Below are 144179 nucleotides of genomic sequence, written 5' to 3'. Positions count from 1 at the left end.
CCTCATGATCTGGATCTCTCTCTTTAACCCTTTCAGCTCCTTCTCAGAGCGACCGACTTTAGGGATAAATTTAAGAGCAACAACCTACAAAATAAGCGGAAACGACATTACCTGCGTACAACAGTCCCTATATATATATATAGAGAGCCCCCCGCGTACAACAACAGTCCCTATATATAGAGAGCTCCCCGCGTACAACAACAGTCCCTATATATAGAGAGCTCCCCTGCGTACAACAACAGTCCCTATATATAGAGAGCTCCCCCGCGTACAACAACAGTCCCTACATATAGAGAGGTCCCCTCTGTATAACAGTACCTACATATAGAGATCTCACCTCTGTATAACAGTCCCTATATATAGAGAGCTCCCCTCTGTATAACAGTCCCTACATATAGAGAGCTCCCCTCTGTATAACAGTCCCTACATATAGAGAGCTCCCCTCTGTACAACAGTCCCTACATATAGAGAGCTCCCCTCTGTACAACAGTCCCTATAGATAGAGAGCTCCCCTCTGTATAACAGTCCCTACATATAGAGATCTCACCTCTGTACAACAGTCCCTACATATAGAGAGCTCCCCTCTGTACAACAGTCCCTACATATAGAGAGCTCCCCTCTGTACAACAGTCCCTACATATAGAGAGCTCCCCTCTGTACAACAGTCCCTACATATAGAGAGCTCCCCTCTGTATAACAGTCCCTACATATAGAGAGCTCCCCTCTGTATAACAGTCCCTACATATAGAGAGCTCCCCTCTGTATAACAGTCCCTACATATAGAGAGCTCCCCTCTGTATAACAGTCCCTACATATAGAGAGCTCCCCTCTGTATAACAGTCCCTACATATAGAGAGCTCCCCTCTGTACAACAGTCCCTACATATAGAGAGCTCACCTCTGTATAACAGTCCCTACATATAGAGAGCTCCCCTCTGTACAACAGTCCCTACATATAGAGAGCTCCCCTCTGTACAACAGTCCCTACATATAGAGAGCTCCCCTCTGTACAACAGTCCCTACATATAGAGAGCTCCCCTCTGTATAACAGTCCCTATATATAGAGAGCTCCCCTCTGTACAACAGTCCCTACATATAGAGAGCTCCCCTCTGTACAACAGTCCCTACATATAGAGAGCTCCCCTCTGTAGAACAGTCCCTACATATAGAGAGCTCCCCTCTGTAGAACAGTCCCTGCATATAGAGAGCTCCCCTCTGTATAACAGTCCCTATATATAGAGAGCTCCCCTCTGTACAACAACAGTCCCTATATATAGAGAGCTCCCCTCTGTATAACAGTCCCTACATATAGAGAGCTCCCCTCTGTAGAACAGTCCCTACATATAGAGATCTCACCTCTGTATAACAGTCCCTACATATAGAGATCTCACCTCTGTATAACAGTCCCTATATATAGAGATCTCCCCTCTGTATAACAGTCCCTATATATAGAGATCTCACCTCTGTATAACAGTCCCTACATATAGAGAGCTCACCTCTGTATAACAGTCCCTATATATAGAGAGCTCACCTCTGTATAACAGTCCCTATATATAGAGAGCTCCCCTCTGTATAACAGTCCCTACATATAGAGATCTCACCTCTGTATAACAGTCCCTACATATAGAGAGCTCACCTCTGTATAACAGTCCCTATATATAGAGATCTCCCCTCTGTATAACAGTCCCTACATATAGAGATCTCACCTCTGTATAACAGTCCCTATATATAGAGAGCTCCCCTCTGTATAACAGTCCCTATATATAGAGAGCTCCCCTCTGTATAACAGTCCCTATATATAGAGAGCTCCCCTCTGTATAAAAGTCCCTATATATAGAGAGCTCCCCTCTGTATAACAGTCCCTACATATAGACAGCTCCCCTCTGTATAACAGTCCCTATATATAGAGAGCTCCCCTCTGTATAACAGTCCCTATATATAGAGAGCTCCCCTCTGTATAACAGTCCCTATATATAGAGAGCTCCCCTCTGTATAACAGTCCCTATATATAGAGAGCTCACCTCTGTATAACAGTCCCTACATATAGAGATCTCACCTCTGTATAACAGTCCCTATATATAGAGAGCTCCCCTCTGTATAACAGTCCCTATATATAGAGAGCTCACCTCTGTATAACAGTCCCTATATATAGAGAGCTCCCCTCTGTATAACAGTCCCTACATATAGAGATCTCACCTCTGTATAACAGTCCCTATAGATAGAGAGCTCCCCTCTGTATAACAGTCCCTACATATAGAGAGCTCCCCTCTGTACAACAGTCCCTACATATAGAGAGCTCCCCTCTGTATAACAGTCCCTACATATAGAGATCTCACCTCTGTATAACAGTCCCTATATATAGAGAGCTCCCCTCTGTACAACAGTCCCTACATATAGAGAGCTCCCCTCTGTACAACAGTCCCTACATATAGAGAGCTCCCCTCTGTATAACAGTCCCTACATATAGAGAGCTCCCCTCTGTATAACAGTCCCTACATATAGAGAGCTCCCCTCTGTATAACAGTCCCTACATATAGAGAGCTCCCCTCTGTATAACAGTCCCTACATATAGAGAGCTCCCCTCTGTATAACAGTCCCTATATATAGAGAGCTCCCCTATGTATAACAGTCCCTATATATAGAGAGCTCCCCTCTGTATAACAGTCCCTATATATAGAGAGCTCCCCTATGTATAACAGTCCCTACATATAGAGAGCTCCCCTCTGTACAACAACAGTCCCTACATATAGAGAGCTCCCCTCTGTATAACAGTCCCTACATATAGAGAGCTCCCCTCTGTATAACAGTCCCTACATATAGAGAGCTCCCCTCTGTATAACAGTCCCTACATATAGAGAGCTCCCCTCTGTATAACAGTCCCTACATATAGAGAGCTCCCCTCTGTATAACAGTCCCTACATATAGAGAGCTCCCCTCTGTATAACAGTCCCTATATATAGAGATCTCACCTCTGTACAACAGTCCCTACATATAGAGAGCTCCCCTCTGTATAACAGTCCCTATATATAGAGAGCTCCCCTATGTATAACAGTCCCTACATATAGAGAGCTCCCCTCTGTACAACAACAGTCCCTACATATAGAGAGCTCCCCTCTGTATAACAGTCCCTACATATAGAGAGCTCCCCTCTGTATAACAGTCCCTACATATAGAGAGCTCCCCTCTGTATAACAGTCCCTATATATAGAGAGCTCCCCTATGTATAACAGTCCCTACATATAGAGAGCTCCCCTCTGTACAACAACAGTCCCTACATATAGAGAGCTCCCCTCTGTATAACAGTCCCTACATATAGAGAGCTCCCCTCTGTACAACAGTCCCTATATATAGAGAGCTCCCCTCTGTATAACAGTCCCTATATATAGAGAGCTCCCCTATGTATAACAGTCCCTACATATAGAGAGCTCCCCTCTGTACAACAACAGTCCCTACATATAGAGAGCTCCCCTCTGTATAACAGTCCCTACATATAGAGAGCTCCCCTCTGTATAACAGTCCCTACATATAGAGAGCTCCCCTCTGTATAACAGTCCCTACATATAGAGAGCTCCCCTCTGTATAACAGTCCCTACATATAGAGAGCTCCCCTCTGTATAACAGTCCCTATATATAGAGAGCTCCCCTCTGTATAACAGTCCCTATATATAGAGAGCTCCCCTATGTATAACAGTCCCTACATATAGAGAGCTCCCCTCTGTACAACAACAGTCCCTACATATAGAGAGCTCCCCTCTGTATAACAGTCCCTATATATAGAGAGCTCCCCTCTGTACAACAACAGTCCCCACATATAGAGATCTCACCTCTGTATAACAGTCCCTACATATAGAGAGCTCCCCTCTGTATAACAGTCCCTATATATAGAGAGCTCCCCTCTGTACAACAACAGTCCCCACATATAGAGAGCTCCCCTCTGTATAACAGTCCCTACATATAGAGATCTCACCTCTCCCGTGTATTTTCTTCTCCCTTTATAGACTCTGCCAAAAGAACCTTCTCCGATCAGCTCCAGAACATGAAACTTCTCCATACTGGGGGATACAAGAGACACAATACATCACATGCACTATATATATATATACACACAGTATAAGACAGCAAAATATATGGCATAGAGGGGCAGCGCATAATACATGGATGAGCAGTATATAATACATAGACGAGCAGCGTACGGAGGGGCAGTATATAATACATAGACGAGCAGCGTACGGAGGGGCAGCGCATAATACATAGACGAGCAGCGTACGGAGGGGCAGTATATAATACATAGACGAGCAGCGTACGGAGGGGCAGTATATAATACATAGACGAGCAGCGTACGGAGGGGCAGTATATAATACATAGACGAGCAGCGTACGGAGGGGCAGTATATAATACATAGACGAGCAGCGTACGGAGGGGCAGTATATAATACATAGACGAGCAGCGTACGGAGGGGCAGTATATAATACATAGACGAGCAGCGTATGGAGGGGCAGCGCATAATACATAGACGAGCAGCGTACGGAGGGGCAGTATATAATACATAGACGAGCAGCGTACGGAGGGGCAGTATATAATACATAGACGAGCAGCGTACGGAGGGGTAGTATATAATACATAGACGAGCAGCGTACGGAGGGGCAGTATATAATACATAGACGAGCAGCGTACGGAGGGGCAGTATATAATACATAGACGAGCAGCGTACGGAGGGGCAGTATATAATACATAGACGAGCAGCGTACGGAGGGGCAGTATATAATACATAGACGAGCAGCGTACGGAGGGGCAGTATATAATACATAGACGAGCAGCGTACGGAGGGGCAGTATATAATACATAGACGAGCAGCGTACGGAGGGGTAGTATATAATACATAGACGAGCAGCGTACGGAGGGGCAGTATATAATACATAGACGAGCAGCGTACGGAGGGGCAGTATATAATACATAGACGAGCAGCGTACGGAGGGGCAGTATATAATACATAGACGAGCAGCGTACGGAGGGGCAGTATATAATACATAGACGAGCAGCGTACGGAGGGGCAGTATATAATACATAGACGAGCAGCGTACGGAGGGGCAGTATATAATACATAGACGAGCAGCGTACGGAGGGGCAGTATATAATACATAGACGAGCAGCGTACGGAGGGGCAGTATATAATACATAGACGAGCAGCGTACGGAGGGGCAGTATATAATACATAGACGAGCAGCGTACGGAGGGGCAGTATATAATACATAGACGAGCAGCGTACGGAGGGGCAGTATATAATACATAGATGAGCAGCGTACGGAGGGGCAGTATATAATACATAGACGAGCAGCGTATGGAGGGGCAGTATATAATACATAGACGAGCAGCGTACGGAGGGGCAGTATATAATACATAGACGAGCAGCGTATGGAGGGGCAGTATATAATACATAGATGAGCAGCGTATGGAGGGGCAGTATATAATATATAGATGGGGAGAAAAGTCTATGGGGGGGGGGGGGAGAAATGTGTATGGGGGCAAGCCTCCGCCTGTAGTATAGAGCCAGCCTGCCAGCCCCCTGTAGCATAGAGGATACAGGGGGGGGGCAGTGTATAGAGGATACAGGGGGGGGCAGTGTATAGAGGATACAGGGGGGGGCAGTGTATAGAGGATACAGGGGGGGGCAGTGTATAGAGGATACAGGGGGGGGCAGTGTATAGAGGATACAGGGGGGGGCAGTGTATAGAGGATACAGGGGGGGGCAGTGTATAGAGGATACAGGGGGGGGCAGTGTATAGAGGATACAGGGGGGGCAGTGTATAGAGGATACAGGGGGGGGCAGTGTATAGAGGATACAGGGGGGGGCAGTGTATAGAGGATACAGGGGGGGGCAGTGTATAGAGGATACAGGGGGGGGCAGTGTATAGAGGATACAGGGGGGGGCAGTGTATAGAGGATACAGGGGGGGGCAGTGTATAGAGGATACAGGGGGGGGCAGTGTATAGAGGATACAGGGGGGGGCAGTGTATAGAGGATACAGGGGGGGCAGTGTATAGAGGATACAGGGGGGGGCAGTGTATAGAGGATACAGGGGGGGCAGTGTATAGAGGATACAGGGGGGGGGCAGTGTATAGAGGATACAGGGGGGGGGCAGTGTATAGAGGATACAGGGGGGGGCAGTGTATAGAGGATACAGGGGGGGGCAGTGTATAGAGGATACAGGGGGGGGGCAGTGTATAGAGGATACAGGGGGGGGCAGTGTATAGAGGATACAGGGGGGGGCAGTGTATAGAGGATACAGGGGAGGGCAGTGTATAGAGGATACAGGGGGGGCAGTGTATAGAGGATACAGGGGGGGGGCAGTGTATAGAGGATACAGGGGGGGCAGTGTATAGAGGATACAGGGGGGGGGCAGTGTATAGAGGATACAGGGGAGGGCAGTGTATAGAGGATACAGGGGGGGGCAGTGTATAGAGGATACAGGGGAATATCACACGGGGCAGTGTATAGAGGATACAGGGGGGGCAGTGTATAGAGGATACAGGGGGGGGCAGTGTATAGAGGATACAGGGGAGGGCAGTGTATAGAGGATACAGGGGAGGGCAGTGTATAGAGGATACAGGGGAGGGCAGTGTATAGAGGATACAGGGGGGGCAGTGTATAGAGGATACAGGGGAATCCACGGGGGGCAGTGTATAGAGGATACAGGGGGGGCAGTGTATAGAGGATACAGGGGGGGGGCAGTGTATAGAGGATACAGGGGAGGGCCAGTGTATAGAGGATACAGGGGGGGGCAGTGTATAGAGGATACAGGGGTACAGGGGGGGCAGTGTATAGAGGATACAGGGGGGGGCAGTGTATAGAGGATACAGGGGAGGGCAGTGTATAGAGGATACAGGGGAGGGCAGTGTATAGAGGATACAGGGGAGGGCAGTGTATAGAGGATACAGGGGGGCAGTGTATAGAGGATACAGGGGGGGGGGCAGTGTATAGAGGATACAGGGGGGGCAGTGTATAGAGGATACAGGGGGGGGGCAGTGTATAGAGGATACAGGGGAGGGCAGTGTATAGAGGATACAGGGGGGGGCAGTGTATAGAGGATACAGGGGGGGGCAGTGTATAGAGGATACAGGGGGGGCAGTGTATAGAGGATACAGGGGGGGGCAGTGTATAGAGGATACAGGGGAGGGCAGTGTATAGAGGATACAGGGGAGGGCAGTGTATAGAGGATACAGGGGGGGGCAGTGTATAGAGGATACAGGGGGGGGCAGTGTATAGAGGATACAGGGGGGGGGCAGGGCTGTATAGAGGATACAGGGGGGGGCAGTGTATAGAGGATACAGGGGGGGCAGTGTATAGAGGATACAGGGGGGGGCAGTGTATAGAGGATACAGGGGGGGGCAGTGTATAGAGGATACAGGGGGGGGGCAGTGTATAGAGGATACAGGGGGGGGCAGTGTATAGAGGATACAGGGGGGGGCAGTGTATAGAGGATACAGGGGGGGGCAGTGTATAGAGGATACAGGGGGGGGCAGTGTATAGAGGATACAGGGGGGGGCAGTGTATAGAGGATACAGGGGGGGCAGTGTATAGAGGATACAGGGGGGGCAGTGTATAGAGGATACAGGGGGGGCAGTGTATAGAGGATACAGGGGGGGGCAGTGTATAGAGGATACAGGGGGGGGCAGTGTATAGAGGATACAGGGGGGGGCAGTGTATAGAGGATACAGGGGGGGGCAGTGTATAGAGGATACAGGGGGGGGCAGTGTATAGAGGATACAGGGGGGGGCAGTGTATAGAGGATACAGGGGGGGCAGTGTATAGAGGATACAGGGGGGGCAGTGTATAGAGGATACAGGGGGGGGCAGTGTATAGAGGATACAGGGGGGGCAGTGTATAGAGGATACAGGGGGGGCAGTGTATAGAGGATACAGGGGGGGGCAGTGTATAGAGGATACAGGGGGGGCAGTGTATAGAGGATACAGGGGGGGGGCAGTGTATAGAGGATACAGGGGGGGGCAGTGTATAGAGGATACAGGGGAGGGCAGTGTATAGAGGATACAGGGGGGGCAGTGTATAGAGGATACAGGGGGGGCAGTGTATAGAGGATACAGGGGGGGCAGTGTATAGAGGATACAGGGGGGGCAGTGTATAGAGGATACAGGGGAGGGCAGTGTATAGAGGATACAGGGGGGGGCAGTGTATAGAGGATACAGGGGGGGGGCAGTGTATAGAGGATACAGGGGGGGGGGCAGTGTATAGAGGATACAGGGGGGGGCAGTGTATAGAGGATACAGGGGGGGGCAGTGTATAGAGGATACAGGGGGGGGGCAGTGTATAGAGGATACAGGGGGGGCAGTGTATAGAGGATACAGGGGAGGGCAGTGTATAGAGGATACAGGGGAGGGCAGTGTATAGAGGATACAGGGGGGGGCAGTGTATAGAGGATACAGGGGGGGGCAGTGTATAGAGGATACAGGGGGGGCAGTGTATAGAGGATACAGGGGGGGCAGTGTATAGAGGATACAGGGGGGGCAGTGTATAGAGGATACAGGGGGGGCAGTGTATAGAGGATACAGGGGGGGCAGTGTATAGAGGATACAGGGGGGGGCAGTGTATAGAGGATACAGGGGGGGCAGTGTATAGAGGATACAGGGGGGGGCAGTGTATAGAGGATACAGGGGGGGGCAGTGTATAGAGGATACAGGGGAGGGCAGTGTATAGAGGATACAGGGGGGGGCAGTGTATAGAGGATACAGGGGGGGGCAGTGTATAGAGGATACAGGGGGGGGGCAGTGTATAGAGGATACAGGGGGGGCAGTGTATAGAGGATACAGGGGGGGGCAGTGTATAGAGGATACAGGGGGGGGCAGTGTATAGAGGATACAGGGGGGGGCAGTGTATAGAGGATACAGGGGGGGGCAGTGTATAGAGGATACAGGGGGGGGCAGTGTATAGAGGATACAGGGGGGGGGGCAGTGTATAGAGGATACAGGGGGGGGCAGTGTATAGAGGATACAGGGGGGGGCAGTGTATAGAGGATACAGGGGAGGGCAGTGTATAGAGGATACAGGGGGGCAGTGTATAGAGGATACAGGGGGGGGCAGTGTATAGAGGATACAGGGGGGGGCAGTGTATAGAGGATACAGGGGGGGGGGGAGTGTATAGAGGATACAGGGGGGGGCAGTGTATAGAGGATACAGGGGGGGGCAGTGTATAGAGGATACAGGGGGGGGGCAGTGTATAGAGGATACAGGGGGGGGCAGTGTATAGAGGATACAGGGGGGGCAGTGTATAGAGGATACAGGGGGGGCAGTGTATAGAGGATACAGGGGGGGCAGTGTATAGAGGATACAGGGGGGGCAGTGTATAGAGGATACAGGGGGGGGGGCAGTGTATAGAGGATACAGGGGGGGCAGTGTATAGAGGATACAGGGGGGGGCAGTGTATAGAGGATACAGGGGAGGGCAGTGTATAGAGGATACAGGGGGGGGCAGTGTATAGAGGATACAGGGGGGGGCAGTGTATAGAGGATACAGGGGGGGCAGTGTATAGAGGATACAGGGGGGGCAGTGTATAGAGGATACAGGGGGGGGCAGTGTATAGAGGATACAGGGGGGGCAGTGTATAGAGGATACAGGGGGGGGGCAGTGTATAGAGGATACAGGGGGGGGCAGTGTATAGAGGATACAGGGGAGGGCAGTGTATAGAGGATACAGGGGAGGGCAGTGTATAGAGGATACAGGGGAGGGCAGTGTATAGAGGATACAGGGGGGGGCAGTGTATAGAGGATACAGGGGAGGGCAGTGTATAGAGGATACAGGGGGGGGCAGTGTATAGAGGATACAGGGGGGGCAGTGTATAGAGGATACAGGGGGGGGCAGTGTATAGAGGATACAGGGGGGGCAGTGTATAGAGGATACAGGGGGGGCAGTGTATAGAGGATACAGGGGGGGCAGTGTATAGAGGATACAGGGGGGGGGCAGTGTATAGAGGATACAGGGGGGGCAGTGTATAGAGGATACAGGGGGGGCAGTGTATAGAGGATACAGGGGGGGGCAGTGTATAGAGGATACAGGGGGGGGGGGCAGTGTATAGAGGATACAGGGGGGGGGGCAGTGTATAGAGGATACAGGGGGGGGGCAGTGTATAGAGGATACAGGGGGGGCAGTGTATAGAGGATACAGGGGGGGCAGTGTATAGAGGATACAGGGGGGGGCAGTGTATAGAGGATACAGGGGGGGGCAGTGTATAGAGGATACAGGGGAGGGCAGTGTATAGAGGATGGAGGGGGGGCAGTATACATAGGGAGCAGTACATAGAGTATATAGGGGCAGTATATATATTATATTGGGTCTCGGTTCTTACCTTCCCGCTTCTCTCTGTGCGGCTCCGGCACTTCCGGTTTATACCTGTTTCTTAGCAACGGTGGCGCATGTGTGACGTCATCACTGCTGAGCCCGACTCTTGGAAAGATGGCGGAAGAACAGGAAGACGGGTGAGAGAAGATATCCGTCATATGGAAAGCCCCCTCCCCCCGACCACAATCCTCTCTCCTCTGCCCCCTCCCTCCGGACCCTCGTCCTCTCTCCCCTGCCCCCTCCCTCCGGACCCTCGTCCTCTCTCCCCTGCCCCCTCCCTCCGGACCCTCGTCCTCTCTCCCCTGCCCCCTCCCTCCGGACCCTCGTCCTCTCTCCCCTGCCCCCTCCCTCCGGACCCTCGTCCTCTCTCCCCTGCCCCCTCCCTCCGGACCCTCGTCCTCTCTCCCCTGCCCCCTCCCTCCGGACCCTCGTCCTCTCTCCCCTGCCCCCTCCCTCCGGACCCTCGTCCTCTCTCCCCTGCCCCCTCCCTCCGGACCCTCGTCCTCTCTCCCCTGCCCCCTCCCTCCGGACCCTCGTCCTCTCTCCCCTGCCCCCTCCCTCCGGACCCCTGTCTTCTCCCCCGCCCCCTCCCTCCCACCGGACCCCTATCCGCGGTTGTTCTTCCTTGTACTGTGTATTTGATGTCTCCTCAGGTCTCTCTCCCAGGAGCTGGAGGTGCTTCAGTCCATTTATCTTGATGAGTTGGAGGTCTCCCAGGAGGAGCGGTGAGTCTTGGCCCCCTCCGTGCCCCCCATGTCTTGTCTGGTGTAGGAGCTGATGAGCCTCCTCATTGCAGATTGGAGCTGAGGATCACGTTACATCCCACCACTGGTGAAGACCACGAGAGCCAGTACGTGCGACTGACCCTGCAGCTGTCCCTCCCTCCTCTGGTAACGGAGATTCATCCCTCATTACAGGGGTCTCTATGCCCTCCCCCCAGTGTCTGGTGACCTCCTCCATGTATCTGCCGCCTCTATCTATCTATCTATCTATCTATCTATCTATCTGTCTGTCTGTCCTCGCGCCTCTGTCTGTCCTCGCGCCTCTGTCTGTCTGTCTGTCCTCGCGCCTCTGTCTGTCCTCGCGCCTCTGTCTGTCTGTCCTCGCGCCTCTGTCTGTCTGTCCTCGCGCCTCTGTCTGTCTGTCCTCGCGCCTCTGTCTGTCTGTCCTCGCGCCTCTGTCTGTCTGTCCTCGCGCCTCTGTCTGTCTGTCCTCGCGCCTCTGTCTGTCTGTCCTCGCGCCTCTGTCTGTCTGTCCTCGCGCCTCTGTCTGTCTGTCCTCGCGCCTCTGTCTGTCTGTCCTCGCGCCTCTGTCTGTCTGTCCTCGCGCCTCTGTCTGTCTGTCCTCGCGCCTCTGTCTGTCTGTCCTCGCGCCTCTGTCTGTCTGTCCTCGCGCCTCTGTCTGTCTGTCCTCGCGCCTCTGTCTGTCTGTCCTCGCGCCTCTGTCTGTCTGTCCTCGCGCCTCTGTCTGTCTGTCCTCGCGCCTCTGTCTGTCTGTCCTCGCGCCTCTGTCTGTCTGTCCTCGCGCCTCTGTCTGTCTGTCTGTCCTCGCGCCTCTGTCTGTCTGTCTGTCCTCGCGCCGCTGTCTGTCTGTCTGTCTGTCCTCGCGCCGCTGTCTGTCTTTTCCTGGTAACCTGTGTGTTACTCCTCCCTGGGGGATCTCGGCAGATGTTACTCTGGGCTGTTTGTAGATCTGTTTAGCTGCTTGTGTATTTGTTACCACTTCATAACCTGATGCCTCCGAATCCTATTCCCTGCAGTATCCAGATGAACCACCAGAGATTAGTGTGACCCATCCACGTGGCCTCTGCGATGAGCAGATAGACAGGTGAGGTCCGTCGTACAATCTGTTAGGGGTTATATTACCTCTGCAGCGCTGGTGAGGGTGTCCTGCTATATACCAGACTATCTGTTAGGAGTTATATTACCTCTGCAGCGCTGGTGGGTGCTGTCCTGCTATATACCAGACAATCTGTTAGGAGTTATATTACCTCTGCAGCGCTGGTGAGGGTGTCCTGCTATATACCAGACTATCTGTTAGGAGTTATATTACCTCTGCAGCGCTGGTGAGGACTGTCCTGCTATATACCAGACAATCTGTTAGGAGTTATATTACCTCTGCAGCGCTGGTGAGGACTGTCCTGCTATATAGCAGACAATCTGTTAGGAGTTATATTACCTCTGCAGCGCTGGTGAGGACTGTCCTGCTATATACCAGACAGTCTGTTAGGAGTTATATTACCTCTGCAGCGCTGGTGAGGACTGTCCTGCTATATACCAGACAATCTGTTAGGAGTTATATTACCTCTGCAGCGCTGGTGAGGGTGTCCTGCTATATACCAGACAATCTGTTAGGAGTTATATTACCTCTGCAGCGCTGGTGAGGACTGTCCTGCTATATACCAGACAATCTGTTAGGAGTTATATTACCTCTGCAGCACTGGTGAGGGCGTCTTGCTATATACCAGACAATCTGTTAGGAGTTATATTACCTCTGCAGCGCTGGTGAGGACTGTCCTGCTATATACCAGACAGTCTGTTAGGAGTTATATTACCTCTGCAGCACTGGTGAGGACTGTCCTGCTATATACCAGACAATCTGTTAGGAGTTATATTACCTCTGCAGCGCTGGTGAGGACTGTCCTGCTATATACCAGACAATCTGTTAGGAGTTATATTACCTCTGCAGTGCTGGTGAGGACTGTCCTGCTATATACCAGACAGTCTGTTAGGAGTTATATTACCTCTGCAGCACTGGTGAGGACTGTCCTGCTATATACCAGACAATCTGTTAGGAGTTATATTACCTCTGCAGTGCTGGTGAGGACTGTCCTGCTATATACCAGACAATCTGTTAGGAGTTATATTACCTCTGCAGCACTGGTGAGGACTGTCCTGCTATATACCAGACAATCTGTTAGGAGTTATATTACCTCTGCAGTGCTGGTGAGGACTGTCCTGCTATATACCAGACAATCTGTTAGGAGTTATATTACCTCTGCAGCGCTGGTGAGGACTGTCCTGCTATATACCAGACAATCTGTTAGGAGTTATATTACCTCTGCAGCACTGGTGAGGGCGTCTTGCTATATACCAGACAGTCTGTTAGGAGTTATATTACCTCTGCAGCGCTGGTGAGGACTGTCCTGCTATATACCAGACAGTCTGTTAGGAGTTATATTACCTCTGCAGCGCTGGTGAGGACTGTCCTGCTATATACCAGACAGTCTGTTAGGAGTTATATTACCTCTGCAGCGCTGGTGAGGACTGTCCTGCTATATACCAGACAGTCTGTTAGGAGTTATATTACCTCTGCAGCGCTGGTGAGGACTGTCCTGCTATATACCAGACAGTCTGTTAGGAGTTATATTACCTCTGCAGCACTGGTGAGGACTGTCCTGCTATATACCAGACAGTCTGTTAGGAGTTATATTACCTCTGCAGCGCTGGTGAGGACTGTCCTGCTATATACCAGACAATCTGTTAGGAGTTATATTACCTCTGCAGCGCTGGTGAGGACTGTCCTGCTATATAGCAGACAATCTGTTAGGAGTTATATTACCTCTGCAGCGCTGGTGAGGACTGTCCTGCTATATACCAGACTATTGGGGGGTCTTTTGTGTGATGTATCGGTGTACTGTGGGCTTCATGTGATTTGTCGTTCTTGCAGTATTATCGGGGATCTGCGGAGGACGGCTGCGCAGTCGCGGGGATGTCCCGTCCTTTATGCCCTCATTGAGGTCAGAATATCCAGAGTTCATTCAGGGGATCATTTTGTGGGGGTCTCATCGTTTTTGGTTTGTGACTAATAATTATTCTTTTTGTAGAAAGGAAAAGAGCTGCTTACGGCCAGTAATCTCCCCCGCGGTCACTGCGTCATCTGCCTGTACGAGTTTCAGGTAACAGAATCAGGAACATCAGTGCAAGACACAGCAAACCCGAAAAACTGCAGACACATGGGGGTACGGGGGCAGGGCCCTCATTATATAGGGGCTAAAAGTCCAGGGAGCGCGCCCCCCTGGTAGCTGGAGGTGCAGGGAGCGCGCCCCCTGGTAGCTGGAGGTGCAGGGAGCGCGCCCCCCTGTTAGCTGGAGGTGCAGGGAGCGCGCCCCCTGTTAGCTGGAGGTGCAGGGAGCGCGCCCCCCTGTTAGCTGGAGGTGCAGGGAGCGAGCCCCCCTGTTAGCTGGAGGTGCAGGGAGCGCGCCCCCCCTGGTAGCTGGAGGTGCAGGGAGCGCGCCCCCCTGGTAGCTTGACCCAGAATCTCTGTGTTCTGTTCTCGGAGCCATTTAGTTCTCCCCTTTATGGCCGGTGCTCCATCATGCTGGAGGAGGCTCTGCTCATCACCATCTGCTCCTGGAGGGTTGGGAGAAGCGGCTCCTGGAGGACATTCTGCTCCATTCTTTATTCATGGAGGTGTTTTTAGGGCGATTCCCTTGGCTGAGAAGACGCCCCCCCCCCCCACACACGTGTTTCTTTAGAGATAACCATGGTTAACAGAAGAAAAACAATGATGCCATGCACCAGCCAAAACACCATGTGTTTTGGGGAAAAAGTTCATTTTCTAGGCAAATACTGACTTTGCAATGAATTGCTGATAAGCTGATCCCTCTTTATAACATTCTGGAGAAGATGCAAATTACCATTATAACACCTGATGCCGGAGACTTTGTAACAATTACCATTTCTATCATTCCCAAAACTTATGGCCATGACTGTACTGTATGTATATATGGTGGGTGTATACTGTATGTATGTATGGTGGGTGTATACTGTATGTATGTATGGTGGGTGTATACTGTATGTATGTATGGTGGGCGTATACTGTATGTATGGTGGGTATATACTGTATGTATGTATGGTGGGTATATACTGTATGTATGTATGGTGGGCGTATACTGTATGTATGGTGGGCGTATACTGTATGTATGTATGGTGGGTGTATACTGTATGTATGGTGGGCGTATACTGTATGTATGTATGGTGGGTGTATACTGTATGTATGTATGGTGGGCGTATACTGTATGTATGGTGGGCGTATACTGTATGTATGGTGGGTATATACTGTATGTATGTATGGTGGGCGTATACTGTATGTATGGTGGGCGTATACTGTATGTATGTATGGCGGGTGTATACTGTATGTATGTATGGCGGGCGTATACTGTATGTATGTATGGCGGGCGTATACTGTATGTATGTATGGCGGGCGTATACTGTATGTATGTATGGCGGGCGTATACTGTATGTATGTATGGCGGGTGTATACTGTATGTATGTATGGCGGGTGTATACTGTATGTATGTATGGCGGGCGTATACTGTATGTATGTATGGCGGGCGTATACTGTATGTATGTATGGCGGGCGTATACTGTATGTATGTATGGTGGGCGTATACTGTATGTATGTATGGCGGGCGTATACTGTATGTATGTATGGCGGGCGTATACTGTATGTATGTATGGCGGGTGTATACTGTATGTATGTATGGCGGGCGTATACTGTATGTATGTATGGCGGGCGTATACTGTATGTATGGTGGGCGTATACTGTATGTATGGTGGGTATATACTGTATGTATGTATGGTGGGCGTATACTGTATGTATGGTGGGCGTATACTGTATGTATGTATGGCGGGTGTATACTGTATGTATGTATGGCGGGTGTATACTGTATGTATGTATGGCGGGTGTATACTGTATGTATGTATGGCGGGCGTATACTGTATGTATGTATGGCGGGCGTATACTGTATGTATGTATGGCGGGCGTATACTGTATGTATGTATGGTGGGCGTATACTGTATGTATGTTTATGCTCTATGTGTGTGATTGTTACTCACATGAGTATGAGATATGTGAGTACACAGATATGTATATTCTTTTAGGGTTGAAGAGGGGCCCAATATCCTCACCACCAATATTGTCCATTGTTTCACTGTGCGAATAAAAAAGATTTTTACATTTTTATACACAAATATTCAGAAATTGGTCACAGCATACAGAATCAATGTAGGGATAGAATGGGGTTTTCTGTAGGGCGTGTAGGTATAAATACATAATGGTGGTGGAACTGGACGCTCCCCCGTGGTGGCGCCTGGCGGAGCTTTGCCCCATCGCTTCTTGTCTTCTGATGGATTACAATGTGGTCGTCATCTTACGGGGATAATGGCCACATTTACAAAGGTCGTGGCGCCAGTTTTCTCTCTGACTTAGGCTATATTCACACTGTCGTTGCCCGCCCGTACCGTACCGTAGCGGGCAACGGCAGTGTACGGGGAGAGGAGGAGGAGGAGGAGGAGGAGGTGAGCGCAGCTCACCCCCGCCCCTCTCCATAGGAAGTAATGGGGCACGGCGCCGTATTACGGGAAAAGATAGGACAGGTCCTATCTTTTTCCTGGGTACGGAACGCTACGGTGCCGCACGTGTGCAGCACCGTACCGCTCCCGTAGGGTTCCGTGCGCCTATAGAAGTGTATGGGGGACGTATATCGGCCGTATATACGTCCCCCATATGTTAGTGTGAATGTAGCCTTAGCCTGTTTTTTATAGTTTAAACAGCTGCACAGGTATTTAAGAAGTGTCCGCACCACATTTCTGGCGCATGCGCATCTATATGTTAAAGGTGTGCCACCAAAAAGTTGGTGAACTCTGTCGGGTCACTGCTGGGAAGCGACAGATTCATGATTTCTGGCGCACGTACTTGATGAATCTGTTGCACCAGTCATTATACAGGGGCGGGGCGCAGTAGAGGGGCGGGGCGCAGTAGAGGGGCGGAGCACTTTGTGCAGTTTCCCACATTCTTAGTAAATGTGTGCCATTGTTTCTATGATGTGATCTTGTCTGTTTGCCTCTTTGTGGTTTTTTTACATCTATTTGTTTGTATTCTGTGTATTGGGGCTAATTCTATGGGTTGAATGTAGATGGGTGATGGTGCATATTGTTATCTATAGAGGGGAGACACTCGTGTATAGTATAAAGATCCTCTGTGGGATAACTAGAAGCATTGGATTAGTAAGGCACCACCAGTCAACCCCCAAACCTGAGGAATATTGTGATCAGGAGCTCCCGACCAACAAACATATATAAAAGGACCTTCCCCTGTAATGTCCGGAGCTGCAGGAGCCGTCCTCTGACCACAGACGGGACACAGCAGGAGTATGACAGCCCAGCCACGTGATTGTGAGCACTAAACGTCCTGTGGGGCCTTGTATGTATGTTGGAGACACAGGACAAAAGCTTCGAGCCTGGATGAGGTGTCATCACCACACAATAACACACAGGCAGAAGCATCTTCCACGGCCCTGACCATAATCCCCCGGTTATGAAGGTTCTAGTATTATAGGGAAATTTCCGGTCACAAAATGGGAGACAAATTTGGGAATACAAGTTTATGACCCTCTTTGACCTCCATACAGAACTCAGTTTATCAAAGGGATTCATGGCCCACTACAACTTCTAATAGATGTTCTCCTGAGATAGTGGGGTCATCAGAGACACAACCTGGAGGCAATAAACCATCACACTGCCCCAGTCACCACATGAAGGACCTTCTGTCTCCACTGTTGGGTTTGTTTCTTTGTTTACATCTTTTGCATCACGTCTTATAACGTGTTCATCCTATATAAATCTGTGTCCCTTCAGAAATCTGTTATACCTGCCTGATGGAGGGACCTGAGCTGTCCTGAAAGCTTGTAACGTCTTATACTTCAGTAATCCTGTTATACCTGCCTGATGGAGGGACCTGAGCTGTCCTGAAAGCTTGTAACGTCTTATACTTCAGTAATCCTGTTATACCTGCCTGATGGAGGGACCTGAGCTGTCCTGAAAGCTTGTAACCTCTTATACTTCAGTAATCATGTTATACCTGCCTGATGGAGGGACCTGAGCTGTCCTGAAAGCTTGTAACCTCTTATACTTCAGTAATCCTCTTATACCTGCCTGATGGAGGGACCTGAGCTGTCCTGAAAGCTTGTAACATCTTATACTTCAGTAATCCTGTTATACCTCCCTGATGGAGGGACCTGAGCTGTCCTGAAAGCTTGTAACATCTTATACTTCAGTAATCATGTTATACCTGCCTGATGGAGGGACCTGAGCTGTCCTGAAAGCTTGTAACATCTTATACTTCAGTAATCATGTTATACCTGCCTGATGGAGGGACCTGAGCCGTCCTGAAAGCTTGTAACATCTTATACTTCAGTAATCCTGTTATACCTGCCTGATGGAGGGACCTGAGCCTCCTGAAAGCTTGTAACATCTTATACTTCAGTAATCCTGTTATACCTGCCTGATGGAGGGACCTGAGCTGTCCTGAAAGCTTGTAACATCTTATACTTCAGTAATCCTGTTATACCTGCCTGATGGAGGGACCTGAGCTGTCCTGAAAGCTTGTAACATCATATACTTCAGTAATCCTGTTATACCTGCCTGATGGAGGGACCTGAGCTGTCCTGAAAGCTTGTAACATCTTATACTTCAGTAATCCTGTTATACCTCCCTGATGGAGGGACCTGAGCCTCCTGAAAGCTTGTAACATCTTATACTTCAGTAATCCTGTTATACCTCCCTGATGGAGGGACCTGAGCTGTCCTGAAAGCTTGTAACATCTTATACTTCAGTAATCCTGTTATACCTGCCTGATGGAGGGACCTGAGCCTCCTGAAAGCTTGTAACATCTTATACTTCAGTAATCCTGTTATACCTCCCTGATGGAGGGACCTGAGCTGTCCTGAAAGCTTGTAACATCTTATACTTCAGTATTCCTGTTATACCTGCCTGATGGAGGGACCTGAGCTGTCCTGAAAGCTTGTAACATCTTATACTTCAGTAATCCTGTTATACCTGCCTGATGGAGGGACCTGAGCTGTCCTGAAAGCTTGTAACATCTTATACTTCAGTAATCCTGTTATACCTGCCTGATGGAGGGACCTGAGCTGTCCTGAAAGCTTGTAACATCTTATACTTCAGTAATCCTGTTATACCTGCCTGATGGAGGGACCTGAGCCGTCCTGAAAGCTTGTAACCTCTTATACTTCAGTAATCCTGTTATACCTGCCTGATGGAGGGACCTGAGCTGTCCTGAAAGCTTGTAACGTCTTATACATCAGTAATCATGTTATACCTCCCTGATGGAGGGACCTGAGCCGTCCTGAAAGCTTGTAACATCTTATACTTCAGTAATCCTGTTATACCTCCCTGATGGAGGGACCTGAGCTGTCCTGAAAGCTTGTAACCTCTTATACTTCAGTAATCCTGTTATACCTGCCTGATGGAGAGACCTGAGCTGTCCTGAAAGCTTGTAACGTCTTATACTTCAGTAATCCTCTTATACCTGCCTGATGGAGGGACCTGAGCTGTCCTGAAAGCTTGTAACATCTTATACTTCAGTAATCCTGTTATACCTGCCTGATGGAGGGACCTGAGCTGTCCTGAAAGCTTGTAACATCTTATACTTCAGTAATCATGTTATACCTGCCTGATGGAGGGACCTGAGCCGTCCTGAAAGCTTGTAACATCTTATACTTCAGTAATCCTGTTATACCTGCCTGATGGAGAGACCTGAGCCGTCCTGAAAGCTTGTAACATCTTATACTTCAGTAATCCTGTCATACCTGCCTGATGGAGGGACCTGAGCCGTCCTGAAAGCTTGTAACCTCTTATACTTCAGTAATCCTGTTATACCTGCCTGATGGAGGGACCTGAGCCGTCCTGAAAACTTGTAACCTCTTATACTTCAGTAATCCTGTTATACCTGCCTGATGGAGAGACCTGAGCTGTCCTGAAAGCTTGTAACCTCTTATACTTCAGTAATCCTGTTATACCTGCCTGATGGAGGGACCTGAGCTGTCCTGAAAGCTTGTAACATCTTATACTTCAGTAATCATGTTATACCTGCCTGATGGAGGGACCTGAGCTGTCCTGAAAGCTTGTAACGTCTTATACTTCAGTAATCCTGTTATACCTGCCTGATGGAGGGACCTGAGCCGTCCTGAAAGCTTGTAACATCTTATACTTCAGTAATCCTGTTATACCTGCCTGATGGAGGGACCTGAGCCGTCCTGAAAGCTTGTAACATCTTATACTTCAGTAATCCTGTTATACCTGCCTGATGGAGGGACCTGAGCTGTCCTGAAAGCTTGTAACATCTTATACTTCAGTAATCCTGTTATACCTCCCTGATGGAGGGACCTGAGCTGTCCTGAAAGCTTGTAACATCTTATACTTCAGTAATCCTGTTATACCTGCCTGATGGAGGGACCTGAGCCGTCCTGAAAGCTTGTAACCTCTTATACTTCAGTAATCCTGTTATACCTGCCTGATGGAGGGACCTGAGCCGTCCTGAAAGCTTGTAACATCTTATACTTCAGTAATCCTGTTATACCTCCCTGATGGAGGGACCTGAGCTGTCCTGAAAGCTTGTAACGTCTTATACTTCAGTAATCCTGTTATACCTGCCTGATGGAGAGACCTGAGCTGTCCTGAAAGCTTGTAACGTCTTATACATCAGTAATCATGTTATACCTCCCTGATGGAGGGACCTGAGCCGTCCTGAAAGCTTGTAACATCTTATACTTCAGTAATCCTGTTATACCTGCCTGATGGAGGGACCTGAGCTGTCCTGAAAGCTTGTAACATCTTATACTTCAGTAATCCTGTTATACCTGCCTGATGGAGGGACCTGAGCCGTCCTGAAAGCTTGTAACGTCTTATACTTCAGTAATCCTGTTATACCTGCCTGATGGAGAGACCTGAGCTGTCCTGAAAGCTTGTAACGTCTTATACTTCAGTAATCCTGTTATACCTGCCTGATGGAGGGACCTGAGCTGTCCTGAAAGCTTGTAACGTCTTATACTTCAGTAATCATGTTATACCTGCCTGATGGAGGGACCTGAGCCGTCCTGAAAGCTTGTAACCTCTTATACTTCAGTAATCCTGTTATACCTGCCTGATGGAGGGACCTGAGCTGTCCTGAAAGCTTGTAACATCTTATACTTCAGTAATCCTGTTATACCTGCCTGATGGAGGGACCTGAGCCGTCCTGAAAGCTTGTAACCTCTTATACTTCAGTAATCCTGTTATACCTGCCTGATGGAGGGACCTGAGCTGTCCTGAAAGCTTGTAACGTCTTATACTTCAGTAATCCTGTTATACCTGCCTGATGGAGGGACCTGAGCTGTCCTGAAAGCTTGTAACCTCTTATACTTCAGTAATCCTGTTATACCTCCCTGATGGAGGGACCTGAGCCGTCCTGAAAGCTTGTAACCTCTTATACTTCAGTAATCCTGTTATACCTGCCTGATGGAGGGACCTGAGCTGTCCTGAAAGCTTGTAACATCTTATACTTCAGTAATCCTGTTATACCTGCCTGATGGAGGGACCTGAGCCGTCCTGAAAGCTTGTAACGTCTTATACTTCAGTAATCCTGTTATACCTCCCTGATGGAGGGACCTGAGCTGTCCTGAAAGCTTGTAACATCTTATACTTCAGTAATCCTGTTATACCTGCCTGATGGAGGGACCTGAGCTGTCCTGAAAGCTTGTAACCTCTTATACTTCAGTAATCCTGCTATACCTGCCTGATGGAGGGACCTGAGCCGTCCTGAAAGCTTGTAACATCTTATACTTCAGTAATCCTGTTATACCTGCCTGATGGAGGGACCTGAGCTGTCCTGATAGCTTGTAACATTTTATACTTCAGTAATCCTGTTATACCTCCCTGATGGAGGGACCTGAGCTGTCCTGAAAGCTTGTAACCTCTTATACTTCAGTAATCCTGTTATACCTGCCTGATGGAGGGACCTGAGCCTCCTGAAAGCTTGTAACATCTTATACTTCAGTAATCCTGTTATACCTGCCTGATGGAGGGACCTGAGCCGTCCTGAAAGCTTGTAACCTCTTATACTTCAGTAATCCTGTTATACCTCCCTGATGGAGGGACCTGAGCTGTCCTGAAAGCTTGTAACATCTTATACATCAGTAATCCTGTTATACCTGCCTGATGGAGGGACCTGAGCTGTCCTGAAAGCTTGTAACGTCTTATACTTCAGTAATCCTCTTATACCTGCCTGATGGAGGGACCTGAGCTGTCCTGAAAGCTTGTAACCTCTTATACTTCAGTAATCCTGTTATACCTGCCTGATGGAGAGACCTGAGCCGTCCTGAAAGCTTGTAACATCTTATACTTCAGTAATCCTGTTATACCTGCCTGATGGAGGGACCTGAGCCGTCCTGAAAGCTTGTAACCTCTTATACTTCAGTAATCCTGTTATACCTCCCTGATGGAGGGACCTGAGCTGTCCTGAAAGCTTGTAACATCTTATACTTCAGTAATCCTGTTATACCTGCCTGATGGAGGGACCTGAGCTGTCCTGAAAGCTTGTAACATATACTTCAGTAATCCTGTTATACCTGCCTGATGGAGGGACCTGAGCCGTCCTGAAAGCTTGTAACCTCTTATACTTCAGTAATCCTCTTATACCTGCCTGATGGAGGGACCTGAGCCGTCCTGAAAACTTGTAACCTCTTATACTTCAGTAATCCTGTTATACCTGCCTGATGGAGGGACCTGAGCTGTCCTGAAAGCTTGTAACATCTTTTACTTCAGTAATCCTGTTATACCTGCCTGATGGAGAGACCTGAGCTGTCCTGAAAGCTTGTAACATCTTATACATCAGTAATCATGTTATACCTCCCTGATGGAGGGACCTGAGCTGTCCTGAAAGCTTGTAACATCTTATACTTCAGTAATCCTGTTATACCTGCCTGATGGAGGGACCTGAGCTGTCCTGAAAGCTTGTAACATCTTATACTTCAGTAATCCTGTTATACCTGCCTGATGGAGGGACCTGAGCCGTCCTGAAAGCTTGTAACGTCTTATACTTCAGTAATCCTGTTATACCTGCCTGATGGAGGGACCTGAGCCGTCCTGAAAGCTTGTAACGTCTTATACATCAGTAATCCTGTTATACCTGCCTGATGGAGGGACCTGAGCCGTCCTGAAAGCTTGTAACCTCTTATACTTCAGTAATCCTCTTATACCTGCCTGATGGAGGGACCTGAGCCGTCCTGAAAACTTGTAACCTCTTATACTTCAGTAATCCTGTTATACCTGCCTGATGGAGGGACCTGAGCTGTCCTGAAAGCTTGTAACATCATATACTTCAGTAATCCTGTTATACCTGCCTGATGGAGGGACCTGAGCTGTCCTGAAAGCTTGTAACCTCTTATACTTCAGTAATCCTGTTATACCTGCCTGATGGAGGGACCTGAGCTGTCCTGAAAGCTTGTAACATCTTATACTTCAGTAATCCTCTTATACCTGCCTGATGGAGGGACCTGAGCTGTCCTGAAAGCTTGTAACATCTTATACTTCAGTAATCCTGTTATACCTCCCTGATGGAGGGACCTGAGCTGTCCTGAAAGCTTGTAACATCTTATACTTCAGTAATCCTGTTATACCTGCCTGATGGAGAGACCTGAGCTGTCCTGAAAGCTTGTAACATCTTATACATCAGTAATCCTGTTATACCTGCCTGATGGAGAGACCTGAGCTGTCCTGAAAGCTTGTAACATCTTATACTTCAGTAATCATGTTATACCTGCCTGATGGAGGGACCTGAGCTGTCCTGAAAGCTTGTAACATCTTTTACTTCAGTAATCCTGTTATACCTGCCTGATGGAGAGACCTGAGCTGTCCTGAAAGCTTGTAACATCTTTTACTTCAGTAATCCTGTTATACCTGCCTGATGGAGGGACCTGAGCTGTCCTGAAAGCTTGTAACATCTTTTACTTCAGTAATCCTGTTATACCTGCCTGATGGAGAGACCTGAGCTGTCCTGAAAGCTTGTAACATCTTATACATCAGTAATCCTGTTATACCTGCCTGATGGAGAGACCTGAGCTGTCCTGAAAGCTTGTAACATCTTATACTTCAGTAATCATGTTATACCTGCCTGATGGAGGGACCTGAGCTGTCCTGAAAGCTTGTAACATCTTATACTTCAGTAATCATGTTATACCTGCCTGATGGAGGGACCTGAGCTGTCCTGAAAGCTTGTAACCTCTTATACTTCAGTAATCCTCTTATACCTGCCTGATGGAGGGACCTGAGCTGTCCTGAAAGCTTGTAACCTCTTATACTTCAGTAATCCTCTTATACCTGCCTGATGGAGGGACCTGAGCCGTCCTGAAAACTTGTAACCTCTTATACTTCAGTAATCCTGTTATACCTGCCTGATGGAGGGACCTGAGCTGTCCTGAAAGCTTGTAACCTCTTATACTTCAGTAATCATGTTATACCTCCCTGATGGAGGGACCTGAGCTGTCCTGAAAGCTTGTAACCTCTTATACTTCAGTAATCCTCTTATACCTGCCTGATGGAGGGACCTGAGCCGTCCTGAAAACTTGTAACCTCTTATACTTCAGTAATCCTGTTATACCTGCCTGATGGAGGGACCTGAGCTGTCCTGAAAGCTTGTAACATCTTTTACTTCAGTAATCCTGTTATACCTGCCTGATGGAGAGACCTGAGCTGTCCTGAAAGCTTGTAACATCTTATACTTCAGTAATCCTGTTATACCTGCCTGATGGAGGGACCTGAGCTGTCCTGAAAGCTTGTAACATCTTATACATCAGTAATCATGTTATACCTGCCTGATGGAGAGACCTGAGCTGTCCTGAAAGCTTGTAACATCTTATACATCAGTAATCATGTTATACCTCCCTGATGGAGGGACCTGAGCTGTCCTGAAAGCTTGTAACATCTTATACTTCAGTAATCATGTTATACCTCCCTGATGGAGGGACCTGAGCCGTCCTGAAAGCTTGTAACATCATATACTTCAGTAATCCTGTTATACCTGCCTGATGGAGGGACCTGAGCCGTCCTGAAAGCTTGTAACCTCTTATACTTCAGTGATCCTGTTATACCTGCCTGATGGAGGGACCTGAGCTGTCCTGAAAGCTTGTAACATCTTATACTTCAGTGATCCTGTTATACCTCCCTGATGGAGGGACCTGAGCTGTCCTGAAAGCTTGTAACATCTTATACTTCAGTAATCCTGTTATACCTGCCTGATGGAGGGACCTGAGCCGTCCTGAAAGCTTGTAACGTCTTATACTTCAGTAATCCTGTTATACCTGCCTGATGGAGGGACCTGAGCTGTCCTGAAAGCTTGTAACGTCTTATACTTCAGTAATCCTGTTATACCTGCCTGATGGAGGGACCTGAGCCGTCCTGAAAGCTTGTAACGTCTTATACTTCAGTAATCCTGTTATACCTGCCTGATGGAGGGACCTGAGCTGTCCTGAAAGCTTGTAACCTCTTATACTTCAGTAATCCTGTTATACCTGCCTGATGGAGGGACCTGAGCCGTCCTGAAAGCTTGTAACGTCTTATACTTCAGTAATCCTCTTATACCTGCCTGATAGAGGTTAATTTATTTGACCTTTCAAAAGCAACGGGAAATTTTTGAATATTTGTGTATAAAAACATAAAAATCTTTGATTCCTGGTTATACCTAGATAAGGGCCAATATTGGTGATAAGGATGGAACAATGTGATATATTTGTGCGGTCTCCGTGTACTTGTCGGCCACAGATAAATGCCCTTGGATTACAAGTGGTTGTAGCGCGAATGTTACGTTTTTCTTAGACGCCACATGGTAAGTGCTGTCGCATTGTGAATGTAAGAGATGCAAAGTGATGGTGTTGAGGGAGGTTGTGGAGCACACGGGGCGGGATGTAGTGCCGGGGGAGGTTGTGGAGCACACGGGGCGGGATGTAGTGCCGGGGGAGGTTGTGGAGCACACGGGGCGGGATGTAGTGGCGGGGGAGGTTGTGGAGCACACGGGGCGGGATGTAGTGGCGGGGGAGGTTGTGAAGCACACGGGGCGGGATATAGTGGCGGGGGAGGTTGTGGAGCACACGGGGCGGGATGTAGTGGCGGGGGAGGTTGTGGAGGACACGGGGCGGGATGTAGTGGCGGGGGAGGTTGTGGAGCACACGGGGCGGGATGTAGTGGCGGGGGAGGTTGTGGAGCACACGGGGCGGGATGTAGTGGCGGGGGAGGTTGTGGAGCACACGGGGCGGGATGTAGTGCCGGGGGAGGTTGTGGAGCACACGGGGCGGGATGTAGTGCCGGGGGAGGTTGTGGAGCACACGGGGCGGGATGTAGTGCCGGGGGAGGTTGTGGAGGACACGGGGCAGGATGTAGTGCCGGGGGATGTTGTGGAGGACACGGGGCGGGATGTAGTGCCGGGGGATGTTGTGGAGGACACGGGGCGGGATGTAGTGCCGGGGGATGTTGTGGAGGACACGGGGCGGGATGTAGTGCCGGGGGAGGTTGTGGAGCACACAGGGCGGGATGTAGTGCCGGGGGAGGTTGTGGAGCACACGGGGCGGGATGTAGTGCCGGGGGATGTTGTGGAGGACACGGGGCAGGATGTAGTGCCGGGGGATGTTGTGGAGGACACGGGGCAGGATGTAGTGCCGGGGGATGTTGTGGAGGACACGGGGCAGGATGTAGTGCCGGGGGAGGTTGTGGAGGACACGGGGCAGGATGTAGTGCCGGGGGAGGTTGTGGAGGACATGGGGGGGATGTTATATAGCACACGGGGCAGGATGTAGCGCTGGAGAGCACTGTCATCTTCTAGTTATTATATCAAATATTTAATCTCTTACAGGAAGACGACTCCCTCACAAAAACTCAATGTTTTCATCATTTTCACTCCTACTGTCTGGGCCGCTATTCCCAGCACTACCTGGAAAATAACCCTGGAGAGGTAAGTACTGAATATTATGTGTCCATATTAACCTTCTCAAGCAAATATTCAGAACAGCCATTAAATACATAACACATCATCCATCCTCAATCACCATCATTATCCATCCACCATCATCATCATTATCCATCCACCATCATCATCATTATCCATTCACCATCATCATCATTATCCATTCACCATCATCATCATTACCACCACCATCATCATCCATCATCATCATCCACCATCATCATCATTCCTCCTCAATCACCACCATTATCATCCACCATAATCCACCATCATCATTATCCATCCTCAATCACCATCATCATCATCCACCACCATCATCATCACCATTATCATCATCCATCCATCATCATCATCCATCCACCATCATCATCATCCATCCTCAATCACCATCATCATCCATCCACCACCATCATCATCATCCATCCTCAATCATCATCCACCATAATCCACCATCATCATCACCATCATAATCCTCATCAGAAAAATGGGAGGCAAAATTTCTCAATAACAATACACTCAGAACTGGAGGGGTCTTGGGCTCTCGGACCACATGTAACCAGAGGGTACTACAGGAACTGAGCACATTGTACATACTGTCCTATCTGCAGGCATCATGTTATAGAGCAGAAGGAGCTGAGCACATTGTACAAAGTGTCCTATCTGCAGGCAGTACGTTATAGAGCAGGAGGAGCTGAGCACATTGTACATAGTGTCCTATCTGCAGGCAGCATGTTATAGAGTAGGAGGAGCTGGGCAGATTGTACATAGTGTCCTATCTGCAGGCAGCATGTTATAGAGCCAGAGGAGCTGAGCACATTGTACATACTGTCCTATCTGCAGGCAGCTTTGTACATAGTGTCCTATCTGCAGGCAGAATGTTATAGATCAGGAGGAGCTGAGCAGCTTGTACATAGTGTCCTATCTGCAGGCAGCATGTTATAGAGCAGGAGGAGCTGAGCAGATTGAACATAGTGTCCTATCTGCAGGCAGCATGTTATAGAGCTGCTCCAGTTGCTCTATAACATGTTCCACTTTTAGATTCCCTCCATGATCTTTGTATCTTTATCTTCTGTTGTGTATTTTAGGAACCAGTTGAATGTCCAGTTTGCCGTGAAAGTCTGAATTGTGACTTTAAGAAGCTTCAGGCTGCGGCGCCTCCACAGCATCCAGAGGTAAGAGACCCCCAAATGTGCCCCCCAGAGCACCGGGTATGGAGAGGGTGATTGGCTTGTTGCTGGCATTGCAGGAGCGATACGTTCCCGACCCGCTGGCATTCCGGAGGGAGCAGGAGCTGCGCCAGGTCTATGAGCGGCAGCTGGCCAATGGAGGGATCATTGATGTGGAAGCAGAGAAGAAGCGCTTCTTCATCAGTATCCAGGTGGTGAGCTCCGTCCTGTGACCACCATTTATATCACCTCCTTATCCTTGGTTGAAGCTAATTCTTAGTCTCATGTCTAGACCCCGGACAATGAACATGAAAATGGAGATGCTGCCCCAGAGAGTGACCTTCGCCCTCATCCCTGCCCCAGCGAGAGCCCCCTGACCTCTGCCTTCATCCCCCAGCCTCATGCAGGAGGGCACCGAGCGGCCGTGAAGAACAGATATGGACAGCCGTGGAGGGGCGGCAGAGGGTGGGCGGCTCGCAACAGAAGAGTCTGGAGGGAGGAGGCGGCTTCCAAAGATGAGCAGACAGTCCGAGGGAGGATGACGGAGCAGACAGTCCGAGGGAGGATGACGGAGCAGACAGTCCGAGGGAGGATGACGGAGCAGACAGTCCGAGGGAGGATGACTGAGCAGACAGTCCGAGGGAGGATGACTGAGCAGACAGTCCGAGGGAGGATGACGGAGCAGACAGTCCGAGGGAGGATGACGGAGCAGACTCGCCCAAGCGGTGGGACAGCGGCTCCAGCAGACGCTAGGGAAGACTCTGAAGGGCGGGGACGCAAATCTATAACATATTATACGTCTTTTGAATAAACTCTAGTGGACTTTACACAGAAACTTTCCAGTAAGATAATAACTTGTCACTAAATGCTTCAAGTGGGAGCAGAGATGTGTCACCAGGGGAGGCAATTAAGACAAGCAGCAGGGCAGAGGCAAAGCTCTGTCACCAGGGAAGCGATGGAGACGAGCGGCAGAGATGGGAGCACAGATGTGTCACCAGGGAAGCGATGGAGATGAGCGGCAGAGATAGGAGCACAGATGTGTCACCAGGGAAGCGATGGAGACGAGCGGCAGAGATAGCACAGATGTGTCACCAGGGAAGCGATGGAGACGAGCGGCAGAGATAGGAGCACAGATGTGCCACCAGGGAAGAATGGAGACGAGTGGCAGAGGTAGGAGCACAGATGTATCAACAGAGAAGAATGGAGACGAGCGGCAGACATAGGAGCACAGATGTGTCACCAGGGAAGCGATGGAGACGAGCGGCAGACATAGGAGCACAGATGTGTCACCAGGGAAGCGATGGAGACGAGCGGCAGAGATGGGAGCACAGATGTGTCACCAGGGAAGCGATGGAGACGAGCGGCAGACATGGGCGCACAGATGTGTCACCAGGGAAGCGATGGAGACGAGTGGCAGAGATGGGAGCACAGATGTGTCACCAGGGAAGCGATGGAGACGAGTGGCAGTGATGGGAGCACAGATGTGTCACCAGGGAAGCGATGGAGAGGAGCGGCAGGGCACAGGCAGAGATGTGTCACCGAGGAGGCGATGGAGACGAGCGGCCAGGCACATACAGATACACAGACCCTATGAATTGTCAGAAAATAATCATGACTTGTGAAAATCCCATCTTGGGCCCATTGAACACAAAAGTTTATGGGACCAAATTGTGCAGTCTGATATCGGTCTCCTTAAATACCTATGTCACCCGGGAACGGTGTGCCGATCAAATCCGTGTGTCGCTGTATTGTAATGTGGACAGGAGAACATAGAGTATGCTCTCTTCCTGTACGTACGGCCCAGCTGCATGGATCCCTATGGAGCGCTGCTCACTCTAGCTCTCGCCCAGGGGAGCATACATTTGTGTGAAAGGAGTACACTTACTTTTTCATGGGAATGTAAGTAGATACCATGTTACAGCAATTGCCACTTCAATAGCAAACAAGCAAATTCACTCCAAGGTGTGAATTCCATCATTCAGAACCGGAGATAAGGATTTCTATAACTGCAGGTATCTCCAGTTCCATTGATCGCAGAAGCACAAGTCTGATGTGTTGAGATTCCTAACGGAGATGATGTGATTCCTACCAGTAATGTGCAAGTTTTGTCTGAATTTAATGAAAAATTGGTTTTGGTACAAATTCAGATTTCCTGGCCATATGTGGTACCGAAGCTCAGAGACTCGGAGTTTGTGGATCTCTATCTGACGTCGTAGAGCCCTGACTGTGGGGAATTGGCTCCTCCAGCTCCCAAACTTCCAGGATGGGCCTACTGCTTCTTGAGAACTGCTACTTTGGGTTGCCACCAGTAGGACCCATTCCTCCGCTCAGAGTTAAGGCTCCAAGACAATGGCTACCTTTTAAGAGAATCCCGGTCTATGAACAATTTTTCCATGACTAAGTGTGTGGATCGAGACCTCCTGTTAGGATGGATTTAAGAAATTCCATCCTCTTAAAGTGACTTATCTCAGGCAATTCAAGTGATTGTCTTCTCTGATCTTTTGTTTATGACTGTAGGAGAGAATTCTGGGAAGGATATTTCATACCTTACCTGAGGGGCTTCTAATTTGATGAAGTACAACCTGGTGTCTGTCTGATCAAAGTTAAAAAGTCCAGATGTCCATAAATGTATGGAGAGAGCACACAGACCAGCAGACAACCGGTAAAAAGTAAATTACTTTTCTAACCTCAATGATCTGAAGCCCACGTGGTGGAGAAGAGCGGAGGCTAAATGAGTACTTATACCTCAATGACCTGGAGCCACGTGGTGAAGAAGAGCAGAGGATAAATTAGTACTTCTACCTTAATGATCTCAGCCCAAGTGGTCTAGAAGAGCAGAGGATAAATGAGTACTCTAACCTCAATTACCTCGAGCCCACGTGGTAAAGAAGAGCGGAGGCTAAATGAGTACTTATACCTCAATGACCTGCAGCCACGTAGTGAAAAAGAGCAGAGGATAAATGAGTACTCTTACCTCAATTACCTCGAGCCCACGTGGTAAAGAAGAGCGGAGGCTAAATGAGTACTTATACCTCAATGACCTAAAGCCACGTAGTGAAAAAGAGCAGAGGATAAATGAGTACTCCTACATCAATTATCTCAGCCCACGTGGGCTAGAAGAGAAGAGAATAAATGAGTACTCTTACCTCAATGATCTCAGCCCACATAGTCTAGAAGATCAGAGGATAAATTAGTACTCTTACCTCAATGACCTCTAGCCACCCAGTGGTGAAGAAGAGCAGAGGATAAAAGAGTACTCTTACCTCGATGACCTCAAGCCCACGTGGTGAAGAAGAGCAGAGGATAAATGAGTACTCTTACCTCAATGACCTCAAGCCCACATTGGGAAGAGGAGCAGAGGATAAATGAGTACTCCTACCTCAATGATCTCAGCCCACATAGTCTAGAAGATCAGAGGATAAATTGGTACTCTTACCTCAATGACCTCTAGCCACCCAGTGGTGAAGAAGAGCGGAGGATAAAAGAGTACTCTTACCTCGATGACCTCAAGCCCACGTGGTGAAGAAGAGCAGAGGATAAATAAGTACTCTTACCTCAATGACCTGGAGCCATGTGGTGAAGAAGAGCAGAGGATTAATGAGTACTCTTACCTCAATGACCTCAAGCCCACAGGGTGAAGAAGAGTGGAGGATAAATGAGTACTCCGGTGCAATTGCATAGTAATAATGACATTACATGATCTCAATACAATATGTATACATAGATAATACATACATAGCATTAAGCAATTACAAAGTATCATATTTTTAACAGTACAAACACTCTACATGAATGCTGATAGGGGATGGTCCCTCAAGTGTATCGAGGGGAGTCCCCGCGAATCCAGCCAGGGACCCCAAATGCGTTCAAATTTTTAATTTGCTTTACGTTTACAATAAACATTCTTTTCCAGCCTTATAATGTTGTTCAGTTTTTTAACATATGCCTCCAGCCTTGGTGAACAAGGGCGAAGCCAGTACATAGCGATAAGCTTCCTCGCTTGGTATAGCATTCTACTGATGCCCACAATTACTCCATCTTCCAAATTTTCCTACCCTAACAGACAAACTACCGGGAATGGCGTCAGTGTCACTCCATACACTTTGGTAATCAGCCTTAATACTTCTCCCCAAAACCTTTAGAGTTTTCTACATTCCCACAGCATATGAAGTATGTGGGCGTCCTTCATACCGCATCTGGGACACGAGTCCACTTCACGCAAACCAACCCTGTATAGCCAGTGAGGAGTACGATATACCCTGTGCAATAAATATATTTGAGAGAGCCGGTGAGCCTCATAGAGATAGTGAGGGGACAATGGAGAGTGCCTCAGTCCATTGATCATCTGTCAAGGGTCCTACATCTTCTTCCCATTTTTCCCGGATGGTAAGGGGATTCTGTGCATGTTGGGCCTCCCTGCATACTATGCACCCTAGATATATATCCTTTTGTGCCATCTGTAGCCAGAATATCCTCAATCAACTCATGTGTTACTATATGTATGGTCTCCGCCCTATTTTGAGTTTCTAAGGCGTGTCTTAACTGTAAAAGGAATCGTGCGTAAGATGAAATTCCTCCCTCAATTGATCAAAGCTTTTGAGAGCACCCTCCAGATACAGCTGATGTATCCCGTGTATGCCCTTAATCTCCCATCTCTGAAAGCCCTCTAGTTGCATTATTTCTTGTAGCTCAGGGTTTTGCCACAGCGGTGAAAACCATGTGAAGCCATTCATTCTGAGTATACTCTTAGTTTTCTGCCATAGCTTACATAGCAGTGTAGCCGTATATACGGTCAGGTGGTCTACCTTGTGTTCCCAGTTCAAGTAGATATCGCAGAGGTCTACCACCGCCATGGTATCTCAGCAGTTTTTCAGAAGAGGATCTAACATTTGTTAGACTCCATCCTTTCAGGTGTTGAAGTTGAGCCGCTAGGAAATATAACCACGTTTTTGGGACTGCCAACCCCCCTTGGTCTTTAGCACTTTGTAGGGTTTTAAATGAGTACTCTTACATCAATGACCTGGAGGCACATGTTGAAGAAGAGCAGAGGATAAATGAGTACTCATACCTCAATGACCTGGAGCCCACATGGTAAAGAAGAGTGGAGGATAAAGGAGTACTCTTACCTCAATGATCTCAGCCCACGTGGTAAAGAAAAGTGTAGGATAAATAAGTACTCTTACCTCAATGATCTTAGCCCACGTGGTAAATAAAAGTGTAGGATAAATGAGTTCTCATACCTCAATGACCTCAAGCCCACAGGGTGAAGAAGAGCAGAAGATAAATGAGTACTCTTACCTCAATGATCTCAGCCCACGTGGTGTAGAAGAGCAGAGGATAAATGAGTACTCTTACCTCAATGACCGGGAGCCCACGTGGTAAAGAAGAGCAGAGGATAAATGAGTACTCTTACCTCAATGACCTGGAGCCACGTGGTAAAGAAGAGCAGAGGATAAATGAGTACTCTTACCTCAATGACCTGGAGCCACGTGGTAAAGAAGAGCAGAGGATAAATGAGTACTCTTACCTCAATGACCGGGAGCCCACGTGGTAAAGAAAAGTGTAGGATAAATGAGTACTCTTACCTCAATGACCTGGAGCCACGTGGTAAAGAAGAGCGGAGGATAAATGAGTACTCTTACCTCAATGACCTGGAGCCACGTGGTGAAGAAGAGCGTAGGATAAATGAGTACTCTTACCTCAATGACCTGGAGCCACGTGGTAAAGAAGAGCGGAGGATAAATGAGTACTCTTACCTCAATGACCTGGAGCCACGTGGTAAAGAAGAGCGGAGGATAAATGAGTACTCTTACCTCAATGATCTGGAGCCCACATGGTAAAGAAGAGCGTAGGATAAATGAGTACTCTTACCTCAATGATCTGGAGCCCACATGGTAAAGAAGAGCGTAGGATAAATGAGTACTCTTACCTCAATGACCTCAAGCCCAGGTGGTGTAGGAGAGCAGAGGATAAATGAGTACTCTTACCTCAATAACCTGGAGCCATGTGGTGAAGAAGAGAGAAGGATGTTGCCTTGCTCCGGCAGAGCATGTACTTTCCTCCCAGTGTGCTGCCACCTACAACCTTTATGCTGTGATCGGCGCATACATTGCAACTGAGCACCAGAGTGAGGTAAGTATTCACTGAATGTAAGACCCCCTGGGGTAAAAGAATTATTCATTCTAGACAAACCCTTTTAATTGCACATATGTGAACAGTAATTGTCCATATATAGTGTGAATGGTGGTTATGTCTGTAGAGGATTACTTGTCCTCACAATGAAGAGACTGCATGATTGTAAATATATAGACCTTTATTGGTGTCCAGAAAAGATGAACCAGGCACATTATGGATTTATTCCCCAGCTGGAGGTTTGCACTCCCATAACTCTGCATTTACACCTGACGTACTTTGCAGTGCTCAACGTTTTGTGGATGAGGTCCAATTCAAACACAAAATGCTTCTTCTTGTCACCACGAGATGTTCCACAATGTAGATGTAGAGAGGCGCCGGGGATCATGGCACCTTCTTTCTTGTATTTAGCATCTAGTGTGAAGAAGCATCAGTATCATAGACACGACGAGTGCGGCACTGAGGACGGATCCTTCATTGGATGTCGCTGTACTGTTTGGGGATAGCGCCATTACACTGGGGAATGAGGCCTGCACTCTTCGACCGTTAAGAGGCTGCACAGGTCGAAAATTATTCTGCATTGTCTCAACGTTAGCTGAAATGTTGTGTTTTATAGCAGATGCAAAAGCTGTTACCTGAAATACAAGAGAAATGTATACAATATATGAGCACTGTGCCAGCTCCTCAGCCCAAAGCCCTTTCTACACTCCTGTTATATAGAAAAAGGTAGGAGCCGGCTCAGATCTCCCTAAATCTCTGAGTAGTCGCCACATATGTTTCATGGGTAGGAAGACTATTGGAATTTTTTCCAGTTTCCTCTTAGTTTGAAAGGTCCTAACACTCACCACTTTGGAGGGAACAGTTATTGGATTTTTGAAAATGGTCCAAAGCACAATCTCATCACACGTTGGGGTGGTAAGGGAACCATTATAACGGTAATACATTGTGAGGTTGACATCTCCTAGCAGGTCATCCAAAGATTGGCTTAGATTTAGTGGCATCGTTGTTCCTGGAATGAGAAAACCAACCACAGAATTAATAGGACTAAACATGACTTGTGTCTCAATGGTCAGTGTCTTGTGGTCATGTAATCCAGAGTGTGGCGCAGGTGACAATGACGAGGGGTTTGTATCATTGCTTCTTCTGTACTGGGGGAGGTTAGGAAGGTTTTCATCAAGAAGAAGGCATATGAGGGGCACTGAGCCCAAATGGCTTCATGGGACATGTATCCCAAATGAGGTGGAAGGTGCGCAAAAGCATGAAACAGGCGGTGCTCTACCTCATACAGTCCATAAGAAAGAAGAAAAAGAGCCGGCGCTCACCAATAAAAAGTGCAGACTTTATTCCAGAAGTAGTTATAACATTCCTGCGGGAGGGAAGGATAAAGCAGGAGCCCACTTCACAAGAGCTTAATCCTGCCTAACAGAGTTATGTTATAAATACATCTGGAATAAAGTCTACATTTTTTATTGGTGAGTGCCTGCTCTTTTTTCTTCTTTCTTATGGATGGTTAGGAAGGGAAGGTATCATTGTATCTCATGGGCTAGGTGAGGGTTAAATTAGGCTTAGGATGGGTTAGGAAAGGGTTGTATCATTGTTTCCTTTGTATTGGGTTAGGAGGGGAGTGCATCATTGTTTCTCCTGGACTGGGTGAGGGTTAGGGTAGGCTGGATTAGGTTTAGGAAGGGATTGGATTATGGTTAGGCTGGTAAGGTTTAGGAAGGGGTTGGATTATGGTAAGGCTAGATTAGGTTGAGGAATGGATTGGGTTATGGTCAGGCTGGGTTTGGTTGAGAAATGGATTGGGTTATGGTTAGGCTGGGTTAGGTTGAGGAATGGATTGGGTTATGGTTAGGCTGGGTTAGGTTGAGGAATGGATTGGATTATGGTTAAAATGGGTTAGGTTTCGGAATGGATTGGGTTATGGTTAGGCTGGGTTAGGTTGAGGAATGGATTGGATTATGGTTAAAATGGGTTAGGTTTCGGAATGGATTGGGTTATGGTCAGGCTGGGTTTGGTTGAGAAATGGATTGGGTTATGGTTAGGCTGGGTTAGGTTGAGGAATGGATTGGGTTATGGTTAGGCTGGGTTAGGTTGAGGAATGGATTGGATTATGGTTAAAATGGGTTAGGTTTCGGAATGGATTGGGTTATGGTTAGGCTGGGTTTGGTTGAGAAATGGATTGGGTTATGGTTAGGCTGGGTTAGGTTGAGGAATGGATTGGGTTATGGTTAGGTTTTGGAATGGATTGGATTATGGCTAGGCTAGGTAAGGTTTAGGAAGGGACCGGGTGAGGGTTAGGAAGGGATTGTGTCACGCTTGCTCCTGGGTTATATGAGGGTTAGGCTAAGTAAGGGTTAGGAAGGGATTTCATTTCTGTTTCTCCTGCACTGAGTTAGGAAGGGATTGTGTCACTGTTTCTCCTAGATTGGGTGAGGGTTAGGGTTAGTAGTAGAGCAGGTCTTTGTCCCTTGACAAAGACCTGGTGCGGATGAAACGCGCATTGGGGTTGCTCACCAGGTAATAATTTGTCCTTCGGTCCTCCACACTTTGCGCTACTTTCGGCATTTATTCATTACTGTGTGCGTTAGGGTCTGTGTCATACGGCCAGTTTTCTTTTGGGTCATGCACATATATATACTGTATATAATATATATATTTATGTGTATACCTTATACATTATACCTGGCTGTGTCTCTTTCTGAGATGTACTCAATTTTTATATATTTTTTATCAACTTTTCTCACACGTTATAAAGATTATCTTTCTTCCTTTTTTCTGCTTTTGGTAATGTTTGGGTGAGGGTTAGGCTGAGTTACGTTAGGAAGGTGTTGTGTTATGGTTAGGCTGGTTTAGGTTTAGGAAGTTGCGGGTTAGGGATTGGAAGGAATTGTGTGAGTGATTCTTCTGCACTGGTTTAGGGTTAGGAATAATAGTAGAGTAATACGCAGGTGGTTTAAGCGGTAGCCCGGGTCCCAAGACATCTAGGGGGCACAAGGCTACCCATAACACAAACCTAATTTTTTTTACTGAAAATAACGTTCAACCATATAACCCTTGCACATGTGTTCATGCTCTCAATACACAAGAGCCATTTCAGGACTTTTCAATGGTCCTGAAACCACAGATTGAAAGCAGACAGAAAGGAGGCGTCTTCCTTTCCCCAAGAAGCTAATTCCTGTACCAGATTAAGGAAGTGAATTCCAATTCCAGACTTGTAGCACTGGGCTATGATATTCATACAGCCCAGTGCCCATCACAGTCTTAATACGCCCATGGTTAGGAAGGGTTTAGGTTAGGTTTAGGGCCTTGCTTAGGGTTAGGAATGGATCGTGTCACTGTTTCTCCTGGACTGGGTTTGGGTTTGGAATCGATCGTATCGCTGTTTCTCCTGGTCTGGGTCTGGGTTAGGAATGGATCGTGTCACTGTTTCTCCTGGACTGAGTTTGGGTTAGGAATGGATCGTGTCACTGTTTCTCCTGGACTGGGTTTGGGTTAGGAATGGATCGTGTTGCTGTTTCTCCTGGACTGAGTTTGGGTTAGGAATGGATCATGTCACTGTTTCTCCTGGACTAGGTTTGGGTTAGGAATGGATCGTGTTGCTGTTTCTCCTGGACTACATTTGGGTTAGGAATGGATCGTGTTGCTGTTTCTCCTGGACTGGGTTTGGGTTAGGAATGGATCGTGTTGCTGTTTCTCCTGGACTGGGTTTGGGTTAGGAATGGATCGTGTCGCTGTTTCTCCTGGACTAGGTTTGGGTTAGGAATGGACCGTGTTGCTGTTTCTCCTGGACTACATTTGGGTTAGGAATGGATCGTGTTGCTGTTTCTCCTGGACTAGGTTTGGGTTAGGAATGGACCGTGTTGCTGTTTCGCCTGGACTACATTTGGGTTAGGAATGGATCGTGTCGCTGTTTCTCCTGGACTAGGTTTGGGATAGGAATGGATCGTGTCGCTGTTTCTCCTGGACTAGGTTTGGGATAGGAATGGATCGTGTCGCTATGTAACCTGGACTAGGTTTGGGGTAGGAATGGATCGTGGCGCTGTTTCTCCTGGACTACATTTGGGTTAGCAAGTTACAGTGAGGTTGGGATAGGTGTAGGAAGGAATTGGGTTTGGCTGTCTGGTTGGTTTACACCATGCAGGGCATTTATCATTAGCCAGGGATAGTGTGCTATTTTTTTTTTTTTCTATTATTTTTTTTTAATTTCAACAAAATTTTATTGAAGGAAAACAGAATGACAATAGGTTACGGCAAAAGAAATACCCCTCGCCGGGGGAAATTCACAGAGATTAGTTTGGGATGATACATGGCCAGCTACTTCAATCAAAAAAAGAGAGAAAATGGAATGGGGAGAAAGGTCACGGCGGGGGGGGGGGGGTTAGAAAACCTGAAAAGATCAGTATAGTTGGTTGTGAGAGGGGATAACGGGATAAGTCATGTGAGATAAAGGTTATTAGGGAGATAGAGTTCGGTGCACCTTGTGCTATGATTGCAGATAGGGGTACGTGGTCTGCTCGGTCGCCTCTGTCTTTTAAAACAACATCAGTAAATTGATATTAGCCGGACAGGAAGGGACGTAATAAACTCTATGGAATAACCTATGGGAGGTCTCCGTCAGTGAAACCTGCCCTTTCCAGGGTCATTCAGACAGCCATATACCCGCCCAGAGAGGAGGAGGTGACCCCTCCATAGAGAAGAGCCGCGCACGCATCGATGCCACACATGTACCGCCGCCCTAAATCTGATTCCCACTGATCCAAATATCGTTTTCCCCCAGATATCGGGGGCCTAATGTGGTAAATGCCTTTTGCCACCCACCACGTGGATCTCTATGGAGAGGGGATTGCGGTGCACGTAGCCGCAGCCGGTGCCATTCGCTGGTGCCAGGCGGGCAGGATTTTTTTGTTTTTGCCTGAATTTGTGTAGTGAAATTTGAAAAATGAAATTAACTCCTTAGTGACGCGGCCTGAAAAGGCTCTAGTGATCGGGCATTTTTATTGAATTTTCCTTAAAGTTTTTTTGCGGTGTTTTTTTTCAGGATACACCGAGCTAGATAATTATATCATTATTATATTCCCTATTTTGCTTTGGTCGTTTTGATATTTGTAGTGAAGCGGGGAATTTTTTTTATTCTTTCTCGTTTACAAGTTTTCCCCTGTAACTGGTTCATCTATAAGAGCCTGAGCTATAGGGGAAGTGACCGTCTGTCACTGGGACATCTATAAGAGCCTGAGCTATAGGGGAAGTGACAGCCTGTCACTGGGGCATCTATAAGAGCCTGAGTTATAGGGGAAGTGACCGCCTGTCACTGGGGCATATATAAGAGCCTGAGCTATAGGGGAAGTGACCGTCTGTCACTGGGACATCTATAAGAGCCTGAGCTATAGGGGAAGTGACAGCCTGTCACTGGGGCATCTATAAGAGCCTGAGTTATAGGGGAAGTGACCGTCTGCCACTGGGGCATCTATAAGAGCCTGAGCTATAGGGGAAGTGACCGCCTGTCACTGGGGCATATATAAGAGCCTGAGCTATAGGGGAAGTGACCGCCTGTCACTGGGACATCTATAAGAGCCTGAGCTATAGGGGAAGTGACCGCCTGTCACTGGGGCATATATAAGAGCCTGAGCTATAGGGGAAGTGACCTCCTGTCACTGGGGCATCTATAAGAGCCTGAGCTATAGGGGAAGTGACCGCCTGTCACTGGGGCATCTATAAGAGCCTGAGCTATAGGGGAAGTGACCGCCTGTCACTGGGGCATATATAAGAGCCTGAGCTATAGGGGAAGTGACCTCCTGTCACTGGGGCATCTATAAGAGCCTGAGCTATAGGGGAAGTGACCGCCTGTCACTGGGGATATATAAGAGCCTGAGCTATAGGGGAAGTGACAGCCTGTCACTGGGGCATCTATAAGAGCCTGAGTTATAGGGGAAGTGACCGTCTGCCACTGGGGCATCTATAAGAGCCTGAGCTATAGGGGAAGTGACTGCCTGTCACTGGGGCATATATAAGAGCCTGAGCTATAGGGGAAGTGACCGCCTGTCACTGGGGCATCTATAAGAGCCTGAGCTATAGGGGAAGTGACCGCCTGTCACTGGGGCATATATAAGAGCCTGAGCTATAGGGGAAGTGACCTCCTGTCCCTGGGGCATCTATAAGAGCCTGAGCTATAGGGGAAGTGACCGTCTGCCACTGGGGCATCTATAAGAGCCTGAGCTATAGGGGAAGTGACCGCCTGTCGCTGGGGCATATATAAGAGCCTGAGCTATAGGGGAAGTGACCGTCTGTCACTGGGACATCTATAAGAGCCTGAGCTATAGGGGAAGTGACAGCCTGTCACTGGGGCATCTATAAGAGCCTGAGCTATAGGGGAAGTGACCGCCTGTCACTGGGGCATCTATAAGAGCCTGAGCTATAGGGGAAGTGACCGCCTGTCACTGGGGCATCTATAAGAGCCTGAGCTATAGGGGAAGTGACCTCCTGTCCCTGGGACATCTATAAGAGCCTGAGCTATAGGGGAAGTGACCGTCTGCCACTAGGGCATCTATAAGAGCCCGAGCTATAGGGGAAGTGACCGTCTGCCACTGGGGCATCTATAAGAGCCTGAGCTATAGGGGAAGTGACCGTCTGCCACTAGGGCATCTATAAGAGCCCGAGCTATAGGGGAAGTGACCGTCTGCCACTGGGACATCTATAAGAGCCTGAGCTATAGGGGAAGTGACCGCCTGTCACTAAGGCATCTATAAGAGCCCGAGCTATAGGGGAAGTGACCGTCTGCCACTGGGACATCTATAAGAGCCTGAGCTATAGGGGAAGTGACCGCCTGTCACTAAGGCATCTATAAGAGCCTGAGCTATAGGGGAAGTGACCGTCTGCCACTGGGGCATCTATAAGAGCCTGAGCTATAGGGGAAGTGACCGTCTGTCACTGGGGATATATAAGAGCCTGAGCTATAGGGGAAGTGACCGTCTGTCACTGGGGCATCTATAAGAGCCTGAGCTATAGGGGAAGTGACCGCCTGTCACTGGGGCATCTATAAGAGCCTGAGCTATAGGGGAAGTGACCGCCTGCCACTAGGGCATCTATAAGAGCCCGAGCTATAGGGGAAGTGACCGTCTGCCATTGGGGCATCTAGAAGAGCCTGAGCTAAAGGGGAAGTGACCGTCTGCCACTGGGACATCTGTAAGAGCCTGAGCTATAGGGGAAGTGACCGCCTGTCACTGGGGCATCTATAAGAGCCTGAGCTATAGGGGAAGTGACCGCCTGTCACTGGGGCATCTATAAGAGCCTGAGCTAAAGGGGAAGTGACCGCCTGCCACTGGGGCATCTATAAGAGCCTGAGCTACAGGGGAAGTGACAGCCTGTCACTGGGGCATCTATAAGAGCCTGAGCTATAGGGGAAGTGACCGCCTGTCACTGGGGCATATATAAGAGCCTGGGCTACAGGGGAAGTGACCGTCTGCCACTGGGACATCTCTAAGAGCCTGAGCTATAGAGAAAGTGACCGCCTGTCACTGGGGCATCTATAAGAGCCTGAGCTATAGGGGAAGTGACCGCCTGTCACTGGTGCATCTATAAGATCCTGAGCTATAGGGGAAGTTACCGCCTGTCACTGGGGCATCTATAAGAGCCTGAGCTACAGGGGAAGTGACCGCCTGTCACTAAGGCATCTATAAGAGCCTGAGCTACAGGGGAAGTGACAGCCTGTCACTGGGGCATCTATAAGAGCCTGAGCTATAGGGGAAGTGACCGCCTGTCACTGGGGCATATATAAGAGCCTGGGCTACAGGGGAAGTGACCGTCTGCCACTGGGACATCTCTAAGAGCCTGAGCTATAGAGAAAGTGACCGCCTGTCACTGGGGCATCTATAAGAGCCTGAGCTATAGGGGAAGTGACCGCCTGTCACTGGTGCATCTATAAGATCCTGAGCTATAGGGGAAGTGACCGCCTGTCACTGGGGCATCTATAAGAGCCTGAGCTACAGGGGAAGTGACCGCCTGTCACTAAGGCATCTATAAGAGCCTGAGCTATAGGGGAAGTGACCGTCAGCCACTGGGGCATCTATAAGAGCCAGAGCTATAGGGGAAGTGACCGCCTGCCACTGGGGCATCTATAAGAGCCCGAGCTACAGGGGAAGTAACTGCCTGCCACTGGGGCATCTATAAGAGTCTGAGCTATAGGGGAAGTGACCGCCTGTCACTGGGGCATCTATAAGAGCCTGAGCTATAGGGGAAGTGACCGCCTGCCACTGGGGCATCTATAAGAGCCTGAGCTATAGGGGAAGTGACCGCCTGTCACTGGGGCATCTATAAGAGCCTGAGCTATAGGGGATGTGACCGCCTGCCACTGGGGCATCTATAAGAGCCTGAGCTATAGGGGAAGTGACCGCCTGTCACTGGGGCATCTATAAGAGCCTGAGCTACAGGGGAAGTGACCGCCTGCCACTGGGGCATCTATAAGAGCCTGAGCTACAGGGGAAGTGACCACCTGCCACTGGGGCATCTATAAGAGCCTGAGCTATAGGGGAAGTGACCGTCTGCCCCTGGGGCATCTATAAGAGCCTGAGCTATAGGGGAAGTGACCGCCTGTCACTGGGGCATCTATAAGAGCCTGAGCTACAGGGGAAGTGACCGCCTGCCACTGGGGCATCTATAAGAGCCTGAGCTATAGGGGATGTGACCGCCTGCCACTGGGGCATCTATAAGAGCCTGAGCTATAGGGGATGTGACCGCCTGCCACTGGGGCATCTATAAGAGCCTGAGTTATAGGGGAAGTGACCGTCTGTCAATGGGGCATATATAAGAGCCTGAGCTATAGGGGAAGTGACCGCCTGCCACTGGGGCTTCTATAAGAGCCTGAGCTATAGGGGATGTGACCGCCTGCCACTGGGGCATCTATAAGAGCCTGAGATACAGGGAAAGTAACTGCCTGCCACTGGGGCATCTATAAGAGCCTGAGCTATAGGGGATGTGACCGCCTGCCACTGGGGCATCTATAAGAGCCTGAGCTATAGGGGAAGTTACCGCCTGTCACTGGGGCATCTATAAGAGCCTGAGCTACAGGGGAAGTGACCGCCTGCCACTGGGGCATCTATAAGAGCCTGAGCTATAGGGGAAGTGACCGCCTGCCACTGGGGCATCTATAAGAGCCTGAGCTATAGGGGAAGTGACCGCCTGCCACTGGGGCATCTATAAGAGCCTGAGCTATAGGGGAAGTGACCGCCTGTCACTGGGGCATCTATAAGAGCCTGAGCTATAGGGGAAGTGACCGCCTGTCACTGGGGCATCTATAAGAGCCTGAGCTATAGGGGAAGTGACCGCCTGCCACTGGGGCATCTATAAGAGCCTGAGCTATAGGGGAAGTGACCGCCTGTCACCGGGGCATCTATAAGAGCCTGAGCTATAGGGGATGTGACCGCCTGCCACTGGGGCATCTATAAGAGCCTGAGCTATAGGGGAAGTGACCGCCTGTCACTGGGGCATCTATAAGAGCCTGAGCTACAGGGGAAGTGACCGCCTGCCACTGGGGCATCTATAAGAGCCTGAGCTACAGGGGAAGTGACCGCCTGCCACTGGGGCATCTATAAGAGCCTGAGCTATAGGGGAAGTGACCGCCTGTCACTGGGGCATCTATAAGAGCCTGAGCTATAGGGGAAGTGACCGCCTGTCACTGGGGCATCTATAAGAGCCTGAGCTATAGGGGATGTGACCGCCTGCCACTGGGGCATCTATAAGAGCCTGAGCTATAGGAAAAGTGACCGCCTGTCACTGGGGCATCTATAAGAGCCTGAGCTATAGGGGAAGTGACCGCCTGTCACTGGGGCATCTATAAGAGCCTGAGCTACAGGGGAAGTGACCGCTTGCCACTGGGGCATCTATAAGAGCCTGAGCTATAGGGGAAGTGACCGCCTGTCACTGGGGCATCTATAAGAGCCTGAGCTACAGGGGAAGTGACCGCTTGCCACTGGGGCATCTATAAGAGCCTGAGCTATAGGGGAAGTGACCGCGGGTCACTGGGGCATTTATAAGAGCCTGAGCTATAGGGGATGTGACCGCCGGTCACTGGGGCATTTATAAGAGCCTGAGCTATAGGGGATGTGACCGCCTGCCACTGGGGCATCTATAAGAGCCTGAGCTATAGGGGATGTGACCGCCTGCCACTGGGGCATCTATAAGAGCCTGAGCTATAGGGGAAGTGACCGCCTGTCACTGGGGCATCTATAAGAGCCTGAGCTATAGGGGAAGTGACAGCCTGTCACTGGGACATCTATAAGAGCCTGAGCTATAGGGGATGTGACCGCCTGCCACTGGGGCATCTATAAGAGCCTGAGCTATAGGGGAAGTTACCGCCTGCCACTGGGGCATCTATAAGAGCCTGAGCTATAGGGGAAGTGACCGCCTGTCACTAAGGCATCTATAAGAGCCTGAGCTATAGGGGAAGTGACCGGCTGCCACTGGGGCATCTATAAGAGCCTGAGCTATAGGGGAAGTGACCGCCTGCCACTGGGGCATCTATAAGAGCCTGAGCTATAGGGGAAGTGACCGCCTGCCACTGGGGCATCTATAAGAGCCTGAGCTATAGGGGAAGTGACCGCCTGCCACTGTGATTGTGATCAGAGCTGGACTGGATCTAATTAGACCCGGCAGCTCTCATTAACCCCTTTAGATCCGGCTGTCACATGACCGCAGAATCTATGGGCGCAGGGAGGAGCGGTAACAGAGCGCATCTTCTTTCTCCCCAGGGTCTCCGGTGTTAATAACAATTGATTTAGACTTCACCCTGTGTGCCCCTGCACCCTGCACTACTACCCAGAGTATATATATTATAGTGTATATACTATATATATAATAATTTATTAAGCGCACAGATTACGCAGCTCTGCACAGAACTTTCCAAATCAGTGTATACAGGCGGTGCCCTACTTAAGAACACCCGACTTACAATAGGTCATTCCTGTACTTTAACCTTGGGCTACAATAATCCGCTGTAACAGATATCAGAGGCTTCTGCAGTGAAGATTTATTGTTAATCCTGGTTCTCAGGACAAACCAACATTTATAAAAACATAAGACCATAAAAAAAATTTTGTTGCTAGAATTATAAAATATACAGTTCTGACTTGCATACAAATTTAACTTAAGAACAAACCTACAGAACCTCTCTTGTACGTAACCCTGGAACTGCCCGTATACTATATAAAGAAACTGTATATACAGGACAGACCAAAAGTTTGGACACCCCCTGTCATTCAAAGCACAGTGGTTAACACCTCAGGGATAGCACTACAGCCTTTCAGTGCTGGGCTCCTGGGTTTATGCCCCATCCGGGTCCTCCAGTTTCCCCCCCACCCTCCATACATACTGGTAGGTGATTAGATTGGGAGCCCCATGGAGATCTGTTGGCGCTATATAAAGGAATTATTATTATTTTCATATAATTGTAGATTCGCACTGAAGGCATCAAAACTCTGAATTATCACATGTGGAATTATATCCTTACCAAACAGTGCGCGACCCCGGAGAATCTCTTATACCACCGCTCCTTGTGCTGTGATCACTGCTCTGCACAGATACAAGAGGTAGTCACCCGAAATGGTCTTCACATCACAGGTGCCCTGTCAGGGCTAATAAGTTGGATTTCTTGCCCTATAGATGGGGTTGGGGGCATCAGTTGTGTTAAGCAGGAGTCAGGTGGATACACAGCTGATCATCCTTCTTTAAGACATGAAGGTCAGACCGAAAAATTAGGAAAACTTTGAAAGTATCCCCAAAAACCATCAAGCATTACAAAAAAATGGGTGACATGAGAAGCGCCCCAGGAAAGGAAGACCAAGAGTCACCTCTGCTGCTGCGGAGGAGGAGAAGAGGCACCTATCCTACGGAGGAGGGGGAGAAGAGTCACCTCTGCTACTGTGAAGGAATGGAGTCTACATGTCTGGTCCTCACCATGAAGACTTGGGGAGGAGGTGCAACAGTGTGGGGATGGGGGGCTGTGCTGGTGACACTGTTGGGTGTGATGATGGGGGGGCTGTGCTGGTGACACTGTTGGGTGTGATGGTGTGGGGGAGCTGTGCTGGTGACACTGTTGGGTGTGATGGTGTGGGGGGGGGCTGTGCTGGTGACACTGTTGGGTGTGATGGTGTGGGGGGGGCTGTGCTGGTGACACTGTTGGGTGTGATGGTGTGGGCGAGGCTGTGCTGGTGACACTGTTGGGTGTGATGGTGTGGGCGAGGCTGTGCTGGTGACACTGTTGGGTGTGATGGGGTGGGGGGCTTTGCTGGTGACACTGTTGGGTGTGATGGTGTGGGGGGGCTGTGCTGGTGACACTGTTGGATATGATGGTGTGGGGGCTGTGCTGGTGACACTGTTGGATGTGATGGTGTGGGGGGCAGTGCTGGTGACACTGTTGGATATGATGGTGTGGGGGCTGTGCTGGTGACACTGTTGGGTGTGATGGTGTGGGGGGGGCTGTGCTGGTGACACTGTTGGGTGTGATGGTGTGGGGGGCTTTGCTGGTGACACTGTTGGGTGTGATGGTGTGGGGGGCTGTGCTGGTGACACTGTTGGGTGTGATGATGGGGGGGGGGCTGTGCTGGTGACACTGTTGGGTGTGATGGTGTGGGGGAGCTGTGCTGGTGACACTGTTGGGTGTGATGGTGTGGGGGGGGGGCTGTGCTGGTGACACTGTTGGGTGTGATGGTGTGGGGGGGGCTGTGCTGGTGACACTGTTGGGTGTGATGGTGTGGGCGAGGCTGTGCTGGTGACACTGTTGGGTGTGATGGGGTGGGGGGCTTTGCTGGTGACACTGTTGGGTGTGATGGTGTGGGTGGGGCTGTGCTGGTGACACTGTTGGGTGTGATGGTGTGGGGGCTGTGCTGGTGACACTGTTGGATGTGATGGTGTGGGGGGCAGGGCTGGTGACACTGTTGGATATGATGGTGTGGGGGCTGTGCTAGTGACACTGTTGGGTGTGATGGTGTGGGGGGGCTGTGCTGCTGGTGATGGTGTGGGGGGGGGGCTGTGCTGGTGACACTGTTGGGTGTGATGGTGTGGGGGGGGGCTGTGCTGGTGACACTGTTGGGTGTATGTGGGTGGGGGGCTGTGCTGGTGACACTGTTGGGTGTGATGGTGTGGGCGAGGCTGTGCTGGTGACACTGTTGGGTGTGATGGGGTGGGGGGCTTTGCTGGTGACACTGTTGGGTGTGATGGTGTGGGGGGGGCTGTGCTGGTGACACTGTTGGGTGTATGTGGGTGGGGGGCTGTGCTGGTGACACTGTTGGGTGTGATGGTGTGGGGGGCTGTGCTGGTGACACTGTTGGGTGTGATGGTGTGGGGGCTCTGGTGGTGACACTTGCTGTGATGGTGGTAGGGGGCTTTGCTGGTGACACTGTTGGGTGTGATGGTGTGGGGGGGCTGTGCTGGTGACACTGTTGGGGGTGATGGTGGGGGGCTGTGCTGGTGACACTGTTGGCTGTGATGGTGGGGGGGGCTTTGCTGGTGACGCTGTTGGGTGTGATGGTGTGGGGGGGGGGCTGTGCTGGTGACACTGTTGGGTGTGATGGTGTGGGGGGCTGTGCTGGTGACTCTGTTGGGTGTGAGGGTGTGGGCAGCTTTGCTGGTGACACTGGAGGGTGTAAGGGTGTGGGGGGGATTTGCTGGTGACTCTGTTGGGTGTGATGGTGTGGGTGGCTTTGCTGGTGACACTGGAGGGTGTGGGGGGCTTTGCTGGTGACTCTGTTGGGTGTGATGGTGTGGGTGGCTTTGCTGGTGACACTGGAGGGTGTGGGGGGCTTTGCTGGTGACTCTGTTGGGTGTGATGGTGTGGGTGGCTTTGCTGGTGACACTGGAGAGTGTGGGGGACTTTGCTGTTGACACTGTTGGGGGTTATACTGAACCAGCATGGTTACCATAGCATCTTGCAATGGCATGCGTTTAGTTCAACCATCATTTATTTTCCAACAGGACAATGACCCCAAACACCTCCAGACTGTGTAAGGGTTTTGTGACCAAGAAGGAGAGTGATGGGGAGCTATGCCAGGTGACCTGGACTTTACAGTCACCAGACCTGAGCACAATCCAGATGTTTTGGGCTGAGCTGGGCTGCAAAGTGAAGGCAAAAGGGCCAACAAGTGCTGAGCATTTCTGGGAACTTATTCAAGACTGCTGGAGACCATTTCAGGTGACTACCTCTTGTATCTCATCAAGAGAAGCCAAGAGTGTGCAGAGCAGTGATCACAGCACAAGGACCTTGGATATAAGATTTTCAGGTGTTTCACACTTGTTTGCTAAAATATAATTCCACATGTGTTATCTTTGTGTTATAGTTTTGATGGCTTCAATGTGAATCCTAAAGTCATGATAGTCATGAAAATACAGAAAACTCTTTGAACGAGAAGGTGTGGACACACTTTTGGTCTGTACTGTATGTGTGTGTGTATGAGTGTATAAAGTGTTGTGTGTACAAATATGCATATATTTTTTTAAGGGAAAGCGGGGCCCCATGCAAAAGTCTGCGGCCCATTCTTAAATGCAAATGTAGACTGAAAGAAAATTATATGGAAACTCGGTCATCCATGACAAGACTACACACAGGATCCTTACCAGGATTGGCCACTTCCTCCAGCAGATCAGACACCATTACTAGCTGTGACGTATTAGCTGAATCCATGACCTGAAGAGATACAGGTGAGAAAAGCATCACGGCACCTTGTATTACAGTCATAATAAGGTAGACCCCTGACCAGACAACCAATAATACTATAGAGTCTAAACCAGGCGATAAATAATGATGCAGACCATTCTTCTACAAGCACCACTCCTGGTCTACTATTGATCTTGGGTCCTGACCAGAGATCGGGTTCAGAGCAGGCTGGTCGAAATACGTGTTCATCCAATTTCCTGAAAATATTCAATTAGGGAACAAACCTGTACCCCATTGCAGTTAGTGGGGTCCCGGATATTGACACCCAAAAGTGGCTGTAAAATGGGGGTAATAGGGAAGTCACACTGCCCTCATTGTAATAGGGAAAGTACTTGAAATCATAACATAAAAAAATTGAGAAATATATTTAAATAAAATGTCCCAGTAGTTAAAGGCGCTGAGTAATAAAGAAGAGATGGAAGAACCACACACATCCCTCCTTCTGACTGCGCTCTGGGTGTTCAGTCCAAGTTATTTGCGTTCAAATTCTGGGAATGCGAAACTTCTTCAGATTGGCTTTGTTATCTTACACTGCCTCACACAGATGAGAAGATGAGACCTTAACATTATTAACCCCACAACTTTCTGGGTGTCCACTTGTATAGACCCAGATTATGGCAAAAGTGGACCCTTCCCACCAAGAAGAAAAGTTGGCCCACTTTAAGTTCCTAATCCCTTCTCTGATCTCTAGCACACCCACAGCTCATCCTCTAGTCCATCCTCCAATTATCCAGCCCTCCTTCCAGTCCATCCTCCAATCATCCAGCCCTCCTTTCAGTCCATCATCTAATCATCCAGCCCTCCTGCCAGTCCATCCTCCAATCATCCAGCCCTCCTTCCAGTCCATCCTCCAATCATCCAGCCCTCCTTCCAGTCTATCCTCCAATCATCCAGCCCTCCTTCCAGTCCATCCTCTAATCATCCAGCCCTCCTGCCAGTCCATCCTCCAATCATCCAGCCCTCTTTCCAGTCCATAATCCAATCATCCAGCTACCCTTTCAGTCCATCATCCAATCATCCAGCCTTGCTTCCAGTCCATCATCCAATCATCCAGCCCTCCTTCCAGTCCATCCTCCAATCATCCAGCCCTCCTTCCAGTCCATCCTCCAATCATCCAGCCCTCCTTCCAGTCCATCCTCTAATCATCCAGCCCTCCTGCCAGTCCATCCTCCAATCATCCAGCCCTCCTTCCAGTCCATCATCCTATCATCCAGCCCTCCTTCCAGTCCATCATCCAATCATCCAGCCCTCCTGCCAGTCCATCATCCAATCATCCAGCCCTCCTTCCAGTCCATCCTCCAATCATCCAGCCCTCCTTCCAGTCCATTCTCCAATCATCCAGCCCTCCTTCCAGTCCATCATCCAATCATCCAGCCCCCCTTCCAGTCCATCCTCCAATCATCCAGCCCTCCTTCCAGTCCATCCTCCAATCATCCAGCTCTCCTTCCAGTCCATCCTCTAATCATCCAGCCCTCCTTCCAGTCCATCCTCCAATCATCCAGCTTTCCATCCAGTCCATCCTCCAATCATCCAGCTCTCCTTCCAGTCAATTCTCTAATCATCCAGCCTTTCTTCCAGTCCATCATCCAATCATCCAGCCCTCCTTCCAGTCCATCCTCCAATCATCCAGCCCTCCTTCCAGTCCATCATCCAATCATCCAGCCCTCCTTCCAGTCCATCCTCCAATCATCCAGCCCTCCTGCCAGTCCATCCTCCAATCATCCAGCCCTCCTTCCAGTCCATCCTCCAATCATCCAGCCCTCCTTCCAGTCCATCCTCCAATCATCCAGCCCTCCTTCCAGTCCATCATCCAATCATCCAGCCCTCCTTCCAGTCCACCCTCCTATCATCCAGCCCTCCTTCCAGTCCATCCTCCAATCATCCAGCTATCCTTTCAGTCCATCCTCCAATCATCCAGCCCTCCTTCCAGTCCATCATCCAATCATCCAGCTATCCTTTCAGTCCATCCTCCAATCATCCAGCCCTCCTTCCAGTCCATCCTCCAATCATCCAGCCCTCCTGCCAGTCCATCCTCCAATCATCCAGCCCTCCTTCCAGTCCATCCTCCAATCATCCAGCCCTCCTTCCAGTCCATCCTCCAATCATCCAGCCCTCCTTCCAGTCCATCATCCAATCATCCAGCTCTTCTTCCAGTCCATCCTCCAATCATTCAGCTCTCCTTCCAGTCCATCCTCTAATCATCCAGCCCTCCTTCCAGTCCATCCTCCAATCATCCAGCTTTCCATCCAGTCCATCCTCCAATCATCCAGCTCTCCTCCCAGTCCATTCTCTAACCATCCAGCCTTTCTTCCAGTCCATCATCCAATCATCCAGCCCTCCTTCCAGTCCATCCTCCAATCATCCAGCCCTCCTTCCAGTCCATCATCCAGCCCTCCTTCCAGTCCATCCTCCCATCATCCAGCCCTCCTTCCAGTCCATCCTCCAATCATCCAGCCCTCCTGCCAGTCCATCCTCCAATCATCCAGCCCTCCTTCCAGTCCATCCTCCAATCATCCAGCCCTCCTTCCAGTCCATCCTCCAATCATCCAGCCCTCCTTCCAGTCCACCCTCCTATCATCCAGCCCTCCTACCAGTTCATTATCCAATCATCCAGCCCTCCTTCCAGTTCATTATCCAATCATCCAGCTATCCTTTCAGTTCATCCTCCAATCATCCAGCCCTCCTTCCAGTCCATCCTCCAATCATCCAGCCCTCCTTCCAGTCCATCCTCCCATCATCCAGCCCTCCTTCCAGTCCATAATCCAATCATCCAGCTATCCTTTCAGTCCATCCTCCAATCATCCAGCCCTCCTTCCAGTCCATCATCCAAACATCCAGCCCTCCTTCCAGTCCATCCTCCAATCATCCAACCCTCCTTCCAGTCCATCCTCCAATCATCCAGCCCTCCTTCCAGTCCATCCTCCAATCATCCAGCCCTCCTTCCAGTCCATCCTCCAATCATCCAGCCCTCCTTCCAGTCCATCCTCCTATCATCCAGCCCTCCTTCCAGTCCATCCTCCTATCATCCAGCTCTCCTTCCTGTCCATCCTCCAATCATCCAGCCCTCCTTCCAGTCCATCCTCCAATCATCCAGCTCTCCTTCCAGTCCATCCTCCAATCATCCAGCCCTCCTTCCAGTCCATCCTCCAATCATCCAGCCCTCCTTCCAGTCCATCCTCCTATCATCCAGCTCTCCTTCCAGTCCATCCTCCAATCATCCAGCCCTCCTTCCAGTCCATCCTCCTATCATCCAGCCCTCCTTCCAGTCCATCCTCTAATCATCCAGCCCTCCTTCCAGTCCATCCTCCAATCATCCAGCTTTCCATCCAGTCCATCCTCCAATCATCCAGCTCTCCTCCCAGTCCATTCTCTAATCATCCAGCCTTTCTTCCAGTCCATCATCCAATCATCCAGCCCTCCTTCCAGTCCATCCTCCAATCATCCAGCCCTCCTTCCAGTCCATCCTCCAATCATCCAGCCCTCCTTCCAGTCCATCCTCCAATCATCCAGCCCTCCTTCCAGTCCATCCTCCAATCATCCAGCCCTCCTTCCAGTCCATCCTCTAATCCTCCACCCAGCAGCATGAATACGGGTATGATCAAGTAAAAACTACAGAATTACTCACATCGATAAAGAATCCAAAAACAGCAACTCCAATTGGGTCTTTTTTGGCCTCTGACAGATTCATTCCTCCCTTTGTGTGTACAATGTGCATCTGTAGGAAACAAATATTTATTGTGATGTAAGAAAAGAGACCTGCAAGAGTCATTATATCAACATAGAAAACCTTACTGGCTCACAGTGGGAAGAGACCTCCATTTGTAACTAGGAGTCATCTGTAAGTCAGGTCTGGTGCGACCATGTGTAATAAGAAGCCCAGAGCATCCAAAACGTCACATCTATTTAGCTAATTCATTTATTCTTCTACAAATCCACTGGGATCTGGTAGTGCAGAAGTGATCGGAAGTGATTATAGAATGTGATTCTTAAGGCATAATAGAGCCCAACCCTAAGTAAAGAGATACAAGTAATAGAGCCCAGCATTAACTTATGACATTATAGTCCCCAATCCTTACTCTATAGGAAATAAATGCCAGCCCTAACTGATGAGATAGCAGAGCCTCGCCTTAACTGATGAAATAATAGAGCCTAGGCCTAACTGATGAGATAGCAGAGCCTCGCCCTAACTGATGAGATAGCAGAGCCTAGCCCTAATTGATGAGATAGCAGAGCCTCGCCCTAACTGATGAGATAGCAGAGCCTCGCCTTAACTGATGAAATAATAGAACCTAGCCCTAACTGATGAGATAGTAGAGCCTCGCCCTAATTGATGAGATAGCAGAGCCTCGCCCTAATTGATGAGATAGCAGAGCCTCGCCCTAATTGATGAGATAGCAGAGCCTCGCCCTAACTGATGAGATAGCAGAGCCTCGCCCTAACTGATGAGATAGCAGAGCCTCGCCCTAACTGATGAGATAATAGAGCCTAGGCCTAACTGATGAGATAGCAGAGCAGAGCCCTAACTGATGAGATAGCAGAGCCTAGGCCTAACTGATGAGATAGCAGAGCCTAGGCCTAACTGATGAGATAGCAGAGCCTCACCCTAATTGATGAGATAGCAGAGCCTCGCCCTAATTGATGAGCTAGCAGAGCCTCGCCCTAACTAATGAGATAATAGAGCCTAGGCCTAACTGATGAGATAGCAGAGCCTCGCCCTAACTGATGAGATAGCAGAGCCTATCCCTTACTGATGTGATAGCAGAGCCTCGCCCTAACTGATGAGATAACAGAGTTTCGCCCTAACTGATGAGATAGCAGAGCCTAGGCCTAACTGATGAGATAGCAGAGCCTAGCCCTTACTGATAAGATAAAAGAGCCTAGACCTAACTGATGAGATAGATAGCAGAGCCTCGCCCTAACTGATGAGATAGCAGAGCCTAGCCCTTACTAATGAGATAGCAGAGCCTCGCCCTAACTGATGAGATAGCAGAGCCTCGCCCTAACTGATGAGATAGCAGAGCCTCGCCCTAACTGATGAGATAGCAGAGCCTCGCCCTAACTGATGAGATAGCAGAGCCTCGCCCTAACTGATGAGATAGCAGAGCCTAGCCCTAACTGATGAGATAGCAGAGCCTCGCCCTAACTGATGAGATAGCAGAGCCTCGCCCTAACTGATGAGATAGCAGAGCCTCGCCCTAACTGATGAGATAGCAGAGCCTCGCCCTAACTGATGAGATAGCAGAGCCTCGCCTTAACTGATGAGATAGCAGAGCCTCACCCTAACTGATGAGATAGCAGAGCCTCGCCCTAACTGATGAGATAATAGAGCCTCGCCCTAACTGATGAGATAATAGAGCCTAGGCCTAACTGATGAGAAAGCAGAGCCTCGCCCTAACTGATGAGATAATAGAGCCTCGCCCTAACTGATGAGATAATAGAGCCTCGCCCTAACTGATGAGATAGTAGAGCCTCGCCCTAACTGATGAGATAACAGAGCCTAGTCTTTACTGATGAGAGAGCAGGGCCTCGCCCTAACTGATGAAATAATTGAACCTAACCCTAAGTGGAGAGATCGTAGAGCCTTAGGGTGGTCTTACATTGGCATTTTTTTCACGTCTGTGATTTTTCACTGAACCCATTTTGGCTTATAGACACATATTGGATTTCTCCAACATTGGATCAGTAGAAAAAAAACCCCATGGAACAAAAAGGTTCATGCAGCCTTTGAGACTTCTGGAGCGGCGCCCGATGGCAGCAAGCGTGTGAGCTGAATGGAGATGCGGAGAAAACACGTAGATCTGGCTGAGAGAGCGCTACGAGAGTGATGGTAGCCACGACGGTCTAGATGGAGCGCTAGAAGTCCGGTCCACGAGAGGAAGAGACAGCTGAGGAGCGTGGGCTCAGGCTCTGGACACTGAGATGGCTCTTTACAAACATCCCAGGTGGGAAACATGAGCCCCAAAAGAAAGCGCCCGCTACAGGAGCCTGTGTAAGAGGGAACCTGTCATCAGGGCGTCACTTTCACCAGAGACAGGCTGCTTTGTACATCTGCCTACAGCTTGCATTACAATATAATTGTGCCTTGGGGATCCCCCACAAAGTCACTGTTATTCGTACAAAATGAAAACCTTCAAGTAGATGGTCGTAGCCAAATTAATGAATACTGTGTGGGGGATCACCCGGGGCAGCCCCTCAGACAATGAATGTATAGCTACAGTCACAATCCACTGCGGTCCAGCTACATTTATACATGATGTTACATAAGCTACACCCTGCTCCCGCGTCCGTCTCAATACATCAAGAGCTTTCCGGATTCTTGCCTTCAAAATATAAACGCACAGAACCCCAACAGAAGCACGCGAGCGGGGCGATGGATCTACAGCAGCTCCTTGTTCTGCTCTTTGGTTGTGACACAATGAAGCTCATTCACTAAGGGATTTGAGACGCATTTTTGTCAGACTGTGCCCGTTCTTCAAGGCTTGAACGGCTGCAAAGGAGTAAGAAGTGTCTATGCTGGGATTGTGGCGCATGTGACCCTTTTGTGGCGCAGCTGCGCTGCCTCCATATGACACAAATTAGGGGGGGTATCGTTGGACCATCTGACTGATTCGGGCTGAGCACGGGATTTAACTTGAAAATTGTGTTGCACGCCCTACGTTACAGGTGCACCACAAAAGAGAAGGTGAACTCCGGGGACCTGAGCAGAGAAGCGACACATGCAGGATATCAGGCGCACGATCTAAGTGACTCCCAGTACAGCGCATTATACACGGACAATGCATTTACATGCACCAGGAAGAAGATGGTGAACTCCGGGGACCTGAGCGGGGAAGTGACACATGCAGGATATCGGGTGCAGGATCTTAGTGACTCCCCGCACAGCGCATTATACACGGACAATGCACTTACATGCACCAGGAAGAAGATGGTGAACTCCGGGGACCTGAGCGGGGAAGTGACACATGCAGGATATCGGGCGCAGGATCTTAGAGACTCCCCGCACAGCACATTATACACGGACAATGCACTTACATGCACCAGGAAGAAGAAGGTGAACTCCAGGGACCTGAGCGGGGAAGCGACACATGCAGGATATCGGGCGCAGGATCTTAGAGACTCCCCGCACAGCACATTATACACGGACAATGCACTTACATGCACCAGGAAGAAGGTGAACTCCGGGGACCTGAGCGGGGAAGAGATACATGCAGGATATCGGGCGCAGGATCTTAGTGACTCCCCACACAGCGCATTATACACGGACAATGCACTTACATGCACCAGGAAGAAGAAGGTGAACTCCGGGGACCTGAGCGGGGAAGCGACACATGCAGGATATCGGGTGCAGGATCTTAGTGACTCCCCGCACAGCGCATTATACACGGACAATGCACTTACATGCACCAGGAAGAAGAAGGTGAACTCCGGGGACCTGAGCGGGGAAGTGACACATGCAGGATATCGGGCGCAGGATCTTAGTGACTCCCCGCACAGTGCATTATACATGGACAATGCACTTACATGCACCAGGAAGAAGAAGGTGAACTCCAGGGACCTGAGCGGGGAAGCGACACATGCAGGATATCGGGCGCACGATCTTAGTGACTCCCCGCACAGTGCATTATACATGGACAATGCACTTACATGCACCAGGAAGAAGAAGGTGAACTCCAGGGACCTGAGCGGGGAAGCGACACATGCAGGATATCGGGTGCATGATCTTAGTGACTCCCCGCACAGCACATTATACACGGACAATGCACTTACATGCACCAGGAAGAAGAAGGTGAACTCCGGGGACCTGAGCGGGGAAGCGACACATGCAGGATATCAGGTGCAGGATCTTAGTGACTCCCCGCACAGCACATTATACACAGACAATGCACTTACATGCACCAGGAAGAGGAAGGTGAACTCCGGGGACCTGAGCGGGGAAGCGACACATGCAGGATATCGGGCGCAGGATCTTAGTGACTCCCCGCACAGCGCATTATACACGGACAATGCACTTACATGCACCAGGAAGAAGAAGGTGAACTCCAGGGACCTGAGCGGGGAAGGGACACATGCAGGATATCAGGCGCCGGATCTTAGTGACTCCCCGCACAGCACATTATACACGGACAATGCACTTACATGCACCAGGAAGAAGAAGGTGAACTCCGGGGACCTGAGCGGGGAAGCGACACATGCAGGATATCGGGCGCCGGATCTTAGTGACTCCCTGCGCAGCACATTATACACGGAAAATGCACTTACATGCACCAGGAAGAAGAAGGTGAACTCCAGGGACCTGAGCGGGGAAGCGACACATGCAGGATATCGGGCGCAGGATCTTAGTGACTCCTCGCACAGCACATTATACACGGACAATGCACTTACATGCACCAGGAAGAAGAAGGTGAACTCTGGGGACCTGAGCGGGGAAGTGACACATGCAGGATATCGGGCGCATGATCTTAGTGACTCCCCGCACAGCGCATTATACACGGACAATGCACTTACATGCACCAGGAAGAAGAAGGTGAACTCCAGGGACCTGAGCGGGGAGGTGACACATGCAGGATATCGGACGCAGGATCTTAGTGACTCCCCGCACAGCGTATTATACACGGACAATGCACTTACATGCACCAGGAAGAAAAAGGTAAACTCCAGGGACCTGAGCGGGGAAGGGACACATGCAGGATATCGGGTGCAGGATCTTAGTGACTCCCCGCACAGCGCATTATACATGGACAATGCACTTACATGCACCAGGAAGAAGAAGGTGAACTCCGGGGACCTGAGCGGGGAAGAGACACATGCAGGATATCGGGTGCAGGATCTTAGTGACTCCCCGCACAGCGCATTATACACGGACAATACACTTACATGCACCAGGAAGAAGAAGGTGAACTCCGGGGACCTGAGCGGGGAAGAGACACATGCAGGATATCGGGTGCAGGATCTTAGTGACTCCCCGCACAGTGCATTATACACGGGCAATGCACTTACATGCACCAGGAAGAAGAAGGTGAACTCCGGGGACCTGAGCGGGGAAGAGACACATGCAGGATATCGGGCGCAGGATCTTAGTGACTCCCCGCACAGCGCATTATACACGGGCAATGCACTTACATGCACCAGGACGAAGAGGGTGAACTCCGGGGACCTGAGTGGGGAAGCGACACATGCAGGATATCGGGTGCAGGATCTTAGTGACTCCCCGCACAGTGCATTATACACGGACAATGCACTTACATGCACCAGGAAGAAGAAGGTGAACTCCGGGGACCTGAGCGGGGAAGCGACACATGCAGGATATCGGGCGCCGGATCTTAGTGACTCCCTGTGCAGCGCATTATACACGGAAAATGCACTTACATGCACCAGGAAGAAGAAGGTGAACTCCAGGGACCTGAGCGGGGAAGCGACACATGCAGGATATCGGGCGCAGGATCTTAGTGACTCCCCGCACAGCGTATTATACACGGACAATGCACTTACATGCACCAGGAAGAAAAAGGTAAACTCCAGGGACCTGAGCGGGGAAGGGACACATGCAGGATATCGGGCGCAGGATCTTAGTGACTCCCCGCACAGCGCATTATACATGGACAATGCACTTACATGCACCAGGAAGAAGAAGGTGAACTCCAGGGACCTTAGCGGGGAAGCGACACATGCAGGATATCGGGTGCAGGATCTTAGTGACTCCCCGCACAGCGCATTATACACGGACAATGCACTTACATGCACCAGGAAGAAGAAGGTGAACTCCGGGGACCTGAGCGGGGAAGAGATACATGCAGGATATCGGGTGCAGGATCTTAGTGACTCCCCGCACAGCGCATTATACACGGACAATGCACTTACATGCACCAGGAAGAAGAAGGTGAACTCCAGGGACCTGAGCGGGGAAGCGACACATGCAGGATATCGGGTGCAGGATCTTAGTGACTCCCCGTACAGCGCATTATACACGGACAATGCACTTACATGCACCAGGAAGAAGAAGGTGAACTCCGGGGACCTGAGCGGGGAAGCGACACATGCAGGATATCGGGCGCAGGATCTTAGTGACTCCCCGCACAGCGCATTATACACGGGCAATGCACTTACATGCACCAGGACGAAGAGGGTGAACTCCGGGGACCTGAGTGGGGAAGCGACACATGCAGGATATCGGGTGCAGGATCTTAGTGACTCCCCGTACAGCGTATTATACACGGACAATGCACTTACATGCACCAGGAAGAAGAAGGTGAACTCCGGGGACCTGAGCGGGGAAGCGACACATGCAGGATATCGGGGGCAGGACCTTAGTGACTCCCCGCACAGCGCATTATACACGGACAATGCACTTACATGCACCAGGAAGAAGAAGGTGAACTCCGGGGACCTGAGCGGGGAAGCGACACATGCAGGATATCGGGCGCAGGATCTTAGTGACTCCCCGCACAGCGCATTATACACGGGCAATGCACTTACATGCACCAGGACGAAGAGGGTGAACTCCGGGGACCTGAGTGGGGAAGCGACACATGCAGGATATCGGACGCAGGATCTTAGTGACTCCCCGCACAGCGTATTATACACGGACAATGCACTTACATGCACCAGGAAGAAGAAGGTGAACTCCGGGGACCTGAGCGGGGAAGCAAGACATGCAGGATATCGGGCGCAGGATCTTAGTGACTCCCCGCACAGCGCATTATACACGGACAATGCACTTACATGCACCAGGAAGAAGAAGGTGAACTCCTGGGACCTGAGCGGGGAAGTGACACATGCAGGATATTGGGGGCACGATCTTGGTGACTCCCCGCACAGCGCATTATACACAGACAATGCACTTACATGCACCAGGAAGAAGAAGGTGAACTCCGGGGACCTGAGCGGGGAAGCGACACATGCAGGATATCGGGCGCAGGATCTTAGTGACTCCCCGCACAGCGCATTATACACAGACAATGCACTTACATGCACCAGGAAGAAGAAGGTGAACTCCGGGGACCTGAGCGGGGAAGCGACACATGCAGTATATCGGGGGCAGGATCTTAGTGACTCCCCGCACAGCGCATTATACACGGACAATGCACTTACATGCACCAGGAAGAAGAAGGTGAACTCCGGGGACCTGAGCGGGGAAGCCACACATGCAGGATATCGGGCGCAGGATCTTAGTGACTCCCCGCACAGCGCATTATACACGGACAATGCACTTACATGCACCAGGAAGAAGAAGGTGAACTCCGGGAACCTGAGCGGGGAAGCGACACATGCAGGATATCGGGAGCACGATCTTAGTGACTCCTCGCACAGCGCATTATACACGGACAATGCACTTACATGCACCAGGAAGAAGAAGGTGAACCCCGGGGACCTGAGCGGGGAAGTGACACATGCAGGATATCGGGGGCACGATCTTAGTGACTCCCCACACAGCACATTATACACGGACAATGTACTTACATGCACCAGGAAGAAGAAGGTGAACTCCGGGGACCTGAGCGGGGAAGCAACACATGCAGGATATCGGGTGCAGGATCTTAGTAACTCCCTGCACAGCGCATTATACACGGACAATGCACTTACATGCACCAGGAAGAAGAAAGTGAACTCCTGGGACCTGAGCGGGGAAGCGACACATGCAGGATATCGGACGCAGGATCTTACTGACTCCCCGCACAGCGCATTATACACGGACAATGCACTTACATGCAGCAGGAGGAAGAAGGTGAACTCCAGGGACCTGAGCGGGGAAGCGACACATTCAGGATATCGGGAGCACGATCTTAGTGACTCCCCACACAGCACATTATACACGGACAATGTACTTACATGCACCAGGAAGAAGAAGGTGAACTCCGGGGACCTGAGCGGGGAAGCGACACATGCAGGATATCGGGTGCAGGATCTTAGTAACTCCCTGCACAGCGCATTATACACGGACAATGCACTTACATGCACCGGGAAAAAGAAGGTGAACTCCTGGGACCTGAGCGGGGAAGTGACACATGCAGGATATTGGGGGCACGATCTTGGTGACTCCCCGCATAGCGCATTATACACAGACAATGCACTTACATGCACCAGGAAGAAGAAGGTGAACTCCGGGGACCTAAACGGGGAAGTGACACATGCAGGATATCGGGCACAGGATCTTAGTGACTCCCCGCACAGCGCATTATACACGGACAATGCACTTACATGCACCAGGAAGAAGAAGGTGAACTCCGGGGACCTGAGCGGGGAAGTGACACATGCAGGATATCGGATGCAGGATCTTAGTGACTCCCCGCACAGCGCATTATACACGGACATTGCACTTACATGCACCAGGAAGAAGAAGGTGAACTCCTGGGACCTGAGCGGGGAAGTGACACATGCAGGATATTGGGGGCACGATCTTGGTGACTCCCCGCATAGCGCATTATACACAGACAATGCACTTACATGCACCAGGAAGAAGAAGGTGAACTCCGGGGACCTAAACGGGGAAGTGACACATGCAGGATATCGGGCACAGGATCTTAGTGACTCCCCGCACAGCGCATTATACACGGACAATGCACTTACATGCACCTGGAAGAAGAAGGAGAACTCCAGGGACCTGAGCGGGGAAGCGACACATGCAGGATATCGGGCGCACGATCTTAGTGACTCCCCGCACAGCGCACTATACACGGACAATGCACTTACATGCACCAGGAAGAAGAAAGTGAACTCCAGGGACCTGAGCGGGGAAGCGACACATGCAGGATATCGGGCGCACGATCTTAGTGACTCCCCGCACAGCGCATTATACATGGACAATGCACTTACATGCACCAGGACGAAGAGGGTGAACTCCGGGGACCTGAGTGGGGAAGCGACACATACAGGATATCGGAAGCAGGATCTTAGTGACTCCCCGCACAGCGTATTATACACGGACAATGCACTTACATGCACCAGGAAGAAGAAGGTGAACTCCGGGGACCTGAGCGGGGAAGCAACACATGCAGGATATTGGGTGCAGGATCTTAGTGACTCCCCACACAGCGCATTATACACGGACAATGCACTTACATGCAGCAGGAGGAAGAAGGTGAACTCCAGGGACCTGAGCGGGGAAGCGACACATTCCGGATATCGGGAGCACGATCTTAGTGACTCCCCACACAGCACATTATACACGGACAATGTACTTACATGCACCAGGAAGAAGAAGGTGAACTCCGGGGACCTGAGCGGGGAAGCGACACATGCAGGATATCGGGTGCAGGATCTTAGTAACTCCCTGCACAGCGCATTATACACGGACAATGCACTTACATGCACCAGGAAAAAGAAGGTGAACTCCTGGGACCTGAGCGGGGAAGTGATACATGTAGGATATTGGGGGCACGATCTTGGTGACTCCCCGCATAGCGCATTATACACAGACAATGCACTTACATGCACCAGGAAGAAGAAGGTGAACTCCAGGGACCTGAGCGGGGAAGCAACACATTCAGGATATCGGGAGCACGATCTTAGTGACTCCCCGCACAGCGCATTATACACGGACAATGCACTTACATGCACCAGGAAGAAGAAGGTGAACTCCAGGGACCTGAGCGGGGAAGCGACACATGCAGGATATCGGGCGCAGGATCTTAGTGACTCCTCGCACAGCGCATTATACACGGACAATGCACTTACATGCACCAGGAAGAAGAAGGTGAACCCCGAGGACCTGAGCGGGGAAGTGACACATGCAGGATATCGGGGGCACGATCTTAGTGACTCCCCGCACAGCACATTATACACGGACAATGTACTTACATGCACCAGGAAGAAGAAGGTGAACTCCAGGGACCTGAGCGGGGAAGCGACACATGCAGGATATCGGGTGCATTATCTTAGTGACTCCCCGCACAGTGCATTATACATGGACAATGCACTTACATGCACCAGGAAGAAGAAGGTGAACTCCAGGGACCTGAGCGGGGAAGTGACACATGCAGGATATCGGGCACACGATCTTAGTGACTCCCCGCACAGCGCATTATACACGGACAATGCACTTACATGCACCAGGAAGAAGAAGGTGAACTCCGGGGACCTGAGCGGGGAAGAGACACATGCAGGATATCGGGTGCAGGATCTTTTTGACTCCCCGCACAGCGCATTATACACGGACAATGCACTTACATGCACAGGGAAGAAGAAGGTGAACTCCAGGGACCTGAGCGGGGAAGCAACACATGCAGGATATCGGATGCACGATCTTAGTGACTCCCCGACATCGCATGTGCCCCATAGTGTTTTCCCATTATAGACGGCTGGTATATATATATATATAGGAAAGGGCTGTGCTTGTAGACGGCCCTGGTCCTTCTGCTTACGTAGTCTAGCAATGGGCTGTGATCATAGAAAGTACATTGATCTAGGCAGAAGGGTCCATCAGCCATTTTTGTATTAGAGGTTATACATCTATGCACTGTGTCTGTAGACATCCTAACACTTAGTGACAAACATCACGAGTCATTTCTTCTTCGGTGACATAAATCTCCATCTGTCTACACATTATTAGCTGCTGGTTATCACGGAGGGACCACGTCCCCTCTTACACTCCACCCGTCAATTGTGACTGTAGCTATACATTCATTGTCTGAGGGGCTGCCCCGGGTGATCCCCCACACAGTATTCATTAATTTGGCTACGACCATCTACTTGAAGGTTTTCTTGTGATTTTAAATACCAATCACTTTTTTTATGTTATGTTACTTTTTACTATTCTACGAATAAAGATTCATTTTTAGTCTGGGGAAATGCGTGCTGTATGGCTGGATGGACAGGCTTTTTGGTGAATTGGATTGGTTTGAGAACCCTACCTCATACTGGGCCAAATTTTACCTATACAGAATGCTATGTGTGGTCCCAGGGGTTGGCCTTTGGTTTGGGTGTATTCAAAAACAACATGTGACTTGTGTGTGCTGCAGACTCCTCAGCTCTCAGCCCCCACTCTCCTGCTCCTTCACAACCTGGGGAGCCGACATCAGAGAGAAGTAGGAGAAACGGTAAGTAGGATGGAGAAGCCATTAGGGAAAAAGGACGTCTTGGTACAGGGGGATGGGGGAAGACGGCAGGTTCAAGGGGGGTAGCTCTGGAATCATATTCTTCTATGGCCTCTTTTTATTTTATTTTTTTAGAAAAATCGGATGGGAAGCGAAATAACGATAACTCCCTGGAATGTCAAAGGTATTTCCTCACCTGGAAGCGCACCACTAATTGGTGCTGGACACCTGGTGGCTTAATAAATAGCCAGCATCTTCGGTAAAGGATCCATGTCTATAACGTGCTGATGTCGGAGGTGCGTGACGGCATCACCTCTTACCGGGCTGCTCGTCTGTGTCCAGCGTTACCCCGCTTTACCTGGCTAGCTTGCCTCCCGCTTGTCCTCCGGGGGGATCGCGTATCGGCGAGTGCAGAGCTGCCAGGGAGGTGCGGTGGTGTACGGACCGAGGGAAGGATCCCGGTTCCCAGGTAGAAGACTGGGAGCGGGAGCGAGGTGTCCATAGTGCCCATAGTGGCTATTACACTCCCGGTGATGTACGTCCTGATGGATCATTTAAGATAAAAACACAGTGCAGAACACAGTGCAGAATAGATTACAGATGTTCGGCACATCTGCTTACCTGTCGGGAGATACGCGCGGAACGGCGCGAACAAAATAGCATGTGAAGAACAATATATATGTGTGAAGAACACATTGCAGATGTATTTAAACATCTGCAATTTGTTCTTCACACACATATGTATTGTTCTTCACATGCTATTTTGGGCGCACCGTTCTGCGCGTATCTCCCGACAGGTAAGCAGATGTGCCGAACATCTGTAATCTATTCTGCACTGTGTTCTGCACTGTGTTTTTCTCTTAAATGATCCTGTGGTCACTGTGTACAATGATTTTATTCTATTCTTCACTGTTCTTCATTGTGTTTTTTTAATTAAATGATCGTTCGCGAGCAGGGGAAATACTGTTATTCTGGTCACCTAGCAACCCTTACGTTTAAAACGCATTGCACTCGCATTGCACTTGCAATGTTCACGAGTGCAATGCGTTTTTGATACGTCCCCATAGACTTGAATGGGGCGTGAAAAACGCGCGTGAAACGCAAAAATAGAGCATGCTGCGATTTTGACGCGCGTGCAAACGAACGCAAGCACGCGCGTGAAAACCAACGCTAATGAAGAAAGAGCCATTGAATACAATGGGACAGAGTGCAATGCAAGTTCTGCGCGTCAAATGCACACGCAGAACTCGCGCGTGAAAAACGCCAGTGTAGAAGGGGCTTTAGGCTGTGGGAATTTGGGTTGGTAGCAGAACGATTCAATGATTAAACAGATCACGGCTGTATGATCTTCCTTCTGGTAAAGCACTGTTGGGCCTGACATATACATGGGATACAGCCTATTTTCCTTTATTCCGGGAGGAAGCGCCACTTTCTATTGGGGTAACTGAAATTGTGACAATTAACTTTATTGTAATAAGTCTTATCAACCATTTTACTGCTTTATTACCCGTCTGGCTCAAATCCCATATTGTGACTGACCTGATCTATTTTACTTATCTATGTCTTCCTTTGCCCCTTGCAACGAATTGCCTCTTTTTGTGGATTCTACTAAAATGTGCTTGACGCTGTCTAATAGATGCATGAGCCACTAAACATATGTCTAATTTGTAAAGTCCATTAACTGCTGATATTGTTTGACCGTGCAGTCACGGTTTAAGAACTAGAACTAACGTATTAATACATTGATTTATTGAGTACACAGTTTTGGGGCATAGTTGGGGGGTACCGTAATCAGATGTTGTAAGAACGTGTCCTTAGGTCTCTTTCTCTATAATGGGTCCTAAGAATGTACAAAGGAAGTCAGGGGGGGGGGGGGGGCGTAGATAAGATCTGGAAAGCCTCTCCAGCTAAGACTAGACAGACCCCCAAGGAACAAGAAGGGATAGATGACGGCGCTAGATCATCGCCACTTCAGAATGAGGATCCCCCAGGTGAGCTAAAGGAAACACGGGCAGAAATCCTTTTGGTCGTTAAAGAAACTAAGACTAAAGTGGATGAATCTAAATCGGCTATAGAAAAATTAAACACTGAGATGGGATCCATACAGGGTGACTTCATGGTATTCCGGGACAAAATGAACAAAATATGGGAAAAAACAAAAGGATGGAGAGTACCTGCAGAGATATGGAGAGGGAGATTAAAGACATGAGAAAGTTTACCAGGAGGCAAATTATAAGTAATTGACCAGATGGTATAGGGTGCCTCATGTCCTCCATAAAATGTTCCCCGAGGTCTCTCCAAACTGTTGGCACTGCGGTAAAGAGGAGGGCACTCTCCTACATATTTTCTGGAGTTGCCCTTCCTTGGCCTCTTACTGGACGAAGGTGCTGGAGCTGCGGGACGACCCCGCTTGGGTTTTGCTCCATCACCACGAGGTTTCCCTTGTCACGTACAGAAAGTCCCTGTTGTGCTATCTTCTTAACGCCGCAAAAGCCTGCATCCCAGCTTGCTGGCGTTCTACTGAACCTCCCTCCCTACATCAGTGGTTGGGCCGTGTTGGGGAGCTGCGGCGGATGGAGAGCCTCTTGAATACCGACCCTAGACCTGGTTTCATTGGACGACCTTTATGACATCTCCTCGCTATTTGGAACTAACTAGTGCAGTTTCGATTCGGCTGCAGGACTGTGAAATTACAGAGAGCTGAACTCCAGGTAGAGGGGAGGCGCAGTTCCTTATCCTCCTCCCATTCCTTCTTTTCTCTTTTAATCCTTTCCCTCCTCTCCTTTTCTACCCTCCCCCTCTCCCTCTCTGATTCTTTACTTTTCTTTCTTTTTTCCCCACATAATTTGGAATTATTCTAGGTAACTGATTCAGTATGTTAGGCAAATAAGGATATTCTGGATAACTATAGTAATACTGAATGACGACTTATTGTATTTCTGTTGTTTGGTCCTTCTTTCCAAATTGGAACACGCTGTAACTTTTATTGGTAACCCTCTTATTGGGTACAACTTGATATCCATGCGTCCTTCTACATTGTGTTCTCCCTTCCATTCCCTCCCCCCTGGTTCTTTTACTGTTATAAAATCCTCATAAAATGTAAATATGTAAAAAAAAAAGACATGAGAAAGTTAATAGATACTAAAAAGGAACAAAGCAGATTACAGGAGAAGCTTACCGACCTTGAGGATAGGTCGAGACCATCTAATATTAGAATCTTGGCTCTCCCGGAAGGAGACGCTGATAAAGAAATGTCAAGCGGAATAACAAAATGGTTACAGGATACCGAGCCCATAGGATCCCTTTTAAGAAGCCCCCACCGGGTTCCCCACCAAGAGCCATTTTGGCTAAATTGATATGCTCCCAGGATAGGGATTTTATTTTGCGACAGAGTCGTGGCCTTTGAAGAGGCCAAAATTGCCATATACCCGGATTACTCCAGAGAAACGCAATTACAAAGAGCCAGTTTCAAAGGGGTTAAGAAAAGGTTACTTGATGGAAATATTAAATATGCTCTGTTGTTTCCGGCCAAACTTCGCATTATTTATCAGGAGAAAAGCTCCTCAGAAGAAGCGGCTAACTGGTTGGATCAACAGGGAATAAAGTAGAGCGGTGTCAGGGACGCAGCCCAGAGGCCGGTACTGAATGTATCATTAGCTAAAGGAGGTGGAGGGGAGGGTGGCACCAGGAGGAGTGAGGGACCTGTGGAAAAGGAGGAGGAGACGGGTCAGTGAGTGTGGGGGGGAGCGTTGGGAGTGGGGGCTGGTGGAGGGAATACTAACCTGGAATATCAGAGGGATTAGCAACAGAATAAAACATTGTCAAATCTTTGACATAATTAGTAAACACCTTCCAGCTATTATCTGCCTCCTGGAGACCCACCTGGTGCCAGAAAAAGTGTATCCACTGAGGAGAAATTACATGCATTCAGTACCAATTTTTCAAGAGGAGTATCTGTACTAATCCACCGAGATATTAACTTTGAAGTTAAAAAATCTTGGGTAGATAAAGGGGCAAATTTATCTTTCTGTCCAGAATTTGACACGGTTCTGAGGTCATTCTCGCTTTTGTCTCTCCTCCTCCTCCGGCTTCATTAGAAGTGATTTGTATTCTTAAAGATCAGCTAGATATCAAACAGGGAGTGCAACACTTTTGGAAACTAAGCATAGGCTCAAGGTGCAGTATGGGACGCTGTAAAACTCCACCTCGGCAGTATGTACGCAAGGGAAATCAAGCTAAAACACCATATAATCAGCAGGAACGCCATTTGCTGCAAGAGCTGAACAGACCTTTATTGAAATACAATCGGAGGAGTCAAGAAATAGGGTTTGGAAATGCACTCAGGATCTTAAGGAAGACTTGAATCAGAAAGCCCAACACAAGTCAGAAGCATTTTGCCTCACACGGGGAGCCAGACAGGGAGGCCCATTGTCACCCTTATTATTTGCAATATACATAGAACCTCTGGCCATTAGAATAAGAGGGGATCCAAGGGTACCTGGAGGGGGCTGTGGAGGTCTGGACGATAAGATTTGTCTATACGCGGACGACCTAGCCCTATTGGTACGCGACTCCCCTGTAACGATCCCTACGGCAGTTGAGATTCAGTAGACTCTCAGGATTGAAAATAAATTGGGGGGAAATCAACTATGCTGGCGCTAGACCCATTGGTAGAAAACTGGGCAGCGGACAATATTATACTACCTGGCGTTAACAAATTTCGATATTTGGGTGTGGAAGTTTCAAACAGGCTGGAAGAATTCTATTGCCTAAATTTGTCACCATTAGTCGAGACACTGAGGAGTAGAGTCAGAGGATGGAGTAAATTTACACTCTCCAAAGCAGATAAGATCGGGCTTATTAAAATGGTCATCCTGCCACAGCTGCACCTCTTTGGATTGAAGCAATATTAAACAGTCTGGGGCAGAAAAAGGGTGAGGATGAAGATAAAGGATGAAGATGAAGGGTTCCTACCTAGCAGCACAGATAGGTCGAGTAATGAAATGGAGGGAGAATTCCCGTATGACCAAACTCGTGAAGATGGCACAAGGCAAAGTCAAAACCATTTTTGAGCTTTTAGAAGGTTCTCCCCTCGATGCAGAGGCATACAAAAATCAGCGTCTGACAAGAGTCTGGAGTGCTGGAAAAAAGATCCTAGGAGTGCACCCCCCCCCCCTCTCACGGGAGTGATGGAAAAAAGATCCTAGGAGTGCACCCCCCCCCTCTCACGGGAGTGATGGAAAAAAGATCCTAGGAGGGCACCCCCCCCCCCCTCTCACGGGAGTGATGGAAAAAAGATCCTAGGAGGGCACCCCCCCCCCCCCTCTCACGGGAGTGATGGAAAAAAGATCCTAGGAGTGCACCCCCCCCCCTCTCACGGGAGTGATGGAAAAAAGATCCTAGGAGGGCACCCCCCCCCCCCTCTCACGGGAGTGATGGAAAAAAGATCCTAGGAGTGCACCCCCCCCCCTCTCACGGGAGTGATGGAAAAAAGATCCTAGGAGTGCACCCCCCCCCCCCTCTCACGGGAGTGATGGAAAAAAGATCCTAGGAGGGCACCCCCCCCCTCTCACGGGAGTGATGGAAAAAAGATCCTAGGAGGGCACCCCCCCCCCCTCTCACGGGAGTGATGGAAAAAAGATCCTAGGAGGGCACCCCCCCCCCCCCTCTCACGGGAGTGATGGAAAAAAGATCCTAGGAGTGCACCCCCCCCACTCTCACGGGAGTGATGGAAAAAAGATCCTAGGAGGGCACCCCCCCCCCCCCTCTCACGGGAGTGATGGAAAAAAGATCCTAGGAGTGCACCCCCCCCCTCTCACGGGAGTGATGGAAAAAAGATCCTAGGAGGGCACCCCCCCCCCCCTCTCACGGGAGTGATGGAAAAAAGATCCTAGGAGTGCACCCCCCCCCCTCTCACGGGAGTGATGGAAAAAAGATCCTAGGAGGGCACCCCCCCCCCCCCTCTCACGGGAGTGATGGAAAAAAGATCCTAGGAGTGCACCCCCCCCCTCTCACGGGAGTGATGGAAAAAAGATCCTAGGAGGGCACCCCCCCCCCCCTCTCACGGGAGTGATGGAAAAAAGATCCTAGGAGGGCACCCCCCCCCCCTCTCACGGGAGTGATGGAAAAAAGATCCTAGGAGGGCACCCCCCCCCCCTCTCACGGGAGTGATGGAAAAAAGATCCTAGGAGGGCACCCCCCCCCCTCTCACGGGAGTGATGGAAAAAAGATCCTAGGAGGGCACCCCCCCCCCCCTCTCACGGGAGTGATGGAAAAAAGATCCTAGGAGGGCACCCCCCCCCCCCTCTCACGGGAGTGATGGAAAAAAGATCCTAGGAGTGCACCCCCCCCCCTCTCACGGGAGTGATGGAAAAAAGATCCTAGGAGTGCACCCCCCCCCTCTCACGGGAGTGATGGAAAAAAGATCCTAGGAGGGCACCCCCCCCCCCTCTCACGGGAGTGATGGAAAAAAGATCCTAGGAGTGCACCCCCCCCCTCTCACGGGAGTGATGGAAAAAAGATCCTAGGAGTGCACCCCCCCCCTCTCACGGGAGTGATGGAAAAAAGATCCTAGGAGGGCACCCCCCCCCCCCCTCTCACGGGAGTGATGGAAAAAAGATCCTAGGAGTGCACCCCCCCCCCTCTCACGGGAGTGATGGAAAAAAGATCCTAGGAGTGCACCCCCCCCCTCTCACGGGAGTGATGGAAAAAAGATCCTAGGAGGGCACCCCCCCCCCCCCTCTCACGGGAGTGATGGAAAAAAGATCCTAGGAGTGCACCCCCCCCCCTCTCACGGGAGTGATGGAAAAAAGATCCTAGGAGGGCACCCCCCCCCCCCCTCTCACGGGAGTGATGGAAAAAAGATCCTAGGAGTGCACCCCCCCCCTCTCACGGGAGTGATGGAAAAAAGATCCTAGGAGGGCACCCCCCCCCCCCTCTCACGGGAGTGATGGAAAAAAGATCCTAGGAGGGCACCCCCCCCCCCTCTCACGGGAGTGATGGAAAAAAGATCCTAGGAGGGCACCCCCCCCCCCTCTCACGGGAGTGATGGAAAAAAGATCCTAGGAGGGCACCCCCCCCCCTCTCACGGGAGTGATGGAAAAAAGATCCTAGGAGGGCACCCCCCCCCCCTCTCACGGGAGTGATGGAAAAAAGATCCTAGGAGGGCACCCCCCCCCCCCCTCTCACGGGAGTGATGGAAAAAAGATCCTAGGAGGGCACCCCCCCCCCCCCTCTCACGGGAGTGATGGAAAAAAGATCCTAGGAGTGCACCCCCCCCCCTCTCACGGGAGTGATGGAAAAAAGATCCTAGGAGTGCACCCCCCCCCTCTCACGGGAGTGATGGAAAAAAGATCCTAGGAGGGCACCCCCCCCCCTCTCACGGGAGTGATGGAAAAAAGATCCTAGGAGTGCACCCCCCCCCTCTCACGGGAGTGATGGAAAAAAGATCCTAGGAGTGCACCCCCCCCCTCTCACGGGAGTGATGGAAAAAAGATCCTAGGAGGGCACCCCCCCCCCCCCTCTCACGGGAGTGATGGAAAAAAGATCCTAGGAGGGCACCCCCCCCCTCTCACGGGAGTGATGGAAAAAAGATCCTAGGAGTGCACCCCCCCCCCTCTCACGGGAGTGATGGAAAAAAGATCCTAGGAGGGCACCCCCCCCCCCCCCCCTCTCACGGGAGTGATGGAAAAAAGATCCTAGGAGTGCACCCCCCCCCCTCTCACGGGAGTGATGGAAAAAAGATCCTAGGAGGGCACCCCCCCCCCTCTCACGGGAGTGATGGAAAAAAGATCCTAGGAGTGCACCCCCCCCCCCCCTCTCACGGGAGTGATGGATTTACCAGAACAGAACTTTCGGTGGGGAATGGGTATCAGGTACATATCACAAATAATGACTGAGGGTCAGTATATATCACTTTCTTCAATGCAAAGATTATATGGATGAAGGTCAGAAGATCTTGGCTCAGATATTCTCAACTAAAACACGTTATGAAGAATAATAAACACGGGATAGAAATGACAATGGATTCACATAAGGGAAATAGTAAGAAGCTTACATCCAAAATATATGGATGGTTCTGTAAGAAATATGACACATAAAGGTAATTGGGAGGGGGTGATGGGAACACTGAGGAAGGAGAAGTAATTCATAGAAATACTATATTATCTTCACTTAATTGGAATCACAGGATCATTTACTTTAATGTATCACACCCCAGTGATGCTGAAAGACTGCTGCCGGACGCAGATTTGTTACATACGGCAGTGTCCGTTTATAGTAGATTATTGGAAAGATGTATTTAGAAGGATAGACGATGCTAATGCTAGAAGGTTTAGGAATGATTAACCTACACGGTAAACTGATTATCAAGTTAACAAACTTAGCAATGGTAATCATAGATCGAAACTGGGGATCCAAAGCCCCTCCAAAAATGGAGAACTGCTGGAAACTTTCGATGCAAATCAGAAAATATGAATACAATCGCTCTAAACTGCCTCACACAGTGCATAAATGGAACAGAATCTGGTCCTTACAGCAACTGAATACATAGGGGTGTTTTTGTTTTTTGTTTGTTTTTTTAGTCAGCGGACATGTCAGGGAGTGGGGGGGGGGGAATTAATAGGGATTCTATTTAAAAGGTTAAATAAATTCATTATATGAATTCTACTGAGCAAACAAAACATACAAGACGCTATAAAGACAACACTGGGGCAGATTTACTTACCCGGTCCATTCGCGATCCAGCAGCGCGTTCTCTGCGCTGGATTCGGGTCCGGCTGCTGCACTGAAAAGCATTGGAACGCGCTGGAGTTCACCGAGCCGGGCTGAGTGAAGGAAAGTGCAAGCTCCGCGACAGATTTTTTTAAAAAAATGCAGCAATTTTTCCGAATCCGTTGGGTTTTCGTTTGGCCACGCCCCCCGATTTCCATCGCGTGCATGCCAGCGCTGATGTGCCACAATCCGATCGCGTGCGCCAAAATCCCGGGGCAATTCAGGGGAAATCGGCGCAAATCGGAAATATTCCGGTAACACGTCGGGAAAACATGAATCGGGCCCTTAGTAAATGACCCCCACTATGAGATAATGGGGCAGATTTACTTACCCGGTCCATTCGCGATCCAGCGGCGCGTTCTCTGCGGTGGATTCAGGTCCGGCCGGGATTCACTAAGGTAGTTCCTCCGACGTACACCAGGTGGCGCTGCTGCGCTGAAGAGCATCGGAATGCACTGAAGTTCACCGAGCCATCCTGGATGAAGGTAAGCGCTTGTGTCGAGCGACACTTTTTTTTTTTCAACGGCCACGCCCCCCGATTTCCGTCGTGTGCATGCCGACGCCGATGCGCTGAAATCCCGGGGCAAAACAGGAATAATCGGCGCACAACGGAAAAATTCGGTTAACCTGTCGCAAAAACACGAATATATTAGTAAATGACCCCCAATATGTTAATATGTGATTCTCTATGTATTAAACACGATTTGTGTATGTACGCTCATTTGTTTATGTGAAGATAAATTTCCGTTGCCTGATATGTAATGATTTACTTTTCCTGTACAATGCTGATATAATAAATAAAACTTTTTTAAAGCAAAAAAAAAAAAAAAAAATAGCCAGCATCTTCCCTTAAGCCCCGCCGGATCTATGTGCCTCGTGCCTGAGAGAAAGCTTGTTCCCTATGCCTTGCGATTGTGACCCCGGTTCCGTTCCTGACTATGTTTGCTGCCTGCACTGACCTCCTGCTCTGCCTCTGATGTTGATCCTGTGCTGCTTATGACTGACCACGATTCTGCCTCACGACTCTGTATCTGGCCTTGGCCGCCACTGTGGTCCAACTACACTCTGCGCTCTGGTGAAAAGCGGCTGCCACTTAGACTCTGGTGCCTTCTAAGTATGATGGGGACCTCATGTTCTGCAGGGCCTTTATCCCATGTGCTCCTTCCACATTGAACTTATGCCTACGCAGTTCATCACTGAAGTGGCTTTCTTAACCCCTTCACGACTTGGCCTTTTTTAGTTTTTTCACTTCGATTTTTCACTCACCAACTTCAAAAATCTATAACTTTTTTATTTTTCCACATAAAGAGCTGTGTTATGGCTTATTTTCTGCATAACAAATTGCACTTCATAGTGACGGTATTTAATATTCTATGGTGTGTACTGGGAAGCGGGAAAAAAATTCCAAATGCAGTGAAAATGGTGAAAAACCACATTTGTGACGTTTTCTTGTGGGCTTGGATTTTACAGCTTTCACTCTGCGTCCCAAGTGACATGTCTACTTTATTCTTTGGGTCGGTACGATCACGTGGATACCAAGTTTGTATAGGTTTTATAATGTTTTCATACATTTAAAAAAATTAAAACCTCCTGTACAAAATATTTTTTTTTTATTTTGCCATCTTCTGGGGCCAATAACTTTTTCATACTTTGGTGTACGGAGCTGTGGATAGTGACATTTTTTGCGAATTTTGATGGCGTTTTCATTACTATAATTTTTGGGACTGTGCAACCTTTTGATCACTTTTTATTAATTTTTTTATATTTTTCAAAATAGCAAAAAAATGCCATTTTCGACTTTGGACGCTATTTTCCGTTACGGGGTTAAACGTAGTGAAAAAACATTATCATATTTTGATAGATCGGGCATTTTCGGACGCGGCGATACCCAATGTGTTTATGATTTTTACTGTTTATATATTTTTATATCAGTTCTAGGGAAAGGGGGGTGATTTGAATTTTTAGGTTTTTTTATTATAATTTTATTTTTTAAACTTTTTTTTATTTTTACTTTTACTATTTTTCAGACTCCCTAGGGTACTCTAACCCTAGGTAGTCTGATCGATCCTATCATATACTGCCATACTGTAGTATGTGTGGATTTTACTCCCCATGCATTACAATGTGCAATTAGCACATTGTAATGCATGGGTTAAAACGAAGTAGCCTCGGGTGTTCGGAACACCCGAGGTTACCATGGCGACGGATCGCCGCTCCCCGTGACGTCATCGGGGAGCAGCGATCCACGACAAGATGGCGGCGCCCATGCGGCAATATGCAGCAAAGACTTATCGGCTATGGAGAGGGCTCGGGCCGCGAGCCCTCTCCATGCACCGGGACCCGGCGCGTCGGGAAGGGGTTAATCAGCCTTTTTGGGAAGGCCCCGGCATGGGCTACTCCCCTCTGGGACAGGAATGACCCGGTCATGGCTAACATATTGGTGAATTTGTGGTGCAGCTCTGCACTCTTGCTTCCGAACTCTTCTGGAATGAGGCGGCCTTGGTCGCTGTCTGGGCCCTCTGTCTGGGCAGTTCAAAGACTCCCTGTCTGCACGTTACATGCCGTCTTCCCTGAGCCGCCTGATCTCTCGGGCCACCCAGATTGACATCCGCTTTTCTGAATGTGCAGAGGAATAGCAAGCTTAACTAGTGCAAGCCAGAGTCTGACGAGTATCCCGTTTGGCTCGAGTCTTCCAAGTCGTCCTCTGTGTCTGTTACTGAGGAACCCACGCAGGTGGATAAAACCCGTCTAACACCCCAAGAGCGCGCTAGACGAAGACAGGAGAACCTCTGCATCTATTGTGCCAGCCGGAACACTTTCTCCAGACTTGTCCACTTTATCCTCAGCGTCTGGGAAATGCACGCACCTAGGCTTCTTGGGAGAAGCGTCTCTAGGTTAGAGCAACCTGCTCCATGCCTAAACATACCTGTTGTACTCAGCTCCAGGACAGGTAGCCAGTTTCAAGCCTCTGCCCTCCTTGATATCTGCTCTGCAGGAAACTTTGTGGATGCTGCCCTGATCTCCCAGCATAACCTCACTTTGGTCTGCCGCTGCCACTTATATCTCCTGTCAGTGGGCAGATCATGAGCGATCCGGTCCGGTACTGTCTGCAAATCGGGGCATTACATCAAGAAAGTCTGTCCTTCTATGTGCTTCCCTGTTCCACTTCCTCTGTTTTATTGGGCCTTCCATGGCTGCAGCAACACGCACCAGTCCTTGACTGGCAGACTGGGTGGAGAGCCATGAGACAGCGAGACCTCCCCAGTCTTCTCCATGTTATACTTGAAGTCATCCATGCCTCTGGTGGGTCTTCCTGCTGCTTATGTGGACTATGCTGATGTCTTCTCAAAGAAGCAAGCGGAAATCCTGCCCCCGCACCGTCCCTAAGACTTGCCTATAAAGCATCTTCCGGGCACATCACCCCCACTCTTCATGCCCGAAACCGCAGCAACGTTGTCCTACATCAAGGAGAATTTACAGGGATCTATCCAGAAGTCTTTTTCTCCTGCCAATGCTGGTTTCTTTTTTGTGGCCAAGAAAGACTGTTCTCTCCGCCCCACCATTGATTATTGTGGTCTTAATAAAGTTATGGTAAAGAACCAGTACCCGCTACCCTTGATCACAGAACTCTTTAACCGTCTCCGTGGAGCCAAGGTCTTCACTAAATTGGACCATCGGGGGTCAGATAATCTTATCCGTATCCATGAGCGTGATGAGTGGAAGACCGCCTCTAACACTCGGGATGGTCACTTTGAGTATCTGGTCATGCCCTTTTGAATTTGTCAACCACTTCTTCAGAGACTGTGTTGCTGTCTACTTGTACGATATCCTGATGTTCTATTCTGACCTGGAGTCTCATCAGGTCCCCGTACGACAAGTTCTCAGGTGCCTAAGGGCCAATTGCCTATATGCTAAACTCGAGAAGTGGCAGTTCTACCATAAGGGTCTTCCGTTCCTCAGATGTATAATCTCCAACGGGGGTCTACAGATGGATTTTGGCAAGTTGTCTGCGGTACTCCGGTGTCCTCTCCCAGTAGGACTTTGTGCTATACAGAGATTGCTGGGCTTCGCAAATTTTTACCGGCAATGTATACCACATTTCTCCTCTCTTGTCTCACCTAATGTGGTGTTGACCAAAAACTCTAATCCTAAACTCTGGCCTCCATCGGCTGAAGAAGCGTTCTCCAAACTGATGTCTGCCTTTACTTCTGCTCTCACATGGCCTGATACAGAGAAGCCATTCTAGCTGGAGGTCGATGCCTGCTCAGTGGGAGCTGGAGCGGTGCTCACATAAAGGGGTCCAAAGGCCGAAGTCTCACCTGTGGGTTTTTCTCTAAAACCTCCTTTGCGCTAGGAGACTTCGAACTACTGGCCATAAAACTTGCCCTGGAAGAGTGGCGCTATCTTCTGGAAATCCAGACTGCTCAGCGCCTCAACCCACGACAAACTTGCCTATCTCAAACCACTTTTTCTGGGTCCTCTCGAGGTGATAAAACGCTTAAAGCCTGTGGTGTATAAGCTCCGCCTTCCTCCAACTATGCACTTCTCAAACTCCTTCCATGTCTCTCTCCTGAAGCCAGTCATCCTGAACCATGTTCCTCCTCCTGCTCCTGTGGATGATTCTATCAATGTCTTTGAGGTTGAAGAAATCCTGGACATGAAGATGGTGAGCGGAAAGCGATTTTCCTTGTTGACTGGAAGGGGTCTGGGCCTGAGGAGATAGTATGGGAGCCTGAAGATAACATCCTGCACCGCACTCTTCTGGAAAGGTTTCTTCAGTCCAAGAAGGGGGGTTACTGTCATGGGAGCCCCTGCTACCCATGTCTTGGGTCACAGGCGCACACATACTCCTTTGTGTGCCCCTTCAAATTACTCACATTCCCACAATACAGCGACGGCTCCTGCGGTCCGACGCACGCATCTCCGCCTAATAGTGCACATGCCGGCTTTGTGAGGGTTAGCACACGGCTTATTGGCGCTGGCCACCTGCTGACTTAATAAATAGCCTGCCTCTTCCCTTATGCCCCACCCGGATCTTTGTGCTTCGTACCTGAGAGAAAGCTTGTTCCCTATGCCTTGCGACTGTTTACTGAATTAATGTTGTGACTCCGGTTCTGTTCCTGAACGTTCCCTTGCTGCCTAGGACCTCTTGCCTGTAACCGACCATGATTCTGCCTCACGACTCTGCACCTTGCCTTGGCTGCCAATGTGGATAAAGTCACGCCTGTGGAATGACCTGCTGGTAACACACCGCAGCAAGTCCAACCAGACTCTGGTGAAAACTGGGTTCCACTTTGACACCGCTCCCAGTTTTCAGTTTACGTCATCGCCCGCGGTGATTCAGTGGGTCCACTACCACTGATCCTTACAATGTCTAATTGTATACATACGTATATTATGTTTGATATTACCCTCTTTCTATATGACATTAAGAATCGATGGACTGAGTTTGACTGAGCGTTGGAACGTCCCCTAATTTGTGTTGCATGGTGCCTAGCGCAGGAAGGCAGTACAAAAGTATTCGAAAAAATTGTACTGACACAATTCTGAGAGATCGCTTCCGATAAAAGAGGCACCTGCCCAAAATCCTGAAGGGTGCATTCCACAGGACAAGCGCCCTCTCTCAGACTGCCTCCATCCCTCTTTAAAATCCTCTGTACGGAGCACTGGTTACAATCAAAATTTCATTGCGACCTATTCCACAGACCACAAAAAGGTGAGATCCAACACGGGACCATATTTTGAGGCCCTTAGTAAATGTGCCCCGATATATTATCTGAGAGGAGAACACTTATGACAAGGAATCTCACTTTTATAAAAGTAATAACAGAGGGACAGGGAGATTCACTGGAACCTGGGGGAGTGAGGCCGATGTCTCTGATAAATATTGACACAAAAATATATTCACGTAAACTTTCAGGATTAATGCCTTATCATATCCATCATTCTCAGAAAGGCTTTGTAAGCGCTAAGAATGGAGCTAAAAATGTTAGAACAGTTCTGGTGGTGCTGGATGAAAAAGCTCATGACAGTGCGGCCCCGGCTCAAAATATTGCGGAGAGAATGGGGCTGAATGGGTTATTATTTAGGGCAATAGATGATGTATAGATCCACAGGGAGAAGAGGAGCATGTCCAGGATGTCACCATTATTGTTCAATCTTTGGCCAGGAAAGAGGGGCATGGAGGGGCATGAAGGGGCATGGAGGGGCATGGAGGGGCATGGAGGAGCATGGAGGGGCATGGAGGAGCATGGAGGGGCATGGAGGGGCATGGAGGAGCATGGAGGAGCATGGAGGGGCATGGAGGGGCATGGAGGGGCATGGAGGAGCATGGAGGGGCATGGAGGGGCATGGAGGGGCATGAAGGGTCATGGAGGAGCATGGAGGGGCATGGAGGAGCATGGAGGAGCATGGAGGGGCATGGAGGGGCATGGAGGAGCATGGAGGGGCATGGAGGAGCATGGAGGGGCATGGAGGGGCATGGAGGAGCATGGAGGAGCATGGAGGGGCATGGAGGGGCATGGAGGGGCATGGAGGAGCATGGAGGGGCATGGAGGGGCATGGAGGAGCATGGAGGGGCATGGAGGGGCATGGAGGGGCATGGAGGAGCATGGAGGAGCATGGAGGGGCATGGAGGAGCATGGAGGGGCATGGAGGAGCATGGAGGAGCATGGAGGAGCATGGAGGAGCATGGAGGGGCATGGAGGGGCATGGAGGGGCATGAAGGAGCATGGAGGGGCATGAAGGAGCATGGAGGAGCATGGAGGAGCATGGAGGGGCATGAAGGGGCATGGAGGAGCATGGAGGGGCATGAAGGGGCATGGAGGGGCATGAAGGAGCATGGAGGAGCATGGAGGAGCATGGAGGGGCATGGAGGGGCATGGAGGGGCATGGAGGGGCATGGAGGAGCATGGAGGGGCATGGAGGAGCATGGAGGGGCATGGAGGAGCATGGAGGAGCATGGAGGAGCATGGAGGGGCATGGAGGGGCATGGAGGGGCATGGAGGGGCATGAAGGAGCATGGAGGGGCATGAAGGAGCATGGAGGAGCATGGAGGAGCATGGAGGGGCATGAAGGGGCATGGAGGAGCATGGAGGGGCATGAAGGGGCATGGAGGGGCATGAAGGAGCATGGAGGAGCATGGAGGAGCATGGAGGGGCATGGAGGGGCATGGAGGGGCATGGAGGGGCATGGAGGAGCATGGAGGGGCATGGAGGGGCATGGAGGGGCATGAAGGGTCATGGAGGGGCATGGAGGGGCATGGAGGGGCATGAAGGGTCATGGAGGGGCATGGAGGGGCATGAAGGGGCATGGAGGAGCATGGAGGGGCATGGAGGAGCATGGAGGGGCATGAAGGAGCATGGAGGGGCATGAAGGAGCATGGAGGAGCATGGAGGAGCATGGAGGGGCATGAAGGGGCATGGAGGAGCATGGAGGGGCATGAAGGGGCATGGAGGAGCATGGAGGGGCATGAAGGGGCATGGAGGAGCATGGAGGGGCATGAAGGGGCATGGAGGAGCATGGAGGGGCATGAAGGAGCATGGAGGAGCATGGAGGGGCATGAAGGGGCATGGAGGAGCATGGAGGGGCATGAAGGGGCATGGAGGAGCATGGAGGGGCATGAAGGGGCATGGAGGAGCATGGAGGGGCATGAAGGGGCATGGAGGAGCATGGAGGGGCATGAAGGAGCATGGAGGAGCATGGAGGAGCATGGAGGGGCATGAAGGGGCATGGAGGGGGGGGGGGGGAGTCTATCATTTCCTAATTTAAGGGAGTATAATGTTGCTTGCAGAGTCAGGTTTCTGTCCCAATGGGTCAACAGACAAGAGTCTCTAATAGGTTGAGAAGTGGAAGAGAGTTAGTACCCAAAATATCATGGGGGGGGGAACTTAAATGATGGGGAAGAGCTTTATATTATGAAGAGATACGCACAGTGTGGAAAATATGGGGTAGTTCCTGACATTAGGGGAATGATGGACAGGAATAAGTGGAAAGGGACTAAAAAATGGATTGTAGTATGTGAAGACAAAGACTTACGTAGAGTAGGAGATTCAGTATAATGGAGATAAGAGAGGAACATGTGGAAGAAACACATTTTTTACATTATCTACTGATTACTAGTGAAACATACAAGATATATGAAAGGTGGGAAGAGGAAAACAAGAAAAGTTTATAAAAATATTCCCGTGTATGAATGGGAATCCATCCATGTCTACTACCAGGAGAAATATGACACAAGCGTGGAATCATCTACAAAAAGTGCCCGGCTCCCAGCGGAGAATAATGACACGACGTGATTGGTCAGCAAAACTTCACTGACCAATCACTGAAGATACCACCTGTGTCACGGATGTGACGATAACGCCCTCACCGACACCTTCATTCACTTTGTGATATTCAATTCTTGCAAATAGGGACCCCCAAAATCTTTGAGAAACTCCTTTAGCTGAGAGTTTGGGATTTTTTGCAGTAAAATTTCTGCTTCCAGATAAATGCAGACTTCACCCAAAGCAGCCCTGACGCCGGAGAAGAAGCCATTACCTCCATGGGATACTGGCGGCCGGAGAGTCTGTGCTCAGACCCCAAACTTCCATTTCCCCAGTGAAAATGAAAAGCGATGGCTGAATAGGTAGAAGGGAGGCCTCCGCCTGCGACCCAGACCCCATCACCCAGCGAAATCTCCACTGCCAAGAGAAAGAAGAACAGACGCATGTAACCAGGAGTCAGCTCTGACCTCATAAGGAAACAGATTAGAGGGTTATACAATTTCCTATATACTTTCCATATTACATCCTCACAGTTTTCTGGATCTCTGCTTGCTGTCTTTCTATAGAAGACTTCATTAATTTCTACCAGTGGACAGACATGTCACCATGGTCACACAGGTGCACAGCTCGTTATACATATCCCACAGCTGCACGGCTCGTTATACATATCACACAGCTGCACGGCTCGTTATACATATCACACAGGTGCGCGGCTCCTTATATACATCACACAGGTGCACAGCTCGTTATACATATCACACAGCTGCACGGCTCCTTATATACATCACACAGGTGCGCGGCTCCTTATATACATCACACAGGTGCACAGCTCGTTATACATATCACACAGGTGCGCGGCTCCTTATATACATCACACAGGTGCACAGCTCGTTATACATATCCCACAGCTGCACGGCTCGTTATACATATCACACAGCTGCACGGCTCGTTATACATATCACACAGGTGCGCGGCTCCTTATATACATCACACAGGTGCACAGCTCGTTATACATATCACACAGCTGCACGGCTCCTTATATACATCACACAGGTGCGCGGCTCCTTATATACATCACACAGGTGCACAGCTCGTTATACATATCACACAGGTGCGCGGCTCCTTATATACATCACACAGGTGCACAGCTCGTTATACATATCCCACAGCTGCACGGCTCGTTATACATATCACACAGGTGCTTGGCTCGTTATATACATCACACAGGTGCTTGGCTCGTTATATACATCACACGGGTGCCCGGCTCCTTATACACATCACACGGGTGCCCGGCTCCTTATATACATCACACGGGTGCGCGGCTCCTTATATCACACAGGTGCGCGGCTCCTTATATACATCACACAGGTGCACGGCTCGTTATACATATCACACAGGTGCTTGGCTCGTTATATACATCACACGGGTGCACGGCTCGTTATATACATCACACGGGTGCCCGGCTCCTTATATACATCACACAGGTGCACGGCTCCTTATATACATCACACTGGTGCACGGCTCCTTATATACATCACACAGGTGCACAGCTCGTTATACATATCCCACAGCTGCACGGCTCGTTATACATATCACACAGGTGCACGGCTCCTTATATACATCACACAGGTGCTTGGCTCGTTATATACATCACACAGGTGCTTGGCTCGTTATATACATCACACGGGTGCCCGGCTCCTTATATACATCACACGGGTGCCCGGCTCCTTATATACATCACACGGGTGCGCGGCTCCTTATATCACACAGGTGCGCGGCTCCTTATATACATCACACAGGTGCACGGCTCGTTATACATATCACACAGGTGCGCGGCTCCTTATATACATCACACAGCTGCACGGCTCGTTATACATATCCCACAGCTGCACGGCTCGTTATACATATCACACAGGTGCTTGGCTCGTTATATACATCACACGGGTGCACGGCTCGTTATATACATCACACGGGTGCCCGGCTCCTTATATACATCACACAGGTGCACGGCTCCTTATATACATCACACGGGTGCACGGCTCCTTATATACATCACACAGGTGCACAGCTCGTTATACATATCACACAGCTGCACGGCTCGTTATACATATCACACAGGTGCTTGGCTCGTTATATACATCACACGGGTGCACGGCTCGTTATATACATCACACGGGTGCCCGGCTCCTTATATACATCACACAGGTGCACGGCTCCTTATATACATCACACGGGTGCACGGCTCCTTATATACATCACACAGGTGCACAGCTCGTTATACATATCACACAGCTGCACGGCTCGTTATACATATCACACAGGTGCTTGGCTCGTTATATACATCACACGGGTGCACGGCTCGTTATATACATCACACGGGTGCCCGGCTCCTTATATACATCACACAAGTGCACGGCTCCTTATATACATCACACGGGTGCACGGCTCCTTATATACATCACACAGGTGCACAGCTCGTTATACATATCCCACAGCTGCACGGCTCGTTATACATATCACACAGGTGCTTGGCTCGTTATATACATCACACAGGTGCTTGGCTCGTTATATACATCACACGGGTGCCCGGCTCCTTATATACATCACACGGGTGCCCGGCTCCTTATATACATCACACGGGTGCGCGGCTCCTTATATCACACAGGTGCGCGGCTCCTTATATCACACGACTCTGATAACTCTCTATGATACTAACGAGCCGTGCACCTGTGTGACCATGGACAGATGTCTCTGCACCGGAAGAAAACATAGAAGTTTTCAAAAGAACGACAGCAAGCAGAGATCTAGAAAACCGTGAGGAATTGATATAGAACGAATATTGGAGAGTGAACTTTTTTATAATACAGACAAAAACATTGTGTTGCTGTAATGGAAACATCCCTTTAAGGATTTGCTGTGCGGCGGTGCCAGGCCTACCTGTGTGTCCTGTGTTGCTGACGTTCCTGAAGACGCCCTTTTTGCTGTAGTTCGTGAATACAATTTGGCTCAGACGTTGATTGAACAGAACAGAATCCTCTGGAATATCGATGGGGGACTGACGTGATCCATTGCAGGAGCCCAGGGAGGTCCAAGTACTCGGACCTGCGGAACAATAACAGTATTGGATGGATCTGATAACAGAAGCAGCCATCACATGTCACATATACAGAGATCCCGTCATCCATTGGTGGAATACACAGCTGGTTCTTCCAAGCTGCAGGAGATGAGGCCCAAACATCCAATCGCAGCCCTTACAGCAACCAAGCGATGGAGCCAAGTTCCAGAATACCGGAGTGGCTGGCAGCAGTGTCGGACTGGAGCACCTTGGGCCCACCAGAGAAAATCTTTTTTGGGGCCCTCATTTCAAGTAAATAGAATGAATACTGCAGAACCCAAAACACGTTGGGGCAGATTTATCAGAAGCATTCAACATTAGACAGCGTAAACGGAGACGGACAGATTTATACTGCAGCGGAAATCATCCAGCATGGCAATGTACAAATCTGGATGATAAATATGTTGTAGTATAAAGCTCAGTACACAAATACAGAACCATCTAAAATACAACATATGTACATTGCCAACGACAACCGTGGTCATAACAACACAGGTGACATTACTGTGCTGGAAGCCCCAGACTGGTGGAATGATTGACTACCCCCCTTTCTCAACATCTATAACTTAAGCCGGCACTTTACCAGCAGCATTACCTCAACCCCATTAAACCTGAATAATATTCACACTGAGGCTCGTGTTGGGTGGTGGAAAACCGGTCACAGCATTTATTAACAAAATCATCTTTAACAATATAAAACATTATTGCAAACAGTAGGTACTTTCAGTGCAGGAAATCTCCACGGCTCGGGACTGCACTATGCCCATCTGGACTCCCAGATGGCAAGTCGGCCAGACGAGCAAAGTACACATCACAGATCTCCATTTTCCGCCAGCTGTGGCTTCAGAACTAAAGAAACATAAACATACAAAAAACAGTAAAACGTTCAAACAATAAATTAGGGAGGGAGGGACTGCTTCTTGAGTGCCGCAATCCAGAGAGGAAGGGGGAGGAGACTCGCTCCCCTTATATACAAAAACATGAGGGGAGGAGGAAAGTGCACTGCAGCAACCTCCTCCCCTTAAAGTGCCCTTACCCTGCTTAACCCCTTAACACCTCCTCAACATCATCCACCAGTCCAGGTGCACCCTCCCTAACCTGTCGGGCGTACACCACAGGCAGGGAAGATCTGGTTACTTTATCCACCAACCTTTAGATGAGAGACAGAGCTAAGAGCGAAATCTAGAGACTGCTAAAAAATGTCTATTGTGACTAACAATGACTATACAGTAGTCAGATACAAGGTATACACAGGGGCTCTGCAATACTCTCATTCTCCCTGAAATAACAGTTCTAAGACACATTTTTCTCCAAATCCTGGATTGAGCATCTGTTAATTCTCCGTGTGTGTATGCATAATGTGACAACTGGATGTTCCCATTACTTATGTTAGAGACATATGCTTAATATACACTACAACAGTGTCCTGTCATCGCCGGGGACACATCCTATTTGGATTCACTTAATGAGACTTTATGTAGTGCTACATAACTATAGAGTGACAGCTGCAACTCTCAAGCTTCAATGATGTTCCATGCTGTGTACTGCGCCTGTAACTCCATGTAAGGCTGTGTACTGTGGCTGTAACTCCATGTATGGCTGTGTACTGCTCCTGTAGCTCCATGTATGGCTGTGTACTGCGGCTGTAGCTTCATGTATGGCTGTGTACTGCTCCTGTAGCTCCATGTATGGCTGTGTACTGTGACTGTAGCTCCATGTATGGTTGTGTACTGCAGCTGTAGCTCCATGTATGGCTGTGTACTGCAGCTGTAACTCCATGTACGGCTGTGTACTGCAGCTGTAGCTACATGTACGGCTGTGTACTGCGCCTGTAACTCCATGTAAGGCTGTGTACTGCGGCTGTAACTCCATGTATGGCTGTGTACTGTGGCTGTAGCTCCATGTATGGCTGTGTACTGTGGCTGTAGCTCCATGTAAGGCTGTGTACTGCGGCTGTAACTCCATGTATGGCTGTGTACTGTGGCGGTAGCTCCATGTATGGCTGTGTACTGTGGCTGTATCTCCATGTCTGGCTGTGTACTGCCTCTGTAGCTCCACGTATGGCTGTGTACTGGGTCTGTAGCTACATGTATGGCTGTGTACTGCGGCTGTAACTCCATGTATGGCTGTGTACTGTGGCTGTAGCTCCATGTATGGCTGTGTACTGCGCCTGTAACTCCATGTAAGGCTGTGTACTGCGGCTGTAACTCCATGTATGGCTGTGTACTGTGGCTGTAGCTCCATGTATGGCTGTGTACTGTGGCTGTAGCTCCATGTATAGCTGTGTACTGCGGCTGCAGCCCCATGTATGGCAGTGTACTGTGGCTGTAGCTCCATGTATGGCAGTGTACTGTGGCTGTAGCTCCATGTATGGCTGTGTACTGTGGCTGTAGCTCCATGTATGGCTGTGTACTGTGGCTGTAGCTCCATGTATGGCTGTGTACTGCGCCTGTAACTCCATGTATGGCTGTGTACTGTGGCTGTAGCTCCATGTATGGCTGTGTACTGCGCCTGTAACTCCATGTATGGCTGTGTACTGCGGCTGTAGCTCCATGTATGGCTGTGTACTGCGGCTGCAGCTCCATGTATGGCTGTGTACTGCATCCTGTAACTCCATGTATGACTGTGTACTGTGACTGTAGCTCCATGTATGGCTGTGTACTGTGGCTGTAGCTCCATGTACGGCTGTGTACTGTGGCTGTAGCTCCATGTATGGCTGTGTACTGTGGCTGTAGCTCCATGTATGGCTGTGTACTGCGGCTGTAGCTCCATGTAAGGCTGTGTACTGCGGCTGTAGCTCCATGTATGGTTGTGTACTGCAGCTGTAGCTCCATGTATGGTTGTGTACTGCAGCTGTAACTCCATGTATGGCTGTGTACTGCGTCTGTAGCTCCATGTATGGCTGTGTACTGCGCCTGTAGCTCCATGTATGGCTGTGTACCGCGCCTGTAACTCCATGGATGGCTGTGTACTGTGGCTGTAGCTCCATGTATGGCTGTGTACTGCGCCTGTAGCTCCATGTATGGCTGTGTACCGCACCTGTAACTCCATGGATGGCTGTGTACTGTGGCTGTAGCTCCATGTAAGGCTGTGTACTGCGGCTGTAGCACCATGTATGGCTGTGTACTGCGCCTGTAACTCCATGTATGGTTGTGTACTACAGCTGTAGCTCCATGGATGGCTGTGTACTGCGGCTGTAACTCCATGTACGGTTGTGTACTGCAGCTGTAGCTCCATGTATGGCTGTGTACTGCAGCTGTAACTCCATGTACGGCTGTGTACTGCAGCTGTAGCTACATGTATGGCTGTGTACTGCGGCTGTAGCTCCATGTATGGCTGTGTACTGCAGCTGTAGCTACATGTATGGCTGTGTACTGCGGCTGTAACTCCATGTACGGCTGTGTACTGCAGCTGTAGCTACATGCATGGCTGTGTACTGCGGCTGTAGCACCATGTATGGTTGTGTACTACAGCTGTAGCTCCATGGATGGCTGTGTACTGCGGCCGTAACTCCATGTACGGTTGTGTACTGCAGCTGTAGCTCCATGTATGGCTGTGTACTGCAGCTGTAACTCCATGTACGGCTGTGTACTGCAGCTGTAGCTACATGTATGGCTGTGTAGTGTGGCTGTAGCTCCATGTATGGCTGTGTACTGCAGCTGTAACTCCATGGATGGCTGTTTACTGCGGCTGTAACTCCATGTACGGTTGTGTACTGCAGCTGTAGCTCCATGTATGGCTGTGTACTGCAGCTTTAACTCCATGTACGGCTGTGTACTGCGGCTGTAGCTACATGTATGGCTGTGTACTGCAGCTGTAGCTACATGTATGGCTGTGTACTGCACCTGTAACTCCATGTATGGCTGTGTACTGCTCCTGTAGCTCCATGTAAGGCTGTGTACTGCGGCTGTAGCTCCATGTAAGGCTGTGTACTGCAGCTGTAGCTCCATGTAAGGCTGTGTACTGCGGCTGTAGCTCCATGTATGGTTGTGTACTGCAGCTGTAGCTCCATGTATGGCTGTGTACTGTGGCTGTAGCTCCATGTATGGCTGTGTACTGTGGCTGTAACTCCATGTATGGTTGTGTACTGCGCCTGTAACTCCATGTATGGCTGTGTACTGCGTCTGTAGCTCCATGTATGGCTGTGTACTGCGCCTGTAGCTCCATGTATGGCTGTGTACCGCGCCTGTAACTCCATGGATTGCTGTGTACTGCAGCTGTAACTCCATGTACGGCTGTGTACTGCAGCTGTAGCTACATGTATGGCTGTGTACTGCGGCTGTAGCTCCATGTATGGCTGTGTACTGCAGCTGTAGCTACATGTATGGCTGTGTACTGCGGCTGTAACTCCATGTACGGCTGTGTACTGCAGCTGTAGCTACATGTATGGCTGTGTACTGCGGCTGTAGCTCCATGTATGGCTGTGTAGTGTGGCTGTAGCTCCATGTATGGCTGTGTACTGCAGCTGTAACTCCATGGATGGCTGTGTACTGCGGCTGTAACTCCATGTACGGTTGTGTACTGCAGCTGTAGCTCCATGTATGGCTGTGTACTGCAGCTTTAACTCCATGTACGGCTGTGTACTGCAGCTGTAGCTACATGTATGGCTGTGTACTACAGCTGTAGCTACATGTATGGCTGTGTACTGCACCTGTAACTCCATGTATGGCTGTGTACTGCTCCTGTAGCTCCATGTATGGCTGTGTACTGCGGCTGTAGCTCCATGTATGGCTGGCTGTGTACTGTGGCTGTAGCTCCATGTATGGCTGTGTACTGCAGTTGTAGCTCCATGTATGGCTGTGTACTGTGGCTGTAGCTCCATGTATGGCTGTGTGCTGTGGCTGTAGCTGCATGTATGGCTGTGTACAGTGGCTGTAGCTCCATGTGTGACTGTGTACTGCGGCTGTAGCTCCATGTATGGCTGTGTACTGTGGCTGTAGCTCCATGTATGGCTGTGTACTGCAGCTGTAGCTCCATGTATGGCTGTGTACTGCCCCTGTAGCTCCATAGCTCCATGTATGGCTGTTTACTGCGCCTGTAACTCCATGTATGGTTGTGTACTGCGGCTCTAGCTCCATGTATGGCTGTGTACTGCTGCTGTAGCTCCATGTATGGCTGTGTACTGTGGCTGTAGCTCCATGTATGGTTGTGTACTGCAGCTGTAGCTCCATGTATGGCTGTGTACTGCGGCTGTAACTCCATGTACGGTTGTGTACTGCAGCTGTAGCTCCATGTATGGCTGTGTACTGCAGCTGTAACTCCATGTACGGCTGTGTACTGCAGCTGTAGCTACATGTATGGCTGTGTACTGCAGCTGTATCTCCATGTATGGCTGTGTACAGTGGCTGTAGCTCCATGTATGACTGTGTACTGCGGCTGTAGCTCCATGTATGGCTGTGTACTGTGGCTGTAGCTCCATGTATGGCTGTGTACAGTGGCTGTAGCTCCATGTAAGGCTGTGTACTGCGGCTGTAGCACCATGTATGGCTGTGTACTGCGCCTGTAACTCCATGTATGGTTGTGTACTACAGCTGTAGCTCCATGGATGGCTGTGTACTGCGGCTGTAACTCCATGTACGGTTGTGTACTGCAGCTATATCATTGGTTAGTATCTTACACCCATTTAACTATTGCCTGTTCAGAATCTACAGCTGCTATTACATAATAACCAGGCTCTAGAACCTTCATAAAGGGTTCATAATTCCCTACGCCAGCTCCTTACCTGTAGAGGGTGCTATTTGCAACTACCAGCCTGCCTATGTATTGGCAGGGGTGTTGCATACACATACATACAATACCATATAGAGCATATACACACACATACAGCATATTTGCACCCAATACCCCAGATTTCAGGGCCCCCTGACACTGTGGGCCCCATAGCAGCGGCTATGGCTGCTACCCCTGGAGTTACGCCCCTGGCTATGGGTGTACGAAACCAGGTTTTTTTTACACCCATGTCATGTGTAACCTTGAGAAAGTAAAATACACGTCTATATCTCATATAGGTGGAGCTAACTATGATCCTTTTGATTGGTCATTGCTGTTGTAACTAAGTCTCTATGTGATCCGGGGATCCTAATCCTTGTGCTGCCTGTGTCAGGAGTCAGGGGTAGTGCACCCCCTGGACCACCGCGAGCAATGAAGTAAGCCGACACCTGGGAGCAGAGTCTAAGTGGAACCCGTTTTTTACCAGAGCAGCCGCATAGCGGGTTGGACTTGCTGTGGCGTGATACCACCAGGTCGTTCCACAGGCGCGTCTTGCATGATTCGCGGTGGCGACCAAGGTGAAGTACAGAATCGTAGAGCAGAAACAGGCAGAGTAGTAAGCCTTCTCATAGGCAAAGAGCCCAAAGATCCGACAGGAAGGTGTCGGGAATTTATCAGGGATGGTGGCACCAATTATCCGCGCGCTGGCCCTTTAAATCTTACAGAGCCGGCGCACACACGCACTAAGAGGCTGGTACCGCAGACTGGCTCTGGGGGCCACAGGGAGGCACATGGGTGCGGAGGAGCACCCATGATACCTCGTAGGACGATCAGTCCTTGATGTCCCTGGGATCTTCTGTCTCGGTATTATAACCAAAACATCAAGGCTAAAGAATTTCAGAAATGCATTATCCAATGGGAGGTAGGGAAGTTCTCCAATCAAGAGACTTCATAAACTGAGAATTCTCCTCCCCGTCTGCTTCTTTCCCTAATTTCTATATAGATTTGTGAAACCAAATAAACCTGCGCAGTGCTGACTTTTGCCCGGGGCAACAGCATTAGCAAATCTTTGCATGCTTATTGATTAGAAACACAGACAACACACACTAAAAGAGGAAACCCTAACCCTACCCCGACACGTTCACCTCCCGGACGCCCTTCACCTGATGACATTTACTCGTCTTATATCCTGATCCTCGGCTCCTGACGCCTCGGGGCGCATTCTCTCTTGGGGTCGGAAAATCAAACAGAATCCAATTCACCCAACAACAAATCCGAACAACCAGGATGAGAAGTACCAACCCGAAAGCGTCTCCTAACACATGAACAGAATCTACAAAATAATAGTCATTCTTCAAGAGATAAAGCAGTAGACTTACCACAAGGCGCCTCCGTATAACACCAATCTGCAGGAAAGCACAAAACATCAACAGAAGGTGAGAAATACTTAGACAGGTCATATATACAGGTCAGATATAAGAGGAGGATGGAGCTCAGCTAATAGACAGGTCATATATACAGGTCAGATATAAGAGGAGGATGGGGCTCAGCTAATAGACAGGTCATATATACAGGTCAGATATAAGAGGAGGATGGGGCTCAGCTAATAGACAGGTCATATATACAGGTCACATATAAGAGGAGGATGGGGCTCAGCTAATAGACAGGTCATATATACAGGTCAGATATAAGAGGAGGATGGAGCTCAGCTAATAGACAGGTCATATATACAGGTCAGATATAAGAGGAGGATGGGGCTCAGCTAATAGACAGGTCATATATACAGGTCAGATATAAGAGGAGGATAGGGCTCAGCTAATAGACAGGTCATATATACAGGTCAGATATAAGAGGAGGATGGAGCTCAGCTAATAGACAGGTCATATATACAGGTCACATATAAGAGGAGGATGGGGCTCAGCTAATAGACAGGTCATATATACAGGTCACATATAAGAGGAGGATGGGGCTCAGCTAATAGACAGGTCATATATACAGGTCACATATAAGAGGAGGATGGGGCTCAGCTAATACACAGGTCATATATACAGGTCAGATATAAGAGGAGGATGGAGCTCAGCTAATACACAGGTCATATATACAGGTCAGATATAAGAGGAGGATGGAGCTCAGCTAATAGACAGGTCATATATACAGGTCAGATATAAGAGGAGGATGGAGCTCAGCTAATAGACAGGTCATATATACAGGTCAGATATAAGAGGAGGATGGAGCTCAGCTAATAGACAGGTCATATATACAGGTCAGATATAAGAGGAGGATGGAGCTCAGCTAATAGACAGGTCATATATAAAGGTCACATATAAGAGGAGGATGGAGCTCAGCTAATAGACAGGTCATATATACAGGTCAGATATAAGAGGAGGATGGGGCTCAGCTAATAGACAGGTCATATATACAGGTCACATATAAGAGGAGGATGGGGCTCAGCTAATAGACAGGTCATATATACAGGTCAGATATAAGAGGAGGGTGGAGCTCAGCTAATACACAGGTCATATATACAGGTCAGATATAAGAGGAGGATGGGGCTCAGCTAATAGACAGGTCATATATACAGGTCACATATAAGAGGAGGATGGGGCTCAGCTAATAGACAGGTCATATATACAGGTCACATATAAGAGGAGGATGGGGCTCAGCTAATACACAGGTCATATATACAGGTCAGATATAAGAGGAGGATGGGGCTCAGCTAATAGACAGGTCATATATACAGGTCAGATATAAGAGGAGGATGGGGCTCAGCTAATAGACAGGTCATATATACAGGTCACATATAAGAGGAGGATGGGGCTCAGCTAATAGACAGGTCATATATACAGGTCAGATATAAGAGGAGGATGGAGCTCAGCTAATAGACAGGTCATATATACAGGTCAGATATAAGAGGAGGATGGGGCTCAGCTAATAGACAGGTCATATATACAGGTCACATATAAGAGGAGGGTGGAGCTCAGCTAATACACAGGTCATATATACAGGTCAGATATAAGAGGAGGATGGGGCTCAGCTAATAGACAGGTCATATATACAGGTCAGATATAAGAGGAGGATGGGGCTCAGCTAATAGACAGGTCATATATACAGGTCACATATAAGAGGAGGATGGAGCTCAGCTAATAGACAGGTCATATATACAGGTCAGATATAAGAGGAGGATGGGGCTCAGCTAATAGACAGGTCATATATACAGGTCAGATATAAGAGGAGGATGGAGCTCAGCTAATAGACAGGTCATATATACAGGTCAGATATAAGAGGAGGATGGGGCTCAGCTAATAGACAGGTCATATATACAGGTCAGATATAAGAGGAGGATGGAGCTCAGCTAATAGACAGGTCATATATACAGGTCACATATAAGAGGAGGATGGGGCTCAGCTAATAGACAGGTCATATATACAGGTCAGATATAAGAGGAGGATGGGGCTCAGCTAATAGACAGGTCATATATACAGGTCATATATAAGAGGAGGATGGGGCTCAGCTAATAGACAGATCATATATACAGGTCACATATAAGAGGAGGATGGGGCTCAGCTAATAGACAGGTCATATATACAGGTCAGATATAAGAGGAGGATGGGGCTCAGCTAATAGACAGGTCATATATACAGGTCATATATAAGAGGAGGATGGGGCTCAGCTAATAGACAGGTCATATATACAGGTCAGATATAAGAGGAGGATGGGGCTCAGCTAATAGACAGGTCAGATATACAGGTCACATATAAGAGGAGGATGGGGCTCAGCTAATAGACAGGTCATATATACAGGTCACATATAAGAGGAGGATGGGGCTCAGCTAATAGACAGGTCATATATACAGGTCACATATAAGAGGAGGATGGGGCTCAGCTAATACACAGGTCATATATACAGGTCACATATAAGAGGAGGATGGGGCTCAGCTAATAGACAGGTCATATATACAGGTCAAATATAAGAGGAGGATGGAGCTCAGCTAATAGACAGGTCATATATACAGGTCAGATATAAGAGAAGGATGGAGCTCAGCTAATAGACAGGTCATATATACAGGTCAGATATAAGAGGAGGATAGGGCTCAGCTAATAGACAGGTCATATATACAGGTCAGATATAAGAGGAGGATGGGGCTCAGCTAATAGACAGGCCATATATACAGGTCAGATATAAGAGGAGGATGGGGCTCAGCTAATAGACAGGTCATATATACAGGTCACATATAAGAGGAGGATGGGGCTCAGCTAATAGACAGGTCATATATACAGGTCACATATAAGAGGAGGATGGGGCTCAGCTAATAGACAGGCCATATATACAGGTCAGATATAAGAGGAGGATGGGGCTCAGCTAATAGACAGGTCATATATACAGGTCACATATAAGAGGAGGATGGGGCTCAGCTAATAGACAGGTCATATATACAGGTCAGATATAAGAGGAGGATGGGGCTCAGCTAATAGACAGGTCATATATACAGGTCACATATAAGAGGAGGATGGGGCTCAGCTAATAGACAGGCCATATATACAGGTCAGATATAAGAGGAGGATGGGGCTCAGCTAATAGACAGGTCATATATACAGGTCACATATAAGAGGAGGATGGGGCTCAGCTAATAGACAGGTCATATATACAGGTCACATATAAGAGGAGGATGGGGCTCAGCTAATAGACAGATCATATATACAGGTCAGATATAAGAGGAGGATGGAGCTCAGCTAATACACAGGTCATATATACAGGTCAGATATAAGAGGAGGATGGGGCTCAGCTAATAGACAGGTCATATATACAGGTCAGATATAAGAGGAGGATGGGGCTCAGCTAATAGACAGGTCATATATACAGGTCACATATAAGAGGAGGATGGAGCTCAGCTAATAGACAGGTCATATATACAGGTCACATATAAGAGGAGGATGGGGCTCAGCTAATAGACAGGTCATATATACAGGTCAGATATAAGAGGAGGATGGGGCTCAGCTAATAGACAGGTCATATATACAGGTCACATATAAGAGGAGGATGGAGCTCAGCTAATAGACAGGTCATATATACAGGTCACATATAAGAGGAGGATGGGGCTCAGCTAATAGACAGGTCATATATACAGGTCAGATATAAGAGGAGGATAGGGCTCAGCTAATAGACAGATCATATATACAGGTCACATATAAGAGGAGGATGGAGCTCAGCTAATAGACAGGTCATATATACAGGTCACATATAAGAGGAGGATGGGGCTCAGCTAATAGACAGGTCATATATACAGGTCAGATATAAGAGGAGGATAGGGCTCAGCTAATAGACAGATCATATATACAGGTCACATATAAGAGGAGGATGGAGCTCAGCTAATAGACAGGTCAGATATACAGGTCACATATAAGAGGAGGATGGAGCTCAGCTAATAGACAGGTCATATATACAGGTCACATATAAGAGGAGGATGGAGCTCAGCTAATAGACAGGTCATATATACAGGTCAGATATAAGAGGAGGATAGGGCTCAGCTAATACACAGGTCATATATACAGGTCACATATAAGAGGAGGATGGGGCTCTGCTAATAGACAGATCATATATACAGGTCAGATATAAGAGGAGGATGGAGCTCAGCTAATAGACAGGTCATATATACAGGTCAGATATAAGAGGAGGATGGGGCTCTGCTAATAGACAGGTCATATATACAGGTCAGATATAAGAGAAGGATGGGGCTCAGCTAATACACAGGTCATATATACAGGTCAGATATAAGAGGAGGATGGGGCTCTGCTAATAGACAGGTCATATATACAGGTCAGATATAAGAGAAGGATGGGGCTCAGCTAATACACAGGTCATATATACAGGTCACATATAAGAGGAGGATGGGGCTCAGCTAATAGACAGGTCATATATACAGGTCAGATATAAGAGGAGGATGGGGCTCAGCTAATAGACAGGTCATATATACAGGTCAGATATAAGAGGAGGATGGGGCTCAGCTAATAGACAGGTCATATATACAGGTCACATATAAGAGGAGGATGGAGCTCAGCTAATAGACAGGTCATATATACAGGTCAGATATAAGAGGAGGATGGAGCTCAGCTAATAGACAGGTCATATATACAGGTCACATATAAGAGGAGGGTGGGGCTCAGCTAATAGACAGGTCATATATACAGGTCAGATATAAGAGGAGGATGGAGCTCAGCTAATAGACAGGTCATATATACAGGTCACATATAAGAGGAGGATGGGGCTCAGCTAATAGACAGGTCATATATACAGGTCACATATAAGAGGAGGATGGAGCTCAGCTAATAGACAGGTCATATATACAGGTCACATATAAGAGGAGGATGGGGCTCAGCTAATAGACAGGTCATATATACAGGTCAGATATAAGAGGAGGATGGAGCTCAGCTAATAGACAGGTCATATATACAGGTCAGATATAAGAGGAGGATGGGGCTCTGCTAATAGACAGGTCATATATACAGGTCAGATATAAGAGGAGGATGGGGCTCAGCTAATAGACAGATCATATATACAGGTCAGATATAAGAGGAGGATGGGGCTCAGCTAATAGACAGGTCATATATACAGGTCACATATAAGAGGAGGATGGGGCTCAGCTAATAGACAGGTCATATATACAGGTCACATATAAGAGGAGGGTGGAGCTCAGCTAATAGACAGGTCATATATACAGGTCAGATATAAGAGGAGGATGGGGCTCAGCTAATAGACAGGTCATATATACAGGTCAGATATAAGAGAAGGATGGAGCTCAGCTAATAGACAGGTCATATATACAGGTCACATATAAGAGGAGGATGGAGCTCAGCTAATAGACAGGTCATATATACAGGTCACATATAAGAGGAGGATGGGGCTCAGCTAATAGACAGGTCATATATACAGGTCACATATAAGAGGAGGATGGGGCTCAGCTAATAGACAGGTCATATATACAGGTCACATATAAGAGGAGGATGGGGCTCAGCTAATACACAGGTCATATATACAGGTCACATATAAGAGGAGGATGGAGCTCAGCTAATAGACAGGTCATATATACAGGTCAGATATAAGAGGAGGATGGGGCTCAGCTAATAGACAGGTCATATATACAGGTCAGATATAAGAGAAGGATGGGGCTCAGCTAATAGACAGGTCATATATACAGGTCACATATAAGAGAAGGATGGGGCTCAGCTAATAGACAGGTCATATATACAGGTCAGATATAAGAGGAGGATAGAGCTCAGCTAATAGACAGGTCATATATACAGGTCAGATATAAGAGGAGGATGGGGCTCAGCTAATAGACAGGTCATATATACAGGTCAGATATAAGAGGAGGATGGCGCTCAGCTAATAGACAGGTCATATATACAGGTCAGATATAAGAGGAGGATGGGGCTCAGCTAATAGACAGGTCATATATACAGGTCAGATATAAGAGGAGAATGGGGCTCAGCTAATAGACAGGTCATATATACAGGTCACATATAAGAGGAGGATGGGGCTCAGCTAATAGACAGGTCATATATACAGGTCACATATAAGAGGAGGATGGAGCTCAGCTAATAGACAGGTCATATATACAGGTCAGATATAAGAGGAGGATGGGGCTCAGCTAATAGACAGGTCATATATACAGGTCACATATAAGAGAAGGATGGGGCTCAGCTAATAGACAGGTCATATATACAGGTCACATATAAGAGGAGGATGGAGCTCAGCTAATAGACAGGTCATATATACAGGTCAGATATAAGAGGAGGATGGGGCTCAGCTAATAGACAGGTCATATATACAGGTCAGATATAAGAGGAGGATGGCGCTCAGCTAATAGACAGGTCATATATACAGGTCAGATATAAGAGGAGGATGGGGCTCAGCTAATAGACAGGTCATATATACAGGTCAGATATAAGAGGAGAATGGGGCTCAGCTAATAGACAGGTCATATATACAGGTCAGATATAAGAGGAGGATGGCGCTCAGCTAATAGACAGGTCATATATACAGGTCAGATATAAGAGGAGGATGGGGCTCAGCTAATAGACAGGTCATATATACAGGTCACATATAAGAGGAGGATGGGGCTCAGCTAATAGACAGGTCATATATACAGGTCACATATAAGAGGAGGATGGGGCTCAGCTAATAGACAGGTCATATATACAGGTCAGATATAAGAGGAGGATGGAGCTCAGCTAATAGACAGGTCATATATACAGGTCACATATAAGAGGAGGATGGGGCTCAGCTAATAGATAGGTCATATATACAGGTCAGATATAAGAGGAGGATGGAGCTCAGCTAATAGACAGGTCATATATACAGGTCAGATATAAGAGGAGGATGGGGCTCAGCTAATACACAGGTCATATATACAGGTCAGATATAAGAGGAGGATGGGGCTCAGCTAATAGACAGGTCATATATACAGGTCACATATAAGAGGAGGATGGGGCTCAGCTAATAGACAGGTCATATATACAGGTCACATATAAGAGGAGGATGGGGCTCAGCTAATAGACAGGTCATATATACAGGTCAGATATAAGAGGAGGATGGAGCTCAGCTAATAGACAGGTCATATATACAGGTCAGATATAAGAGGAGGATGGAGCTCAGCTAATACACAGGTCATATATACAGGTCAGATATAAGAGGAGGATGGGGCTCAGCTAATAGACAGGTCATATATACAGGTCAGATATAAGAGGAGGATGGGGCTCAGCTAATAGACAGGTCATATATACAGGTCAGATATAAGAGGAGGATGGGGCTCAGCTAATACACAGGTCATATATACAGGTCACATATAAGAGGAGGATGGAGCTCAGCTAATAGACAGGTCATATATACAGGTCACATATAAGAGGAGGATGGAGCTCAGCTAATAGACAGGTCATATATACAGGTCAGATATAAGAGGAGGATGGGGCTCAGCTAATAGACAGGTCATATATACAGGTCAGATATAAGAGGAGGATGGGGCTCAGCTAATAGACAGGTCATATATACAGGTCAGATATAAGAGAAGGATGGGGCTCAGCTAATAGACAGGTCATATATACAGGTCAGATATAAGAGGAGGATGGAGCTCAGCTAATAGACAGGTCATATATACAGGTCACATATAAGAGGAGGATGGGGCTCAGCTAATAGACAGGTCATATATACAGGTCACATATAAGAGGAGGATGGGGCTCAGCTAATAGACAGGTCATATATACAGGTCACATATAAGAGGAGGATGGGGCTCAGCTAATAGACAGATCATATATACAGGTCAGATATAAGAGGAGGATAGAGCTCAGCTAATAGACAGGTCATATATACAGGTCAGATATAAGAGGAGGATGGGGCTCAGCTAATAGACAGGTCATATATACAGGTCAGATATAAGAGGAGGATAGAGCTCAGCTAATAGACAGGTCATATATACAGGTCAGATATAAGAGGAGGATGGGGCTCAGCTAATAGACAGGTCATATATACAGGTCAGATATAAGAGGAGGATGGCGCTCAGCTAATAGACAGGTCATATATACAGGTCAGATATAAGAGGAGGATGGGGCTCAGCTAATAGACAGGTCATATATACAGGTCAGATATAAGAGGAGAATGGGGCTCAGCTAATAGACAGGTCATATATACAGGTCAGATATAAGAGGAGGATGGCGCTCAGCTAATAGACAGGTCATATATACAGGTCAGATATAAGAGGAGGATGGGGCTCAGCTAATAGACAGGTCATATATACAGGTCAGATATAAGAGGAGGATGGAGCTCAGCTAATAGACAGGTCATATATACAGGTCAGATATAAGAGGAGGATGGGGCTCAGCTAATACACAGGTCATATATACAGGTCAGATATAAGAGGAGGATGGGGCTCAGCTAATAGACAGGTCATATATACAGGTCACATATAAGAGGAGGATGGGGCTCAGCTAATAGACAGGTCATATATACAGGTCACATATAAGAGGAGGATGGGGCTCAGCTAATAGACAGGTCATATATACAGGTCAGATATAAGAGGAGGATGGAGCTCAGCTAATAGACAGGTCATATATACAGGTCAGATATAAGAGGAGGATGGAGCTCAGCTAATACACAGGTCATATATACAGGTCAGATATAAGAGGAGGATGGGGCTCAGCTAATAGACAGGTCATATATACAGGTCAGATATAAGAGGAGGATGGGGCTCAGCTAATAGACAGGTCATATATACAGGTCAGATATAAGAGGAGGATGGGGCTCAGCTAATACACAGGTCATATATACAGGTCACATATAAGAGGAGGATGGAGCTCAGCTAATAGACAGGTCATATATACAGGTCACATATAAGAGGAGGATGGAGCTCAGCTAATAGACAGGTCATATATACAGGTCAGATATAAGAGGAGGATGGGGCTCAGCTAATAGACAGGTCATATATACAGGTCAGATATAAGAGGAGGATGGGGCTCAGCTAATAGACAGGTCATATATACAGGTCAGATATAAGAGAAGGATGGGGCTCAGCTAATAGACAGGTCATATATACAGGTCAGATATAAGAGGAGGATGGAGCTCAGCTAATAGACAGGTCATATATACAGGTCACATATAAGAGGAGGATGGGGCTCAGCTAATAGACAGGTCATATATACAGGTCACATATAAGAGGAGGATGGGGCTCAGCTAATAGACAGGTCATATATACAGGTCACATATAAGAGGAGGATGGGGCTCAGCTAATAGACAGGTCATATATACAGGTCAGATATAAGAGGAGGATGGAGCTCAGCTAATAGACAGGTCAGATATACAGGTCAGATATAAGAGGAGGATGGAGCTCAGCTAATAGACAGGTCATATATACAGGTCAGATATAAGAGGAGGATAGGGCTCAGCTAATAGACAGGTCATATATACAGGTCAGATATAAGAGGAGGATAGGGCTCAGCTAATAGACAGGTCATATATACAGGTCAGATATAAGAGGAGGATAGGGCTCAGCTAATAGACAGGTCATATATACAGGTCAGATATAAGAGGAGGATAGGGCTCAGCTAATAGACAGATCATATATACAGGTCAGATATAAGAGGAGGATGGGGCTCAGCTAATAGACAGGTCATATATACAGGTCACATATAAGAGGAGGATGGGGCTCAGCTAATAGACAGGTCATATATACAGGTCAGATATAAGAGGAGGATGGGGCTCAGCTAATAGACAGGTCATATATACAGGTCACATATAAGAGGAGGATGGGGCTCAGCTAATAGACAGGTCATATATACAGGTCAGATATAAGAGGAGGATGGAGCTCAGCTAATAGACAGGTCATATATACAGGTCACATATAAGAGGAGGATGGGGCTCAGCTAATAGACAGGTCATATATACAGGTCAGATATAAGAGGAGGATGGAGCTCAGCTAATAGACAGATCATATATACAGGTCAGATATAAGAGGAGGATAGGGCTCAGCTAATAGACAGGTCATATATACAGGTCAGATATAAGAGGAGGATAGGGCTCAGCTAATAGACAGGTCATATATACAGGTCAGATATAAGAGGAGGATGGAGCTCAGCTAATAGACAGGTCAGATATACAGGTCAGATATAAGAGGAGGATGGAGCTCAGCTAATAGACAGGTCATATATACAGGTCAGATATAAGAGGAGGATAGGGCTCAGCTAATAGACAGGTCATATATACAGGTCAGATATAAGAGGAGGATAGGGCTCAGCTAATAGACAGGTCATATATACAGGTCAGATATAAGAGGAGGATAGGGCTCAGCTAATAGACAGGTCATATATACAGGTCACATATAAGAGAAGGATGGGGCTCAGCTAATAGACAGGTCATATATACAGGTCACATATAAGAGGAGGATGGGGCTCAGCTAATAGACAGGTCATATATACAGGTCACATATAAGAGGAGGATGGGGCTCAGCTAATAGACAGGTCATATATACAGGTCAGATATAAGAGGAGGATGGGGCTCAGCTAATAGACAGGTCATATATACAGGTCACATATAAGAGGAGGATGGGGCTCAGCTAATAGACAGGTCATATATACAGGTCAGATATAAGAGGAGGATGGAGCTCAGCTAATAGACAGGTCATATATACAGGTCACATATAAGAGGAGGATGGGGCTCAGCTAATAGACAGATCATATATACAGGTCAGATATAAGAGGAGGATGGGGCTCAGCTAATAGACAGGTCATATATACAGGTCAGATATAAGAGGAGGATGGGGCTCAGCTAATAGACAGGTCATATATACAGGTCAGATATAAGAGGAGGATGGGGCTCAGCTAATAGACAGGTCATATATACAGGTCAGATATAAGAGGAGGATGGGGCTCAGCTAATAGACAGGTCATATATACAGGTCACATATAAGAGGAGGATGGAGCTCAGCTAATAGACAGGTCATATATACAGGTCACATATAAGAGGAGGATGGGGCTCAGCTAATAGACAGGTCATATATACAGGTCACATATAAGAGGAGGATGGGGCTCAGCTAATACACAGGTCATATATACAGGTCAGATATAAGAGAAGGATGGGGCTCAGCTAATAGACAGGTCATATATACAGGTCACATATAAGAGGAGGATGGGGCTCAGCTAATAGACAGGTCATATATACAGGTCAGATATAAGAGGAGGATGGGGCTCAGCTAATAGACAGATCATATATACAGGTCACATATAAGAGGAGGATGGGGCTCAGCTAATAGACAGGTCATATATACAGGTCAGATATAAGAGGAGGATGGAGCTCAGCTAATAGACAGGTCATATATACAGGTCAGATATAAGAGAAGGATGGGGCTCAGCTAATAGACAGGTCATATATACAGGTCAGATATAAGAGGAGGATGGGGCTCAGCTAATAGACAGGTCATATATACAGGTCACATATAAGAGGAGGATGGGGCTCAGCTAATAGACAGGTCATATATACAGGTCACATATAAGAGGAGGATGGGGCTCAGCTAATAGACAGATCATATATACAGGTCAGATATAAGAGGAGGATGGGGCTCAGCTAATAGACAGGTCATATATACAGGTCAGATATAAGAGGAGGATGGAGCTCAGCTAATAGACAGGTCAGATATACAGGTCAGATATAAGAGGAGGATGGAGCTCAGCTAATAGACAGGTCATATATACAGGTCAGATATAAGAGGAGGATGGGGCTCAGCTAATAGACAGGTCATATATACAGGTCAGATATAAGAGGAGGATGGGGCTCAGCTAATAGACAGGTCATATATACAGGTCACATATAAGAGGAGGATGGGGCTCAGCTAATAGACAGGTCATATATACAGGTCAGATATAAGAGGAGGATAGGGCTCAGCTAATAGACAGGTCATATATACAGGTCAGATATAAGAGGAGGATAGGGCTCAGCTAATAGACAGGTCATATATACAGGTCACATATAAGAGAAGGATGGGGCTCAGCTAATAGACAGGTCATATATACAGGTCACATATAAGAGGAGGATGGGGCTCAGCTAATAGACAGGTCATATATACAGGTCACATATAAGAGGAGGATGGGGCTCAGCTAATAGACAGGTCATATATACAGGTCAGATATAAGAGGAGGATGGGGCTCAGCTAATAGACAGGTCATATATACAGGTCACATATAAGAGGAGGATGGGGCTCAGCTAATAGACAGGTCATATATACAGGTCAGATATAAGAGGAGGATGGAGCTCAGCTAATAGACAGGTCATATATACAGGTCACATATAAGAGGAGGATGGGGCTCAGCTAATAGACAGATCATATATACAGGTCAGATATAAGAGGAGGATGGGGCTCAGCTAATAGACAGGTCATATATACAGGTCAGATATAAGAGGAGGATGGGGCTCAGCTAATAGACAGGTCATATATACAGGTCAGATATAAGAGGAGGATGGGGCTCAGCTAATAGACAGGTCATATATACAGGTCAGATATAAGAGGAGGATGGGGCTCAGCTAATAGACAGGTCATATATACAGGTCACATATAAGAGGAGGATGGAGCTCAGCTAATAGACAGGTCATATATACAGGTCACATATAAGAGGAGGATGGGGCTCAGCTAATAGACAGGTCATATATACAGGTCACATATAAGAGGAGGATGGGGCTCAGCTAATACACAGGTCATATATACAGGTCAGATATAAGAGAAGGATGGGGCTCAGCTAATAGACAGGTCATATATACAGGTCACATATAAGAGGAGGATGGGGCTCAGCTAATAGACAGGTCATATATACAGGTCAGATATAAGAGGAGGATGGGGCTCAGCTAATAGACAGATCATATATACAGGTCACATATAAGAGGAGGATGGGGCTCAGCTAATAGACAGGTCATATATACAGGTCAGATATAAGAGGAGGATGGAGCTCAGCTAATAGACAGGTCATATATACAGGTCAGATATAAGAGAAGGATGGGGCTCAGCTAATAGACAGGTCATATATACAGGTCAGATATAAGAGGAGGATGGGGCTCAGCTAATAGACAGGTCATATATACAGGTCACATATAAGAGTAGGATGGGGCTCAGCTAATAGACAGGTCATATATACAGGTCACATATAAGAGGAGGATGGGGCTCAGCTAATAGACAGATCATATATACAGGTCAGATATAAGAGGAGGATGGGGCTCAGCTAATAGACAGGTCATATATACAGGTCACATATAAGAGGAGGATGGGGCTCAGCTAATAGACAGGTCATATATACAGGTCACATATAAGAGGAGGATGGGGCTCAGCTAATAGACAGATCATATATACAGGTCACATATAAGAGAAGGATGGAGCTCAGCTAATACACAGGTCATATATACAGGTCACATATAAGAGGAGGATGGGGCTCAGCTAATAGACAGATCATATATACAGGTCACATATAAGAGAAGGATGGGGCTCAGCTAATAGACAGGTCATATATACAGGTCACATATAAGAGGAGGATGGGGCTCAGCTAATAGACAGGTCATATATACAGGTCACATATAAGAGGAGGATGGGGCTCAGCTAATAGACAGGTCATATATACAGGTCAGATATAAGAGGAGGATGGGGCTCAGCTAATAGACAGGTCATATATACAGGTCAGATATAAGAGGAGGATGGAGCTCAGCTAATAGACAGGTCATATATACAGGTCAGATATAAGAGGAGGATGGAGCTCAGCTAATAGACAGATCATATATACAGGTCACATATAAGAGGAGGATGGGGCTCAGCTAATAGACAGGTCATATATACAGGTCACATATAAGAGGAGGATGGAGCTCAGCTAATAGACAGGTCATATATACAGGTCACATATAAGAGGAGGATGGGGCTCAGCTAATAGACAGGTCATATATACAGGTCAGATATAAGAGGAGGATGGGGCTCAGCTAATAGACAGGTCATATATACAGGTCAGATATAAGAGGAGGATGGGGCTCAGCTAATACACAGGTCATATATACAGGTCACATATAAGAGGAGGATGGAGCTCAGCTAATAGACAGGTCATATATACAGGTCAGATATAAGAGGAGGATGGGGCTCAGCTAATAGACAGGTCATATATACAGGTCAGATATAAGAGGAGGATGGGGCTCAGCTAATAGACAGGTCATATATACAGGTCACATATAAGAGGAGGGTGGAGCTCAGCTAATACACAGGTCATATATACAGGTCAGATATAAGAGGAGGATGGGGCTCAGCTAATAGACAGGTCATATATACAGGTCAGATATAAGAGGAGGATGGAGCTCAGCTAATAGACAGATCATATATACAGGTCACATATAAGAGGAGGATGGGGCTCAGCTAATAGACAGGTCATATATACAGGTCACATATAAGAGGAGGATGGAGCTCAGCTAATAGACAGGTCATATATACAGGTCACATATAAGAGGAGGATGGGGCTCAGCTAATAGACAGGTCATATATACAGGTCACATATAAGAGGAGGATGGAGCTCAGCTAATAGACAGGTCATATATACAGGTCAGATATAAGAGGAGGGTGGGGCTCAGCTAATAGACAGGTCATATATACAGGTCAGATATAAGAGGAGGATAGGGCTCAGCTAATAGACAGGTCAGATATACAGGTCACATATAAGAGGAGGATGGGGCTCAGCTAATAGACAGGTCATATATACAGGTCAGATATAAGAGGAGGATGGGGCTCAGCTAATAGACAGGTCATATATACAGGTCACATATAAGAGGAGGATGGGGCTCAGCTAATAGACAGGTCATATATACAGGTCACATATAAGAGGAGGATGGGGCTCAGCTAATACACAGGTCATATATACAGGTCAGATATAAGAGGAGGATGGAGCTCAGCTAATAGACAGGTCATATATACAGGTCACATATAAGAGGAGGATGGGGCTCAGCTAATAGACAGATCATATATACAGGTCACATATAAGAGGAGGATGGGGCTCAGCTAATAGACAGGTCATATATACAGGTCACATATAAGAGGAGGATGGGGCTCAGCTAATAGACAGGTCATATATACAGGTCACATATAAGAGGAGGATGGGGCTCAGCTAATAGACAGGTCATATATACAGGTCACATATAAGAGGAGGATGGGGCTCAGCTAATAGACAGGTCATATATACAGGTCAGATATAAGAGGAGGATGGGGCTCAGCTAATAGACAGGTCATATATACAGGTCAGATATAAGAGGAGGATGGGGCTCAGCTAATACACAGGTCATATATACAGGTCACATATAAGAGGAGGATGGGGCTCAGCTAATAGACAGGTCATATATACAGGTCACATATAAGAGGAGGATGGGGCTCAGCTAATAGACAGGTCATATATACAGGTCAGATATAAGAGGAGGATGGGGCTCAGCTAATAGACAGGTCATATATACAGGTCACATATAAGAGGAGGATGGGGCTCAGCTAATAGACAGATCATATATACAGGTCACATATAAGAGGAGGATGGAGCTCAGCTAATAGACAGGTCATATATACAGGTCAGATATAAGAGGAGGATGGGGCTCAGCTAATAGACAGATCATATATACAGGTCACATATAAGAGGAGGATGGGGCTCAGCTAATAGACAGGTCATATATACAGGTCAGATATAAGAGGAGGATGGGGCTCAGCTAATAGACAGGTCATATATACAGGTCAGATATAAGAGGAGGATGGGGCTCAGCTAATAGACAGGTCATATATACAGGTCACATATAAGAGGAGGATAGGGCTCAGCTAATAGACAGGTCATATATACAGGTCAGATATAAGAGGAGGATGGAGCTCAGCTAATAGACAGATCATATATACAGGTCAGATATAAGAGGAGGATGGGGCTCAGCTAATAGACAGGTCATATATACAGGTCACATATAAGAGGAGGATGGGGCTCAGCTAATAGACAGGTCATATATACAGGTCAGATATAAGAGGAGGATGGGGCTCAGCTAATAGACAGGTCAGATATACAGGTCACATATAAGAGGAGGATGGGGCTCAGCTAATAGACAGGTCATATATACAGGTCACATATAAGAGGAGGATGGGGCTCAGCTAATAGACAGGTCATATATACAGGTCAGATATAAGAGGAGGATGGGGCTCAGCTAATAGACAGGTCATATATACAGGTCAGATATAAGAGGAGGGTGGAGCTCAGCTAATAGACAGGTCATATATACAGGTCACATATAAGAGGAGGATGGGGCTCAGCTAATAGACAGGTCATATATACAGGTCACATATAAGAGGAGGATGGGGCTCAGCTAATAGACAGGTCATATATACAGGTCAGATATAAGAGGAGGATGGGGCTCAGCTAATAGACAGGTCATATATACAGGTCAGATATAAGAGGAGGATGGGGCTCAGCTAATACACAGGTCATATATACAGGTCACATATAAGAGGAGGATGGGGCTCAGCTAATAGACAGGTCATATATACAGGTCACATATAAGAGGAGGATGGGGCTCAGCTAATAGACAGGTCATATATACAGGTCAGATATAAGAGGAGGATGGGGCTCAGCTAATAGACAGGTCATATATACAGGTCACATATAAGAGGAGGATGGGGCTCAGCTAATAGACAGATCATATATACAGGTCACATATAAGAGGAGGATGGAGCTCAGCTAATAGACAGGTCATATATACAGGTCAGATATAAGAGGAGGATGGGGCTCAGCTAATAGACAGATCATATATACAGGTCACATATAAGAGGAGGATGGGGCTCAGCTAATAGACAGGTCATATATACAGGTCAGATATAAGAGGAGGATGGGGCTCAGCTAATAGACAGGTCATATATACAGGTCAGATATAAGAGGAGGATGGGGCTCAGCTAATAGACAGGTCATATATACAGGTCACATATAAGAGGAGGATAGGGCTCAGCTAATAGACAGGTCATATATACAGGTCAGATATAAGAGGAGGATGGAGCTCAGCTAATAGACAGATCATATATACAGGTCAGATATAAGAGGAGGATGGGGCTCAGCTAATAGACAGGTCATATATACAGGTCACATATAAGAGGAGGATGGGGCTCAGCTAATAGACAGGTCATATATACAGGTCAGATATAAGAGGAGGATGGGGCTCAGCTAATAGACAGGTCAGATATACAGGTCACATATAAGAGGAGGATGGGGCTCAGCTAATAGACAGGTCATATATACAGGTCACATATAAGAGGAGGATGGAGCTCAGCTAATAGACAGGTCATATATACAGGTCAGATATAAGAGGAGGATGGGGCTCAGCTAATAGACAGGTCATATATACAGGTCACATATAAGAGGAGGGTGGAGCTCAGCTAATAGACAGGTCATATATACAGGTCACATATAAGAGGAGGATGGGGCTCAGCTAATAGACAGGTCATATATACAGGTCAGATATAAGAGGAGGATGGGGCTCAGCTAATAGACAGGTCAAATATACAGGTCAGATATAAGAGGAGGATGGGGCTCAGCTAATAGACAGGTCATATATACAGGTCACATATAAGAGGAGGATGGGGCTCAGCTAATAGACAGGTCATATATACAGGTCAGATATAAGAGGAGGATGGAGCTCAGCTAATAGACAGATCATATATACAGGTCAGATATAAGAGGAGGATGGAGCTCAGCTAATAGACAGGTCATATATACAGGTCACATATAAGAGGAGGATGGGGCTCAGCTAATAGACAGATCATATATACAGGTCAGATATAAGAGGAGGATGGGGCTCAGCTAATAGACAGGTCATATATGCAGGTCACATATAAGAGGAGGATGGGGCTCAGCTAATAGACAGGTCATATATACAGGTCACATATAAGAGGAGGATGGGGCTCAGCTAATAGACAGGTCATATATACAGGTCACATATAAGAGGAGGATGGGGCTCAGCTAATAGACAGGTCATATATACAGGTCACATATAAGAGGAGGATGGAGCTCAGCTAATAGACAGGTCATATATACAGGTCAGATATAAGAGGAGGATGGGGCTCAGCTAATAGACAGGTCATATATACAGGTCAGATATAAGAGGAGGATGGGGCTCAGCTAATAGACAGGTCATATATACAGGTCACATATAAGAGGAGGATGGGGCTCAGCTAATAGACAGGTCATATAAACAGGTCAGATATAAGAGGAGGATGGAGCTCAGCTAATAGACAGGTCATATATACAGGTCAGATATAAGAGGAGGATGGGGCTCAGCTAATAGACAGGTCATATATACAGGTCAGATATAAGAGGAGGATGGGGCTCAGCTAATAGACAGGTCATATATACAGGTCAGATATAAGAGGAGGATGGGGCTCAGCTAATAGACAGATCATATATACAGGTCAGATATAAGAGGAGGATGGAGCTCAGCTAATAGACAGGTCATATATACAGGTCACATATAAGAGGAGGATGGGGCTCAGCTAATAGACAGGTCATATATACAGGTCAGATATAAGAGGAGGATGGGGCTCAGCTAATAGACAGGTCATATATACAGGTCACATATAAGAGGAGGATGGAGCTCAGCTAATACACAGGTCATATATACAGGTCAGATATAAGAGGAGGATGGGGCTCAGCTAATAGACAGGTCATATATACAGGTCACATATAAGAGGAGGATGGAGCTCAGCTAATACACAGGTCATATATACAGGTCAGATATAAGAGGAGGATGGGGCTCAGCTAATAGACAGGTCATATATACAGGTCAGATATAAGAGGAGGATGGGGCTCAGCTAATAGACAGGTCATATATACAGGTCACATATAAGAGGAGGATGGGGCTCAGCTAATAGACAGGTCATATATACAGGTCACATATAAGAGGAGGATGGGGCTCAGCTAATAGACAGGTCATATATACAGGTCAGATATAAGAGGAGGATGGGGCTCAGCTAATAGACAGGTCATATATACAGGTCACATATAAGAGGAGGATGGGGCTCAGCTAATAGACAGGTCATATATACAGGTCACATATAAGAGGAGGATGGGGCTCAGCTAATAGACAGGTCATATATACAGGTCAGATATAAGAGGAGGATGGAGCTCAGCTAATAGACAGGTCATATATACAGGTCACATATAAGAGGAGGATGGAGCTCAGCTAATAGACAGGTCATATATACAGGTCACATATAAGAGGAGGATGGGGCTCAGCTAATAGACAGGTCATATATACAGGTCACATATAAGAGGAGGATGGGGCTCAGCTAATAGACAGGTCATATATACAGGTCAGATATAAGAGGAGGATGGGGCTCAGCTAATAGACAGGTCATATATACAGGTCACATATAAGAGGAGGATGGGGCTCAGCTAATAGACAGGTCATATATACAGGTCACATATAAGAGGAGGATGGAGCTCAGCTAATAGACAGGTCATATATACAGGTCAGATATAAGAGGAGGATGGGGCTCAGCTAATAGACAGGTCATATATACAGGTCACATATAAGAGGAGGATGGAGCTCAGCTAATAGACAGGTCATATATACAGGTCACATATAAGAGGAGGATGGGGCTCAGCTAATAGACAGGTCATATATACAGGTCACATATAAGAGGAGGATGGGGCTCAGCTAATAGACAGGTCATATATACAGGTCAGATATAAGAGGAGGATGGGGCTCAGCTAATAGACAGGTCATATATACAGGTCAGATATAAGAGGAGGATGGGGCTCAGCTAATAGACAGGTCATATATACAGGTCAGATATAAGAGGAGGATGGGGCTCAGCTAATACACAGGTCATATATACAGGTCAGATATAAGAGAAGGATGGGGCTCAGCTAATAGACAGGTCATATATACAGGTCAGATATAAGAGGAGGATGGGGCTCAGCTAATAGACAGGTCATATATACAGGTCACATATAAGAGGAGGATGGGGCTCAGCTAATAGACAGGTCATATATACAGGTCACATATAAGAGGAGGATGGGGCTCAGCTAATAGACAGGTCATATATACAGGTCACATATAAGAGGAGGATGGAGCTCAGCTAATAGACAGGTCATATATACAGGTCACATATAAGAGGAGGATGGGGCTCAGCTAATAGACAGGTCATATATACAGGTCACATATAAGAGGAGGATGGGGCTCAGCTAATAGACAGGTCATATATACAGGTCAGATATAAGAGGAGGATGGGGCTCAGCTAATAGACAGGTCATATATACAGGTCAGATATAAGAGGAGGATGGGGCTCAGCTAATAGACAGGTCATATATACAGGTCAGATATAAGAGGAGGATGGGGCTCAGCTAATACACAGGTCATATATACAGGTCAGATATAAGAGAAGGATGGGGCTCAGCTAATAGACAGGTCATATATACAGGTCAGATATAAGAGGAGGATGGGGCTCAGCTAATAGACAGGTCATATATACAGGTCAGATATAAGAGGAGGATGGAGCTCAGCTAATAGACAGGTCATATATACAGGTCAGATATAAGAGGAGGATGGGGCTCAGCTAATAGACAGGTCATATATACAGGTCAGATATAAGAGGAGGATAGGGCTCAGCTAATAGACAGGTCATATATACAGGTCAGATATAAGAGGAGGATGGAGCTCAGCTAATAGACAGGTCATATATACAGGTCAGATATAAGAGGAGGATGGGGCTCAGCTAATAGACAGGTCATATATACAGGTCAGATATAAGAGGAGGATGGAGCTCAGCTAATAGACAGGTCATATATACAGGTCACATATAAGAGGAGGATGGGGCTCAGCTAATAGACAGGTCATATATACAGGTCACATATAAGAGGAGGATAGGGCTCAGCTAATAGACAGGTCATATATACAGGTCACATATAAGAGGAGGATGGAGCTCAGCTAATAGACAGGTCATATATACAGGTCACATATAAGAGGAGGGTGGAGCTCAGCTAATAGACAGGTCATATATACAGGTCACATATAAGAGGAGGATGGGGCTCAGCTAATAGACAGGTCATATATACAGGTCAGATATAAGAGGAGGATGGGGCTCAGCTAATAGACAGGTCATATATACAGGTCACATATAAGAGGAGGATGGGGCTCAGCTAATAGACAGGTCATATATACAGGTCACATATAAGAGGAGGATGGGGCTCAGCTAATAGACAGGTCATATATACAGGTCAGATATAAGAGGAGGATGGAGCTCAGCTAATAGACAGGTCATATATACAGGTCACATATAAGAGGAGGATGGGGCTCAGCTAATACACAGGTCATATATACAGGTCACATATAAGAGAAGGATGGGGCTCAGCTAATAGACAGGTCATATATACAGGTCAGATATAAGAGGAGGATGGGGCTCAGCTAATACACAGGTCATATATACAGGTCACATATAAGAGGAGGATGGGGCTCAGCTAATAGACAGGTCATATATACAGGTCAGATATAAGAGGAGGATGGAGCTCAGCTAATAGACAGATCATATATACAGGTCACATATAAGAGGAGGATGGAGCTCAGCTAATAGACAGGTCATATATACAGGTCACATATAAGAGGAGGATGGGGCTCAGCTAATAGACAGGTCATATATACAGGTCACATATAAGAGGAGGATGGAGCTCAGCTAATAGACAGGTCATATATACAGGTCACATATAAGAGGAGGGTGGAGCTCAGCTAATAGACAGGTCATATATACAGGTCACATATAAGAGGAGGATGGGGCTCAGCTAATAGACAGGTCATATATACAGGTCAGATATAAGAGGAGGATGGGGCTCAGCTAATAGACAGGTCATATATACAGGTCACATATCAGAGGAGGATGGGGCTCAGCTAATAGACAGGTCATATATACAGGTCACATATAAGAGGAGGATGGGGCTCAGCTAATAGACAGATCATATATACAGGTCACATATAAGAGGAGGATGGGGCTCAGCTAATAGACAGGTCATATATACAGGTCAGATATAAGAGGAGGATGGGGCTCAGCTAATAGACAGGTCATATATACAGGTCACATATAAGAGGAGGATGGGGCTCAGCTAATAGACAGGTCATATATACAGGTCACATATAAGAGGAGGATGGGGCTCAGCTAATAGACAGATCATATATACAGGTCAGATATAAGAGGAGGATGGGGCTCAGCTAATAGACAGGTCATATATACAGGTCAGATATAAGAGGAGGATGGGGCTCAGCTAATAGACAGGTCATATATACAGGTCAGATATAAGAGGAGGATGGAGCTCAGCTAATAGACAGGTCATATATACAGGTCACATATAAGAGGAGGATGGAGCTCAGCTAATAGACAGGTCATATATACAGGTCAGATATAAGAGGAGGATAGGGCTCAGCTAATAGACAGGTCATATATACAGGTCAGATATAAGAGGAGGATGGAGCTCAGCTAATAGACAGGTCATATATACAGGTCAGATATAAGAGGAGGATGGGGCTCAGCTAATAGACAGGTCATATATACAGGTCACATATAAGAGGAGGATGGGGCTCAGCTAATAGACAGGTCATATATACAGGTCAGATATAAGAGGAGGATGGGGCTCAGCTAATAGACAGGTCATATATACAGGTCACATATAAGAGGAGGATGGGGCTCAGCTAATAGACAGGTCATATATACAGGTCAGATATAAGAGGAGGATGGAGCTCAGCTAATAGACAGGTCATATATACAGGTCAGATATAAGAGGAGGATGGGGCTCAGCTAATAGACAGGTCATATATACAGGTCACATATAAGAGGAGGATGGGGCTCAGCTAATAGATAGGTCATATATACAGGTCAGATATAAGAGGAGGATGGGGCTCAGCTAATAGACAGGTCATATATACAGGTCACATATAAGAGGAGGATGGGGCTCAGCTAATAGACAGGTCATATATACAGGTCACATATAAGAGGAGGATGGGGCTCAGCTAATAGATAGGTCATATATACAGGTCAGATATAAGAGGAGGATGGGGCTCAGCTAATAGACAGGTCATATATACAGGTCACATATAAGAGGAGGATGGGGCTCAGCTAATAGACAGGTCATATATACAGGTCAGATATAAGAGGAGGATGGAGCTCAGCTAATACACAGGTCATATATACAGGTCAGATATAAGAGAAGGATGGGGCTCAGCTAATAGACAGGTCATATATACAGGTCAGATATAAGAGGAGGATGGGGCTCAGCTAATAGACAGGTCATATATACAGGTCAAATATAAGAGGAGGATGGAGCTCAGCTAATAGACAGGTCATATATACAGGTCAGATTTAAGAGGAGGATGGGGCTTAATGACCTTTTGTCAGGAATTATGATTATTTCAGGGCTGGTACATTAGATAACTGGATACAAATTCTCCCTTAATTCCAGATGGTCACATGATTATAATGGAGGGAAGTGTGTAATAATATAATTATATATAGAAGGGCTCTGGGCGTGACCCTATTACACGCTTTGGGGGTTATTTATCACTCGGCGGCTCCTTGGGGCACTTCTGTGTCTATTTTTGGAGCTCCGCCTCCTGATTCATTTTAGTGGCTTTGGGTCTGGGATTTTTTTTCCAAAAAGTTCCAAAAATTTTTCTCAAAATGCATAAAATATCCCAGGACATCCAGCAGCAGGGACTGGACTGAGTGTCTGTCGCACGGGTCGGCCCTCGCAGAACTTCTATTTTTGCACCAGATTAATGAAGAGGCGGAAATAGTCCTCGGAGACTTTTTAGCAATGAAAACACTCAAAAAACCTCCATTCCACAGGAAGCCAATGATGAACACCCCCCTCCAGGCTGCAGTGTAGGTGCACAGTTTTTCTCTATTTTTTGTTTCTCTGTTTTTTTGCCTATTTAGTGTCCGGAGCCTCATTCCTGGAGCACTTCCTCATTTCAGCGCCATTTTTTTGTCTTCTAGGTTTGTAATTTTTACTGTATGAAGTGCCGACTCCATTGCTGGCGTAAAGTGTGAGGCTTAATCGGGAGCAGAAAACACAACCACAAAGCAAAATGAAACATGAGAAGATGCGTCATACGAGCCCAAAACTGGAAACCAACAGGAAAACGTGAATCCCTCCTAATATGTGAAGCATTGGGCACATTGGGGGTCATTTGTCATGGGTTTTCCCGCACCTTGGACTTACCTGCTTTACTAGAGGCAAAATTAACCAGCAATAAAATAGGCAAGAATTTAGGATCCATCCGGGTGTTTTGTCTCTGCCAAAAACGAATCAGACAATTAATATTCTTGATATCAGACGGTTTTCTACAGATCCCCGTGCACAATATATGAGACTATAGTGGAAGCGCAGCCCATGTACAATACGACTTGTATCTGCTGAGACCCGGAGGATGGTCGGGTATAGAGGTCTCCATCATGTTAGTAGTAGGATAGGATAACCGGATGTAATATCGCGCTGCTTAGTAGAATTAGTGTGCTGCGTGCTACGTGCTACGTGCTGGGCGCTGTAAATATCAAGCAGAAAAACATTTATTAGTGTTCAATAACCGATAAAGGGATGGGGACAACGCGTTTCGGGGAGAATTTCCCCTTCTTCAGGTCCAATAGATTTTTTTTGGATGTCGTTCTGTGGCGGATAAAAAAAGCAGGGGACGTTCTATCAAAGAGTGACGTCATACACAATAAAGCCCATAAAACGCATACATCAAAGATATCAAGGAATATTACAGACACAAAGGTTTTTCCCCTTTTTTCTTTTTTTTTTTAAGGATAAAAAATATCTTCTAGAGGAAAAATATGATAAGTGATAAAATGTTATAATGCAAAATATATAAATCGATAAATGATATTTTTATGATCTGAATTCCAGAGCAGTCTAATGTGAGGGACACTTACCTGGCTGTATCCTGGGGAAGCTGTAATATCCTTATGAATTTTATGAAATTGGAGGAGAAATGGTGAATAAATCAGAAAACTGCTGGATAACTTGGTGTAAGGTGGAGGTACTTACAGAGCCGGGCTACTAACACTGAGCTGCGGTGATGAACGGTGAGGACGAGCCGATATGTGGTGTACCAGGGCGGGAGGTAAGTGGCCTTGGTGTAATAATGAGCAATGCTGTGGGGGGGGGGGGGAATACTGGTAAGGTTCACAGGGAAGATAATTGTCAAAGGATCCCATGAAATGTAATAAAAGTGGAGCTGAACATCAAAGTGGGGGCTTGGCTGGAAGTTACAGGTGGAGATGGAGGTGCTAGATCATGTACTGGGCATATGTCATATCTTTTCCAGACATTCACTTAAGCCATAGGGGCAATATCCAAAGGTTCTCTCTTCTGGTGAGTGGATTGGGCCGGTCTTGGTGATGGCTTGGGATCTGTTCTATGTTGAGTGCCTTTGCTTCACTGAAGTCGCTATTGTGATGACTTTTGAAATGTCTTGAGACACTGTGGAGCATGAATCCGGTTTTAACTTTGCTCCTATGGGTATTAACCCTTTCTCTAAACGGTCCTGCCGACATACTGGGGCATTCCAAAAGATACACTACATATTCGGAGCCGCAGTTGAGAAAGGACAAGATTTGGAAGGATTCTGTGGTAGTATTTGACATGAAGGTCTTTTTTCCGTGTTGAATGATTTCACATGTCGTGCTCCTCGTGCTGTTACAGCGGAAAGTCCCCTTGAGTGTTGGAAACATAGAGGAGGGGCGTTGTGCCAGTGGTTTAGCCTGGATAGTCCAGGGACGTGGTTTGGTTGGAGCCAGAATGGATTTAAGCGTTGGAGCGCGTTTGTAGGTAAGTATGGGGGCCTTGGGTAATTCTTTGCAGAGGTATGGGTCAATGCTTTTCTAATACGGCTCGTATATTCCTGTGGTCTGAGGAGAAGGTAGTGATAAAAGACTTCTGTCTGTATCCTGGGGTAAGGTTTTGCACGATGGTTGGAGGCATTCCTCCTGGGTTAGGACATTTGTCCTATGGTAGGCATCTTGGATGATAGATGGTGGGTATCGCTTCTGTGCAAACCTTTATCTAAGGACGTCTGATTGAGTTCTGAAAGTTTTTGGGCCGGTGCAGTTCTTCCGGACCCTTTTATATTGGCCGTATGGAATATTTTTAAGCCACTTCTTGTGATGAGAGCTAGAAAAATCCAAGAAGCTGTTAACATCAACAGGTCTGAAAAATGTTTCAGTTAGTAGTTTTGTGCCGGTGGGATCAACTTATATTTTAAGGTCCAGAAATTCAATATGAGTGGGAGAAAGATTCAGGGTTAGGGTTATGCACCAGCGGTAACGTTCTTGCTTCACTCTCAGAGCCTTCCCATACGATAAAAAGATTGTCTATTTATCGTTTAAATAGCACAAACTTCTGGTTGTAGAGGGGGTTACCAACTATGAAGTCCCCCATAAAGAGGTTTGCATAACTCGGGGCGAATCTGGTGCCCATCGCTGTACCCCTTTTTTGAATGTAAATTGAACGGTAGGAAAAGATGTTGTGATCGAGAATGAAGCGAATGCTTTCTAGGATGAATTTGACTTGTGAGTTGGTCATCTTGGGGTCCCTCTCTAAGACTTGGGATACAGACTGGATGCCCAAAGTGTGGGAGATGTTTGTATATAAAGCTGTTACGTCCATTGTCATCAAGAGGAATGTGGGTTTCCATTGAAATCTTTTAATTCCAAAATGAATTGTGTTGAGTCCCTCAGATAGGTTGGTAGTTGCCTTGCATAATCTTGGAGGAGCACATCAACGTATTCGGACAGGTTGGAGGTGAGCGAGTTAATACCTGAAATGATGGGCGGCCGGATGGATGGATAGGATCCTTATGGATTTTTGGGAGATAGTAGAAAAGTGCTGTTCTTGGATTTCTGGGTAGGATTTACTGGTGTTCTTTTTTATTTAGGATGCCGGATCTTCAGGCATCCTTCAGTGATTCCAGATGTTCCTGTTTGGGATCCATGTCCAGGGGTTCTTAGTAGTTGGTATCGGAGAGAATTTTTAGTGATTCTGTGATGTAATCCTCGGTGTTTCGGATCACTGTTCCACCACCCTTGTCGGCTGGTTTGATGGTGATTTGGGGATTGGCCATAAGTTCTTTCAAGGTTTTTATTTCTTTTGGATTTAAATTCAGTATATGTTTGTTTGGTCTCTTAAGGGTTCTGAGGTCGGAAGACACTAATGCGTAGAAGGTGTCTACGAATGGGCCTCGACTCTGGGTTGGATTAAATGTGGACTTAGGTTTTAATTGGGTATGGATGAAATTCTCTGTTTCTTCTATGTCGGAATCGGCGTCTTTTCGTGGGTTGTTTTCTGTTCCTTGGGTGTGGAGGGAAGTACTAAAAAAGAGGGGATCATACTGGTACTGAGGTCTCCACCGATATTCTGGTTTGTAAATTGGATGGATGGTAGCTTCAAGCTGGTTCTCTTGGGAGTTGATTAATTCAGGTGACGTAGTTGAGTGAATTGCGGGGTGGGTATGGGGGATGAAGATGACTTTTTTTGTTGGCATTGCGTCAGGTTGCAGGTTTGGAGGTAGATTAGAGTGTTCTTGTGAAGTATCAAGATGAACCTTCAGGTTAGTGAGTGAGAAAGAGGAAGAGGAATTGTCATTAGTTGATGTCAGCCCTTGTGGCTGATTTGGAGGAGTGACTGGGTGATTTTTTGGGGTCTTTGAGGGTTTTGGGGGGGGATGTGTTAGACTTAGTTTTGTTAGATACGTGAGTTGTCTGTACTTTGTTTAGTCTAGGGGAGGTTTTTGGGGGGTAAATCGTCTTTTTATATTTGTGATTGTGAAACTCTTTTCCTTTGATGTTGGGTGAAGGATGGCTTCTCCTGGGATGATTGGTTTTTAAGGAAAGGAGGGACGGGATGGCTGGAGTGGGGGGTTCTTGTTTTTCTTTGTACTGTTGGGGCTCATACTCGTCTGTATCTGAATGCCAAATTTTGTGTGATTCGTTGGTGTATTCAACCCAATCTCTCTGTAATTTTTGGGCTTTTTTGGATATCAAATTGAGTTCAATATTTCTCAATCGTTGAGAAATAGAATGGTTGAGCTTATGATAATCTCCCTATTTATCCACCCTCCTTTTTTATCCACCACAGAACGACGTCCAAAAAAAATCTATTGGACCTATAGAAGGGGAAATTCTTCCCGAAACGCGTTGTCCCCATCCCTTTATCTGTTATTGAACACTAATAAATGTTTTTATGCTTGATATTTGCATTTATATGTACTTATCTCTGACTTTACAACGCCCAGCAGCAGCACACTAATTCTACTAAGCTACTAAGCAGAGCAATATTACATCCGGTTATCCTATCCTACTACTAACCTGTCTTACATCAGGAACTCCTTCCTGCACACCGGAATCTGCAGCTGCTCACATTTAATAAGTCACCAGGGGCACAATTTACCTTCTATATCCAAACTAGGCAGTCACCATTTAGTCCCCTCTTACTCAACCCTCCATTCCCATGGTGCGCGGTGTCCCCTTATAACAAATTACACTCCAGTGCAGGCAGGGTGCATGTGCAGGGGGCTGGGTGCAGGCAGGGTGCATGTGTAGGGGGCTGGGTGCAGGCAGGGTGCATGTGTAGGGGGCTGGGTGCAGGCAGGGTGCATGTGTAGGGGGCTGGGTGCAGGCAGGGTGCATGTGTAGGGGGCTGGGTGCAGGCAGGGTGCATGTGCAGGGGGCTGGGTGCAGGCAGGGTGCATGTGTAGGGGGCTGGGTGCAGGAAGGGTGCATGTGCAGGGGGCTGGGTGCAGGCAGGGTGCATGTGCAGGGGGCTGGGTGCAGGCAGGGTGCATGTGCAGGGGGCTGGGTGTGATTAACAAGGTGAAGAATTTTGGTAACTAAGAACTATGACTACTGTTACACTGTGACACAGATTTACTGCCTTGGTATATAGGGAGGGATCTTCTCAGAGATTATTGTAATTATTATTATTATTATTATTATTATTATTATTATTATTATTATGGAGATTATTATTATTATTGAGATGATTATTATTATTTTTACTATTATTAATAATCGTCTCCATAATAATAAAAATAATAAAATTTATAATAATAATAATAGTTTCAATAATTAACTTAAGTAATCTCTGAGAAGATCCCTCTCTATATATCAGTGCATTAGTCTGTGTCACAGTGTAACAGTGGCAGATAACACTTCTTAGTTACCAGAAATCCTCAGCTCTGTATCACTGGGCTTATAGCTCAGTTAATTAAGGCTCCTGTCAACAGTGCAGAGGGTCCCAGGTGCGAATCTCAGCCTGGCCAAAACTTTATTTAATTAAATAAAGAGCTTGTGTCTGGGGAAGCCCTGGAGACCGTATATGGAGATATACTGATCTGACCTGATGACATGGTTCCTGCTCTGCGCTAAGCCGACACTTCTCTGAAAAGGATTCCCTGCCCGATGTCTGCTCTGGGGAACCCTAGGAGATGCAGTGACCATATATGGAGAGATGCTGATCTGACCTGATGACGTGGTCACTGCTCTCCGCTAAGCCGACACTTCTCTGAAAAGGATTCCCTCCCCGATGTCTGCCCTGGGGAACCCCAGGAGATGCAGTGACCATATATGGACAGATGGTGATCTGACCTGATGACGTGGTCCCTGCTCTCCGCTAAGCCGACACTTCTCTGAAAAGGATTCCCTCCCGATGTCTGCTCTGGGGAACCCTAGGAGATGCAGTGACCATATATGGACAGATCTGATCTGACCTGAGGACGCGGTCCCTGCTCTCTCTGCTAACCCGACACTTCTCTGAAAAGGATTCCCTCCCGATGTCTGCTCTGGGGAACCCTAGGAGATGCAGTGACCATATATGGACAGATGCTGATCTGACCTGATGACGTGGTCCCTGCTCTCTCTGCTAAGCCGACACTTCTCTGAAAAGGATTCCCTCCCGATGTCTGCTCTGGGGAACCCTAGGAGATGCAGTGACCATATATGGACAGATGCTGATCTGACCTGATGACGTGGTCCCTGCTCTCCGCTAAGCCCGACACTTCTCTGAAAAGGATTCCCTCCCGATGTCTGCTCTGGGGAACCCTAGGAGATGCAGTGACCATATATGGACAGATGGTGATCTGACCTGATGACGTGATCCCTGCTCTCCGCTAAGCCCGACACTTCTCTGAAAAGGATTCCCTCCCGATGTCTGCTCTGGGGAACCCTAGGAGATGCAGTGACCATATATGGACAGATGCTGATCTGAAGCTGATGACGTGGTCCCTGCTCTCCGCTAACCCGAAACTTCTCTGAAAAGGATTCCCTGCCCGATGTCTGCTCTGGGGAACCCTAGGAGATGCAGTGACCATATATGGACAGATGGTGATCTGAAGATGATGACGTGGTCCCTGCTCTCTCTGCTAAGCCCGACACTTCTCTGAAAAGGATTCCCTCCCAATGTCTGTAGAAGCCATTCTGTACTGTGAGTTCAGGCTTTCAAAGTATTTACTATGCGGACACAGCGGGACCTGGGGGGAAAATCCGTGCCAATCTCATAGCTGCCCGTGACGCGGGGCAGGGGTAAGAAAAACGGGACTTTCCCGGCAAAATCGGGACGGTTGGGAGCTATGCACATCTGCAAATTTTAGTCTCTGCTCTTACAAACAATGGGGCACATTTATTTACCCAGTCCTGACGTGATCCCCGATCCGGACTGTCTGACGTCCAGCACGAATCACCAAGATCGTGCCCCCGATATCCTGCATATGTCACTTCCCCGCTCAGGTCCCCGGAGTTCAAATTCTTCTTCCTGGTGCATGTAAGTGCATTGTCCGTGTATAATGCGCTGTGCGGGGAGTCACTAAGATCCTGCACCCGATATCCTGCATGTGTCGCTTCCCCGCTCAGGTCCCCGGAGTTCACCTTCTTCTTCCTGGTGCATGTAAGTGCATTGTCCGTGTATAATGCGCTGTGCGGGGAGTCACTAAGATCCTGCACCCGATATCCTGCATGTGTTCCTTCCCCGCTCAGGTTCCCAGAGTTCACCTTCTTCTTCCTGGTGCATGTAAGTGCATTGTCCGTGTATAATGCGCTGTGTGGGAAGTCACTAAGATCCTGCACCCGATATCCTGCATGTGTCGCTTCCCCGCTCAGGTCCCCGGAGTTAACCTTCTTCTTCCTGGTGCATGTAAGTGCATTGTCCGTGTATAATGCGCTGTGCGGGGAGTCACTAAGATCCTGCGCCCGATATCCTGCATGTGTCGCTTCCCCACTCAGGTCCCTGGAGTTCACCTTCTTCTTCCTGGTGCATGTAAGTGCATTGTACGTGTATAATGCGCTGTGCGGAGAGTCACTAAGATCCTGCCCCCGATATCCTGCATGTGTTACTTCCCCGCTCAGGTCCCCGGAGTTCACCTTCTTCTTCCTGGTGCATGTAAGAGCATTGTCCGTGTATAATGTGCTGTGCGGGGAGTCACTAAGATCCTGCACCCGATATCCTGCATGTGTCGCTTCCCCGCTCATGTCCCTGGAGTTCACCTTCTTCCTGGTGCATGTAAGTGCATTGTCCGTGTATAATGCGCTGTGCGGGGAGTCACTAAGATCCTGCGTCCGATATCCTGCATGTGTCGCTTCCCTGCTCAGGTCCCTGGAGTTCACCTTCTTCTTCCTGGTGCATGTAAGTCCATTGTCCGTGTATAATGCGCTGTGCGGGGAGTCACTAAGATCCTGCGCCCGATATCCTGCATGTGTCGCTTCCCCGCTCAGGTCCCCGGAGTTCACCTTCTTCTTCCTGGTGCATGTAAGTGCATTGTCCGTGTATAATGTGCTGTGCGGGGAGTCACTAAGATCCTGCGTCCGATATCCTGCATGTGTCACTTTCCCGCTCAGGTTCCCGGAGTTCACCTTCTTCTTCCTGGTGCATGTAAGTGCATTGTCCGTGTATAATGCGCTGTGCGGGGAGTCACTAAGATCCTGCACCCGATATCCTGCATGTGTCGCTTCCCCTTTCAGGTCCCTGGAGTTCTCCTTTTTCTTCCTGGTGCATGTAAGTGCATTGTCCGTGTATAATGTGCTGTGCGGGGAGTCACTAAGATCCTGCGTCCGATATCCTGCATGTGTCGCTTTCCCGCTCAGGTCCCCGGAGTTCACCTTCTTCTTCCTGGTGCATGTAAGTGCATTGTCCGTGTATAATGTGCTGTGCGGGGAGTCACTAAGATCCTGCGCCCGATATCCTGAATGTGTCGCTTCCCCCGCTCAGGTCCCCGGAGTTCACCTTCTTCTTCCTGGTGCATGTAAGTGCATTGTCCGTGTATAATGCGCTGTGCAGGGAGTCACTAAGATCCTGCACCCGATATCCTGCATGTGTCACTTCCCCGCTCAGGTCCCCGGAGTTCACCTTCTTCTTCCTGGTGCATGTAAGTGCATTGTCCGTGTATAATGCGCTGTGCGGGGAGTCACTAAGATCCTGCACCCGATATCCTGCATGTGTTCCTTCCCCGCTCAGGTTCCCAGAGTTCACCTTCTTCTTCCTGGTGCATGTAAGTGCATTGTCCGTGTATAATGCGCTGTGTGGGAAGTCACTAAGATCCTGCACCCGATATCCTGCATGTGTCGCTTCCCCGCTCAGGTCCCCGGAGTTAACCTTCTTCTTCCTGGTGCATGTAAGTGCATTGTCCGTGTATAATGCGCTGTGCGGGGAGTCACTAAGATCCTGCGCCCGATATCCTGCATGTGTCGCTTCCCCACTCAGGTCCCTGGAGTTCACCTTCTTCTTCCTGGTGCATGTAAGTGCATTGTACGTGTATAATGCGCTGTGCGGAGAGTCACTAAGATCCTGCCCCCGATATCCTGCATGTGTTACTTCCCCGCTCAGGTCCCCGGAGTTCACCTTCTTCTTCCTGGTGCATGTAAGAGCATTGTCCGTGTATAATGTGCTGTGCGGGGAGTCACTAAGATCCTGCACCCGATATCCTGCATGTGTCGCTTCCCCGCTCATGTCCCTGGAGTTCACCTTCTTCCTGGTGCATGTAAGTGCATTGTCCGTGTATAATGCGCTGTGCGGGGAGTCACTAAGATCCTGCGTCCGATATCCTGCATGTGTCGCTTCCCTGCTCAGGTCCCTGGAGTTCACCTTCTTCTTCCTGGTGCATGTAAGTCCATTGTCCGTGTATAATGCGCTGTGCGGGGAGTCACTAAGATCCTGCGCCCGATATCCTGCATGTGTCGCTTCCCCGCTCAGGTCCCCGGAGTTCACCTTCTTCTTCCTGGTGCATGTAAGTGCATTGTCCGTGTATAATGTGCTGTGCGGGGAGTCACTAAGATCCTGCGTCCGATATCCTGCATGTGTCACTTTCCCGCTCAGGTCCCCGGAGTTCACCTTCTTCTTCCTGGTACATGTAAGTGCATTGTCCGTGTATAATGCGCTGTGCGAGGAGTCACTAAGATCCTGCGTCCGATATCCTGCATGTGTCACTTTCCCGCTCAGGTCCCCGGAGTTCACCTTCTTCTTCCTGGTGCATGTAAGTGCATTGTCCGTGTATAATGCGCTGTGCGGGGAGTCACTAAGATCCTGCACCCGATATCCTGCATGTGTCGCTTCCCCTTTCAGGTCCCTGGAGTTCTCCTTCTTCTTCCTGGTGCATGTAAGTGCATTGTCCGTGTATAATGTGCTGTGCGGGGAGTCACTAAGATCCTGCGTCCGATATCCTGCATGTGTCGCTTTCCCGCTCAGGTCCCCGGAGTTCACCTTCTTCTTCCTGGTGCATGTAAGTGCATTGTCCGTGTATAATGTGCTGTGCGGGGAGTCACTAAGATCCTGCGCCCGATATCCTGAATGTGTCGCTTCCCCCGCTCAGGTCCCCGGAGTTCACCTTCTTCTTCCTGGTGCATGTAAGTGCATTGTCCGTGTATAATGCGCTGTGCAGGGAGTCACTAAGATCCTGCACCCGATATCCTGCATGTGTCACTTCCCCGCTCAGGTCCCCGGAGTTCACCTTCTTCTTCCTGGTGCATGTAAGTGCATTGTCCGTGTATAATGTGCTGTGCGGGGAGTCACTAAGATCCTGTCCCCGATATCCTGCATGTGTCGCTTCCCCACTCAGGTCCCCGGAGTTCACCTTCTTCTTCCTGGTGCATGTAAGTGCATTGTCTATGTATAATGCGCTGTGCGGGGAGTCACTAAGATCCTGCGCCCGATATCCTGCATGTGTCGCTTCCCCGCTCATGTCCCTGGAGTTCACCTTCTTCCTGGTGCATGTAAGTGCATTGTCCGTGTATAATGCGCTGTGCGGGGAGTCACTAAGATCCTGCGTCCGATATCCTGCATGTGTCGCTTCCCTGCTCAGGTCCCTGGAGTTCACCTTCTTCTTCCTGGTGCATGTAATTGCATTGTCCGTGTATAATGCGCTGTGCGGGGAGTCACTAAGATCCTGCACCCGATATCCTGCATGTGTCACTTCCCCGCTCAGGTCCCCGGAGTTCACCTTCTTCTTTCTGGTGCATGTAAGTGCATTGTCCGTGTATAATGTGCTGTGCGGGGAGTCACTAAGATCGTGCGCCCGATATGCTGCATGTGTCACTTCCCCGCTCAGGTCCCCGGAGTTCACCTTCTTCTTCCTGGTGCATGTAAGTGCATTGTCCGTGTATAATGCGCTGTGCGGGGAGTCACTAAGATCCTGCCCCCAATATCCTGCATGTGTCGCTTCCCCGCTCAGGTCCCCGGAGTTCACCTTCTTCTTCCTGGTGCATGTAAGAGCATTGTCCGTGTATAATGTGCTGTGCGGGGAGTCACTAAGATCCTGCCCCCAATATCCTGCATGTGTCGCTTCCCCGCTCAGGTCCCCGGAGTTCACCTTCTTCTTCCTGGTGCATGTAAGTGCATTGTCTGTGTATAATGTGCTGTGCAGGGAGTCACTAAGATCATGCACCCGATATCCTGCATGTGTCACTTCCCCGCTCAGGTCCCCGGAGTTCACCTTCTTCTTCCTGGTGCATGTAAGTGCATTGTCTGTGTATAATGCACTGTGCGGGGTGTCACTAAGATCGTGCATCCGATATATCCTGCATGTGTCGCTTCTCCGCTCAGGTCCCTGGAGTTCACCTTCTTCTTCCTGGTGCATGTAAGTGCATTGTCCGTGTATAATGCGCTGTGCGGGGAGTCACTAAGATCCTGCGTCTGATATCCTGCATATGTCACTTCCCCGCTCAGGTCCCCGGAGTTCACCTTCTTCTTCCTGGTGCTTGTAAGTGCATTGTCCGTGTAAATCCCGTGTTTAGTCTGAATCAGTCCGGTTGTCTGTTGGCCACGCCTCCGATCGCGTGCACCAAAACCCCCACTTAAATGCGGTGCAAATCGGAAATAGTCGGGAAACCTGACGAAAATGTGCCGTGCGGACCCTTAGTAAATAAACCCCAATCTCACTTATTGAAGGTTCAGTAGATAAAAGTCCAAAGCCACCAAGCAATAAAAAAAATCATGCAACCATAAAGTTATAATTTAATCTTAAGACTACAGTAGAAATAAAAACCAGTGCTGTGTGAATGAGCTCCTAGAAATGAATCTGTCCGTGTGCCAGGGCCATGGTGCACGATCCGCGTGGCCGGAGCGCTGAGCTTACAGAAAAGGCAAATCTTGGAAATGACAGAGATTCCTTTTCGTGGTAACTAAGGCTGCATTAGTATGTTGCATTTCAATGGCATTTTGAAATCCAATTCAAATGCAACGCGCAGGGGCTTGGCCCAATACACGGAGACACAATAAAAACTCAATAAAAACTCAATAAAAACTCAGCCTAAAGGTTAAATCCGAGACTACAACACACGAGACTAATGATAAATGACCTGTAAGAATGACAGCAGCTTCCAATCTGGACTGAGATGCATCCAGGAGGCGAGCTGCGCCCATCTCTACCGCAGCGAGGTATGAGACATCACCTTATTGCTACACATGGCTACTTACCTGTAATCTCAGCGTGATGTCCTGCAGCCTCCACAGCTCCTGTCCTAGAGGTAGGCGATGGGCAGATATATATAGAAGGGAGACATGTGCCTGGACCCTCCCCATCTTTGAGATGCTTGTATTTGGGGCAAGAGCTACATTCTCTATTGTCAGCCTGAGGCAAAGAAAATAAGAGCAGTTAAAAGACAAGTGGTATATCAGGTTGTCATCTGTGTACCATAAACTTAACTGAAAGGAAAAAACATCAGAAGGCACCTCCATGAAGGACACCACCAAAGAGGACACCATAATAAAGGACAGCACAAAGAAAACACCATCATACAGGGCACCAACATAAAGGACACCTTCATAGAGGCCACTGCTATAAAGGACACTACCTTAGAGGACACCACCATGAAGGACAACTCCATACAGGACACCATCATAGAGAACAACACCATAAAAGACAGCTCCATAGAGGACACCACCATAAAGGACAACTCCATACAGGACACCATCATAGAGAACACCACCATAAAAGACAGCTCCATAGAGGACACCATCATAGAGGACACCACCATAAAGGACAACTCCATAGAGGACACCACCATAGAGGACAGCATAATGGAGGACATCATCATGAAGGACACCACTATAACGGACACTATTTAAGAGGACACGACCAAAGAGTACACCACCAAAAAGGACAACTTCAAGACAACTCCATAGAGGACAGCATCATAGAGGATACCATTATAAAGAACACCATCATAGAGGACACCACCATAAAGGACAACTCCGTAGAGGATACCATTATAAAGAACACCATCATAGAGGACACCACCATAAAGGACAACTCCATAGAGGACAGCATCATAGAGGATACCATTATAAAGAACACCATCATAGAGGACACCACCATAAAGGACAACTCCATAGAGGACAGCATGATAGAGAATACCATTATAAAGAACACCATCATAGAGGACACCGCCATAAAGGACAACTCCATAGAGGACACCACCATAGAGGATACCATTATAAAGAACACCATTATAGAGGACACCACCATAAAGGACAACTCCATAGAGGACACCACCATAAAGGACAACTCCATAGAGGACAGCATGATAGAGGACATCATTATAAAGAACACCATCATAGAGGACACCACCCTAAAGGACAACTCCATAGAGGACACCACCATAGAGGATACCATTATAAAGAACACCATCATAGAGGACACCACCATAAAGGACAACTCCATAGAGGACACCACCATAGAGGATACCATTATAAAGAACACCATCATAGAGGACACCACCATAAAGGACAACTCCATAGAGGACAGCATCATAGAGGATACCATTATAAAGAACACCATCATAGAGGACACCACCATAAAGGACAACTCCATAGAGGACAGCATGATAGAGGATATCATTATAAAGAACACCATCATAGAGGGCACCACCATAAAGGACAAACCCAAGACAACTCCATAGAGGACAGCATCATAGAGGATACCATTATAAAGAACACCATCATAGAGGGCACCACCATAAAGGACAAACCCAAGACAACTCCATAGAGGACAGCATCATAGAGGATACCATTATAAAGAACACCATCATAGAGGACACCACCATAAAGGACAAACCCAAGACAACTCCATAGAGGACAGCATCATAGAGGATACCATTATAAAGAACACCATCATAGAGGGCACCACCATAAAGGACAAACCCAAGACAACTCCATAGAGGACAGCATCATAGAGGATACCATTATAAAGAACACCATCATAGAGGGCACCACCATAAAGGACAAACCCAAGACAACTCCATAGAGGACAGCATCATAGAGGATACCATTATAAAGAACACCATCATAGAGGGCACCACCATAAAGGACAAACCCAAGACAACTCCATAGAGGACAGCATCATAGAGGATACCATTATAAAGAACACCATCATAGAGGACACCACCATAAAGGACAAACCCAAGACAACTCCATAGAGGACAGCATCATAGAGGATACCATTATAAAGAACACCATCATAGAGGACACCACCATAAAGGACAAACCCAAGACAACTCCACAGAGGACAGCATCATAGAGGATACCATTATAAAGAACACCATCATAGAGGACACCACCATAAAGGACAAACCCAAGACAACTCCATAGAGGACAGCATCATAGAGGATACCATTATAAAGAACACCATCATAGAGGACACCACCATAAAGGACAACTCCATTGAGGACACCACCATAGAGGACAGAATAATGGAGGACATCACCATGAAGGACACCACTATAACGGACACTATTTAAGAGGACACAACCAAAGAGTACACCACCATAAAGGACAAACCCAAGACAACTCCATAAAGGACAGCATCATAGAGGATACCATTATAAAGAACACCATCATAGAGGACACCACCATAAAGGACAACTCCATAGAGGACAGCATCATAGAGGATACCATTATAAAGAACACCATCATAGAGGACACCACCATAAAGGACAACTCCATAGAGGACAGCATGATAGAGGATATCATTATAAAGAACACCATCATAGAGGGCACCACCATAAAGGACAAACCCAAGACAACTCCATAGAGGACAGCATCATAGAGGATACCATTATAAAGAACACCATCATAGAGGACACCACCATAAAGGACAAACCCAAGACAACTCCATAGAGGACAGCATCATAGAGGATACCATTATAAAGAACACCATCATAGAGGGCACCACCATAAAGGACAAACCCAAGACAACTCCATAGAGGACAGCATCATAGAGGATACCATTATAAAGAACACCATCATAGAGGGCACCACCATAAAGGACAAACCCAAGACAACTCCATAGAGGACACCTTCATAGTGGAGAAAATCATAAAGGACACCACCAAAAGTAAATCTCCAGACAGGACAGCATCATAGAGGACTCAACTATAGAGGACACTATTGATGATAGGACCCGTGAAACCTCGAAAAAAACTAACTTGAAAAATCTGTCGCTTCCCGTGATGTCATAAAGGAGCGACAATCCCCTAGAAAATGGCACCACATTTTGACGCCAGCATGGTAGTGCCAGTACTCATGCCCCACATATATTTAAATGCTGACGGTGACTCTCATATTGGTCACTACTTCTAGTTGTGACTTTTGCATGGACCTGGGTAGATCTTTCATAGAGGCAGAAATTCGGAGGTTATCAGAATCATAAATTGAAATCTACTGAATTGTGGACGTCTGGCCATCATGCGTCATGATGTGTCACACTTTACAACATCGTTGGTGATCCCTTTAGGAGAAGGATGCAGAAGGGCAGAGGCAAAGGGAAGAAGGGGAAGACGTTTTGGCCAAAAGAGAAAACTTTCTTGGTGGTAGATGATACAGAAGTAACAGGTCTCAAAACAATGACTATTTCCCCCTTGACTGTTACTAATATAACATTGGGACTCTACCTTATACCTTTCTCTTCTATTTAGGGGACTTCATTTTATTATGGTGAGGGAATTTGATCTGACAAGTTTTGGGATTGATATGTCCAAGGTTATTTTAGGGTTAGGGTTAATAAGGTCCTTGCACCAGTTTTCTGTCAGACTTTGCACATTCTTTTCGGTATAAACTACTTGAACTATTCTTCACACTGCACAAATTTCGACAGTGGAAGGAGCATTTCCGGTGCTCAGTCGGACCGTGCGGCACATTTAACATGCAATGTGGAACAGAAGTGTTTTGCATGCCGCATGTTAAAGGTTCGCCAAAAAAATGGTGCACTCTTTTGGAGCAGTGCAGGAGGCGCCAGATTCATGCAGAACATGCGTCAGAAATCCTGACTCTGGCGCCACCTGCACACTTCACAGGACACTGCAGATAGTACACACTGCACTGTTTTTAGTAAATGTGGGAAAAAATGTTTTTCTGGGCAACCTCTTTTCATCGCATGTGAAGGCATATTACCGCTGCGTGGATGATAATTTTCTTGTGTGAGAGGGCTCTCATTTTGAATTTAAGGCTTTTGTGGATACAAACCATGGAAATATTCAGTTCACAGTGGTATTTGGATCAAAAGCTTGCAGTTTTTGGATGTCGGTGTATAAGAGATGGGAGGGAGTTTACATACAATGGCATTTCAAAAACTTACAGCCACAAACTCCCTTCTACATTTTGACTTCACTTCCATCTAGAACATACTAAAAAGCTTTTAGGCCAAAGGTTCCGGCCCCAGTCTTTGGACAGAGCTCTGGCCACCCCATAGGGATCTATTGACGATAACAAGCAGCAAAATGGAGGGAACTACGGTTGAGGTCAGAAGTATTAGGTTAGTCTTTTCCTTTGATTCTAGTCCATGTGAAAAAGCTATTTGTTCTGCGAATTTAAGAACAGGATCCAGATTTGGTGGCTATAACATCTGGTAGGCCTCTCGCTTTAGTGTAGAGGATGCCCCCGGTCTATGGTGATAGTAGAACCTCCTCTCCTCTAGGCGTAGAGGATGCCCCCTGTCTATGGTGATGGTAGAACCTCCTCTCCTCTAGGTGTAGAGGATGCCCCCTGTCTATGGTGATGGTAGAACCTCCTCTCCTCTAGGTGTACAGGATGCCCCCTGTCTATGGTGATGGTAGAACCTCCTCTCCTCTAGGTGTAGAGGATGCTCTCTGTCTATGGTGATGGTAGAACCTCCTCTCCTCTAGGTGTAGAGGATGCCACCTGTCTAAGGTGATGGTAGAACCTCCTCTCCTCTAGGTGTAGAGGATGCCCCCTGACTATGGTGATGGTAGAACCTCCTCTCCTCTAGGTGTAGAGGATGTCCCCTGTCTATGGTGATGGTAGAACCTCCTCTCCTCTAGGTGTAGAGGATGTCTCCTGTCTATGGTGATGGTAGAACCTCCTCTCCTCTAGGTGTAGAGGATGCCCCCGGTCTATGGTGATGGTAGAACCTCCTCTCCTCTAGGCGTAGTGGATGCCCCCTGTCTATGGTGATGGTAGAACCTCCTCTCCTCTAGGTGTAGAGGATGCTACCGGTCTATGGTGATGGTAGAACCTCCTCTGTTCTAGGTGTAGAGGATGCCCCCTGTCTATGGTGATGGTAGTACCTCCTCTCCTCTAGGTGTAGAGGATAATTCCTGTCTATGGTGAAGGTAGAACCTCCTCTCCTCTAGGTGTAGAGGATGCCCCCTGTCTATGGTGATGGTAGAACCTCCTCTCCTCTAGGTGTAGAGGATGTCCCCTGTCTATGGTGATGGTAGAACCTCCTCTCCTCTAGGTGTAGAGGATGCCCCCTGTCTATGGTGATGGTAGGACCTCCTCTCCTCTAGGTGGAGAGGATGTCTCCTGTCTATGGTGATGGTAGATCCTCCTCTCCTCTAGGTGTAGAGGATGCCCCCTGTCTATGGTGATGGTAGAACCTCCTCTCCTCTAGGTGTAGAGGATGTCCCCTGTCTATGGTGATGGTAGCACCTCCTCTCCTCTAGGTGTAGAGGATGCCCCCTGTCTATGGTGATGGTAGAACCTCCTCTCCTCTAGGTGTAGAGGATGCCTCCTGTCTGTGGTGATGGTAGAACCTCCTTTCCTCTAGGTGTAGAGGATGCCCCCTGTCTATGGTGATGGTAGAACCTCCTCTCCTCTAGGTGTAGGGGATGCCCTCTGTCTATGGTGATGGTAGAACCTCCTCTCCTCTAGGTGTAGGGGATGCCCTCTAGGGGATGCCCTCTGTCTATGGTGATGGTAGAACCTCCTCTCCTCTAGGTGTAGAGGATGCCCGCGGTCTATGGTGATGGTAGAACCTCCTCTCCTCTAGGCGTAGAGGATGCTTCCTGTCTATGGTGATGGTAGAACCTCCTCTGTTCTAGGTGTAGAGGAAAACCCCTGTCTATGGTGATGGTAGTACCTCCTCTGCTCTAGGTGTAGAGGATAACCCCTGTCTATGGTGATGGTAGAACTCCTCTGTTCTAGGTGTAGAGGATAACCCCTGTCTATGGTGATAGTAGAAACTCCTCTCCTCTAGGTGTAGACGATGCCTCCTGTCTGTGGTGATGGTAGAACCTCCTTTCCTCTAGGTGTAGAGGATGCCCCCTGTCTATGGTGATGGTAGAACCTCCTTTCCTCTAGGTGTAGAGGATGCCCCCTGTCTATGGTGATGGTAGAATCTCCTCTCCTCTAGGTGTAGAGGATGCCCCCTGTCTATGGTGATGCTAGAACCTCCTCTCCTCTAGGTGTAGAGGATGCCCCCTGTCTATGGTGATGGTAGATCCTCCTCTCCTCTAGGTGTAGAGGATGCCCCTGTCTATGGTGATGGTAGAATCTCCTCTCCTCTAGGTGTAGAGGATGCCTCCTGTCTATGGTGATGGTAGAACCTCCTCTCCTCTAGGTGTAGAGGATGCCTCCTGTCTATGGTGATGGTAGAACCTCCTCTCCTCTAGGTGTAGAGGATGCCCCCTGTCTATGGTGATGGTAGAACCTCCTCTCCTCTAGGTGTAGAGGATGCTCTCTGTCTATGGTAATGGTAGAACCTCCTCTCCTCTAGGTGGAGAGAATGCCCCCTGTCTATGGTGATGGTAGAACCTCCTCTCCTCTAGGCGTAGAGGATCCCCTGTCTATGGTGATGGTAGAACCTCCTCTCCTTTAGGTGTAGAGGATACCCCCCTGTCTATGGTGATGGTAGAACCTCCTCTGTTCTAGGTGTAGAGGATGCCCCCTGTCTATGGTAATGGTAGTACCTCCTCTCCTCTAGGTGTAGAGGATGCCCCCTGTCTATGGAGATGGTAGAACCTCCTCTCTTCTAGGTGTAGAGGATGCCCCCTGTCTAAGGTGATGGTAGAATCTCCTCTCCTCTAGGTGTAGAGGATGCCCCCTGTCTATGGTGATAGTAGAACCTCCTCTCCTCTACGTGTAGAGGATGCCTCCTGTCTGTGGTGATGGTAGAACCTCCTTTCCTCTAGGTGTAGAGGATGCCCCCTGTCTATGGTGATGGTAGAACCTCCTCTCCTCTAGGTGTAGAGGATGATCTCTGTCTATGGTGATGGCAGAACCTCCTCTCCTCTAGGTGGAGAGGATGCCCCCTGTCTTTGGTGATGGTAGAACCTCCTCTCCTCTAGGCGTAGAGGATGCCCCCTGTCTATGGTGATGGTAGAACCTCCTCTCCTTTAGGTGTAGAGGATACCCCCCTGTCTATGGTGATGGTAGAACCTCCTCTGTTCTAGGTGTAGAGGATGCCCCCTGTCTATGGTGATGGTAGTACCTCCTCTCCTCTAGGTGTAGAGGATGCCCCCTGTCTATGGAGATGGTAGAACCTCCTCTCTTCTAGGTGTAGAGGATACCCCCTGTCTAAGGTGATGGTAGAATCTCCTCTCCTCTAGGTGTAGAGGATGCCCCCTGTATATGGTGATAGTAGAACCTCCTCTCCTCTACGTGTAGAGGATGCCTCCTGTCTGTGGTGATGGTAGAACCTCCTTTCCTCTAGGTGTAGAGGATGCCCCCTGTCTATGGTGATGGTAGAACCTCCTCTCCTCTAGGTGTAGAGCATGCCCCCTGTCTATGGTGATGGTAGAACCTCCTCTCCTCTAGGTGTAGAGGATGCCCCCTGTCTATGGTGATGGTAGGACCTCCTCTCCTCTAGGTGTAGAGGATGTCCCTGTCTATGGTGATGGTAGAACCTCCTCTCCTCTAGGTGTAGAGAATGCCCCCTGTCTATGGTGATGGTAGGACCTCCTCTCCTCTAGGTGTAGAGGATGTCTTCTGTCTATGGTGATAGTAGAACCTCCTCTCCTCTAGGTGTAGAGGATGCCTCCTGTCTGTGGTGATGGTAGAACCTCCTTTCCTCTAGGTGTAGAGGATTCCCCTGTCTATGGTGATGGTAGAACCTCCTCTCCTCTAGGTGTAGGGGATGCCCTCTGTCTATGGTGATGGTAGAACCTCCTCTAGGTGTACAGGATGCCCCCTGTCTATGGTGATGGTAGAACCTCCTCTCCTCTAGGTGTAGAGGATGTCCCCTGTCAATGGTGATGGTAGAACCTCCTCTCCTCTAGGTGTAGGGGATGCCCTCTGTCTATGGTGATGGTAGAACCTCCTCTCCTCTAGGTGTAGAGGATGCCCCCTGTCTATGGGGATGGTAGAACCTCCTCTCCTCTAGGTGTAGAGGATGCCCCCTGTCTATGGTGATGGTAGAACCTCCTCTCCTCTAGGTGTAGAGGATGCCCCCTGTCTATGGTGATGGTAGAACCTCCTCTCCTCTAGGTGTAGAGGATGCCCCCTGTCTATGGTGATGGTAGAACCTCCTCTCCTCTAGGTGTAGAGGATGCCCCCTGTCTATGGTGATGGTAGAACCTCCTCTCCTCTAGGTGTAGAGGATGCCCCCTGTCTTTGGTGATGGTAGAACCTCCTCTCCTCTAGGTGTAGAGGATGCCCCCTGTCTATGGTGATGGTAGAACCTCCTCTCCTCTAGGTGTAGAGGATGCCCCCTGTCTATGGTGATGGTAGAACCTCCTCTCCTCTAGGTGTAGAGGATGTCCCCTGTCTATGGTGATGGTAGAACCTCCTCTCCTCTAGGTGTAGAGGATGCCCCCTGTCTATGGTGATGGTAGAACCTCCTCTCCTCTAGGTGTAGAGGATGCCCCCTGTCTATGGTGATGGTAGAACCTCCTCTCCTCTAGGTGTAGAGGATGCCCCCTGTCTATGGTGATGGTAGAACCTCCTCTCCTCCAGGTGTAGAGGATGCCCCCTGTCTATGGTGATGGTAGAACCTCCTCTCCTCTAGGTGTAGAGGATGCCCCTGTCTATGGTGATGGTAGAACCTCCTCTCCTCTAGGTGTAGAGGTTGTTCCCTGTCTATGGTGATGGTAGAACCTCCTCTCCTCTAGGTGTAGAGGATGTCCCTGTCTATGGGGATGGTAGAACCTCCTCTCCTCTAGGTGTAGAGGACACCTCCTGTCTATGGTGATAGTAGAACCTCCTCTCCTCTAGGTGTAGAGGATGCCCCCTGTCTATGGTGATGTTAGAGCTCCCTCTCCTCTAGGTGTAGAGGATGCCCCCTGTCTATGGTGATGGTAGAACCTCCTCTCCTGTAGGTGTAGAGGATGCCCCCTGTCTATAGTGATGGTAGAACCTCCTCTCCTCTAGGTGTAGAGGATGCCCTTTGTCTATGGTGATGGTAGAACCACCTCTCCTCTAGGTGTAGAGGATGTCCCCTGTCTATGGTGATGGTAGAACCTCCTCTCCTCTAGGTGTAGAGGATACCCCCTGTCTATGGGGATGGTAGAACCTCCTCTCCTCTAGGTGTAGAGGATGCCCGCTGTCTATGGTGATGGTAGGACCTCCTCCCCACTAGGTGTAGAGGATACCCCCTGTCACTGGTGATGGTAGAACCTCCTCTCCTCTAGGTGTAGAGGATGCCCCCCTGTCTATGGTGATGGTAGAACCTCCTCTCCTCTAGGTGTAGAGGATGCCCCCTGTCTATGGTGATGGTAGAACCTCCTCTCCTCTAGGTGTAGAGGATGTCCCCTGTCTATGGTGATGGTAGGACCTCCTCCCCACTAGGTGTAGAGGATACCCCCTGTCTATGGTGATGGTAGAACCTCCTCTCCTCTAGGTGTAGAGGATGCCCCTGTCTATGGTGATGGTAGAACCTCCTCTCCTCTAGGTGTAGAGGATGCCCCCTGTCTATGGTGATGGTAGAACCTCCTCTCCTCTAGGTGTAGAGGATGTCCCCTGTCTATGGTGATGGTAGAACCTCCTCTCCTCTAGGTGTAGAGGATGCCCCCTGTCTATGATGATGGTAGAAGCTCCTCTCCTGTAGGTGTAGAGGATGCCCCCTGTCTATAGTGATGGTAGAACCTCCTCTCCTCTAGGTGTAGAGGATGCCCTTTGTCTATGGTGATGGTAGAACCACCTCTCCTCTAGGTGTAGAGGATGTCCCCTATCTATGGTGATGGTAGAACCTCCTCTCCTCTAGGTGTAGAGGATACCCCCTGTCTATGGGGATGGTAGAACCTCCTTTCCTCTAGGTGTAGAGGATACCCCCTGTCTATGGGGATGGTAGAACCTCCTCTCCTCTAGGTGTAGAGGATACCCCCTGTCTATGGGGATGGTAGAACCTCCTCTCCTCTAGGTGTAGAGGATGTCCCCTGTCTATGGTGATGGTAGAACCTCCTCTCCTCTAGGTGTAGAGAATGCCCCCTGTCTATGGTGATGGTAGAACCTCCTCTCCTCTAGGTGTAGAGGATGCCCCCTGTCTATGGTAATGGTAGAACCTCCTCTCCTCTAGGTGTAGAGGATGCCCCCTGTCTATGGTGATGGTAGAACCTCCTCTCCTCCAGGTGTAGAGGATGCCCGCTGTCTATGGTGATGGTAGGACCTCCTCCCCACTAGGTGTAGAGGATACCCCCTGTCAATGGTGATGGTAGAACCTCCTCTCCTCTAGGTGTAGAGGATGCCCCCCTGTCTATGGTGATTGTAGAACTCCCTCTCCTCTAGGTGTAGAGGATGCCCCCTGTCTATGGTGATGGTAGAACTCCCTCTCCTCTAGGTGTAGAGGATGCCACCTGTCTATGGTGATGGTAGAACCTCCTCTCCTCTATGTGTAGAGGATGCCCCCTGTCTATGGTAATGGTAGAACCTTCTCTCCTCTAGGTGTAGAGGATGCCCCCTGTCTATGGTGATGGTAGAACCTCCTCTCCTCTAGGTGTAGAGGATGTCCCTGTCTATGGTGATGGTAGAACCTCCTCTCCTCTAGGTGTAGAGGATGCCCCCTGTCTATGGTGATGGTAGAACCTCCTCTCCTCTAGGTGTAGAGGATGCCCCCTGTCTATGGTGATGGTAGAACCTCCTCTCCTCTAGGTGTAGAGGATGCCCTTTGTCTATGGTGATGGTAGGACCACCTCTCCTCTAGGTGTAGAGGATGTCCCCTGTCTATGGTGATGGTAGAACCTCCTCTCCTCTAGGTGTAGAGGATACCCCCTGTCTATGGGGATGGTAGAACCTCCTTTCCTTTAGGTGTAGAGGATGCCCGCTGTCTATGGTGATGGTAGGACCTCCTCCCCACTAGGTGTAGAGGATACCCCCTGTCTATGGTGATGGTAGAACCTCCTCTCCTCTAGGTGTAGAGGATGCCCCCCTGTCTATGGTGATTGTAGAACCTCCTCTCCTCTAGGTGTAGAGGATGCTCCTGTCTATGGTGATGGTAGAACCTCCTCTCCTCTAGGTGTAGAGGATGCCCCCTGTCTATGGTGATGGTAGAACCTCCTCTCCTCTAGGTGTAGAGGATGACCCCTGTCTATGGTGATGGTAGAACCTCCTCTCCTCTACGTGTAGAGGATGCCCCCTGTCTTTGGTGATGGTAGAACCTCCTCTCCTCTAGGTGTAGAGGATGTCCCCTGTCTATGGTGATGGAAGGACCTCCTCCCCACTAGGTGTAGAGGATACCCCCCTGTCTATGGTGATGGTAGAACCTCCTCTCCTCTAGGTGTAGAGGATGCCCCCTGTCTATGGTGATGGTAGAACCTCCTCTCCTCTAGGTTTAGAGGATGCCCCTGTCTATGGTGATGGTAGAACCTCCTCTCCTCTAGGTGTAGAGGATGCCCCCTGTCTATGGTGATGGTAGAACCTCCTCTCCTCTAGGTGTAGAGGATGCCCCCTGTCTATGGTGATGGTAGAACCTCCTCTCCTCTAGGTGTAGAGGATGCCCCCTGTCTATGGTGATGGTAGATCCTCCTCTCCTCTAGGTGTAGAGGATGTCCCCTGTCTATGGTGATGATAGAACCTCCTCTCCTCTAGGTGTAGAGGATGCCCCCTGTCTATGGTGATGGTAGAACCTCCTCTCGTCTAGGTGTAGAGGATACCCCCTGTCTATGGTGATGGTAGAACCTCCTCTCCTCTAGGTGTAGAGGATGTCCCCTGTCTATGGTGATGGTAGAACCTCCTCTCCTCTAGGTGTAGAGGATGCCCCCTGTCTATGGTGATGGTAGAACCTCCTCTCCTCTAGGTGTAGAGGATGCCCCCTGTCTATGGTGATGGTAGAACCTCCTCTCCTCTAGGTGTAGAGGATGCCCCCTGTCTATGGTGATGGTAGAACCTCCTCTCCTCTAGGTGTAGAGGATGCCCCCTGTCTATGGTGATGGTAGAACCTCCTCTCCTCTAGGTGTAGAGGATGCCCCCTGTCTATGGTGATGGTAGAACCTCCTCTCCGCTAGGTGTAGAGGATGCCCCCTGTCTCTGGTGATGGTAGAACCTCCTCTCGTCTAGGTGTAGAGGATACCCCCTGTCTATGGTGATGGTAGAACCTCCTCTCCTCTAGGTGTAGAGGATGTCCCCTGTCTATGGTGATGGTAGAACCTCCTCTCCTCTAGGTGTAGAGGATGCCCCCTGTCTATGGTGATGGTAGAACCTCCTCTCCTCTAGGTGTAGAGGATGCCCCCTGTCTATGGTGATGGTAGAACCTCCTCTCCTCTAGGTGTAGAGGATGCCCCCTGTCTATGGTGATGGTAGAACCTCCTCTCCTCTAGGTGTAGAGGATGCCCCCTGTCTATGGTGATGGTAGAACCTCCTCTCCTCTAGGTGTAGAGGATCCCCCCTGTCTATGGTGATGGTAGAACCTCCTCTCCTCTAGGTGTAGAGGATGCCCCCTGTCTATGGTGATGATAGAACCTCCTCTCCTCTAGGTGTAGAGGATGCCCCCTGTCTATGGTGATGGTAGAACCTCCTCTCCTCTAGGTGTAGAGGATGCCCCCTGTCTATGGTAATGGTAGAACCTCCTCTCCTCTAGGTGTAGAGGATGCCCCTGTCTATGGTGATGGTAGAACCTCCTCTCCTCTAGGTGTAGAGGATGTCCCTGTGTATGGTGATGGTAGAACCTCCTCTCCTCTAGGTGTAGAGGATGCCCCCGGTCTATGGTGATGGTAGAACCTCCTCTGTTCTAGGTGTAGAGGATGCTTCCTGTCTATGGTGATGGTAGAACCTCCTCTCCTCTAGGTGTAGAAGATCCCCCCTGTCTATGGTGATGGTAGAACCTCCTCTCCTCTAGGTGTAGAGGATGCCTCCTGTCTATGGTGATGGTAGAACCTCCTCTCCTCTAGGTGTAGAGGATGCCTCCTGTCTATGGTGATGGTAGAACCTCCTCTCCTCTAGGTGTAGAGGATACCCCCTGTCTATGGTGATGGTAGAACCTCCTCTCCTCTAGGTGTAGAGGATGCCCCCTGTCTATGGTAATGGTAGAACCTCCTCTCCTCTAGGTGTAGAGGATGCCCCTGTCTATGGTGATGGTAGAACCTCCTCTCCTCTAGGTGTAGAGGATGTCCCTGTCTATGGTGATGGTAGAACCTCCTCTCCTCTAGGTGTAGAGGATGCCCCCTGTCTATGGTGATGGTAGAACCTCCTCTGTTCTAGGTGTAGAGGATGCCCCCTGTCTATGGTGATGGTAGAACCTCCTCTCCTCTAGGTGTAGAAGATCCCCCCTGTCTATGGTGATGGTAGAACCTCCTCTCCTCTAGGTGTAGAGGATGCCTCCTTTCTATGGTGATGGTAGAACCTCCTCTAGGTGTAGAGGATGCCTCCTGTCTATGGTGATGGTAGAACCTCCTCTCCTCTAGGTGTAGAGGATACCCCCTGTCTATGGTGATGGTAGAACCTCCTCTCCTCTAGGTGTAGAGGATGCCCCCTGTCTATGGTAATGGTAGAACCTCCTCTCCTCTAGGTGTAGAGGATGCCCCTGTCTATGGTGATGGTAGAACCTCCTCTCCTCTAGGTGTAGAGGATGTCCCTGTCTATGGTGATGGTAGAACCTCCTCTCCTCTAGGTGTAGAGGATGCCCCCTGTCTATGGTGATGGTAGAACCTCCTCTGTTCTAGGTGTAGAGGATGCCCCCTGTCTATGGTGATGGTAGAACCTCCTCTCCTCTAGGTGTAGAAGATCCCCCCTGTCTATGGTGATGGTAGAACCTCCTCTCCTCTAGGTGTAGAGGATGCCTCCTGTCTTTGGTGATGGTAGAACCTCCTCTCCTCTAGGTGTAGAGGATGCCCCCTGTCTATGGTGATGGTAGAACCTCCTATCCTCTAGGTGTAGAGGATGCCCCCTGTCTATGGTGATGGTAGAGCCTCCTCTCCTCTAGGTGTAGAGGATACCCCCTATCTATGGTGATGGTAGAACCTCCTCTCCTCTAGGTGTAGAGGATGCCCCCTGTCTATGGTGATGGTAGAACCTCCTCTCCTCTAGGTGTAGAGGATGCCCCCTGTCTATGGTGATGGTAGAACCTCCTCTCCTCTAGGTGTAGAGGATGTCCCCTGTCTATGGTGATGGTAGAACCTCCTCTCCTCTAGGTGTAGAGGATGCCCCCTGTCTATGGTGATGGTAGAACCTCCTCTCCTCTAGGTGTAGAGGATGCTACCGGTCTATGGTGATGGTAGAACCTCCTCTCCTCTAGGTGTAGAGGATGCTACCGGTCTATGGTGATGGTAGAACCTCCTCTCCTCTAGGTGTAGAGGATGCCCCCTGTCTATGGTGATGGTAGAACCTTCTCTCCTCTAGGTGTAGAGGATGCCCCCTTTCTATGGTGATGGTAGAACCTCCTCTCCTCTAGGTGTAGAGGATGCCCCCTTTCTATGGTGATGGTAGAACCTCCTCTCCTCTAGGTGTAGAGGATGTCCCCTGTCTATGGTGATGGTAGAGACCCCTCTCCTCTAGGTGTAGAGGATGCCCCCTGTCTATGGTGATGGTAGAACCTCCTCTCCTCTAGGTGTAGAGGATGCCTCCTGTCTATGGTGATGGTAGGACCTCCTCCCCACTAGGTGTAGAGGATTCCCCCTGTCTATGGTGATGGTAGAACCTCCTCTCCTCTAGGTGTAGAGGATGCTCCCTGTCTATGGTGATGGTAGAACCTCCTCTCCTCTAGGTGTAGAGGATGTCCCCTGTTAATTGCCTCTTCTCTAGGTGTAGAGGATACCCCCTGTCTTTGATGTAATTTTTTCTCTTCTAGGGGTTGAGGGTGTTCTGGGTTGTCTGTATGGCAGTATCTGGGGATTTCACTGATCAGTTATTATATTATGCCACTGGCACATTGTAGTGAATGATCAGAAGCTAAACAGCCTTACAAAGAACTGTGGCTGTCAAAGCAACAGATCTTCTCTCCCCGATGACATCACAGGGAGCGACGATCGAAGCTGGCGCTGCAGCTTTTTCCCGCTGCCGGCGGCAATCACAGTGTTAACACCCGCAATATGCAGCACACGCCCCCATTGTATGGAGTGAGTGCCAGTGAGCCCCCTCTATACACTTGCAGCCAATGGGGCAGATTTACTAACCCGGTCCTGTCGCGATCCCGCTGTGCGTTGTCCGTCGAGGATTGGGGTCCTGCGCCATTCATTAAGCTTGTGCACCCGAGTTCCTGCATCTGCCACTTCCGCGCTGAGGTCCGCCGAAGTTCACCTGCTTCTTCCTGTTGCGTGTCTTGCAACACAATTCTAAATGTTAAATCCTGTGCATTGTCCGAATCCGTCGGGTTGTCAGGCGGCCCACCCCCAGATTTCTGTCGCATGCAAGCCGGCACCGATGCTCCAAAATCCGGTTCAAAACGGAAATCGTCGGGAAACACGATGAAAATGCGTCTGACGGACCCTTAGTAAATGAGCCCCTATATGTGACGTACATACAGGTCACACGTCAGTAAGAGGTTAATTCCAGCACATTTACAATCAATGTATTACCGTGCACTGTGCTGTACCGAGCACCTTTGTTGTCTGTGTATTAATGTATAAGAAGAAGAAGAAAGCTTTATTTATATAGCGCCATCATATTCCCCGGATATATCCTGTGCAGATCATGGACGACATCTACAAATCAAACAAGACATTACTCAGTCTTCCCATATTATCAGTGCCACTCTACTAAGTGCACTTTGGCTCTTCAATTATCTGGCACCCACAGCAGTGCTCTGAAACCCCAACCCAAACTGCAGCAAATCCTTCATAAATACATGTGATTAAGATCCAAAGTCATTGGGGCACATTTACTTACCCGGTCCATTCACGATCCAGCGGCACATTCTCTGCGGAGGATTCAAGTTCTGCCGGGATTCACTAAGGCAGTTCCTCCGACGTCCACTAGGTGTCGCTGCTGCGCTGAAGTCCATCGGAATGCACTGAAGTTCACCAAGCCGGGCCGGGTGCAGGTAAGCGCGTGTCCAGCGACACTTTTTTTTTTTAAATGCGCCGGTTTCTCCGAATCTGTCGGGTTTTCGTTCGGCCACACTCCCCAATTTCCGTTGCGTGCATGCCGGCGCCGATGCACCACAATCTGATCGCGTGCGCCAAAAACCTGGGGCAATTCAGGGAAAATCGTCGCAAAACGGAAAAATTCGGGTAACCCGGCATAAAAACGCGATTCAGGCCCTTATGAATTTCCCCACTGTGGGACTAATAAAGGATTATCTTATCTTATCTTAGTAAATGACCCCCATTCTTTTAAGTGTGAAGTACGACAGAAAAGTGACACAGCCACAACAATAGATCTGGGCCAATCAGATGGAACAATAGGAATGAGGGACCAGCTCAGAAGAGCTTACACTCTAGGAGAATGAAGGGGGACACAGGAGGTGACTTGTAAATGTTTAAGCCATTCTTTTGCACTTTGCAGTGCTTTGTGATGAAAAGCAGCACTGTGCAG

The 144179-nt window shown here is 48.4% G+C and overlaps 3 protein-coding genes across 5 annotated transcripts in view; 1 reads left to right on the top strand and 2 right to left on the bottom strand.

The window, feature by feature from the left end:
- The window catches only part of STK36 (serine/threonine kinase 36), a 41076-nt gene extending 30551 nt beyond the window's left edge, over positions 1-10525 (bottom strand). The window contains exons 1-3 of the mRNA XM_072132030.1: positions 10353-10525; positions 3967-4051; positions 1-84 (exon numbers count right to left, since the gene is read on the bottom strand). The exon at positions 1-84 is cut by the window's left edge and continues 57 nt beyond it. Of these exons, the coding sequence (XP_071988131.1) occupies positions 1-84; positions 3967-4050 (168 nt within the window). The 5' untranslated portion in view covers position 4051; positions 10353-10525. The remainder of the gene's footprint in view (positions 85-3966; positions 4052-10352) is intronic.
- On the top strand, positions 10349-29129 carry RNF25 (ring finger protein 25). Of its 2 annotated transcripts, none has more exons than XM_072132032.1 (10): positions 10349-10482; positions 10999-11070; positions 11142-11235; positions 12105-12172; positions 14015-14084; positions 14172-14243; positions 27026-27124; positions 28222-28308; positions 28383-28514; positions 28595-29129. In XM_072132032.1, exons 1-10 carry the CDS (start codon positions 10460-10462, stop codon positions 29111-29113), a joined length of 1236 nt encoding a protein of 411 aa, XP_071988133.1. In that variant the 5' UTR covers positions 10349-10459; the 3' UTR covers positions 29114-29129. The 2 variants fall into 2 exon arrangements, with proteins under 2 accessions (XP_071988133.1, XP_071988132.1); XM_072132031.1 differs by having other exon boundaries at positions 28383-28517.
- Positions 29130-34597: 5468 nt separating this feature from the next.
- LOC140109508 (carbonic anhydrase 4-like) lies at positions 34598-127572 on the bottom strand. Of its 2 annotated transcripts, XM_072132033.1 has the most exons (10): positions 127524-127549; positions 115791-115863; positions 91407-91433; positions 85040-85167; positions 84141-84305; positions 81478-81620; positions 52761-52850; positions 49036-49105; positions 35280-35443; positions 34598-35069 (listed from the first exon to the last, which is right to left on the bottom strand). In XM_072132033.1, exons 4-10 carry the CDS (start codon positions 85128-85130, stop codon positions 34842-34844), a joined length of 951 nt encoding a protein of 316 aa, XP_071988134.1. In that variant the 5' UTR covers positions 85131-85167; positions 91407-91433; positions 115791-115863; positions 127524-127549; the 3' UTR covers positions 34598-34841. The 2 variants fall into 2 exon arrangements, with proteins under 2 accessions (XP_071988134.1, XP_071988135.1); XM_072132034.1 differs by lacking the exon at positions 85040-85167 and having other exon boundaries at positions 127524-127572.
- Positions 127573-144179: the final 16607 nt, after the last annotated feature.

The sequence above is a fragment of the Engystomops pustulosus genome, unplaced genomic scaffold (assembly GCF_040894005.1).
Source record: "Engystomops pustulosus unplaced genomic scaffold, aEngPut4.maternal MAT_SCAFFOLD_210, whole genome shotgun sequence".
NCBI lineage: Eukaryota > Metazoa > Chordata > Amphibia > Anura > Leptodactylidae > Engystomops > Engystomops pustulosus.
Note: the sequence above shows the minus strand (reverse complement) of the source record. Positions and strands in the feature narration are given on the sequence as shown.

What these genes read in the sequence shown, in the direction of transcription:
- LOC140109508 (XM_072132033.1), bottom strand. Translation starts at nt 85,130, where the DNA reads ATGTGTACTTTGCTCGTCTGGCCGACTTGCCATCTGGGAGTCCAGATG. An exon ending in TTTTTGGATTCTTTATCGAT is followed by an intron (nt 49,106 to 52,760) that starts GTGAGTAATTCT and finishes GTATCTCTTCAG; the next exon opens with GTCATGGATTCAGCTAATAC. An exon ending in GGAGGAAGTGGCCAATCCTG is followed by an intron (nt 35,444 to 49,035) that starts GTAAGGATCCTG and finishes TTCTCATTCCAG; the next exon opens with GAACAACGATGCCACTAAAT.
- RNF25 (XM_072132031.1), top strand. Translation starts at nt 10,460, where the DNA reads ATGGCGGAAGAACAGGAAGACGG. An exon ending in TGGAAAATAACCCTGGAGAG is followed by an intron (nt 27,125 to 28,221) that starts GTAAGTACTGAA and finishes TGTGTATTTTAG; the next exon opens with GAACCAGTTGAATGTCCAGT. An exon ending in CGCCTCCACAGCATCCAGAG is followed by an intron (nt 28,309 to 28,382) that starts GTAAGAGACCCC and finishes CTGGCATTGCAG; the next exon opens with GAGCGATACGTTCCCGACCC.